The sequence below is a fragment of the Diadema setosum genome, chromosome 11 (genome assembly GCF_964275005.1).
Source record: "Diadema setosum chromosome 11, eeDiaSeto1, whole genome shotgun sequence".
In the NCBI taxonomy this organism is placed as follows: Eukaryota; Metazoa; Echinodermata; class Echinoidea; order Diadematoida; family Diadematidae; genus Diadema; species Diadema setosum.
The window spans coordinates 24,046,367-24,190,545 of NC_092695.1; the positions used below are offsets into that span (position 1 = coordinate 24,046,367).

The window sequence follows — 144,179 nt, forward strand, 5'->3', positions numbered from 1 at the left end:
GTAAAATTAAGGGAAATTGAGTTCAATGCAAATGCATTATGTATTTGGTAGGTATATACTTTAACAACGTCAAACGTATCCAGTTGTCATAAAATCCAGGAATTTAATGACAAGACATTTTGCGAAGAGTCTCTGTAGGTCTCTAATATTATTATTTGTAGTAGTTCAAGAGTTGTAGTAGGCCAATGGATAAAAAAGTACAAAAAATTATTCTTGTAAGATAAAAGAACGTATCAAATTCACCTCCTTGGTTACCGGACACACCACCTTGTTACCGGCATCATGTGCGTGACAAACTCCTCCGAAAAAAGGGTAAGAGGACAGAATTCAGAAGAATGCTTTACTTTCTAAATCTCAATACCAGCTGGCTTTTCAGTTTATTATGGCGCATTACGCTGACTATAGCCTGAAAAGACAGAGTGTGGTTGGGCAAACCAGACATGCAGGAAGAAGGTTATTACCATGAAGTGTGTGTAGTGAAGAAAACTCCCTCTCAACCATTCCCACCTCCCTGTACCAACCCACTCAAGTAACTTCTACCAGTGAGATGGTATACATCAGCCGATTATGGCGCAAGACCACATAATTGTGCCACCTTCTGGACAACGTGTCAAATTGCACGAGATAAAAGGGTGTTTGCCGACAGAGCCGACGAGAAAATAAACTTGCCATTGCATTTTAGAATGACCAGCGATTTTGTTTTCTTTCTCAAAATGAGTTATCATTACACCAAAGCTCAGACTCTAAACAGATATGGCCAAATAAAAGGATCGCTATAATATCAAGCATTGTAACATAGAGCCACTCCTCTTTTTATCCACCCCCCCCCCCCATTTCTTTTTCTCTCTCTCTTTTATCAAATTTACGTCGGTGAGTCATCCCTTTAATATGCGGCATCTTTGAAGAGTCCGACAATGGCCTTGGTGTTGGCTTTCCTACTACCTGGCGGACACGTGCGTGAGCAGGGCTTTCCCCCCGGATCACAGGTGTTCGATTTCGAGCCCTTGCAATGAAATAGCCTCCCTGTACAGCAGTTTCATGACAACGTGCAGAAATAAAACATATCAAACGATCATACGTTGTATTCAATAAACGAATGATGAATGAAATTAACAAAAGAGAGAGAAAAAAGTGAGTAGTAGGAGGTACAAAGTCATTCACGTTGCGATGTTGTTTCGTCATCACAGCCCACCACCGTTCATTCCTTTTTTCAATCTTCTTTCTCACGTTACGGCATATTTTTATTCCCTTTCCGATACGTTATTGTTTAATACTGGAAATCAATTATGACGCGATCCTTTCACTAACTTTTTGCAGAGTTTCTATGAGCATTTAGGCTGCACTCCAATTAATGTTCAAACAGAAGAGAAAAGGATCACAGTGAGTCTGTTCTAAACTATGGTTTATTGAAAAGGAAAAAAAAAACCCAACAACAACACATGAACTTACCTACGGGTCATCTTACTTTCTTCCCACACCTCACTATCTGCCACTGCATGTCCACTTTGGCACAGAGACAATACTTATTTTTAAGACCGAACCAAAACAAAATGCAACATGAAATGATATACAACATTCTAATGTATTTGCTGTCGTCACGTTCTCTGCTCTGTTAAATCCACTCCATGATTCCACAATGTACAAACGCACTAGGCATTTTAAAACAAATCAATATCATTATCAACAACAACAAGAGGTCAACGTTGGTGAACACCATGCACGAGTCGATAGCGATACAGTGATCATCATGATCATTTTTCCTGTGGAGGAGGCTAAAGAAAATCCTGGACAAAGTTTCACCTTCCCGCCCCTAGGGCGTGTCTGCGCAGGAACTGTGAGCAGTAAGACCCTTGTACCTCGGTCTTTGCTCGATGAAAAGAAGGTAACTCCTCGGTCTAACCAGCACGGAAGCTTATAAATGCCACCGAGCCGAGAAGACGAGGTAGTTCATAGCCTTCTCGCCTTGATGGACCCGAGCAGTCGAGAAGACGAGATCTCACGATTAGTCTTTTCGCCCTTTCGGACCCGAGAAGATGCGAAGACGATATCGTACATCTCGCCCCTTCGCCCTCTCGGATCCGAGCAGTCGAGAAGACGAGACCTCACATCGCACCCCTTCGCCCTCTCGGACCCGAGAAGTCGAGAAGACGAGATCTCACGATTCATCTTCTCGCCTTCTCGGACCCGAGATGTCTAGATGACGAGATCTTACGATTCGTCTTCTCGTCTTCTCGGACCCAAAAATATCTCGTCCTCTCGGTGACGTCCATGAACTTCCGTAAACCCATAACTACTATTTCCCCTTAAATTGCAAAAATTGTTAGTCCCGAAGTACAGGAGACGCTTAAGAGTGGGTTTTATTTTTCTAATCGATATAGCACACTGTGACAAGACAAAAATCGAGCATTTCCGTTTTCCTCAAGGCATCAGCATTATAGTGACGAAAATTACAAGAATATTACCTGCCACTTTGAGCCCATTAAGACTATTGTGTAGCCTTGGGAAATCTGTGACATTCAAGCCTGACAGTGTCCATTCAGTAGATGAATTATATTGTATTTTTATAATGATTTCCAACGCAGCGACGCTGTCAAGAAGATAATGATACATGTTGTAACAAATTCGAGTCACCTTAAGTGAATCTTCACGAGTCACATAGAAATTGAAGTTTTTCTTTCTCCTTCTTTGTGAGGTGACAGAATATAAATTACAAAGACCAGAGAACAAAGTTAAATATATAACAGCACGCTTATGGGCCATATCCAAATTACTATAACTATTTTAGGCAAAGGTCAATGTACGTCTCATGTTTATTTGTAATAGCTTGAGGTTTATTTGCCGTTTGTTTTCTACAGAAATTTCATTGTATTCGAGAAATATAGGAAATTACAACATAAAAATCAAGGTAAAGAATAAGTTATTGATCTGTAACGCCTTAGAGGGTCATATTATATGACTTTTAGTAAATGGGTATGACAAGTTTACCCGTTCACGCCGGGTTGAAAGATAGAGAAGCATGGCATATGGGGGAAATAAATCGTCGTGCACATGCTGTCCTCTCATAACTTGCTTTCGAAATAAGGCACACACATGTACACACAAATATATATACATATGTACACATATTATAGATAAGAAAAGAGAAGTGAAAGAAGGGTAGACAGCAAGAAAGAGAGAGGATTGGAGGGAAAACAGTAGAGGTTGAACGTGCGACTTCTTTTCACCGGTGTGGTGTCCCGCAATCTGACAGTATTCCAGGACCCGAAGGCTCGGCCCTGTCTCAACTGATCCGCAGAAGCCGCTTATCCCGGTCTCGTTGAGTCGGGAAGACAGGTGACAACACACATTATGCTTTCTGTTTTTAACTGAAAACACGGGCATGGCGGGAAGAATAGAGGCGGGATAGAAGAGGAAGTAGGGTTAAATTCGCTTTCTTCTGAGAGGCTTTATACTTCATCGTACTTTCTGTAATGTTTAGATGCTTTGCTGTTGTTGTAGTATATACAGTGAAGTATCTTATAATCTAACTCACCTTTCGATGTCCCAAATCACCTCTGATTTTGCAATGCGGGTATAACACAAGGGAGTTTGTCCCGATAAATTCTATAATCAGGGGTAGGATTTTTTTGGATTCGTGTCCGATTGATCGGAAAATCAGATCGTCTAACTACAATACAAGAGTTTGAACGTGCCTTTTCCTACTAGCCGAATCGCGAAATCTTCACTTTTGTAATGTTGTATTCCTCTTGCACTCACTGCACTTACATTGTCACATTATTGGATATCATTGAATTTTAATAATTACTAAAATTTGAATTGTGGCTTAGACTGTCGAATCCCCAACGTGAATGTCCCCTGAGCCCCCCTAGAAATTACGGCGGAAAATATCTGACAATCTTTCGCGAGCATCGCATCAAAGTTATGATGATTTGTTATAATGGAACAAACGAAGCAGCCTTCATACTTTTCAGTTCAATTCAGTTCTAACTTTATTTTCAACAATGACTTTCAACAATGAATAACAATGATCATGGCTGTATCAAATTGATCGTTTGTTGGTGTTCAAATGGTTTCACAATTTCCTCCACTGGACTGCCACCAAAAGACCCCCAACAAAACAAACAACACAAACAAAACAAAAGCAAAGTAAAAAAGGTTCCCACCATCTTGAACGTCATCTGAGACTGTGAAATTCATTGATGGCTAAAAATGACTCCCATATGACTAGTGCCAATAGCCGATTGATTTCTATATACACAAAAGCCTCATCAGCACAATCGGTGCCATCAACGTCAAAATTTGTCCGAAGAGTCCCGGCACGCAGCATCCCTTTCCTTGACCACCCCACACCCTCAGAATTTGGGGTCATCCCACGAGACCAACACCGACGAGTCATACACCCCATGAGTTCGACACTATAGGCAAATAAAGCCCATGAGTTCGACACTATAGGTAAAAACAGTCCACGAGTTCGACTCATGGACCGTGTTTGCTTAGTGTCGAACTCATGGGCTGCATTTATGACTATAACTCGTGGGCTGTGTGACTCGTGGGTTGTATGACTCGTGGGTGTCGGTCTCGTGACGTGCACCCAAAATTTGACCCCATCTTGTGAAGGGTAAACACTGATCTAAATAAAAAATACAGTAATCAATGAGGGCATACTGATGATGCTCACTTTTGATGATTCGCACAGTGATGAGACACGCTTGAAACGAGGTACCCTTCATACTGTCTGTACACTGTACAATCAGGGAGGTGGAAGAATCTTTCTTCCACCTCCCTGGTACAACCAAAGAGCAGGGAGGTGAGAGGAAACACCTTCCTGCATAGAGCTACTAGCTCCATGGTACGACCACGGCGCTCTTGTAGCTCCATGGTATAGCAATTCATTTTTCTCTTGCTTATACGGGAAAAAGCAAGTCTCCGATTCTTTCTCTCTTTCTTTCTTTCTTTCTTTCTTTCTTTCTTTCTTTCTTTCTTTCTTTCTTTCTTTCTTTCTTTCTTTCTTTGATTTCCATCTGCATGAGAAGATGGCTGTATAGCCCATATTCGGCTGCAATAGCTGGTCTCTCATGGCCGGGGTCCAGTTGGATGTAAGGCGGGACCACTTCACCGGGTGAAACACCCTGCTTTTTGCGATGAATAAATGAAGCGGGATCTTTTACATGCGAAGTTGTGACTCTCTCAAACACGGGACCTCCATTTTATGTCCTATATCCAAGGGACAGAGTATTTTGCCTCTTACTAGAGGGGACGGTATGATTCCACGCGACATTGCTCAGTGGGACCCGAGAATCGAACCCGGGTCCTTTGGATCGTGAGATAGACGCGCTACCGACTGAGCTAACTCACCGCTTTCTGCTCTTCTGTCTCCTGAACTCTCTCTGAAAGAAACGGAAGAAGCGGAACGGGAGGATGTTGTGCGTTTTCCCTCTAAACCCGAGTGAATGTCTGCAGCCGAGCAACATCTGTCGTGAAACACCATGCGGAAGCAGGTACACAGGTTCCCAGTGGGAAGGTGCCATATCGAATTAGAAAACAGAGGAAGTGAAAAACAGCGCCAAACTGTTAGTCGATGAGAGACGGAGGGGTAATGAGAGAGCAAGCGTGAGAGAAGGAGAGGGAGAAGAGAGACAGAGAATGGAAGTAGGGAGGGGTGTATGGGTTAGAGCAAGAAAACAATAAAAGCAACAACTGCGGAAAAATGACGACAAGGGGATGATATTCAGACGTTTCTGAAAGCTGCATGAATGTTTGGCCGCGAACGACAGCCTGTGATGACGACTCGACGCTTCAATGGGGGTTTGATCCGCCAAAGCCAAATGGGTTTTGTTTGTGAAATATGGGAGCAACACATCGTTAAATACACAGACGGTATCATTTACATCGCTGTGCTTTCTGGGTTTAGGAAAGAGAGCCAATGTACGACATGTTCCCGCGCGCGTCAACCACGCTGATGATGTTGTGATTCTGACATTCAGTCTGCCATGTGAGACGGGATGGACTCACAGTTTGTTTGTTTCTTTCTTTCTTTCTTTCTTTCTTTCTTTCTTTCTTTCTTTCTTTCTTTCTTTCTTTCTTTTTAGAGGAACTTAAAGTAGCGGGAAAGGAGGCTGATGGCATGAAAATAAAGATAAACACGTGAAGAAGCATGACTAAAGATGACTAAAGTATCAAGTTTGAAACCCCCTTCGCATCGCAACTTTCAAGACGTTTAACTTTCTTTTTAATGTTTTCTTCTGCAAGATGAGAAAATTGACATCTTGGTTATAAAGGTTTCAATCAATAACAAACAAAAAAGGATCAGTGAACATTTAGTTCTAAATTAGTCCTGGCTTGTTATTTTTGGAATTATGTAGTGTTCCGTTGTTTGTATCTGTGTATGATAGTTATTAGAATTTGATATAGAACCTGCCAGACACTGTAAACTGCCGCTTTATTAAGGAGCGATATATTTTCTGACTTTCTTAGTCTGTTGTTGTCTTATTAGCCTAGAGTTCGTGTAACTCGCCCAGACACACACACACACACACACACACACACACACACACACACACACAAAGACGTCTCCTAAAAGTGATACAGAACTTGGAAAACCTGAGCGAAATTGGGTAAAGAACAACAAAGTTAGCAAGTGGGCTCGCTGTGGCATTCTCTTGGCGCCTCTTAATGACCGCCACGGTCACGTGACTAAACGTATTTACTCTATATCAACGTTTTACCAGCAGTATTTCTTTTGGGGGACTTAACTGACAACTATATGGCTTCTAATGTCTCGAATGGTGTGTGTCAGATTCCATAAATATGGATGAGCAGCTTCATGGAGGAATGCTCCGTTCATGAAAATCGAAAGTGGAGACAGTTCGCGTGCAGCACAGAAAAGCAATATTGGGTACTATATTGAAAACAGTTACAATCATGAGATTGCCGCAGCTAAATTGCCATTCTCACAGAACCTTGCTGATATTCAAATGTGGACAGCGTTTTTAATGCTGATAATGATTTTGCACATAGTATTTTCACTGAATTGACGCAAGACACAAGAAGTGTTCCTTTGCAACGATCTGAAACATAATAGTGATTCCAAAGAATTTTTTTTTCGGAAATCCTTTTAGGGGCATTACACGTAACGACATCATGGTAACGGTTACTTGACTGATAAACTAATTTATTGAGCTTCTCATTGATGATCCACCGACACAATGACCGTGGCGATGTTCAAACTCCTCACATAACCTTACTGTTTCTGCTTGAGTTAAGCTCGAGATATTACTGATATGTGGTAGATTTCTGACAAGACTAAAATACGGTTTTGTTGATAATAAACTTGCTTGATTGATTGATTCTCTCCCATGTCAAGACTTTCTTCATGATGCTATCTTAGTGAGATGTAGGCTAATGGAGACTAAGGGATGACAGTATTGACTATCATAATGTATCCTGCGGAATAAGACGACGGCAAGGTTGTTCACTATACGAATTTGTTTTATTCTTCTTTACAGAAGTCTATACGACGGCAAACTATAGGTACAGAAGCCAGACTAATTTTCTTTTGCTGCTTATATTATTTAACTTTCCACCAGTCGACTACCAGCCACATCAGCAGTTAGCATAAGAAGCCCAGAATTACAAGGGCATGGAAAAACGGGTATAGCTTCTTATGAGGGGGAAAAAATAAGAGTGCTGAAAACACAACACATCAAGCATTTCCAAAAAAGCGGATATATCGTTGAACTGGATTCGCCAGAAAGGAAAGTCTCGTGTTCAGCATGAGAAAATTCTGTAAATGGCCAAAGCAGACGGGATTGAATACATAAAAAACCCCACTTGGGTCTGCGGGGCAGGATTTGTGAGGAGAATTGGTAAACCATAGAAGCTTGTTAGCCTCGGAGAATATTATAGCGGTCACAAGATAGGTCATACTCGGCGAAAGCATGGAAAAAGCAAAAAAAATAGTTTCCTTCCTAACTGAGAGAAAGAGAAATACGAAAAAAAAAATAGGACTGAAGAAAAACGAAAGGGGAAGAGGAAAATCAGTGTTCCTCGAAACGTGTGATCTCTAATCCATCACTTGTCACGCAAAACGAACGGGGTGGGGAAGATAAAAAGAGATTGAGAATGAAAGAATGGAGTCACAGTCAATGCCATTGTAAAAACCCATGTTAGCATTTCACCCCACGACGAAATGAATCCCTGCATGTGTGGATTTTTAGCTATGAGAATATACTATATGATATGTATGAGATATGACATATGTAATATACCCTATATATCATATAATTATATTATATTATATATTATATATAACATATGATATATAACATATAATATATAATATATAGTATGAAATAATTCGATATAACATATAATATATAATATATAACATATAATATATAATATATAACATATAATATATACATGTTAAATGTTATATGCTCATGATAAATCGATGGATCCGATGGAATCATGATGCGTAAATCTGCATTATTTTCTGACTCTGAAATGCTGATGATGCACTACTAATACTATCAAACTTAGACGAATCTAGGCATACAGATTTCGTCATTCCACTCTGCATGCTCCAAGGATCTGGAGGAAATTACAACCAAGGAAGTAGCATACTATTCTACGAGTTTGTGGAGGTGTTTCACATTATCTATGACATAATTCATTACGTCATAGTACGGTTCTCCATTATAAATGTAACTTTTTTTTAATGTAATTCTTGCTATAGACAAGTGACAAGGTTATCCTGTTTGTTGTGATCCCCATATTTATATGCAGGAAGGTGGTAAAGGCCCCATCACCTTATGTTACCATAAGAAGACCCTCAAACTTCCGTGATCTATCTTATGAATATTCGTTGTGATTGTATCATGATTAGTATTCGTAACTGAAAAAGACAAATTAAGGAATAAGAGATAAACCTATGAATGGATGAATACGCACGAATTAATGAATACATGAATGAATGATTGAGTGAATCTACGAATTAGTGAATGAATTGATCAATTAATCAATTAATGAGTAAGTAAACGAATGAATGAATGAATGGAATGATAGATTGATTAATGAATTATGAAATTATTGGTGCAAGTAGGGTGAGCAGTCGGACGCTGGGTTGTTGCTTTCTTGTCATTTGTGTTTTGATATGTTGTGTGTGTGTGTAGGTGTGTGTGTGTGTGTGTGTAGGTGTGTGTTGTTGTTGTTGTTGTTTTAGAGATATCTAAAATTATCATCAAGCGAATGCTACGGGACCGTTCGCTCTGTCGCCCCAGTCAATTCTTTACACTGCAGTGCGAGCTCAAACTGTCGTCATTGGTGCTATATGTCACGCGTTGCTGTCGATATGGAGCATTTGTCTCTTGGTTTACAGATCAGATCGAATATCGCACGACCATGTTGCAGCTCGGAACCATTTCCAAACTCAAATAGAATGAAAGGGGCGTCGAATAAAAGAGGAAGAAGAAAAGACAGAAAAAAAGACATGAGCAGAAATGGAGGAGAAAAAAAATCCATGCGTGATGGATGACTGGCATCGCTCTGACAAACAAAAGCGGGGTGTAATTATCGGCGGGAAAAGAATCCCCGAACTAAAGCCGAAAAAGAAATGGGTCACACGAAGTGACCTTTGATCGCCTTCATCAAATAACGAGCCGTTTACTTTTCTCTGGATCTTGTTTGACCGATGAGATAACTCGTTTTCTCCTCCAATTCACGCTGAAGTGGGCAGAAGGCTGTTGGGGAAAAAAATCGGTCACTGACCAAGTTCCACTCACCACGTTCACCCGGTATCTGTTTAAAACAGAAAACCGATATAACCTCCTTGGTGTCTGGGTAGTCATTAATGTGATATTTCAAAAATGGGGATACAATTTACGACTGCTTGTCAGATCAATAAAGACAACAATAACAACAATGACGGGTCAATGTTTTGTAGATGTCAAACAGACAGTTCAGTGATATTAAGAAAAGATATAATGAACCTCATTGTGTACATAATTATGGAGTCATGAACATTTTTCTGCATTGATTATGATAGGACAGTGTGTTACTTGACTTACGTGTTCCCATATCAATATCTGGGGAAAGATAAACAATGAACGACCAAAAAAAAAAAAAAAAAAAATGAAATGGAAATGTACCATTAGTCTCATTTCAGTATGTGATTATTTACCTCTGATAGTGGAAATATAATGTACAGTAGTTTCTGTTTTTGGATAAATTTCAAGAAATGACACAATGAAAATAATGACTTCATTGGGTATAATCATGCATTATAGGTTGCATCTTCAAACTATCTAAAGCTAAAAGCTGTAAGTTTGTTTAATTTCAGAGAGCATGAATGTTCACTTCCAACAAATCAATGCGGTCATGACCCAGGCTAGGGACAGATGGTATTCATTGTGGGGTATAAGTGTGAAATATCATCAGCGATTATGACAATTACCAGAATTCTGTCTGGAATAGGGCAATAAACGCTGGCGACCACGTTCTTGACAAAGAATATAAAGAACTGATATATGACGTTAACCACTGGCGGAATTGTCATGTAGGCACACCACATTATAGGAAGTGTTTGATAAATTTTGAGCTAATCACAGAAGCATTTGTTTAACAAACAAACAAACAAACAAACAAACAAACAAACAAACAAACAAACAAACAAACAAACAAATTGTAACCACAATAGTTTATAATTGTCAGCCAAAACATGATTTGCTGATACTTTTGCTTTACAACCTCATCTAGTTTGCAAAGTGTAATGTATCGCCATTTGTGTTTGGGCTTCGTGCGCAATGAGACCTGAATGGTTGATGAAGAGAAGTTTAGAAAATGGCCGATCTTTCAGTTTACCACCAACGTACCAAATGCTCCATACGAAAGCAGAATAGTTATATGAACATCACCTCATTTCTTACAATGCATTGAGTCATTGGTCATAAGGAAATTAAGGAGCTGGCGTTCCAACAAATTTCAAGTTCATACATTATACCAACGTTATCGCACAATCATGTGCCTTCGTTCGCTAGGGGTGTTCTTCTCTTGGGAGGAGGAAGCCAAGACAAAGAGTTTTGCAAAGCGTCTTGTTTAATCAACGATATCAATATGAAAAGGACGGAAATCAACATAATTTTGTGCGTGTAATTCAAGATAATGTTACCATCAAAACTTAACTGTCGACACTTGAAAATATATATCATATACATTGTAGATTTCGTTTACTTAGTCCCCCACCCCCACCTCCATCCTCGAAAATATGACAGTTTAGTCAATTACAGTAGTAGTTCTAAATGTTAATAATCTTCTCTTTTCTAACTTGCAAAGATATTGCGAAATTTTGCTTGGGTAAAATCAGAGAGGTGCTCACCTCCCTGGTAAAATGCAAGCCGATAGTGGAGAACAGTAACTGTCCAATCACTTCCTATCAAAACATTGTTATATTACCAAATTATAATTATACAACACTCTAATCATTCATGGAGACAGCGCCGAACCATGGTTTGACGATTTTCTTTGAAAATTAAAATTTCAGAAATATTGTAACCCCGGCTCGATTGTGACTGTGGTTTTTTGCCGTCTCATATTATGCCTCGTTGCCTCTCCACCGACAACCAATTGACCGCCCAATTTTCGGCGGCGGAGCGCATTTCCACAGATGTCGCCTGCAAAAACACCGCAATCACTTCCGCCGTACCATAGCGGACCCCCCCCCCCCCCCTTCCAACTTTTTTTTTTCGTTTGAATCCTCTTTTGTCCATGTTTGGTTTGATATAGAAGCTGTGGAATATATGTTTTCGCCCATTCCCCAGACTCCCCAGTATACCGTAGCTTTCTGACACAGAATGAGAAGGAAAGATCGACATGAAGTATAGAAGGGGACATGCGTCTTGAGTTTAGACACCATAGGCGTGTCTTCATCAGCCCGAAGTTCAAACTAGCGGGACATTTTGCGGTCTTAGAAAATAGCCCGATACAGCGAATGTGCGTCTTCATCAGCTCGAACAGCCTGCTTCGGGAAATTTATAGTCCGAAAATTGACGCATGCGCACTTTGCAATATTACTCTGCCTGGCTCGCGGTTCGAAAGTGGATTTCCCCGCTCAAAATCTCCTATATCACCGTATGTACGATTCTACAACCAGGGAGGTGAGCAGTACAGCAAATTCTCTCCAAAGGGATATTAATAACGCTACTCTTTCTTCTGTCCAGTGAGGCATCTTATATGAAATTAACGAATTGCAATGTTTAAACAAATCCAAAATGCACACAATCTGCAAGAATCTTCAGCTAAGGTATGAATAGAGTGGACCAGAAGAAGAAGTTTACCAAAAAAAAAAAAACAAACAAACAAAAAAACAAAAAAAAAAACAAAAACAAAAAAAAAACCAGCTAGCATGCAAGGCACTGAGTTTTAATAGGGAGGTGAGAGAAATAACCTCCCTGGTTTTAAAGATGACAACAACAGTAGGCCTATAGTACACACATGTGATCCTTGAATACACCGTGCGTGTAATGTACTATACACAATCACTAGCTGCTTGTACATGCGCTTTCCATTGCCAGCTGGCGAACCAGAAGCGTGGAGGGATCGAGAAAATTTCGGGCTGATGGAGACGCACCCAAGATAGCGCGCTATTTCACGAATTAGCGCTCTAGTTGACGAACTAGACCAAGATTTTGGGGGAAATTTTCCCGATCAAATAGCGCGCTATCTGCGTCTTCACTACACAGATAGCGCGCTATTTTGACATCGGACTAGTTTGGTAACCGCAAGATAGCGCGCTATCTTGAAACTTCGGGCTGATGAAGACACGCCTCATGGGGTAGAGGAATTTGGGGGAGGGTGGTGGCTGAGGAGCTTGGTGTGTAAACTTCCGGAGGTGACTGACAGGAGAGAAGAAAAAAAAATAACACGAAGAAGAACGAGAGGACGAGGATGAAAGAGACAGTGGAAGGAAGAAGGGGGGGGGAGAAGAAGATGATGAAGGGAAGAGGAACGAGAGACTGTGGATATTGTGTGGAGGCATTATTCTCTGCCACTTCAATTTCTTTTTTTTTTTTACCCATTTTTCGCTTGAGGCAGATATTTATGTGGAATTACAGAAAATAACTTTCACCGTTAATACCGCAAAATTCGTTTTTGTTACTTCCTTCTTCTTCTTCTTCTTTTTTTTTTTTGGGGGGGGGGGGGGTTATGTGTGTGTCCACGTGTATCTTAACCATATCTAGCCAAACAGGTTAATTTTGAGCTTGGCCGTAACCATTAATATGAACAGATTCCTTGATGTCTGAAAAAAAAATCTACAAAGTTCTTATATTCTTGTTGACCTTGCCATTGGGACAAATCTTACTGTGTAAAGCGCATCGATCAATTTGATTGGAAATGCGTTATAAAAAAGACCACTTTCTTATTCTTATTATTATTATTATTATGTTCTTAATATTAATAATAATGATACAAATAATAATAATAATATAATAATAATAATAATAATAATAGTAATAATAATAATAATAATAATAATAATAATAATAATAATAATAATAATAATTTATTATTATTTATATCATTATTATGTCCACATCAAGCACATATCAAACATACTCTGATAAGACATCCTGCGTATTCTCGATTGCCGATGTAGAACGTTTTCTCTTTGTTCTTTTTCAATGAACCACAACGTGCAACTCGTCGGTCTCGGTGAAATACTGAACCGATTACATTGAAGAGAATACGAGTTTCCCCCTTCAGGAGCGCCAGTGCAATCAGACTACATTCCCACCTGGGCGGCATCCGTTTGTGTGTTTTTTTTTTTACTTTCGGTAGGAAGGCATAAAGCATAACAATAACACAACCGTAGCACCCCGAGTCCACGTCGGGTCTTTGCCCTTTCGTTCAAGTCGCTTTAATGACTTCCTCCATTTTTCAAGTCGTCGCTGTCCGAAATTTAGGCTGTATGAGACTTTGGAATAACCTGAAAAAACGTGGGGTAGAAATTCAGGTCTTGAGCGGGAAACAGAAACATTACAGGTTACATAAAATAGTAAAACCAAGATATTGAACACGATTCATGAAGTAAGATATGCGTTGGGCAAAGATCGATTGACGTTGTAAATGCACCTGAGTCTGAATTCCGCAGACTATGCGGTGTTGCCCATAGAGCTTTACCTAAAATGGCACTGGCCTTAGGGTCGGCAAGGGACAATAGGTTAATGGCCTGGGCTAATAGTAATTAGTGCGAAGTTTTACAGCATCGGGGTTATTTCCGTTTGACGGACTAATTCGACGCAGGAGCGACAATGGTCTTGATTGAGACAGGTTGAACGTGGACTTTCCTGGGAACTGTGGGCAAATGTCTACGGAGATTTCACTCAAACAGTTACTGATTAACGACCCAGTACTGCTTCCACCTATAAGACACCCGCAAGCGTTCACTGAACTTCGCAAATTTTCTCTATTATTGATCAGTATTGTGGTGATTTGCCTTCTCCATCTTCTCCTCCTAAATCATTTGAACTCTTACCATCGTCATTGTCTGTAGCTTACCCCATTCCTCCTGGTTCCTCTCCTCTGGTCCCCTTTCTCTGGTCTTCCTCCTCCTTTCCCTTGTAACTCATCAGTGGTCATGTTTTGTGTCATTAAGGTTAATGCTCAAGAAAACTTTGGTAGTTCCTTACTTCTTGAGGTGTGCGCGTGAGAGTGTGTGTGTGCAGTGATCTCATTTACCATTATGTTATTTTCATCAATATTAGTGATTGGACAAGATAGAACGGACGTAACAAGCTCTATCATGAATGCTCTCTAAAAGTCCTGAAGATATATTTGGGACCCATGTTATGCAATGCCTTGAAAACAAGGGTAAGAATCTTGTACTCAATCAGTCAATCCTCTTCTTGACTGGAAGCCAATTGTATTAATCATGGACCCTAGGGTCCATGTCTTACTGTTGGTGTGATGTGGTAATTCTCCCTCACATGAGATAGTGCTAGAACACGGAAGGCGCTATTATGTACCCTTTGGTTGTCCCATGGATCAAGTGTGATTTTGTGTTGATTTAGAAGCACAGTAACGTTGTGCATTGTTAACTTCAAATTCATTCACAAACAATAATTGACATCGAGACTATAAAAAAAAAGAAAAACACAAAATGTGCATATCTGCATTTGTCTGAGTGTGTGTGTATTCAGCTGCAGGACCACAAATTTCCACAAATTTATACATGGATCTGTCGATTTATGTGCGACGTGATATCAAATTATGATAATCACCTGGACTTCCCTTTGAATTGACATGAAAGCATGTGTTATGTAACACATTCTGTCTCTTTTGAGTGATGCTGATTTCATACATGTTTCAAACATGTGAATTTGTAACTATCCGAAAAATGAGCAGTGATCTCTCTTTTTTGAGGGACTACATTCACTTCATCACATCATACGGCTTCAGTTGTTTTGGCGGCAAGCGCATTACGGGGCCATAACGAAATTAAATGCGACGTCTGATGCGTGGCACCATAGCTTCTTCCAAGAAATGGAAGAGGCAGAATATTAGATAATCATGGGGGTTTCAGACTCACTAAAAACAAAATGGAAATATCGCTAGTAGTTAAGCCACATAAACAAATTCGTGGAACTACTCGATGTTCTTCTGGTGGATTAAAAACTGCGTATAATAAACGAATGAGTCTGTAGTTTTCGTAGGAGTGTGTAGTTTTACAATCGAGGACTTAAAAAAAAAGAGTTGTAAAACGGGGGGGGGGGGGGTACGTTTTGACTAGACATGGGTTTATGCGACATTATAGCTTCCCAGTACGAAAGACGACGACTTACGTGTATACTGATGTAGGCCTACAGCAAACTGATGTCGATCTACCTCACAAGATGACAACGCGCATGGCTGTGTATTGTGCCATCAAATTGCCTATTCCGTTCCTCCTAACAAGAGATGCAACATTCCACGGATAATTACGAAAAGCTTTTTCTCATTTTTGTAGCCGGAACCATAAAGTTCGTGTGTGCATGTATAGTTATGTCTTCTGTGTGTGCCTGTTTTTTCGTTTGTTTGGAAAAGAGAAAGAAAAGAGGGTGTAATCCTCAGAAGAAGTCTTTGTAATCATTTCAGTCTATCCATTAGGATCATTTCGTACGATGTAGTCTCCATCATTGTTATCCCCTCGTCTTCCCTTCCATCAAATTCCAAGTGGGCAGTAATAAAACAGACATAAACATGGATAAATCAGAAGGGGGACTCGTGTAATCGGTAGAATACTAGTAGATATCAGCTCTAACCTCTAAGTAACCTTTTGCGGCCATAAACATTGTATCCATATTGCTGGGAATTAAGGCAACTAGAAAGCTTTTGCTAAATTTGGTATTAGCCTATTTTTCTCATGACCACGTGAACATCACTAAGTGATAATGAGAATGATAATAATGATAATGATAATGATAATGATAAAGATGATGATAATAATGATAATAACAAATGTACAGAATACATTCTGTACATTTATTATTATTATTATTATTATTATTATTATTATTATTATTATTATTATTATTATTATTATTATTATTATTATTCATTATTATTATTATTATTTTTATTATTATGTAGGCCTACGCTCCTTGCCTCAGAAATTAACCCATTGAATCATTTTTTTTTTCTTATTTTGGAAGCCGCTCAGTTATGGCGGACATAAGAGCATGTCTATAACAAGGTGAACTTTTACATTTTTGTCAGTCTCTATCGGGACTTAATTGGCAAAGAACCGACTGAATCTCGATAAGACGAGGGACCCATTGCGAAAGGGATGTGTAACTGTAAAGTACACCAATTTACACTGACCCCAACCACCGCACCAACTATGTTCATAGCTGATTGGTTATTGACTTTTTGTTGTAGAAGAACCGACAAATTGCGGTAATTGAGCGCTTTCTTTCTCGAATTGAATTAGGTGATTTCTCATCACTTATGCCAGGAAAAAGCTGGAACGTACACGCACCTACATGTAATTTCTGGCGTGTTTTTCACGTGAAAAGAGGTGATGGACTTTGTTTGTGCTTTGCAGGCTGGTAAGAGATGGTTACAGCTGCACCTTCAAGAGAGTATTAAAGAACATCAACATTGTGGTGGCGAACTTCAGTTCATTGTATTTTATATTATCACTGCTTTGTTTTCTCATCACATAAATCATGCATTATTAAATCATGCTAATGACATGCGTTTTTCAGCAAAAACAGATGATCAAAAATCTTCGGGAGCCCGGGAATCCCCTGTTTCTTTGCTGTTTGAGCTGTGTAATGATTTTCCAGAGGAAGAAAACCAATTCGATTCACTTACATGTAAATTTTGAAAATGATTCTGCCAAGATTTTTTATGAACAAATATTTCTATAACAATAATGTAACCTGCATCCGCAACGGTCTCTCTTAACACTACCATGCAGAAGCATCTACCCATCATTCCCATAATCTACTGTAACTTTTCATTGCTTCGATTTTCAAACAATGACACAGACTCGAGAACCATGTAGGGCTGTGAATATTAGTTTCAATATATATTCCCAATTAGGATTTTTCTTTTTCGAACTGACAATACCTTTGAGGACGAGGCAGGTCTGAGTGGATCCGAATCTCCCTAGCGCGGACTCGCCTTCATCCTCCCTCGACATCTGGTCCGCATTATCTCCCCGCTCCCCTCCTCGCGGAATCCCAACCATTCCAGGATGTTTCTAATCAACAAGGCGTCGCATCCGTGTCTTTAATTGGCAGTCGATTCACCGAAAAGTAATTGACAGATAGCCTTAGTCCTCGGCTTCATTCTACGGCTCTGGTCGGCGGCGACGAGGAGTCGCTAATTAAAGGGAAACCCCGCGAGCGCGACCATTCTGTATCTCATCGTCCGAGTCCTCTCGACCCTCTATCATCTCGCCCTCAGAGCGTTCGCCCTTTCGCCCTCATGCTGCTTTCATTAGGTGCCCATGAGATAAACAACTCGTTATGTAATGCCGATAACAATCGCCTCCGAAGAAGGAAAACGAAAACCAACCATAACCGAGACGGACAGCTCACTAAAACCAATTTTTGAAACGTCATTGATTAATGGAAACGTCTTTCTCCCAAGATGATGGACATTCACTAACATGTAGTTTCACTGAAAAAAAAAAAAAAAAAAATCGGTGTTAGATTTAACACCATGGGTGTTAAATCTAACACAGATCAAGTGTCCAGAAGACCCCTCCCACAGGTGTAGAAAGTATGTTGTGATGGTGTTGAAAAGTGTTCACCTGGCACTTCGTGGTGTTAATTTGACACTGTAGCTGGTGATATTTTTGAGACTGCGCTGGTGTTAATTCACCAATGACACCGCATGGTGTTGATTTGATATTGCTGGTGTTAATGTCAATTGTATAACACCCGTCCAGCTTCAATATGAGACCACATCAACTGGTGTTACTATGGTGTAAATGTGTTCACACCTTTTTTTTTTTTTCATCAAAAATCAAGTACTTTATCGGAAAATTCTTAATTGTCTTGTTGAAGTTCAAAATTAACAACAAGAATAATAACTAACAAACTTTAGGAAGAACTGGTATTGTTGTAATTGTGTGAATGCTTGTTATTGTTTTGCTTAAGTTGCACGCGCAAGGGTCAATAACCAATTCCCCTATTTTTTTTTGTTATTGTTTACGAGACAACGAGGTTAAAGCAAACACATGTGAGACAGTTCAGTTTACATTTGCAATGGCCTTCTCAATTGAACGGACTTTATTTACAATCGATCAGGATCATACCTGTATCGACACGCTGTCATTTATAGCGTTGTAGTGACAGACAAAAATCTTATATTATTCTGGCGTTCAGAATAATGCTTACAACTAGGTATAAATTGAACAGATGTACATTACCCCTCTTGACTTGTTCAACATCAAGCTCAATAATGTGGATCCATAGATATTATCCGAATTAGGAAATTCCAAATATTGATATAAACATTCACCACCAATAATCTAACACGGTGTATCAGGGCGCGAAATCTCCAGTTTATGTTAAGTCCGGGATGTTCCGCAAAAATCCATTGAATGGCGTGCGTCACTTCGCGAGGACGGCGTCGTCGAAGATGAGCGCGACGGACGAGATCGGGGCGAAAAACTCGAACACGACGGGTCCAAAGCGAGATGAAACGGGAACGGGATGACGGTTGACTGGATGCTCGACATGAATGAGGCAAGGAGCAAGGAGTCAGATTTGCCTGAAATGATGTAGATGCCGCATTGTGACAGTCATCGGCAGAGATTGAGCGGACATTATCCTCTTATACACGTGTATACAGAGTCAACAGTTTCTAATTGCCGGTTGTAATAGACTGACTGTGGGCTGCGGTGCTGTTCTCCTCCCGGGGAAAGATGCTTATTTCCAGGCTGTCGAGGCATAGGCTGAAAAGCAAGGGCTGCCAGGCGTAGCAAAGTCCTCTCAAAATCTCCAGCCAAGTATTTGTGGAGAAACAAGGACTGCCTGACGAAACAAAGTCCTCTCACAGTTTTCAGCCAAAAGTCATGAAGTTGAGGAGAAAAATCAGCTAGACGAGCTGATCTCGGGCAGCGTAATCAGCAGTCAATGGCAATTTCAAAGTCCTTGCTAATTCCGAGTTTTCAGGATTTTTATATGGCTCGATCATGACAGCGAAGTGGAGGTCGTGGTCAAACTCACTTCCTCTTCAGGGGTCAAAGATGCACACGAAGTCTCCGTCCAGTCTGAGGTCAGATTTTGTTTTTAGCTGCCTGGCATTAGGACGCGTCAATCAGACAGCAACTGGTATATTTCCCTGTCATCTTATTCATGCACACAATGAGATCTATTTGCCCTGAACTTGGAAGAAAAACGACCCCGGAAACACTAAAGAGTGAGGGGTCAGTGGCGGTTTTCTTCCCTAAGAGGTGGTGATTTGTTATGGTCAGTGATAATGAGGCTTTGGGCCAAGGGGTACTTTATCAAAAGGTCAGGCAGAGCGGTCAACTGTCAGCTGTGGTGCTGTGCTGCAGTGTGACATTTTGCAGTGCCCACTTCTACTGCCTATATCATAATAAGAAACTGTACAAATACAATATCAGGCACCCGTCCTAGTTTTAAACAGACTTTCCTTCTCTTTTCCTAAATCAATGTAAATACAAGATGCAAGAAGGTTTTGCACATTTTTCACTTTCAGGACAGAGCAGTACACTGTGGTCACCATGGTAACGCAGTACAGCGCTGCTACATTCAATCCCCCCCTAGTAAGGAAGTCCTTGCCAAAGCACTTGCTTACGACAAACAAGAAAAGCACTATATACTATGTACAGATCTCTAGCAAACAATGCAAGTACAGAAATGTAGGTTAAACATAGATGGTTTGCCAATATAAAGTTGAATACATGCACTATTTACATGAAATGCTCTATCAGAGCGACTGGAACAAAACTAAGCTTCCCAGGACTAAGACCACAACACTGGCAGTGTAAAATATTATATTTACATATTTTCAGCCTCAACAATACGTTCAAGACAATGGAGCATGTATTCCAATCAGGAGAGCTGTATGGAATGTGGCAAATTTCCACAATTGAACACTACAATACGCTCTACTGAGACGTGTGGTAAAAATCCTCAAAAAAACTCTATTTACTGTATAGGATTAGAAGTGAATGACAACAACCATGAGTCAATTGACTTTTGATTCTACCAATAATAGTAAAGCCACTGCAGACTTTATCAACGTGTTCGACCGAGTATTCACTCCACTATCGACATTAAATCCAGTTCATGGAATAAACCTTGCCAAGAAAGATATAGAAAGATACAGAGAAGAGAGAAAGAGAGAGATACATAACATAAAAGCATGCACAAATGCTCAACAGTCAGAATCTTAAACGTAAACTGTACACAACATTATTTACAATGTATGAAAAGGCTCCCATGCGGGAGCATTCACTCTTACATAACCTCGACTTTCGTGGTTCATCTTATCCATATAGTGAAGCGACGTGTAAACGCACGCTCGGACAGCACAAATTCAAACGACTGGATTTCTCCTGTCAGAAAAACATTTTGAAACATAATTACAATATCTTCACAGTATATGATAAATGGTAAAGGGTATTGGAATCTTTGAAGAAGAGCTTAAACTTCATAATCCAACAAATGTTTTGGCCATTTGACGTGACGCCCAGATTTGGTTTGCCTAGTTGCGGGTTGCGTCGGAGTGGCGGGAGAGTTAACTTCATTCGCCTTTTCTGCATTAGGTGCGGAAAGTTGTGATTCGTCGTCATGACCGTGCTGCAGGTCGTCCTGCACACTGCTCGGTTCGATATAAGCAACTTTAAGTCGATCGATACTAACTTGTTCTCGTTTGCCGTTGATGTCGAGGGTGTAATATTTGTCAGTGCGTTTTAGCACTTTGTAAGGGCCGGAGTAAGGCTGTTCTAGCGGTTTACGTACCCTATCTACGCGCACGAACACATGTGAACATGTACATAAATCCTTCGGCAGGTGGGTCGTTGTGCTCTGAGCACGGGGAGATGTGGGATGGATTTGACTCATGTGGTCGCGCAATCGGGAGACATAGTCGCTAGGGTCAACATCCGCACGCTTGGGGTCAACGAACTGTGCCGGTAATCGCAGCGTAGTCCCGAAGACTAACTCCGCTGGGGAACATGAAAGGTCATCTTTAACAGTTGAGCGAATGCCCAACAAGATGACGGGGAGGTGTTCACACCAGCGTGTAGGGTCTGGTTTAGTTTTCATCGCCGCTTTCATCTGGCGATGAAAACGCTCTATCATGCCATTTGCCGCCGGATGGTAGGCTGTAGTGCGAATTCGCGAAGTGCCGAGTATGCGTGTTAAGTTGGTAAACAGCTGGGACTCGAACTGAGTTCCTCGGTCAGTAGTTACTGTTTCGGGCGCTCCGTAAACAGCAACCCAACGTTCAATGAATGCTCTAGCAACCGTCTCCGCTGTTATATCAGGCAGAGGAATAGCCTCTGGCCAGCGAGAGTAACGATCAATGCATGTCAACAAATATGTATATCCTCGGGATGGAGGGAGAGGACCTACTATATCTATGTGAACATGTGCGAATCGCGCATCAGGGATTGCGAATGTCCCAAGGGGTGATTTGACATGCCGATGCACTTTGGCTTTCTGACATGCAATGCATTGGCGAGCCCATGTTCGAACATCTTTATTTACAGAGGGCCACACAAATCGAGATGATACAGCTATCTGACTGGCTTTAATGCCTGGATGTGATAGGCCATGTATAGCATCAAATATCGCTTTTCTGTGCGACTGGGGGACAAATGGGCGTGGTTTGCCGGTGGACATGTCACAGACTAGAGCACTGTTGGTGTCGATAAGGGGCACACGCTCTAACCGCAAGCTAGTTTGGGGGTTACGCAATTCTGCTTGTAGCTCGGCATCTAGTGCCTGGGCTTGTGCCATGACCTCATAATTGACAGTCTCGCCTGCCTGAATCAGGCTGACCTGGGGACGCGAAAGTAGGTCGGCCACGACGTTGTCCGTCCCTCGAATGTGTCGTATGTCTGTTGTGAATTGGGAGATGTAATCTAAATGTCTAATCTCGCGCGGGCTGTGGCGATCTGGCTTTGCATTGAAAGCATGGATGATGGGCTTGTGATCGGTGAAAACGCAGAAGTCTCGACCATCTAGCATGTATCTGAAGTGTTTGATCGCGAGATATATAGCTAGGAGCTCCCGCCCAAAGGTGCTATAGCGTGTCTCTGCTTGGTTGAGCTTACGCGAAAAGAAAGCGATCGGCTGCCACTGTCCGTTAGTAAGCTGCTGCACTACACCTCCTACCGCCCTGTCGGATGCATCAACGGCGACGCTAAGGGGGAACTGGGTATTAGGGTAAGACAGCAGCGTGACTTCGGAGATTTTCGCTTTAATCTCGCTGAATGCCGCTGCGCACGCTGGTGACCACGGCAGTGGTTTGCGTGAGCGAGGTGGACGATTGCGGAGTAGGTCTGTCAGAGGTAGCAGAGTCTCGGCACAATTCGGCAGAAATCGACGGTAGAAGTTCACGAGGCCGAGGAAAGCGCGAAGTTGTTTGGCTGAGGTGGGCGTGGCGCACCGGCGTATCGCATCAACTTTGTCGGGCAAGGGGCACACGCCTTCGCAGTTAATGCGATGACCCAAGAAGTCGACCGTGTCCCGTCCAAATTCGCACTTGTTAGGATTGACGACGACGCCGAATTCTTGTAGCCTAGTGAACAACAAACGAAGATGGTGTTCGTGCTCTTCTTCGTTGTCACTGGCTACAAGTAAGTCGTCAATGTAAGCGTACACAAATGGCAACCCACGAAGCACGCGATCGATGAAACGCTGAAAAGTTTGCGCGGCGTTACGCAAGCCGAAAGGCATACGCAAAAATTCAAACAAACCAAAGGGCGTGCATATCGCCGTCTTACACACGTCTTCAGGTGCCACCGGAATTTGATGGTAAGCACGTACCAGGTCTATTTTAGAAAAGACCTGCTTACCATGCAAATTCGATGCAAAATCCTGAATGTGAGGTATTGGGTACCTATCTGGTATGGTGGACCTGTTGAGCCCACGATAGTCTCCGCACGGACGCCAGTCCCCCTCAGTCTTCTTTGGCACCATGTGTAATGGTGACGACCATTGACTGTTGGAGGGCTGGATAATGCCGAGATCCATCATGTGCTCAAATTCGGCGCGGGCGATCTTAAGCCGGTCAGGAGCTAGTCGACGTGGTCTTGCATGCACCGGTTGACCACGGGTCTCGATGTGGTGCAAAACATCGTGCTTGATATCTTGCGGCCGATACACCGGTTTGGTTATTTCGACAAATTCTTCGCAAAGCATCCTAGTATACCGATTGTCAGCTGCGATATTGTCAATCACTGGGCTGATAGCCTGACAATTAGCAGGTTGGCCGGTAATGGTAATGCTTGTTAGCGGGTCGATGAGGCGGTGCTTATTTACGTCAACCAAGAAATTGAAATGATACAGAAAATCGGCACCTATAATAGGCATTGACACATCGGCAATGACGAAGACCCAACGGCATACACGGCGTAAACCGAAATCAAGGGTGAGCGAGCGCTGGCCAAATGTTTTAATCCTAGTTTCATTCGCTGCACGCAGAAACATTGCACTTAGCTTACAGCAATCTTGTTTCGTCCTAGGAAAAACTGACACAGCGGCGCCAGTGTCGATGAGAAACTGTCTATTAGAGTTTCGATCCGTGACGTAAAATAAGCGACTGGGGTTGGTTTGACTGCCAGAGTGGTGTGTCGCGGCTACCATCCGGCTCGCTAGTTTCCCGCTGGGAAATGCTTGCATCCCGCCTTGCATCGCTCTGCTTTGTCACCATATTTGTGATGGTACCAACACAAATCGGCTGGCTGTTGCTCCGTTTCAGCTGGTGCATTGCCTGCGTTGGCCTCCTCTTTCTTTCGGGCGCGACCACGGCTACGGCTGCGACTACGACTTCGATTTTTGGCTGCCTTCGCGCCTATTTCTAGCCGCTTGAGTCGGGTTTCAATGCCTTGGAGCAGACTTACGAGCTCGTCAAGCTGTGCGGTGGAGGGTGCCACCGCTGCGCTCGCGACGACGGGAGGGTCTACCATGTTCACGGTCGGAATATGCGCGTCGAGGATTCTGTCTGCGAGTTCGGCGAGCTCGGTCAGTGGCAGGGTTTCTTTAGTGGACGCCAAGATTAGACGCACGCTATTCGGCAATCGTTGTAAAAACAACTGTCGCATTATGCCTTTCTCTAGCTGCTGCTCGCCGACCAGCTGATTCATTCGACGAAGCAGCTGGGAGGGCTTGCGGTCGCCGAGCTCCTCCTCCGTCAATAATTTCTGAACTCTGCGTTGTTCAGACTCTGACATGCGCTCTGTCAATTGCCGCTTTAAGACGGTATATGGGGTGTCTTTTGGAGTGTTAATGATAATGTCGCGCACCTCCATAGCAACATCCGGCGTTAGCGTAGCTATCACGTGGGAGTACTTGGTTTCCTCCCTCGTGATACCCTTGGTCGTGAACTGCGCCTCCGCCTGCGCAAACCAAACCTGTGGGTCAGCCCTCCAAAATGGAGGTAATTTGATGGTTCCCGCGGCATTGACTGCCGGGCTAGAGCTAGCACCTGAATCTGAACTAGGTGAACCACGAGTAGTCTCAACATTAGGCTGAGTCTCAACGTTAGGCTCAGCCATGATAATCTGAGAAGTTACAGAACTAGGATATAAGACTCACAAAATTGAACACTAAAACCTTGACTCAGTTGTCTAATTAATGTGTCTATGCATACACTCCACTCATCCGACAAGTTAACCATAAGATAACTAAAAAACTGATCGATTTACAACTCATCAGAAGACATTATACTTTGAGAAACACATCAACATTTGCCACAATTTGGTGTCAACAGTTATCAACTTAAGCAAGATGTGTATACTCGAACATCGCTGTCTCGGATCACTTCAAATCATGTCGATTTCGAATCACGTCGGGTTCGTGATCACGTCGGGGTCACCACTTTAGGAAGAACTGGTATTGTTGTAATTGTGTGAATGCTTGTTATTGTTTTGCTTAAGTTGCACGCGCAAGGGTCAATAACCAATTCCCCTATTTTTTTTTTGTTATTGTTTACGAGACAACGAGGTTAAAGCAAACACATGTGAGACAGTTCAGTTTACATTTGCAATGGCCTTCTCAATTGAACGGACTTTATTTACAATCGATCAGGATCATACCTGTATCGACACGCTGTCATTTATAGCGTTGTAGTGACAGACAAAAATCTTATATTATTCTGGCGTTCAGAATAATGCTTACAACTAGGTATAAATTGAACAGATGTACATTACCCCTCTTGACTTGTTCAACATCAAGCTCAATAATGTGGATCCATAGATATTATCCGAATTAGGAAATTCCAAATATTGATATAAACATTCACCACCAATAATCTAACACGGTGTATCAGGGCGCGAAATCTCCAGTTTATGTTAAGTCCGGGATGTTCCGCAAAAATCCATTGAATGGCGTGCGTCACTTCGCGAGGACGGCGTCGTCGAAGATGAGCGCGACGGACGAGATCGGGGCGAAAAACTCGAACACGACGGGTCCAAAGCGAGATGAAACGGGAACGGGATGACGGTTGACTGGATGCTCGACATGAATGAGGCAAGGAGCAAGGAGTCAGATTTGCCTGAAATGATGTAGATGCCGCATTGTGACAGTCATCGGCAGAGATTGAGCGGACATTATCCTCTTATACACGTGTATACAGAGTCAACAGTTTCTAATTGCCGGTTGTAATAGACTGACTGTGGGCTGCGGTGCTGTTCTCCTCCCGGGGAAAGATGCTTATTTCCAGGCTGTCGAGGCATAGGCTGAAAAGCAAGGGCTGCCAGGCGTAGCAAAGTCCTCTCAAAATCTCCAGCCAAGTATTTGTGGAGAAACAAGGACTGCCTGACGAAACAAAGTCCTCTCACAGTTTTCAGCCAAAAGTCATGAAGTTGAGGAGAAAAATCAGCTAGACGAGCTGATCTCGGGCAGCGTAATCAGCAGTCAATGGCAATTTCAAAGTCCTTGCTAATTCCGAGTTTTCAGGATTTTTATATGGCTCGATCATGACAGCGAAGTGGAGGTCGTGGTCAAACTCACTTCCTCTTCAGGGGTCAAAGATGCACACGAAGTCTCCGTCCAGTCTGAGGTCAGATTTTGTTTTTAGCTGCCTGGCATTAGGACGCGTCAATCAGACAGCAACTGGTATATTTCCCTGTCATCTTATTCATGCACACAATGAGATCTATTTGCCCTGAACTTGGAAGAAAAACGACCCCGGAAACACTAAAGAGTGAGGGGTCAGTGGCGGTTTTCTTCCCTAAGAGGTGGTGATTTGTTATGGTCAGTGATAATGAGGCTTTGGGCCAAGGGGTACTTTATCAAAAGGTCAGGCAGAGCGGTCAACTGTCAGCTGTGGTGCTGTGCTGCAGTGTGACATTTTGCAGTGCCCACTTCTACTGCCTATATCATAATAAGAAACTGTACAAATACAATATCAGGCACCCGTCCTAGTTTTAAACAGACTTTCCTTCTCTTTTCCTAAATCAATGTAAATACAAGATGCAAGAAGGTTTTGCACATTTTTCACTTTCAGGACAGAGCAGTACACTGTGGTCACCATGGTAACGCAGTACAGCGCTGCTACAAAACTATTCAAAAAACAATTTTATACTTTCAAATGACACCCGGAGGTGTTAATCTAACACCATAAATGAGCACCGGAAATTTAACATCAGCTCGGTGTTTCTAACATCGGACTTTTTGCAGTGTTGTGTGGATTCTATGAATCATTTTGTATTGTAATAAACTGTATTGCTTCAAACTGCATTGTATTCAAATACAATATTTAGTATATTGTTACTTAAAGGGGAGGGCTAGTAACTGATCAGTGGGAATCAGTGGAAATGCTGGGAGATGATTGTTCCAATCCTTATGGGATTCATTCAAGAGTTCATTGTATATCTATTGTTGTGTGAAAATGATTTGCTTCAGAATGGTCTCATATTCAAGTAATGTGCAGTTTAATGCTTCCAGGTTAGCGTCCCTGGTCAGTGACGGAGCATTAATCTGCACATTACTTGAATATGAGACCGTTCTGAAGCAAATCATTTTCACACAAGAATAGATATACAATGAACTCTTGAATGAATCCCATAAGGATTGGAACAATCATCTCCCAGCATTTCCACTGATTCCCACTGATCAGTTACTAGCCTTCCCCTTTAATGTACTTAGTATTGCTTTATTATGTATTGTATGTCGCATTCAATGCGTTATATTATTTGACGGAAAGAGAGCTTAAGTACACGATTTCATGCGGCTCGGAGGTATAACCATGGAGCTGGTAGCTCCATGGTATAGCTACAGGGAGGTCCATCGCGTCCACACGCACACATACGCACGCACGCAAACACACACACACACACACACACCCGAGAGGTGGAATTCAGGACGCACTGAACAATCCTCTGACGAGATGATCACGCACATTGCACACAGTTTAGCACAATTGTATTTACACAACCATTCCTGGAAACGCACATCATAAATCATACAAAGTTCGTACAAAAACAAGTATATACTCGGAATCATTTTTCTCATGTTTCTTACGATTTTCTCAAGATTTAATGCCTTCCTGGAAAATAAATAATATAATAAAATAGAACTTCAAATATTTCCTCAAATGATGACATCGAACAATACATGATAAATACCTTCAAAGTATTTGTTACCTTTTAAATTTTCTTTTTCCCAGGTTTTCAAATAACCAATCATAATAACGCGATATGTAAAAATGAGCATCATATAACAAAACTCGTCGAAATAGGCGATCAAATTGAGACATTCGATCGATCAAATGATAAACATAATTCCAATCGATCGAGCGATTAACAGACTTTCGATCGACAAAAAGATGAACACTTCATGAAAACTGCTTTTTTTTCAAAGGCAGAATGAGTCAAAAGTCAATTATACTATAATGATTCATTTTAAAACTCCTCAGTTTCATATGAAATATATCTGTCGGTTCTTTTTTTTTTTTCTTTGCGATAGTACCACAAGGCAAATAAGTTACTGGTTATCTCTTGAATTAGTTATAGTTAACAAGTAAACAGTACTAGCATGAGAAAACATCGTGTCAGTAAAAAGTTCGTCATATCTCTTGCGCATGACAGTTATAACAATTCATAGTCACCTGCCCACATGTAGAAGTTAGTTCACTGATCAGTTCCATGTAAGACAGTATAAACTCAGCACTCACTACCATCTCGGTACACTTAGGTCTGAACTCATCCAGGGTACATTAACATTGTCAAGATATCAATTCTTACACAATAAAAAAAAAAAATTGTGTTAAAAAGGAGGTAAAATGTCAGATAGCGTCTCCAAGCGTAAAGCAGCAGTACAACTTTATCCAGTGCGTCTTGTCTTTTCTCACAAAGTTTTTACCTCGGCATTGAATTAGTTTGTTCGAGGAGGCAAACTTATACTCATATCATAGTCTACCACACTCCCTCATGAAAATGGCGTGTCAAGTCCAATTCAAAAATGCATGTTACATAAAAGTATTAAAAGGAAAAAAAGCAGCCGATTTCCACTGTTGTGTCACATTCTAAATAACACGAATCAATGTCTGTGCAACATTCGTTTGCTCTCATTTGAACAGAGTTAAAAATATCGACCAGAGGCCTAAGACACTGTCCGTGGTTAAAAAGTTTGCAACAGAATAAAACAGGATGAAGTTCCTTTAATATTAGCACCGACCGTTGCTTAGTTTACGTGGTAAAACCATGGTTAGCGCTCCTAACGTGATCAAAATAAAGAGTGTATTAAACAAAACACATTTCGATACGAAAGTGTATCCTTAATTATTCTTCGTCCCGCTCATTATACAATAATCAATATGAGCCACCTTGTGAGAAATGTCTTTCTACAGACTATTTCTTTGATACATGACTGTTCGCGTATCCCTCTGGTCCCCATAGTAATTACGAATCTACATTGTAAAAGATAACCAGACGTGGCACCTACATTGAATACATAATTATATTGTGGTAGCAAAGACACGTACACAGAGTGGTGCATTAAAAGTGCTGGAAGAATTGACTGACGGGCAGAAACGCCTGTGAAACTTATCTTGACCGATCCTGCGAACGCGAAAAACGCAAGGGCACACCGACAACAGTCATTCATGTTTGATCAAATTGCGCCCTCTTTCGACTCGCATACCTACAATGCTGATATGACTCCCTTTCTCTTTTTGCACGAGGATCATCTCGCAGTAAATGACCAGCCGACCATGGACTATCTGTAATTTGGTCCGGGCCCCAAGAGACCATCTTATTTTTAATCATACAAACCAGTATCGATAAATTAGGTTATATTTCATATTCCACATCGGGCTATTTTCCCCTCATTAATTATGTGCAACATTTTAAAACATAGCAGGTGACGGGACAACTCAATCGTAGCCAATACTGAATATTTCACCCAGAAGCTTGATTCGATCGTGGAATATCTAAATACAAAACGCCGTTTCAAACGGACAAATTTAGCTTGCAACGCCGTGCTTTCTCCGTCAATGAAACATCAAAATACAAACTAGGATTCGATATCACACGTGATCCTGATGAGGTAAACTAGTAAAAAACATATCTAAAGTAGATTATTTTGTACTCTATGATCAGTCTTAGGGATAGACACGGGATTTCACTCTCAAAATTATCTTCTTCTTTTTTTTTTCACTATCAGATTTCCGTCCTATAGACTGAGATGAAACGCGAGGTTAGGGAAAGAACAAAGGTTTTCTGAGGAGTTTTCCAATGATTTAGAAACCGACGGTGGTATTAGTATCTCGGAAAACGGACATACTGTTATACACCTGTATAGCATCATCCAATTCAAAGTACAATGCATGATTATTCCCATAGGGTGTGTACAGGCGAACGGAACAGCAGACATACTAGCCTTATCTCTTTTTTTTTTCTCGCTTTCTTTGATTGCGTCGTTCAGACCAGTAACCCACTTTCGGCGGGTATGTCATTAGCCACATTTCAATTTGGTGCGTTGCATTGCACAGCGAACGAAGCCGTACAATAGTGGACCGAAACTGTATAATCCCCATTTCTTCCCTCTTTACGTAGACAGAGAGTGAACACACACAGATACTCACATGTATTTTTCCTCCCTCTCTCTTTCCCCTTTATCAAACATCATTGTAAATACGGTCCGACTTGTTACAGGTAAGTACACTATGATGCGAGAGTGTAATCATAATATGCATGCACGTAACGATCGCCTCACCACGGTCCTATTGCTGGTACGAGTTACAAAAATGTAAGAGTCTATACAACCTTTTCTGTGAGTTTTCTAACCACCGGGCTACACCACACGAACACTATCTTATTCGGTTTGTCATTCCGACATTTGGGTAGCAATTTACACTGGTTGGGTAGAATTATATGTGAGATGGTCAGATAAACAGATTATGTCCCTTGTATCCATCCAGCTTTGTCCGCAGTTACGTTCTTACGCCAGTGTAACACCAAACACCGACGCTTGACAGGACACACAATTGCAGCTGGTGTGGCAATGGTCCTTGGAGAGAAAGCCGCCCCGGCGAAGGACTATTTTTGTGACTGGTCAACAAACACGATTTATACTCTTACACTAATCTGAGTCCAACTAAATCAAGTGCGTGGAATAACAATTAGTTTCAAGTTCATGAGAATTGAGAATATCAATAAGAATATAATTTACCATAATTGATAGTATCTTATCACTTCGTCCGATGATTAAGTGAAATGCAACTACAAACGAAAGTGAAAAGGGAAAGTCTCTGAATTTGAACACAAGACGCACTTTATGGATTGAATATTATGTGAAAATACATGTACTAGCGACGGTTGCTTGAACGACGAACCAACGCAGATTAGCAGCCAGTTCCTTTAAACAGAAATCTGCATGACGTGACGCTAGCAGGGATGTAAACACTGTGCATTTGACTAAAATGCGTTGTGAATACATGTACTTATTTACGTTAATGGCATACACCTGTACGACGTACACAATACAATACTTGTATACATACAATGTGAACAAAGAACGTGAATATAACACTGGCAGTGCTGAGGAAACGTACAAGTTCTCCATAAATACATGTAATTCGATATGAGTAGGAGCCCCCTTACTCTGGATTGACTAAGTATGTCTTACAAAATAAAATAAAAAATGAATACAACGAAAGTGGCAGTGATGACATCTAGTTCGATCATTCACATTTAGATATTGGAGCCGAACTACTAAATACACTCGCAGAGTTTATGATATCCAAGGGGTAGATACAACTCGACTCACGAGATCACCAAATTTAATTTTCTACTCCGTGCAGACTTTCGTGATATGAAAGGAAGCATACTACGTGTATATTGTGCATATTATTCCAAGCCATAATGAAGTCCCGATACGACAACGGCTCAACTGAGCTATACGTGAGTGTTGACATAGATAAAATGTAGGACATCTTGCATTCAGTATTATAATATTATGACAAACTGGAGGAGAGCAAAGCGGTAGCATTCACCCAAAGAAATACTGAAGAAAAAAAACAAACCCACGAAAACCAAACAGGTAGGTCAGGGATATAATAAAAGATCAGAATGATATCAAACAGTGAATAAAATATTATATTCCACGAGAGGCACAGCAGTGTCTTCACTGTCAAAATGGCATAATGATTCCCAGTTGTAATAGGACGTATGTAAGTGGAACGGATCATACACAATTCAGTGCTGTAGATGGTGTATATCGGCAAAGCAATACTTTATGAGATAATAGAGGCGTACTGTCACGATTAACAAGCCGGTGATATTTGCCTTCGTGCAAGCGATTGCCTGACCTATGGTCGCACTTCCCACAGCCAAAATAGTAGAAAACTTATCAGTTCTACCGAAGCTATCGCCCCATCGTCAGTCTATCAACCGCAAAATCACGAGTAATTTGTGAAGGATCTCTTCCATGCCTGAGAAACCGAAGTGGTATCTCGCAAAAACGCGATGAACACCTCTGCGACTCAACGGTCGCACAGGTAAGGTCTCTTCGGGAGGAATCAGAATATGTATAATGTGGTTCAGAAATAATCTCATGCAAGTCCCTGGAAATTCTGTCCTCCTCTTTTCTCGACATGTAAGTACACCTATGCACAAAATATGTCCCAATTACGGCAACTTTTATAGCCGGAAATAGCAAGCTAAGACGACTCTTATATTTCATTTTATGTGCCGTCGCTTTGTTCCCCTGCACAGGCCCACAGGCTAACAGATAAATGAGTCAAAGGCCAAGGTCATGAACGTTCCGTTACCATTATTTGATTGTGAAATACCATCATACTCAGTATGCGATGAACTTCTGAAGAAAATCAGCAGTTTCTGGTAGCGATTCAGTTTCACAGGAAATGGCGATCAAACTGAGTTTACAACGAAGTGATCACCTTACTACACTGACATTTTCTAACTTTCTCGACTTGCACTCGGTAAAATTAATTTTCAAGTCCCCCAAAATTGTCTACATTTCTGCGCTGATATGTTGAAGGACGCAGAGAATGGCACATCCTTAGATCTCTATACGATGACAAAGTTTGCCATTGCATATCGACCTTTTTAAAACCCGCCTCATGATTTATGCCGCTGTTGCTTGTTTATGACCCTGGGCCTGTAAGTTTAATTCAGCCGCTGATTCCCTGTCCCCCTTGAACGCACGCCCGCATCCATTAGCGAAATTACACTACTGCCTTCGTTTCCGGTGGCAATTTCATCATCGGCCTCAACAATGGGCGACAATCATTTCGGACTCGCTCGCATAGGAGGAAATGGCAGTTGTTGTTTTCAAGGGTAGCGCACGGTTAGTCTAGCTTGCTCAGACCCGGTGATCATGATATTTTGTGGTTGACAGGGCGCGATCGCTAGAATGGCTTACTGACAAGGTCATGGAGAATATATACAGCAGTTTCGTATCCCTCACGTAACAGCGATAACATGTTTGTTATTCAAACGGAGGGTGTTTCCAACTCGTAATTATTTTCGTCCCTGGTTTCCAACGATACATATGCATTGTGGGATGGGTTCACAACCTTTCTCGCCTTGAATATCGTATCGACACACAAGAGTCATCATTTGGTCATGTGCGGGTCGTCATTAGTTGATTGAATACATGATCTCCCGGTGGAAGGAAGACTTCGACACGCTAACTTGGGCTCTTGTGTCATGAGGGATATGCAGTGTTGTGATGGCTCGGGACTAGCTCAGGCGGATGTATGGGAGGGAGGGCCAGAGCGTCACAAGGACACCATCGACTATACATTGGCAAGTGTGTCGTCAAGCACAACGGAATTATCTCACCGAGGTCACCCGCATACCAGAACGAACCTGCATCTTGGTTCACTGGTAGTGCCACTAGAGGGGGAGAACGAGGAAGACTGGAACCCCCTTTCTTTTTACCCCCCCCCCCCTTCCAGTCCCCCGAAAGGAAATCAGAAACAAACCAAGAAAACGAGCTATAATTATAAGGGCGAAAAAGGGAAAATGAACAGATACAATGACCACGCGCACACAAAACATACATACACACACACACACACACACACACACATCTTACCCCCCACCCTTTTTGCTACTCTTTCCCTCCTCCTTCTCGGTTGCAGAGGAGGCATAATCCGGCGATGGGCTTAATTGCTTCCCTTCGCGCTATTTCAATCAATAATGTAATCTGATTGTCAATAAAGCCGCTTTTCAATTTCCGTTCTGTTCCCCTCCACCTTTGTTCTCCGCAGTTCATTGCCTATAAACAAATCATCTATTTTCGTCTTGCATGGGTTAACATTCGCGATGCCCGTCAATGTTGTTGTTTTTTTCCTTTCCTTTTCTTCGAAGTCGAGAGAATGTTACCACATGTATTCAGAACAGCTAGACCGATTTGCCAAGGACTATCTTCCTTTTCATGTTCTAATTCCAGGAGACAACGAACTACAAAAGCTAACTTGGTCAGAGACCTCAAGACAAAAAACTACAAAGAAACAAAGAAACAATAAAACCTCCCAGAACAAACCTATAATACATCTGAAACATAATATCGCGGAAGAGAGAGAGAAAAAAGTTCGTAAGTTGAGAATCATTGAAGGAACATTATAATATGCTTACATGCTGGCCTCTACTCGAAATGGAGTGTTATTGTACCTTGAGGACAACTGGGACGTGTCTTTAACGATCAAACATTGTCGTGAATGTTGGACAGACGAGTATAGACCGTTTCCACCTTTAAATGAACTCTACTAGATGTGTGTCTGTGTGTGCACATTTATATGTATGTGTGTTTGCGTGCGTGTCTGGAAGATGGTGCATGGTGGGGGATGGGGTATGAGGGAGCGGTATTTTAATTATGAATAACACTGCTGCGGGGTGATGGACGTTTCTCATTTTCTCAACTCCGTACAAATTGTAGGGAAGCGATGTTTTCTTTCTCCAACTTAACAAGTCTGACGGTGGCGCGACGTGTTTTCATTTGGCACAAGTACGCAGAGCCAGCAGTGACTCTCAAAATGATTATTAACAAAGGATTTGAAAGGACATTTTTCCCCAGTCCATATGAATTTGGTAGCGCCCTGCGTCAACAAACAAGAACCTTCTGTAGGTAAACATTAACTTGGACAAAAAGAAAGATGAGGAAAAGGAGGAAAAAAGAAGACTTCCCAATTATGGCGAGCCAAATTATTTCTGCAAGGGCCGTTGAGGAAGGTATACGGTATTTGGCTTGGCAAAATAGAGGTAGTCTCGATCGAAACCCGTAAGAGAAGATTCTGAAAGCACCCCGCGAGCGCACGAGTTACTACGAGTCTTCCGGGCAAGTTCCGGCTCGAGTCTTTCATGCAAATCGTCTGAATTTTTCATGAAAGCGCTAAGACGTGCAAAAGATACTAAGAGTCAATCGACAACCATAACTTCTTGTTCTGGGTGATGTGTATTTACCTCTACATGGGTCAAGAAGTTGTGTAAGCGACGGTGTCATTTGTTGAGAAACGCGGTCTGAGAATCCAGACTGGGCCAACAGAGGACGAGGTAATGAACTTGAGCACGCACAGTACTCCACAGTTAGCTCGGGACCCCTCCGGCTGCCTTTCCAGTGGAGTTCATTGTCGATTTGCCGGCGAGTGCTGGGGCACGGCTTTGCTTCCCACAATATACAACAGGCTACGGCCTAGGACTTCTCGTCATTCGCGGCGCAATGGTTTTATTGCTTGTTATTGTTAGGATAATGTACATACAAAGGACCAAATCGGCGACAGAGATTTTAACTTAAAAAGGGCCAAGAGAGCGAGAGAGGAAGAGAAAGATGTTATATGATGGCTTAAAAGAAAACGAATTATTGGGGGGGGGGTTACTATTATACGAAACGGAGAAAACGGGAGTCGAGGAATTCTGCTTGAATGGTGATCAGGCTAAGAAAAGGAAATGGGTATTTTATTTGAGCTGTGTTACCAAGTTTGGGGGTCGTGGGGTTACAGAGATATGAAGACCAGATACCACAGGAGGTCGGTCATCGAAAATCGAGAGACGAAGGAAAACTGAATGAATCATTTCATCAAATTTTGTAGATTGGACTCGCATATAGGGCCCACAAATGATACATAAGGAGGATTTCTTTACTTTCTTTATAACATCGCTTCATAATATATGTATGATCAATGTGACAATCGGACTACTAGTATCATAATGATCACATGTTACAAAATTATGCACGAGCCAAAGGGTAAGGGTTCAAATCATATGTTACGTGTTTTGCACCTGTTTGGGACCAATTTTCTTTGAAATTTTGAGTCCTTATTTTGTTTTAAGCAAATTGCAAGTGAAATATCGCTGTAAAACATTTTGAAAACGACAAACTTTTTGACAAACTACCAAAACACAGAATGTTGTCCGCAACAATGAATTTCTCGAATTTTTATATAGGCCTATGTTGTTGATGGCATATTATAAAGATTATTGCATAGGGGATATTCATACGGATAGGGGCAGAAGAATCATGGGTTTGGTTTGATTCGGGGTAGATGAATCCTTTTCTTACGGTAGGCTGTATTACTTCGGTGTAGCCTAAATAGGGATCAGATCGTACGGATTTAGACGAAACAAGATTAAAACTGAAAGGATTAGACCAAATAACAGCAATGGCACGTCGTGACTCACACGAAGTGTACATGCATGAAGCTTGCCAACCCTCACACACAAATTCTTCTCTCTGTTAGGTTTCATTCAATTAAAAAACTTCCAGTGATTTGCGTTAACCTCATTCGAGAGAAGAAAAAAAAAACTCTTCGAATTCTGTACAAGAAAAGCAAGCTAGGGGCGTCTATTCCCGCTTTGTGGCAGTCTCTTTCTGGACGGTTAAATATCAGCAATGAAGCAAATCGCGGTACCCAGAGAAAAGTGAAAAAGAGTTTGTGCAGGCGAAACGCTGAAGGGGTGTCTTTCTGCTTCTCTCTTTCTCTCTCTCTCTCTTCCTCTCCTTTATTTTTCTCTCTCTTAGATTTTAATGGGGTGCTTGCCAAGTGGAAACGGCGGGGTATACCGGAAAAAGAACGGCATAAGCAAGCGGCTGGAACAATAGGGCTTGGTAGCTCTGACGGTGCGCCAAGCTGATGGGATGAATGGGCCGAGAGAGGAAACTCGAAGTCGAGAGCTGAAACGCCAGGGAGAGAGGGGCGATGTACATGTTGAAGTGGTTACGGGTATCTACGAAGGTCGATGGAAGCAAGCGACGGTGTGAGCCCCCTGTGTGAAGGTGTGTTTGTATGTACATTTGTATTGGTGTGTGTTCCGGAGGAGCACGAGTGTTGCTGGTGTGTGTGCGTGTGTGAGTGGGTATATTGTGCGTGTGTGTGTGTTTGTGTGTGTGTGGTGCACGACGTACTTCCTATACTGGGAAGCAAGCTCCAGGATCAAACAGGAGGGCCAAGGGTCAAACGAAAAACTGCACTCGGCAAATGCGCAAATTTCGGCAAATTGCAATTCAGGGTTGTGAAAAAGAGGGGACAGAATAGGGAAAAGGCAAGGAAGAAACAGTAGAAGGGAAGGAAAAAATCTAGAGGCGATAGGATGTTTGTAGTGGGGGACAGTGATAATATATCACACATGGCGAGGCGCTTGGCTAGGTTTTCTGGTCTGGCCAATTCAGCAGATACACAAAGCTAACTCCTGTTTTATAGTCCCGAGTACTGTACCATGTGGTGTGGCGCATACTCGTATACTAGTAATGCTCAGTTCGCTGATTGCATGCTGTAAACGAATACGAGCTGTACACAGTTCTGCGACTTCGCAGAGAGAATGGAGTTGGGATGTAAAGCCTGCGTTTGGCTATGCCTTGAGAGTTACGTAATAATGTCGATTCCCCAACCAACTGAATAACACTCCCTCCGAGCTCCCACTCCTTGTTTCGTGTCTCGGATAATATATATAAGCAGGAAGGTGAGCAGTTCAGACAGAGATGTGTATCTTCCACCTCCCGACAGTCATTTCCAAAAATTCGAAAAAAAGGATACTCGAGTTTGGACTGAATTGGAGATACTGCACCAACTACTGAGAACCCCGCCATCGGGTTAGCAATGATGATGATAATTCTGGAGTTTGTATCACCAAGAAAGCCATTAAAATTTAGAGCGGAAGGAACGGTGGTGTAAAAGCAATCTAAATCCTTAAATTGCATATAAAATGTGCAGTCGACAACCGACACTGCATGCAATTTTTAAGTAATAACAGCGTTGACGGGGTCGAAAGGCGGGGGAGGTATAGCCGATTTTGTTCGTTTGTACCGCAAATCGCCAAGATATTAGGCTTTGTCGATGCGTCAATACAAACTGCGTTTTCCCTCTTACAATTCACAGCACAATGACGTTTGAAAGTAGTTAACTGACGGGTTGACTGTAAATTCAGATCCGTAAGAGGTATCATACTATCTAGGCGTACGTAGAGGCCTGAGTTGAATCCCAAAATATATGCGACCAGAAAATGTCCGTTTACTTTTATCCCCATCTCTCTCTCTCTTTCACTCTCTTTCTTCCTCTTGTGATCAAACACTTCAGAAACACTCAAGAAGGAACACGGTCCTGAAGGCAAAAGGGAACTCGCGCCCAAAAGCGTCATCTTGCTCTATTTACACAACACATACAATGACTAACACACACACACACACACACACACACACACACACACACACATTGGACACACAATGTACGTCACTACACATAGCAGCCGCCATTTTCTTTTCTCTTTCTGTTGGGCAGAGGATACGGATGGTGTTGTGCTATGGTGTAAAGTGCGACCAAAGATAAGCAAGCGTACGCTTAGGCAAATACCACCTGGCTAACAAGCACTCACGCCAGCCACACCGAGTGTAGTGCGAGCAATCATAGATAGGGATTGTGACCCCATTGAGGAGCGTGGTCAGTCTACCACAAATGGGTAAAAGAAATGAAGATGTGGTGGCAAGAGCATTGGGTCCCTACGGTGACCTTTGATGGCCTTCCGGTACGGTGCGCAAGCGCAAGAAATTCGGAAGTTTGACCTTGCAAATGGAAACACAGCGCTCTCCCCCACACAGTCTGGATGTACCTCAATTTCGAGAGACTTCAAATCAAGCGAATGAAGGGGTGTGATACCCTCACCCTCTGCCAATGAAAAAAAAAATCTTCACAGTTCGAATGCAAGAAGTCAACGAGGTTCATAATATCGGGGCCCCACATTACTACACACTTGGAGATTAATATGCACAATATAATTTCATATACCCTTCCACAATCTTTTGAGATATACACATACCGTAATTCAAATGTACATCAGAAGATTAAATAGTGATGTAGTAATATGTCTTTGGAGTAATAAAAAAAAAGAAACAAAAAGAAAAAAGAAAAAAAAGAGCAGTATTTCTTCTAAGTAATATTGTCTGTTACCATCAACAGTATGACTTAATTTTGTAAAGTAATAGTAACAAAACATTTACAGAAAAGCTTTTCTTAGTTACTTTCGTATTTGAAGCTTTAGAATAGATTTAACATGTAGCACACTACATCATTATTTTCAGAGAACATCTGTAGTGGCTTACCTATGTCATAATTGCACCTATTTCGAGATACATCCCAACCAAATCTCTCGCCCAAGAATTAGTGGCCACCTGAGGCATGGTATAGAGATGAGATGTTTTCAGAAGGGAACAGCAACCAGCGTAAGGGATGTAGTGTCCCTTGCACCCTGTTCACTCACTGCAAAATCCTGACCCTCAAGACGGGCCGGGACGTCGCAGATGACTTACAGGTAGCCTTCCGCTTACACCATGATGGGCGTGTCCTTACAACGTCCCCTTCCCAGTTGAATTGAGTGGTTCCTCCGTTTCCCTGTGAGTACACTGCGAAAGCTGGGGTGACGCTTCCTCCGTCCTGGCCACGACGGCTCTCTGAACCTCACCTCACAGGAACTGTCCGGTGGTCAATGGTTACCTTATCCAGCCACGACTCCAAGTCCTGACGAATCACGGGTGGCAAAGCGACTGCAAGAGATGGTGGCGCATTCATCCAGACACCACTCCGACGACGACGAGAGTTCCAGTATCGAGGTACAATCCCTCCTCGAACATCCGGTACTGTTGCTGCGAACATCGGCGACGTCGTCGTTATATCCACAAGATAGGATGCCAGGATCATCCAGAGGGTGGAGTGCATGACTCTTGGGTCGGCCATCTTGGCTTCAGTTTTACCCGTCATTGTGCTCGAACAACACAAAGCAGGCTTTCATTCACTCAGCTGCTCGGCTGGTCCCACTCTCATAAGGCGCTGTACACTTCACTCGTCTCCCAATGGCTACACTCACATCCCCGTCTTCCCTGAGAGTAACATTGTCTGTAGGCCTCGATTGCCCCTCGTCCTGGCAGGTAACAACATAAGCAAGGCAAGACTAGGGTTAATACACTCAAACAAGTCCACCTAGCACAGCGTCGATGCGGTCTGCACGAACACGGGTCGTCCGTGCAGTACGCGTATTCCCTGTCCGATTCTCTTGCACAGTGATAGAATAAGCTTTGCACGCAACATAAGCAGGTGCAGCAGTCAAGTACACTTTCAGGAGAACACGCGCACCGACCGTTGCAACACCACGCCTCAGGAAGTCGGTTGCTTCTCCTGCACTTCTCACACCGACAATACCCACATTGAGGACAGGGAAAGGGATCCTTGCTCAGTGTATTGTCACTGGTACTATGCAACTCCGTGTCGGGGGTAGTGGCGATCACTTCCCTCTTGTCGTCCTTGGGTTTGATAACTTTGAGCACTTTTGCTTTCCCCTTAGGATCGCTGACCACTATGAGATCAGTCCTCGAAGGTTCGCTGCCCTCATCACCGGAATTCTCACTGGACAGCGAATTCGGCGACTCATTGTTGTTTCGACCGTTTAGTCTATCGGTGTTGGGGTCGACGTAATCGTTGGGCCTCGCTTCATCTCCAGTGGCAGTTCGCAGGGAGCGGAGGTTCCGACTACGCCAGCCTGGTGGGAGAAGGGTAGGGCGTGTCACTGCCGGCAAGCCGAGAACAGACGAAGGCTGCCGTACTACCAAGTCTCCACCATCTTGGGCCATGGATGTAACATGAGGCAACCCAGTACGCCATAAACTCTGTGGATAAAGCAGAAATAGAAAATATGGCTTTAAAGATATGCACACCTTCCACTACATCGAAATAGACAGAAACTAACAGACATCACCCTGCAAAGTGCATCGGGCAAATGACATTTGGTCTACAGATAAAATATGGAACACACGTGGGTACATAGGCAAACACATTCCCCATTGAACAAAGTGTACTCGTATCCAACTCGATATCTTGATCTCGCTGTTTTTAAACCTAATTATCTTCCCCAAATATTGCAAACACAACAAAACTCATAAAAAACATCACATTCATGCACCCTGGCCTAAACTCTGAAACGGGGTCTGATGTTTGATGGGTAGAAAGGGATTTAGGCCCGCGGCACTGTTTATAGTAGGTATCTGTCATATATTCTTCGGCCCGTTTTGAATACCAATGAAGTTTGAGAGCTGTCCGTTCGTTCCTCTCAGAAAATTCCTGAGATTCCATGGATTAGTGACCGATAAGTGCTCGGTCAACAAGAAGGGAACTGACCAGCAGAATCCTACTCGCATGCACTAGAGATAAATGTTGCCAAGAGAAAGAGCCTGATAAACGTGCAACCGCAATGGGTCCTTGAGGTAGAAGGAAGAGGTGACAGCAATGATCGTATTCTTGATTTCACGGACAGGTTGAGGTTAGTGCAAACCGCTCTGGACACGGACAGGTTGAGGTTTAGTGCAAACCGCTCTGGACACGATGTCTCCATGGTGACCGAATGTACAGTAACCAAAATAATCCATGCAATCATTCTATTAAATACACCAACCTCGTGATTGAATGCCAACGAACTAGGCCAACTTTTCATTCTGCATCACACGGCAATACTCTCGAGGACAACGAGAAATGTAAAACTGCCCAAGATATTGTCCCATTGAAACACGATGCCCACGATATACAGTGTACATGTAGTAACCGTATTCAATACAACGCTAATGACTGCTTCAATACACGGATTTGGAAGATTCTTACAACTCGATTAAAAAATAACAAAATTCCGTGTCTGCAAGGAACACGTCATTGCAAACGTATTCCTCACAGCTGCATTTACCGACGATATAGAACATAAATCATATTGTCAGCAACATTGTTTGGGTCATGTACCTGGGGTCATGACAGAGTTTCCGTAGATACCGTCACAGAAAATCGTCCTTTAATTTTCAGTCAGTGAACCATGCATCTGAGCCTTGTCTTTATAGTCAAAGTACATATTTTTATGCACAGAAGTGATCCCTTTCACAAATTTGAGGTTACAGCCTCTGTGTGTGTGTGTGTGTTTGTGTTACCTTTGTGCTGAGAATGACTTCTCATAACCGTAACCCGCAATCATGCGATGCTAAACGGTTGAAGCGTGGTATCCATGTTCCAATAACGTGATCTTTTCTTTTCTTAAACATATCATAACAGATCCACGACGAAGTGAAGATGGCGCGTAGGAGGTCTCAGTTATAGGCCTAGGGTCGGATTTCATTCTTTGTACATGACACAATTGACGTTCAATAATCTTTTCAATAGTGCCCAATATCGAATATTACCAAAATTTTCGTCGCTTTTTAACGATTTGAAGGTGGAAATGCCTCAAATCATTTTTTTTTTCGCATTCAGATTAAAAGTGCATGTTGAACCACTTCCGGCTCAGCATCGTCCACAAAAATTCCACGTCTCTCTCCTTTTTTTTTTTTTTTTTTTTTTAAATCCTGTCATCCACACACACACACATACACAGGAACGCACAAAGAGAATCACATTAACATTCGGAATGAATTTTGTGCTACGAATATCATTTACATATGGGTGATTTTTTTCCCGATAAAACTCCACAATATGATCATATAATGGCTGCGTATTCTCCTTTGCTGTTTTACAAAATGAGTTTTGGGGGTGTTTCATCAATTTAGTCAGCGCTGACAAGTTGTCAGTCTCTGACAATTTCTGCAAAATCCTTGGTTTTGATAGGTTGAGATGCTCTCGTCTCTGACTGTTACTATGGTTATTGTCAGACATACTGTATTATAACATCTTTTGTAACAATTCAAAATCATCACTAAAGAAAGACGACACGTGGGAGATAGAATTTAGTCAGTTAAGGTAAAAAAAAAGGTACACTTGTATGATTTTTTAGTGCATAAAAGATGGGGTCTGATAACAATTTTTTTAGGGGGGGGGGCTGAAAAGTCGAGGAGAAACTCCTCCTCCTCATCTAGAAATACAGCTGGACAAGAGGAGCCAAACTTCAGTTTCGCGGTCTTGGATGATGCTTCTTCCTGTAGGCCCTACATGTATATCACGGCCATTTGGCTATTCGCTTATCACTCGACATAAACGAGGCGTTTGTTGTGGAACGCTGCGCTGCACAAAGAAATGGGAAAAACAGATAGGTGGGAGAGACTCTATAAATGTAATATGTGTGTGTGTGTGTGTGTGTGTGCGTGTGTGTGTGTGCGTGTGTGTGTGTGCGTGTGCATACTGTGGGAGAGACTACGGAAAGTTACGCGCGCTTCACGAGATGTGACTTCTGGATCGCCTGCCATCGCCCCGGGCGATGTTCGTGTGATAAATGTCGCTCAAATTACATGTACGAATAGAAAAAATACGCAGGTCGGTCTTCTAGGGTTCGAGCGGAAATAAAAACTCTAAATATTTCCTGCGCACGAGTCCGTGTCAGAGAGACCTATGGAGGCTCGGGAGAGAGAGAGAGGGAGGGAGAGAATATGCTTGGGGTAGGGAGGGGAAATGGTAAGAAGAGGGAGGGGCAAGGAACATTAAACAACAATAGAACGACTGAATGGGAAAGCAATAATACGATCTCTCTGGAACACCGTTGTGAAGTTATCATTATTTTTTTTTCTCTCATCAGGAGTTGGTCATGGTAGACTGGAGACCCAATGATCAGATTCGTGCGAAGGAAAATTCATTTTCATTCAAAGGCAGTGTGCTACTCAGAGGAGCTTGGACAAATTTAAGCATAATTGCTTCACCACCATAATCGTAATCATTTAAAAATGTACAATATGGAAAAAAAAAAAGAATCACGACGGGGGTGTACAGTGTAATGCAACACCATAATAAATGTCTGGATGGAGTTGGTATCAATTACCCCTATGTGAATCCTACACAGCAATCGAGTGAAAACTTTGATACTTTGGCAGTGGAGTCCTACTGGCACAGTTGTCGAGAGAAAAACATTTATATTAGTGCATTTTCCCACCATGTTGCCGCCGGGTAATCATTCAGATTTTGGAAAAGTGTTGAAGTCATCGACGTGTATTCCAACATGCAACATTACAACGAGACGATACACGTCATTGCCGAATACCATCGTTTAATATATGCCTAGCTGTGTTGAAATGTCATCTATCACCTCTCCATGAGAAAATATCCGCGTCCTAAAGTTTGTTGCTTAAGGAATGAGAGTGAGACCGACGTCCTTTTTTCTTTATTAATTTTTCGACGGGATTGAATCGGAGCCTACAATGATGCTCATGCAATGGCAGTAATAATATCGGATGCGGGGAGAAACAAGAAATGGCATACACTCAAATCAGCCTGATGCGCTTTTTTTCTTTCACGAGTAAATCTCATGGCGGTCTTGGCTTCTCGCTCGGCGGGCCAGGTGCGGCCATAAACCACGACCAGTATCCGCAGCACCTGTTTGGTGAGGACTTCGCCAAATCGCCTCTGTGGCAAGCCGACATTCCCTGTCCAAGGCCAGCGAGGAATAGAATCTCCCGACAGATTTTCACTTCCAATACTCCAAACCGATCACAGTGTCAAGAGCCTCGCACACTGATGCCAAGGTTAGCTTCTTTCTTTCTTCTTCAATTTTTTTTTTTTTTTTGGGGGGGGGGGGGGTGGGTGGGGATGGTCTGGGTGCACTCTCTTGGAACAAGACTGGTTCAACTGCCGTATTGGGAGAGGGCAAACAAGGAGGGAAACGTGCTGCCGGTTTGGAAAATAGGGTTGAGCAATACATAAGAAAACAAAACAAAAACAGAAAACAAGCGTATTCTTTTAGAATGTAATTTACAAAGAAATCAAAAGTGCACACTTAACTATACGAGAGAGATCCGCGATGTCGACAAATTGCGCGTAATCAAGAAGGTCACTCAAAGAAATTACACTTTCACGGAGCTACCAAACATTTTAAATATCAATGTCAAGGGAGGTTTCTACAGACTCGAGAGCCATCAGGGAGATATTTGTTCGTTTATACATGATTCTTATCAAGCGAAAGCAATTGTCAAGATATCCTGTCATTTAAGATATGGAGAGATTCAAGTTTTTCGGCAGCTCTACTTTCTTCAGTCTCTAAATGGTGACAGCGCAGAAGCTCATCTGTTCCAGCATTGTACTCTGGAGGGAAAAAGTCTGATAAGGCAAGCAGATCCGAAACAATACACAAGGAACCCACTCACAAAATAGATCTACAAGCATTCCCACGCTGCTCCTTGCCTATACATTCTCGGACGAGTGCGTTCGGCATAGCTAATTGGGTACCTCACACGATAAGGTATTGTTTCAGCTTTCAATTCACCGGATATCATACAACAAAAGGATTGAAGGCGGCATTCCAGCTGTTTAGAACGCGGGCATTCATCTCGTTTTCCGCGTATCGACCGGCAACCCCGACCCAGGCACAAGCCCTTGGTCGAGAGGGCCATGATGTTTGAACCGTTCTATAAAACCCTCCCTGGTCATTGTCGACGAACAATGAAGGCAATCAATAGTGTTGTAGGGTTCCTCTCTCTTCCCCCCTTTCCTGTTCGGAGGAACAAGATCGGAGAGCGTCGAATCAAGGTGAATTCCCGTCACAATGGGGCAGCGTTCTCCTGTCAAACGGCCTGCCATCAAGGGCCCTTAATCGCTTGGACGTCTGACGGACCGTTTAGTCCCGCTCAATAATGGATTTATAGAGTCTTTAAAAGAGTTTTTCTTCCACTCCCCCAACAATGAATGGACAAGAATCCATAGTGCGATACAGCTCTAAGAAATTGCTCTCAGTTAATCCTCCAGCACGGCGGGGAGACCCATAGAGGTGATTGTTTGTCCCCCAGTTCAGCTTCACTCTGCGAATGCATCAAGACTAAAAATGCCTGCCTTACTAATTACAATAAACCCAATCCTATGAATGCGATTTACCACGTCTGTTTACATCACTCGCCGGTTTGTGCCTCATGCAGTTGATTAATAATACATGAGAGGGAATGGTGTGATAGCTCCCGCATACACACACAGCCATGTTACGTCACAATTTCGACAAAAAGAGTTATTACACTTCTACCATTATCAGTCACATTGCTCCACTCCATAAGTTACCTATACGTCGAGCGCCCCCCCCCCCCCCCCATTGGCGTAGATACCATGATGTCGCATTAATTAATCATAACGAGTTCAGCGATAGATGAAATGTCAAATACCAATTCATGAGTTCCACAAATCTTGATATTATAACGCTCTGATGACAGACACTTCCAACATGGAATATGCAATGTCACTAAATGGGTGATCTAGTATTGCACACAAAATGGCTGCAAGTTAAACCTTAAGATAAGGCAAAGAGTAATCAAAGAGTTAAGGGATGAACTTCCATGTTAATCAATATATCATCTATTGTAGCGCGCTGTTCAAAATATCATGTAAAAAGATATCAATTATTTGAGCAGCTCTGGAACGTGATGCCATACATTCTTTCTCACACTGTTACCGACAACATAAATTTGGGAACGAGACGTTCACAAAATCAAGATAGGTCTTCTCATGGAATTATTACAAGGTGTGTGATATCTCCTTGATGAAACCTCATAAAGGTACCAACATGATACTATGATATCATTTGATAGTACACGCGTAGTTCAAGTTCAAAAAACACTGCAACGCTATGGCAGTGAGCCAACACATAGGAATCTCATTGATATATATATATATATATATATATAAACAACTATCAGGTTACATTCAATAATTGATTCATGTTAAACAAGGATTTATCCTGCGAGTTTACATGTCACGAAAACAGGAGCCATAATAATCCAGACAGAGTTCATGCTACAACGCTTCCCACATACAAGATAACCTGTCAACGGTTGCCTGCATGAATACGACACCACCTTCACTGCAGACTGGAGTCTACTGTTATGACTGTGGAGAAAGTAATCGGACAATAATAATAATTAAAAAAAAAATAGTGCCGATATAATAATGAATCTCATGTCGACAGGGCCTTTCCACACGCACTCTTACTAGAAGGTTTTCAGTCGTTGTTTCAAACGATTTATCTATTTCTTTTTATTAAATCCGGACGGATATACTTGTGTGATGGTTTGTTCGCTAAATGATTCTAATTGTTATCATCTCTCAGATAATGCTTGAGAACGTTTTCACTTCATCCGCCATCATCTCCCTTAAGTTGACTGCCCTACTTTGGCAAAAGGAAGCAAGTGACATACCATCCGAATTTGAGTTATTGATGTTTTCATAATTCACATAATGAGCTCTTCTTCCAAGCCAAATTCCATGCAGAGACACTCATCCTACTAATGTTAGATAAGACATCATGATAGTCCATTGACATCAGTGTAAATGACAGACACATTTTGCTCTTTTACGAGAAATGTCACTTTTGTCACTTGCTTCCTTTTGCCAAAGTCGGGCAGTTGAGGACAAGATGATTTTGCTGTAACACACATTTCCCATAGACACCTGCCCGAGTATTCTCAGGACTAGTCTTTATTGGGTTAAGATAGACGGTCACGGTCATGTACGTCTGAGAGGATTTAACATTTCGAGGTGCACCTGTCAAACTGTATAAATGGAAATACATGTAGATTATCAAGAAGGACGTGTCATTCTGTTGAGCAACTGTCGGCAAAATTATCGCAATAATTATGTTCACCGCTGTAGAGCAAAACACGTACAGTATTGCAAACCTTCAAGCCGTTTGACATGATGCGTGTACAAATCAGAATGGGTCACAGAAGCTAAGCGTCGGTGCAAGAAGGTGATAAGGACATCTCCATCAAAGTCATGACATGAAAGATAAGCAACACCATGTTATTGCGGTGGAGATATTGAGTACGCTTGATGTCACACGCACACACATGTACACTGTCTGTACATAATTTTTAAAATAAGTGCGGGGTTGGGAAATGGATAACAAGATAATACAATGTGCCATGCTCCTACATGATAGCTGCTGCTTCTCCTTCTATATCTTCCCCTTCTTCTTGGTTTGCCCACGTCCTTCACTTTTGAAGGTTATTATTGTATCAGAAGAATCATTTGCCAGGCATGACTATTGGGGATGATGTTGAATGCTGCCACGACCGGTGAAAGGATGCACACTCACATAATTAGACTCATTGCTACAGTGTATATCTTTAACAGATGCTCAACTGCAGCACTAGCACATGACTAGGTCAGGAATATTATTTGCGTGAAAGCGCGCATTAGGATATCAAAGCAAAATTAGGCACATCGCGTATACATGGAATATATAAACAGCGCCTAGAATACAAAATTCGCCTTTTCAACAACATATTCACTTCCAGTGAAGCAACATCAACATACCGCCGAATTTTTCTCATACATCTGAGGCAGAGAGCAGAGGTTGTAAACTGCCGCACTCTTCGGATGAACTCTGTCTAAACATCATGTCAAAAGGTCCCGAGAGTTTCCGGAGCAATAGTAATCTGACACACACACAAAAGAAAAAAAAAAACTATATAGCTCTGAATTTATAAACCCACATTATCAGCACCTTAAAAAGTCTATATTTCTTACATTATTCTTAGGTCTGGACGAATCGCATAACTCGAGAATTTGCCTCTACTGACCCACTACTATACTCCATGATACCTAGTAGAGAATAGGATGAAAGTTGCCAACGTGTTCATTTCAGGGCTTTCACTGTCCTAATCCGACGCAGAACGGAGAAGGCATGGCCATGGGCCGGGAGGAGTATAGCGGTGATATAAAATGGAGCCACGTGCACAGCGGCGCATTTTGATAGGACGGAACCCCCAAGGGGAACCGGAATATGGCATCGCCGCCGATTTACGATCACCTATGGGGGTTTTCAGCTGCTGCGGACAACCACAGAAACCCAGGAGAATTAAGGTGTGTAACGAAGGTGGGGGGGGGGGGGGACGTGGTAGAGTATGAGCGGAGATGAAATGAGAGTGCGAGGGAGGGGAGAGAGAGGAGAGAAGAAGATCTTACGCACGTAAACATTCATCATCCATCTGAACGTTGATGTATACGAAAATGTTCACTCGTTCACACTCATCTGCTTGATGCCGTGTGCAGTACAAAACGGCCTTGTAAAAAGACGCAGTGTGCACTATATGAATGTTACCCACAAAACATCGCACCGGGACGGCCTTGAAGAGATGAAATCAGTTATGATTTGCATCAAGTTTTCAACAATGCTTCAGCACTCACAGCAAAGATGTTAATTACAAATTCACAGCAGCTACGTACCCATATCCCCCGTTAACATTACACCTGGTTAAAAAATCTGACAATATTTCCACTTCGAGGCTTGATAATTTAAAGCGACTTATCACTCACAAACGTTACTTGCATCATTGTGCATTATTGCTTATCGTGTGACCAGCATCAAGAGGGCTGAGGATTTACTTCGAATAATAAGTCAGGCAGATAACACACTATCAACAAACACAGCACACAGGGCTGAACTGGTGATGGTTGCCCAATGTTGCAGGCTAGAGTAAAACAATATTCACCCTACGAAAACCAGGCTCCAATACTACATCGTCCCAATCCGTCCGAGTTAATTCTCGGCAGGCCTGAACAAAAAATAAATCTACAACTGAGCTTGTGCTGGTTGGTGCACCTGCAGAGCCAGCTAAGCTGCACAAGGCAGTCTTCCCAAGCTTTGTAAGCTGTTGGTACACACACGCTAATAGCACGGTAAAGTCCTTCTGTGACAAAACAGCGCCGCAGATCGCTCACGCTCCGCGTGAACACAGAGGGATAACGTCGGCGGAGAGCTGCCGTATACTCACGCTTCTATCTCGCTATTCCGGGATGAATATCCGAGCACATTCGCCATTCATGTCCTCCTGTAGTCATCACCTCGGTAACTTGGTTCTTGATATCCGATACATAAAATATTCCACAGCAGGCACACAAGGCGGGCACGGCAAATGCGAAGAAATAATTCCAGTAAACGGTTCCGAAAGCGACCCTACCAGCCCAGCAGTGCAGTGCGGTCGTGCTTGCGAGTGGCTGTCCTATTACACTGCTTCGCTCAAGGGAACGGAGCGGAAATTGCCAGTTCCTGTATACGGTGGTACGGGCCAAGTGCTATAATACTCCGTATGCTTTATTTACCCGTGCACGGGGGCCCCCAGAATCCCTTTTTTACCCACCACTCCGAGATACCCCTCGCAGTTCGCCTGCTCTCAAGTCACGGCTAACACTCCGTTCATATGCAAATGTAGGGGCGTGCTCCGGGGACGACGGTATTCTTCGTAGGGGTGGGCAGGTTTCGCGCGGTGAAAATCTCGGAGCATGCGGGATTACCATTCGCATACCAGCTAATCAAGCGATTTCCGGTTTGAAACAATACCCCTCTGGTTGTGTATTTCCCCATCGATTCGAAACCTGTGCATCTGGTACGGCTTTACGAACTTGGTCGTGAAGTTCCGCCTCTCTGCGACTTGATGACGGGAGATAATATCCGGTGTGGCGATCACCCTCCGAAGTAGACGAATCGGCGAAACAGGGATCTCCCCCTCACATCCATGATCGATCAGTCCAGGCCTCGGACGGATGGTAGGATACGAATGATTTGCGACGCGTAATCTCCCGGGGATCAGACATTTCCGGTGTTATCGAAGTTCCGCTTCTCTACCCCGTTTATCAAAAACAAACGCTGGCCATGTAATCATGTTTACCATCAGTCACTCTGGCGGGCCTCATCCCCAGCTCGCTGGCAAGGCGAGAGAGCTCGACGGCGTGCAGCGGTCACGGAAGAAGGAAGGCCCGGAAGGAGAGTACTATGAATGACTGAGTGTAAGATTCTCGGTGAAATGCAGCTAGAGAAAGATGCACATAACCCAACACGACTCTGTTCTTTCTGCACAACCGTTGCAGAGTAACATCAAATGGAAAAGAAACCATTCCATGTACAATCTCTGGACAATTATATTGTAATATTATAAAGACTTACTCTATCTTCTCTGAAATCAGAATGAAACTAAAATTGACATACAAGAAACAAGAATCGATTCCCCTTTTGTTTTGTGCGGCAAATCTCAACAAACAAAAATTATATACCGTCCAAAAGGAATCATGTCATTGGTGACAAGTACGCATGTGACAATGAGCCATCTCATGCACACATTTTCTGGAAAGATATGATCTTTCCTCGATACATGTACTCAGTTGGTTAGGTACGTACTTCACTCGTTTTTCAAAGCGACGTAAAACCAAATGCTCAAACCTGTCCGACATAACACTTTTTTTTTTCATGGAATTCATGGTTAAACAAAGAATGAACTTGCGCAGACCAGTGATCAGAAAGGATAGCATCCATTTCATCGCTTTGTACTTAAGAGTACCATCAATAAACATTTATTATTGCCAAATACGAGGCCTTTTAATACTGGGGTCTTGTTGCTGTCAGATGGCTGTACAGGCAAGCAGGAGGATAACATGAATAATCATTACATCACAGCTGTTTACTTCAGTGAATTTGAAAACCAACACGCCTGTTATAGTAAATGAAATTTTCTCTTGCTCATGGGCAAAGTTGCACTATGAAATGGCCTATTATATCATAATTTTGTTGTAATGCATGTACACATACATTGTAATTCACTAAGAGTGGAAGCAAATCATTCAAAGGGAGAAAAACAGCAGAAAACCAGACTCCAGTACAATGTATAATAGCATACAATAATTTTCATTCCGAAAGAACATCCTTCATATCCTAAATATTTCGTAATAATCAATGCATTCGAATTCTATGTATACATGTCTTCAGAATATCATCATCTTTTTCCTGCCTTTGCTGAAGCTCGACAGACATTCTAACAATGAAATGCACGCAAATCTGTATTATTCTGGGCAGGAGCAATTGCCACTGACATGCTTATTGTCAGTCTGAAGTAAATATAGGGAACATGTCACTACTATACGAGGGGTTGAAATAGTAAAATATTAAACGCTTACCCGGTACAGGTTGAAAGATGAACAATAGGCCCTATTGACCTCAAAAGTGGCTACATATTTTTGCCTGTCGTGATTCAAAGGAGACATCTGGATAATTTTCAGACTTTTGCACTTGAACATAATTGTTACACTGGTTACAGGGTTTCAGAGTTTATAGTGACTGGGAAGGAAAAAGAATGTTTTCAAAATACATAGCAAAACACAATGAACAAGGGTGATGATATGGCAGCTTCACATAAGAATGCATGATTCGGTGCTGAAGGAAGCAAAACAAGTGAAGAAAGTATGCATAAATTCTACACAGGTGAAGTTGTTGAGCAAGTGGTACTGTAATAGCATATTACATTGCTTCATTATTGGAATGTAGTGAGCCTGCTATATCACCATCCTTGTTCAGTGTTAACATAATGTTTTGGGCTTTTCAGAGTATTGGTTCTTTGTTCAAGGACCACAATAAAGTCCACAAATCTATACAGGGCACTATCGATTTATGTACTACATGATGTGAAATCATATAAATCGCCTGGTATGTTCCTTTAATTAGGACCAAAAAAAATCTGTCCCCATTCTGAGCTTTGTTTCTGATCTAGATCTATGCCTACCCATTCTTGGTCATACCGCAGGCTTCCAACTTTTGAATGAAGATGCAAAATGTGGAGAGACTAGGACGTCGGTTGTTCAATGTTGTTAATTTGTAACTGCTATTGGTTATGAAGAACAAAAATATGTTTACTGTAGTTAAAGCGTTGGTATTTCAATGTTATTAGATCAAAATAAAGTAAGTGAAAATTCGACTCGATGGTAATTAGTCTGCAATTTAAAGCTTTAAAGCTTTCACGCTCGAAATTATTCAGACAAAATACCTTGAAATATTCTGAGAATTCCAAGAATATTTGAAACTTCACTTAAAGTGTTTTGCTGAGGTGGCGTCTGAAATGTAGGGCTTAAGTCAGTCTGTAACTGATGCCGTTTGTCGTATACAGAAGATGAACTAAGATGAGTTGTGATTTTATACGTAGTTTAAGAGCATTTCCTTTCATTGACAATGATTTAAAAGGAAAAAAAAAAACCGAAGAAAATCGACAGTCGAACACACACTCACATACCACACCGGTACTACCTACATTATAAATATGACCATGAAACGGATGTTGTCAAATATTTGTACAAGCAGTTGCCCTTTCATAAACTGCCTGAAGAAGAAGAAAATATTTCCGTTCGGAAGTCATCCGAGACACCTGGCAATTAATAGCTCAACCATTGCAAAAACAAAGCCACAAACCCCACTCATGAATGTTAGCAAGACAGGTGGGCGGAATCGACGAACCTCTTCCCCATCAGGTCATAGTGCATTGTGACGTCACAGTGGAGCGGTCATCTACGGGTCAAATTTGCATCTTCTATCGTCAGCCTGCGTGCATGTGTTTTCTTACCATGGAGCTCCATGTCATTTTTTTTTTCTTTAACCCTCCCATCCTTACTCGTTGTAAAATAACACAAAAGATATCAGCCAGCAAGACATTGCTTATATCCATAGACAGTGTGATGAGAAATGGAATGATAAAGCAATGTGTGTGTGTGCGTGTGTGTATGGGGGGGGGGGGCTGTTCGTGTGCGGGAAATCAAACTATCGTTTTGCATCGTCAAACGTCAAACATCGTACGGGTATTCATTTCATTTCCGTGGCGATGCTGAATCATTTTGATGGAGCTACTAGTTCCACGAACAAGTGTAATTGTTGCTTGGAGGGTCAATGTGCAAACTAGTACCCCCTTGGTCTGAGCAGGGAGGTGAGACCTCCCTGGTCTGAGCAAGGGGTGGTTTGTGAGTGTAAATGTTGTTTTCGATGTACCCGCGAAATAAGATTCCGGAGTTCCTTTTACAGTGCTTTTCCTCGAACCTATACCCAGCACGGAGGAAAGATTCGTTTCCCCCACGACGCGATTTTCTTGGATAGAAAACGAATACACAAACAAAACATTGAGACAAAACGGCAAACAGGATGCAGCAAGTAAATTCATACTTCAGCGTTATCAGTGGAACGTTTATGCCAGCTGTCATAATTCACACATGAGTGTAAATCATTATGATTTTGTTCTGGTACATTATTTGCCTGACTGATTCTATGGGTTGAAAACACTCAATTTGAAAAATTATCACAATTTCTTTGGAGTGGAAACAGAGAGCGGAATTAACACATTCATGATGTAATATTTCAAAGGGATAGCTACATAATACGTGATCTAAATCAAAAGGGTTATAAAAATCCATGGCTGCATTACTAGAAAATTTAATTCCATGAACAGTCTTTTCATTTCTAGTGCGACGCGCAACAAGCCATTTTGGAGTTAGCTCATGATCACTTTCGTATAAATGGCCTTTCTTTTCCCCCCTCAGTTGGTAAGGCAATCACTCGTTTCAACGTGACGTAATGCATCAGCATACCCGACATATCAATTCCTGGAATTCATGTTCAGACAAAGAATGAAACTGTGTAGACCAGGCGACCAAAATGGTCGGTCAATCAACACCTGGGAAAGCATAATTTCATTATTTTGCATTGAATGCATTGGCACACCTTTTCTGTTAACATTGCCGAATACCAGGATTGCTGTCAGGTGGATGTACTGATAAACAACATTCACAAGGATGATTAGTAATCATTGAAAAACAGATGTTCCAAAACCAACATGTCTGTTAGTCCAAATTACCCCTTTTTTCTGCTCATTCGCAAACTGGAATCCCGAACTGGCTTCATATGATTCGACTGCGGAGAAGTTCCTATACGATGTGTGGCAGAACAGTAGGTGGCGCTGTACATTTAATTGAAGGACGAGGCGCATTGACCAGTCGAAGATACAAGGTGTACTACCTCAGTTGCATAACAGACAAGAAATTCTAAAAGGGACCCCACACTCTTTCGACGACAATCCCGTCGATCATCTCTAGTATCCGAATATTCGACAATCAATGGCGTGCGAGCAGTTAATGGATACCTTCCGGAAGAAGAGCTGGACTTATCCCTACTTACGTAAATCGGGATTAGAGTAATCTTTGGATTAACCTTTCGTATACACCACGAGTTTCTCCGGCGTAAGCCTCCAAGAGTTGAAGAGATGATAGGAAGCGATGAACTCGGCCGACGGGGAACTGCAGGCCGGCGCGTGATGATCGAGACTTGGCCTTGGTGCGAGCCTTGCCAGATTTTCCTCTTTTCAGTCTCTTCTATCAGTACTTCCTTCTTTCTCAGCTCTTTCACAGACTGACGTCACGCATCCTCGCCATAACCACCAAAGACAATCTTCTTGATTTCGTTTTATTTTATGATAATGTACCATCCTTTGGTGTGGTTTTTTAAAACATTTTGTATGATGTGAGGTCATTGATCCACAGGTATAAGTCCTTAAAATTCGAGGAGTCGAGCTGTGAGTAGATAAAAAAAGGAATACATATTGAAACACAGCAAGACTTCCAAGTAATATTTTACCATTTTTTACCAGTCCGAGTTTGTCTGTGTTTGTGAGTGTGCGCGTGTGTGAGAGAGTGAGAAGCGGATGTCGAGAGGACAAATAGTGTATGTATGCAGGGAGGTATGTATGTCCCATGTGTGTATTGTGCATGGGTGTGGAAAAGATGGGGGGGGGCAGCAATTTGGATATGAAGGGGAGAGGGTGATGGTTGAGTTGAGGATCTTGAAACGAGACGGAACAGATGCTGAACAGCCGACCGACATTTAGACAGGAAATATAAGAAATATACCACTGAATACGACCTGAAGTTTTTCTTTTTTTTTTTTCTATAAAATCAAAGAATAATCGGAACAAAACAAAACAAACCGTACTCACAACCCCCAGTCACGGCCCCCTAAGCATCCCTAAGGGGCACGCCAGATCTCTCCGCCTCAGCCAAGCCAGCTGTGCCGGTCAGTCTCGAGACAAATATCCCTCTCCAAACTTCCTTACAAACGCGTATGTCGCCCTGCTCAAGGCAGACCAAGAAGCTTCATGGGCAGACGTAACCATTTTGTTGCTTCCAAATCCAAATAATTTCCCCATCGCATTGAGCGGAAATCACGAATTCGATATAATACCACTAACTGAGTTCTTGAAAAGCCACATAGTCCACAGACCTTGATGCTCTGCCTCTATACAGGGAGGTGGGAATACCTCGGTTTACCGTTGCAAAGGAATACTGTGCTGTACACCAGTTGGAGCTTCTTGTACATTTTTGTATCGCTTGTATCTATATGTTTTTTTTTTTTAAACAGAATAGGCCTATAGAATGGTGAAATGATGATATATCATAATGTAAAAAAAAAAATGAAAATCATACACACTGCGATAAACCCCAAATATACAACCTTGCGACGTTACTTTGCAGTCTTACAGCGATACACCAAATGAACTCCAGCGGGTGAGCTGCGTCAACTTTCTTGCCATCTGCTGCACTGTATTAGTAAATTAGACATTTTTGTTGTCACGCGTTGATTAAAAAAAAAACTGTTCAAAAAGAGTAAAAAACAAATATCACTGCGGATAATCTCAGAAAAATAATCAAAATGTTCTAAAACCAATACTATGGCAGAGATCAGCCCGACGGGGTTACTAGTAAGCACATTAGTAGCAAGCCAAGTATTACTAGATACAAACGTTATATAGGCGATAAATCACTCAACGACAAGCATATTCCACTTTAGATGCAACGTAACAAGGACATCCAGTCATAACTTCTAACGAGCGATCGTACGTAAGCGATTTCTATCGAGAACATGTCGTCGTATGTCATCGTATGCCGTCGTACAGCTGATCAGACCACCAAGGGAGACATATCGGTTGCGATATTTTTCGATTGTAATTTTACTCGTCCGTGTCATAACACAAGTGGTGTTTTTCGCGTGATGCGATCACTATTGTTTATTTGCGTAGCGCTAGGGTATGTCCGTTCAAAATACATGTATCACTTTTGTAGCACACTTTACTGTTTGCCTCAGTACTGTTCTGTTTTGTGTGTCTTTTTGTTGGGATGACAGGTAAGAGAAAAATAGTCCGAACAAGTGATTTGAATATATGGGGACTGTCCCCGCGACGCGGGGTCTAATGTGAACGCGGGGATAGGGTCTATCGAAGACTTGTGACGTCAACGATATATCTCATGATTTAGTGAATCGATTTTCATATCTTGTGCATTCCCCTATAAATAGACAGTCAAGTCCCATCCTGCCCTCATGTCGTCCGTCACTTCGAGAAAACTGAAAGCATTCTGCTTTACATGGAGAAATACTCGTTACGAGTCACGCCTTTAAAAAAAAAGGATGATTGCAAAATAATCCTAGATACTAATTTCATGAGGTATATCCTACCTCCGTGATGTGGCACTCTCCCAGTAGTTTTTTTACTAAAGTTTTTGGACTGACCATGGAGCTACTAACTTAGTAGCTCCATGGACTGACATACAGACTACGCACGAGCACCGTGATATCGACGGTGTCCGATTCATGAGTCGCTGAGGTCACTTTCTACCGTCACATTTCGAATATTTCCTAGTTTTATGTAGAGGGCAGCGATCTCCGTCAAATTAGTCACACTGAATTGCTTCAAACGCCTTTCCCTACATTCTAAGCTCAGTTGTGTCATAAATAAATCATGCACATGTTAGAAAGTAAAGTTTCCTTCCAATAGAACCCCCCGCGTGAATGCGTAAGGCGTCTTCCAGTCAACACGACAGAGAAACGAGTTGACGTAAAGGAAGTCTTTTTCGTTCATTCTGATGAAATTCATTATTCACGTTGAAATATCACCAAGAGTAACCCAGAACGTGGCTAAAATTGCTTATACTCGCAGAGGGCAGACAAACATCACAAACAACAAACGTAAAAAAGAAGGAAAAAAAAAAAAAGGAGCTCCGAGACGTGGATGAAAAGGTTATAGCGCCATGCTGCCTACAGGAAGGTCATTTCGGCGGACGCAGGCACGGGTGAGCCGTACTAGGGATTCCCGAGCGGAGCCAGTTATGTAACGCCAATGTTGGCATACAAGTGATTGATTGGAATGTGACCCCGGTAATGTACATTCATTAGGCCCATTAGGATACCAGTTCCATGTTTCTTTCCAGTCTGACTGGCTAGCATGGCTAATTAAAGGCTCGGCGTCAACCCATCTACCCACTCAGGAACCATAAAGGTCTCCTTGTCCATTCCCCCCACCCTTCGGAGCGGCGGCGGAAGGGGGGGGGGGGGCAAAATGCAAATAATATAAGGTTGATCATCTTTCTGTTTTTTTTTTCTTCATGTCAATATACATTATATAGCGTAAGATTTCAATGCATTCCGATACCTATTTTTTTTGTTCCTTTTTTTTGGGGGGGGGGGTAGGGGTAGGGGGTTATGGTTGCAAGCATGAAGGCTGACGAAAAACAGGGACACATTTCTTGTTCCAGGCCAACGAAGAGACCGGATGAAATTGAACAATGGAGCACATTGGAGATGTAAATGCAGGAGTTAAATGATTTACTTTTACAATGAGCAGTCGTTCCGTAAAGATATACATAACAAAAAAGTAAGCAAAATAAGGGAAACTGTGGCAATTCCTAAAACATCCTTGTACGTGTAAAAATTTCCCGTACTTTTTATTAAAACATGGTGTGTAGGAAAATAGAATCCTTGACATAAAACATGGTCATTAATTTTTTATCAATTTCATCATGTTATATAGGATCTATTTTGATGAGAGTTTATACATGTAGCCTACTTTCACTGTTCTATTTGTTTGAATGTACAAGTAAGTGCGTGCTGCGTTATAAACGACAATTACACCGTTGAAATTGCGTGAGTGAAAGTCAACCGTGGTGATGATCCCCTCCCCCGTCCCTCCTCTAATCACCATTTTCCTCATCACTGCCGGCTGGTGGGCGGAAGATACAGACACCAAAACCTTGGTCGCTATGGTAACCCGCATCATTACCGGATGGTAATCAGCCTCTGGCTCACTGAACACGTAGCGGAGAGGGCATCCAACGGAGAGTACATCCAGTCATAAATAACTAAACACACTCCCAAGCCCAAGGCAAACACACAGAGCAAGCCTGCGCTGTTTCTACCCTACGATGGCACAGCACTTTTGGAATGATCATCCGACAATGTTGACTTTTTTTAGAGTTGTTAAGCACCACTCAGTGCCTCAAACACAATACAGACAATTCAATCAGTGATAGCTGATTAAATGCTGACATGAACAAAGATAAACAGGCATAAGTAATAACCAGAGAAACAGAATGCACAGAAAAAAAAAAATGTTCATCAAATCTTCCTTCAGTTCGATATAAATAAATGCCAGACGAGCAAACAATCAATCAAAGACAGGACAAAACAAACAAAGCAAATACACAGGCCTATATTGATATCAACAAACAACACACACACACACACACACACGCACACACAAATAAATCGATTTCCTGTAGTATAATAGATGTAGGAATAATGTAATAGTAGTATAATACATAAATATCCACATCATATGACAATATTGCCTGTACAAATAGATATTAAATATTAGAGTTCGCACCCAAGGTAAATTTTAAACTATTAGAGTCAAACACAATCACTGGTTTGTTTGGTTTTTTATTTCATGGTTGAATAAATATTCTACCAATTGATTCCTTGTTATTTTACATTGGCAAATTATTATCATTTATCATACTATTAAAAAATTCCTAGCTATTCATTACCTGAATCAGACTAAAGAGTGGCATTCAGAATAGAATGGTCTAACAATTGCCAATCAACATTGAAGCCAGCCAGAGAAAGTTTCCTAATATCTGTATGAACTGGTAGAGTGATAAGTCCATCCGCTAAAACCAAAGGCGTGTTCACAGAGAAGAGACATGAATATTCATGGTCCTTTACAAGATGGTTTCGTCCTATAATTTACGGGATGAATTAATGTTGATCATTTTGACGTCAAACTTCAAACCCTAAGCCAAGCTGCCCTGAGGATGTAAGCACTTCCTCTTGCTCCTCTATATAACATAGTTTGAAATTTTCCAAATGTCCAGAATGTCTCATCTGCTCCATTCACTTCAGTTATAATTAACAAGAGGGTCCGATCATATCCTACGGCTATGGGCAGTATTGCAATAGTTATCAAAATAATACGATGTAAAATTTTTAGTATATACGACTATGAAGAAATTACGTAATTGTAACCTCATAATTGAGAGCTTCGCAGTCTCGCAGTTTCTACCCGACCGTTCTTCATGGGCTTCGTAGAGGCAAGAGCAATCAGCTGAGCAACTCGCAATCAAATTTGCCATGTGAAACAGACGAGACGCTCCTAGTGGCTACATAGGAATGTCAAAATTCTGCACCCTTGCGCTTTAGGTTATAGAAGAAAGTTTTCGGCTGGGAAGCTGTTCAGTGATGGTTGTTCATTCAAACTCATTTTGTTGTATTTAATCTACGGCTCAAATGTCATGATGATCATCAAAATAATACTCCCTTCGATGAATGAGATGTTCGGAAATCCGTGAGGAACACACTATCTGGCTTCCCTTCGTGTTATACAGCATCACGTCTTGGCCCCCTGAAGTCACGGATACACACACACACACACACGTCATGCACACATGCGCGTGGAACACATGCTTTGACCTCTCCCATTTTTGTCCTCACACTTTTGAGATGAATTTCATTTATATTCAAGGAATCAGTGTCTTAAGGTGTTGGCTATAACAGGTTCACACGAGGGAATGACTTTCTCTATCAAAAATCGCGCTGAACAAATTGGGAAAAGACGATAAAGATATTATCGATACGATACATGCAGTGTGTTTGCACATAGCGCTGCGTTTACACAGGGAACAATCACCCCCCCCCCCCTATACTATTACTACTACTACTAACTACTATAACATAATACCATACGACCTTTTCATCGACTCTTCGGCGCGCTGTAAAATAATCGCACCAAACGTCTGGATCGAGGCCATCACGAACGATAATTTTCTCGAAGTGACACGATTTCACGGTCGGTCAGTTTGCTGTAGAGTTCAAAACCGCCAGAGTAAATTCAAAATATCCGGTCTGGATCGGGGTGTACGGTCGCGCCCATTGTCATATGGAATGCTTATGAAACGACCGCTTGACCATTTAGCGTATGGGGGGGGGGGGGAGCGGCGAAATGATAACGAGGATAATTGGTAGGTCGTAAAGATAACTTACATCTCGTTTGGGAGACACTTAAGGACCCGCATAGAGGTCGCGCACCTGTGACTGTGTCCCAACTGAGATGTGTGTTGAAATTATAATAAATATAACGCATGTTTGCTTCGTTTTGTTCAGTTTTTTTCCCTCTTTTTGTTTTGTCTGATAAATATTGTTGATTTCTTGTATTTTCTTGAAATTGCTGAAGCGCTTTCAGTCTGTACAGAAAAGGCGCTATATATAAATATTGTTTATCATTATTATGATTATGATGATGATCATTATCATTATTATCATTATTACCATTATTATTATTATCATTATTATTATTATTATTATTATTATTATCATTATTATTATTATTATTATTATTATTATTATTATTATTATTATTATTATTATTATCATTATTATTATTATTATTATTATTATTATTATCATTATTATTATTATTATTATTATTATTATTATTATTATTATCATTATTATTATTATTATTATTATCATTATCAACCCTAAATTTAACATGAAAGATTCAGACTGCCCCGTGTCTAGCTGAGAAATGAAGCAATTTCCTTTCCGAATTCCGTCCTAAAATTTCAGTTTCCCCCTCTGCAACATTACTCCCTTCTTCACCCAAACTACACAAAGTACATTTCTTTCGTACGTCAAAGTTGAAATAAGCTAGATAAGGTCTCAATTTGCAGAAAGCTTTTACCAGTTTTCATCGGCCTATCATAATTCATATAGTGAGGTAGGTTTCAGATAGGGAAGGAACATTCCCATCTGCCACAGCAAAGTGAGTACGGTCAATCTGCCATTGGTTTTCGATGTAATTTTCGCTCTGTTCTGCTTTGTTATGTTTTTGTTTTGCTTTTTCTTGTCATCTTTATTTCCAGTGTACCTGTAAAACACCCTTGGTATACGACCACGGAGGTATGACTACGCGGTATGCGGGGAGTGGCCGTAACGGTCCATTGTAATTACAGGTGTGAAACCATAAACACCGCCGACGCGGACCCAGTTTGGACAGGCGACGTGTGCTTGCGGCATTGATGTGTCATTGCGAATATTGAATCCACCTTTTTTTTTTTTTTTATTGTCTTTGTTATTTCTTGACTGAAATGGTTTGGTCTTGTTGGAGTCTGCTTCTTCAAACCAAACACAACCGAATCATCATAGGAATTTTGAGGAGAAACACACGTTTATCACGTCTCGCGCAAATGAGCTATTTATTTGGTTCAAGGGATGGTAAAGTTTCGGCTGAAAACCTGGCTTCAGGTTTCTAACTTCTTCTTTTTTTTTCTTTTTCTTTTTTGATGAGATAATGAGAAACCTCTCATGAAATATGAAAAAGCATGTAATCCCAGGAGGAATTCACTGTTTATTTGATGAAAATTGATTGTAAAATGGTTGAGATATCCAAAACAGAGCGATCCTACATGATAAAAGATGGGTCCCATCTTTTATTAGGATCGCTTTGTTTTACTCAGTTTTTGGATATCTCGGCCATTTCAAAAAACCGATTTTCACCAAATTAACTTTGAGTTCCTCTTATGGTATGCTCTGTGACATTTCATAAGTGGTCTCTTAGTATCTCGCAAAAAGCAAAAAGCTCAGTCCTCATCCCAACCAATGCTATACCATCCCCTTCAACTCCATTACCACTTGCAACTATAACTTAAGTGCAGAAAATGTTGGTTCAACAACAGTATTTTGCTTTCAAGGCAACTGTCATGGTGGAGTTATGATAATGGCTTCAGCATGGGTCATGAAGTATCAATATAAGACTACACGCCTTTTTTCTTTCTTTCTATCCTTTTATCTCCATCACAGAGTTGACGATCGTAATTTGTCCTCAGAACTTGTCCTACATGAATACTAATTACATAAATTTCGACAATATAAATAAAACTTCATTAAAGCATTATAGGGAGGAAGGTTACACATTGGGTCTGTCCCATAAGACACCAGCTACGATTTGTATCCTCTCGTCGGACGAAAAGATGTTTGCCTATAAGTATACGAGGGTCATGGGTTTTTCTCTCATTATACGATTACTATAATTATCATTATCATTTTTTCGTAGTGTAACCATGGTGACCAGTGTCTGGGAATGTTATAGATTTGATGTAATTATAAATTTACCATTTTAAAGTTATCATTGGCATCTTTATTCTTAACAGATTCATACGCATGTTCGCGCTTGAAAGAGTAGTAGATGATATGAATTCCTTTCAGCTAGCATTCTCAGCAAATTTTGTGGTCTATGACAAATGACGTATATGCAACTTTGTGTGCGTGTGTGTATTATGTGTATAATTACGTGTCAACCTGTAATATCTGCGGCGTAATCTCGTATAGTTTATTCACTATGTACCGGATACTAGTATAAGAAACAGATGATTAATTATAAATTAAGTCATTACCAGAGTGGCAGTTTTTTTTTTAATTTCACGCACAAACACTACCAACTACGTTGTCTTGAATGAAATAAAGTAGAGTGTTTCATGACGGAGACCATACACTATAGTGATCAGTCGCAAAGGGAAAAACCAACTTACATAAGAATTATGTCAACTGAATCAAGCACTGAAAAGCCCTATTTGAATGTTTATGCGAATACTAATTACTATGTATGCATGTATGTGGATGTATGTGTACATAAGAATGTAGCCTATGTGAATGTGTATGTGTATGTGTGTGTGTGTGTGTGTGTATGTGTGTGTGTGTGTATGTCTGTGAATGCTAACTTAAATCTACCCTTTTGATGCTGATTACTATGAAACATTGGAGTGTCATTGCCTCGTAAAAGAATGAAACTTAAAAGCAAGAACAATTTTCTTTTTCGTTGTTGGAGTGAGTGAGAGGAGAGACCAGGCAAAAAACATGGTAAAAGTTGTGGAGGGTTCTCGAAGAACCAAAACTGTATCAACAAGTTGGTCAAAAGAACTTACATGCGTTTCTTTCTGGACCGGTGCGTCTTCGTCATGACCAAGAAGAAGAACCCCTAGAATACCCATGGAGGCGACCGTTAGGTTCACAATTCGTCCTTTCTCGTCAAACAGAGGGAATAATGCGGTATACGAGAGAAGAAAATGACGCCGACTCACTAGTGGAAGCCCCCCTAATCCAAACCCTGTATAATGTATGCTGGCACAATTGGGCGGCTGGTTCCCCAAGGAACTCCCCAGTCATTAGGAGAGATGAGCTTCACTGTACACGGGCTGCCACCTGCATTCAAGAATACCACCAGCGCCCTTTTTTGCGTGTTATGTCCGCCACAGCAATCCGCCTCGCCCCGGAGCGTGAATACACCCAGCTTCTAGTGTGTCCTACGGCGTTCGGCGGCCAAAACTCTGGTGGTGAAATCGCATGGAAACACGTACACTGCCATAAAGGAGTGACGCCACGTTCACACACCAGTGCGATCGCAGCGAAGCGTCGCATCGGGCGCTTTTAGACAAAGGCTTTTGAGGAGAGAGGAACCATTCAATTAACTGTCGTTAAGAGAAAAAAAAAATGAAAAAGAATAAGAGAATAACTCCCATTGTCCCGTAAGCGGAAATAGGTATATGGGGGTGGGCGCATTAACAAAAGAATCCTACGACCTAACTTTTACTCGCCGGTGTAAGATAAGTTGTGTTGCTAGGAAAATATCACATTTAGGGTACCAGCTTTTTGTTCGTAAACGAAGAACCAGACATTCACTGGAATATGATGAGAGACACCTCTTCAAGACATTTTATCTGGCATCATATCGTCATTGCTCCCCCCCCCCCCGTTTGTATCTGCATGTCCGTATCTCTGTCTGTACCAGGGTGTGTGTGTGTCTGTGTGTGTGTGCGTGAGTTTATGTGTGTTGAGGGGTAAAGACCAGAAGAGATACAAAGAGATATACGAGAGCAACGGGAAAGAGTGACGACACCATTTCACACACTCTTCTTCCGCTGACGTCTGCATGGGGACGGTCCGATGGGGTGTGATTTGCTCACTGACCCAAACGCGATTTGAGAAATAATTCAACAGGCATGGAGCTGTTGCTGTCAATAATCTAGTCAATGATACCGTTGCCGCCATCCCAGGGGAGTTAGGGGTAGGGGGAGGAGATCGGGGGTGGGGGGGGGGAGTTGTCTAGAGTGAGGCAAAACGAGCGAGAGATGGGGCGCCGATTCACAGAAACAACCATTCATCGGTCAACAGTTTGAAGGCTTCCTCGAAATATCTGTATAGTAGGGAGAAGTACAAGACAAGTGTTAGTTGGAAGAGCTCGACTGAGTGAAGAATTCATAACGATGTGTCTATGGCATTTTGAATTCCAAGTTCGGGATGCCTTCGTATAGTTACCACCGTCCATTCTAATTAAAGAAAAGAAGAAGCATCGAGGTCATAGAGTTTTTCCCTTGAAAGAGGGCGCTGCTCTCTTCCTTCTTTCTTTCCTTACTCATCCATCTCTCTTCTGTCACCCTTTCTTTTTTTCTAATGGTGGTGTCACATACGATCATAATAGATTGTTTACATTGGTCGAGATGTAAAAATATGATATTTTTGGAAGTCGTGATTTTGAGAATGTCTTCATCGATACCGATGGACGAACAACAACAACCTTTCTTTTTCCGTCATTATCAATGACAGATATACTTCAAGAGATGGTAACCATCATTTGTTTTTAAATGAGTGGGTCTGAGAGGATTGAGCTTATGCGGGGGAGGGGGATAATGTCATGACGTACAACGGAATTTTTCGTCTTGGTAGCAGGGGTCTAACCTGCTGTAAAGGAGTCATTTCAAACCTGCTGTTGTAGATCATGAATGCTATAAAACTTCTCACTTTGCGTAGTCAGGCAATAAAGCACACAAAACAAACAAACAAACAAACAAACAATTCTTCAGGATGGAAATAAAGTTCCCTATATAGACCTATGTAACAGATAATCTTTGCCAAATCACTTCTTGTGTGTGTGTGTTTTTTTTTTTTAATCATCTTGGAATGGGGAAATACTTTCTACTAAAGGAGAGCAAGTGGATGTTCGGCATGTGAGGGCGCTATAGGTACAACAAAGTAGAGTCTCCAGGTGGAACGAGGGAGGGTAAAATATAAAATTGAGTCCATAATGACATCGGTACGGTATACCACACCGGAGACGATGATATTATTGTTAAGAATTTCGGTGTTAGGGATGAGTTTTCTTAAATTTGTGTGCCCTCTGTTTAATTGAAATTTGTAAAATCGAATCTTCTGATCTACATTTTGACAAACATGTCGAAGAAAAAAGGAACCAGCAGGAATCGAACCTGTCATCTACTGCTTTCCGGGCAGCGACATAATACCACCAGGCTACTCCTCTGTTCATATCAGTTTTGTAGATAAAATCGGATTTTATTTCGATTTTCTTTTCCTGGGAGAGAGAAAGAAAAGCCCCCAAAACACAAATACAAGTATACCATCGATGTGAGACAATTTGGCATAACACATGCACACCATAATATAGGGAGTAACTGCATAGCCTATACCTTGAGTATCACAGCAGCCGAATGTGAAACACGATATTACAAAGAAAAAGTGTGATGTCACATAATTCAGAGGCATCATCACAGAGGCATTCGACATAATCAGAGCAGCAACGTGCATGCATGGATTCAAAGCCAACACGTATCCGACCGAAGCTAGACCGGCTGGAGTTGAGGAGAGCGGAAGAGGGGCTGCTTGCTAATCATGCCATCGAGTCGAGATCCCGCTGTGAAGACACCGTTCCTTTCCGGCTATTTATGGCGGGGTTTGTTTGGCAACGACTAAGTAATTCCATACTGCATCCAGGTTGGGTTCAATGGAAAATGAAAATAAACTTAAAATTTAAGACAAGAGAGAGAGAAAGACAAATTAAAAAGATTGAAACAAACTAACAAAACAAATGCAAAACTGAAGAAAAAAAGAAACAAGACTGTCGGGTTGGAATAGGAACCACAAGTATTTAATGCCGATGTGTTTATTGGAACAATGTGTGATCATACTATAGCGCAGTGGAACACTACACAAAGTAGTGGTAAGAGAGACAAAGAGAGAGGGGTGGGATGGGGGGGGGGTGGTAACCGTTGGGACCTAGAGGTTATGTCGTGGACAGGAAATGCCATTACCGTCGTAAACAAGAGGTCACGATGACGTCGATTTAACGATTTCCTTATCTGACATTATTCCCTACACTCGGAATGATAACGGTGATTCGGATTCTCACCTGTCGCCAATCTTCGGCTGTTGGGGAGGAATGATGACATCACAATCAAACGTTCCATCTAACTCGACTTTTCCAAAGAGAGAGAGAAACCAACAAGCCTCATCTTTCGCGAGCGACTTATTCCTGAATAATATCGGCTCGTTGTACAGTTCTTTAGAGTTTATCTTGTCTGGTAAACATGTACAACATTGGATGTGTGTTTGTTCCGTGATGCAGATGGCATGGATAACAGAGACAAATGAAAAATACAAAAATAAAAACATAAACAGGGGGACGCGTTGATGTCGCGTTGTCAAACCACGGTAGGGGGGCAATCGGACCTCCTCACCCCGCGTAAGTGACATGACAAGTGTCGCAAACAGGTGAAACGATCTGATAAGTATGGCTTCGACTGGTATCCTCCTAGCAAACATGATTATGATATCCTGTCTTTCTCGATAAAAGATGGGAAATCCATATTGAAACATGTCGAGGTGAATGATGCTTGCTGCAAGCTTGACATTTTTTTTTTTGTTTATTCTTTTCACCTGCATTGATACATATAGCCTACATAAGGAGGTGCCACATTGGGCTGAAAGTTCATCAAGGTCAAACTCTGACTTTCAGTTTGCTTCAAGCGCAAAAGATTTTGGTGAGATCATGGAGCTACGTAGCTCCATGGTGAGACTGAAAACAACTAAAGAACCTAAGAAACCCAGCTGATTACATCCCTTGGAATCGTCACCAGTAATATTTTTAGATGTTCGCTCTTTCCCATTTTGCTGTTGGAGGTTGGTGAATTATAACTTCCCAAGAGAAAATGTTACGAGAATAATAGTCACCACAGTGGAGGTCAGTTGAAGCAAGAGGTACTAGTACCTCATTGGTTGGAGCCCTGTCGAAATCGGAGCAATTCGAAAATTTGGATCATCCCAATACATGTACATGAATACCAGGCGTTGAGAGGCTTGATGTTTCGATACGTCGATATTTTTAAACATAGGCATCTTGGCCATGTGACTATGACGTGCTTTATCTTTTTTTTTTTCTTTCTCCGTGTGATTCTACCGCAACAACACCAAAGTATGAAATCTCTGGTATATATCGAGTTCCCTTCATTGCCTTGAAAAGTGAGTGAGTAGGAACCCAATTGCGAGCGAGAAAATAAGATGGCAGCTGGGATGTTTCATGCAACTGGGTTCCACATCTTTCAGGAATAATACCCAAGTAACTTATGTGATGATGGTCATCATAATTATCGAGATGCACATACCCATCACGTGACACCGCTTTTAGTGATTGTACTGTTCTGCATTCAAAGTCAAATCTCTAAAATTTTCACAGAACTCTTGCTCTCGTTTCGCTGCTTTCGATTCGTATTCTCGTAACTATGGAAGTATACTGTGTAGAAATTCACTGCGCACTGTACATAGGTGTACATGGTATAATGGGGAAAAAGTTCAAATGGGAAGAGAGTTGAGAAAAAAAAATCCCTTGAGCTTCTGCCTCCCCCTGAGAGTCGATCAGTGACCGGCGGGCTTGGTCCCCGACAAACCAGGGGTCGTTGAACCCTGACAGATTGTTAGCGGGAGTGTGACGTAGCGGAGCAGAAGGAATAACATGCAGACGACGGCATATAGAAGTTTGTGTTAGTATGTATTTTTGTGTGTTCCCGCCAGGCCTGCCGAACATTGAGTCATCGCGTATGTTATTGATTACGCCCCTCAGAAGTCGATTTTCGAGTGTGTTTGTCGCTCCGTTCTATACTTTGTCAAGTGCTTGGAAAATACCCGATAGACTGCACTCGAGAATACATCAATTATTCGAGCTCCTGCAGTTGACCTCTTGATTCAAAATGCAAGGGTTCGACTTTTCAGCTCTGAATTAGGAGGTATTGTCAAGTCATTTAGTCTACGTGTACCTCTTTGCTAGAGTCAAAAGAGACTTTTGATGATGAGCTTGCCCAGTCTGTTTTCTTCAAGCCATACAATGGTTCTTATGCATGGGTTCAAGGCAATGTCTACGGGAAAAAAAAGTAATACAAGTCGCCAAACTTTACTGGAAGTTACTTGCAACTGCAACAACACAATCAGTGATCATGCTTACGCCGCTAATGCTGGATTTATAGTCGTAGCGATATTATAATAGTCGCCATTGCACCACTCTCGAAACAAAGTCAAAAGCATCGAATACGACCATATCGATCCCATTTCTTCATTTTGCGAGAGAGCGGCAGAGAGAGCGGGGAGGGGAGAAAGAAGAATTGAAGCTAGGGAAGAGCAGGGAGGTGGGAAGAGAAGAGGAAGAGGAGGAGGGGAAGAAAAAGAAAGGACAGAAAGAATACCAAAGACGTCATCCCCCTTCAGTCTATACAAGGCAAATTTGAAAGTCAAGATCGACAACCCAAGTGATGATAAACCACAGACAGAAGTACAGAAACGGGAGTGGACATGAGGTTGAAAGGGGAACAAACCAGAAAAAAAAAAATGAAGAGACAAAGGATATCAAGGAGAATTTCAAGCCTGATGATGCACCTATACATGCCATGGAAGTAGATAGGCTGATGATAGTAAAAGATGGCAACTTGCAAGTGGCATGCATACATACGAACACTGTGAACGCAATATTCTGCAATATATTGTAGCAGCAATTAGCGAGAGCAAGGAGGTGGGATGAGACATCAGCTCCTCTCGTTTACGCAGTGGGTCCCTACAATGACGTCATAAAATGAGGAATCATTACTATGACAATATCATCAGGTACCACAAAGATGGGGAGGGGGTGGTCAAAAGGACAGGTGGACAAAATTCATACTTCGGCCATCATGTTTATAGCAGGGCGGCCTGCGCAAAAATACTCTGTTGTAATGCATGTCTGCAATGAACACCGCGAATGACTATACCAGGAACATTTTACCATGGAGCTACCAGAAAGAAAAATGGTAGCTCCATGATTTTACACAGTTCTGGGATGTAGCATATTGTGCTCTGTTGCAAACGCACAGACACACGAACACACACGAACACACTTCATAATCATATTGATAAAACAGAAACAGCACAACGCGGAACAAAACGAAAAACCCGCTCCAAAGACCAAACAAAGATAAACAGTCAGAGAGGCAAGCAGACTGGACGGCAGACAAACGGACAAACAGACAGACGATACAATAACAAGTTGACTCTATGGCGACTGTGTATCGGCCTCTATATATTAAGGGTAAAATGGCGTGTATTACTTGAAGTGGAATAAACTCGCCTTGAAAAGTAATGATTTCATAAGACGTATTACAAGGGATCAACAATCTGCAGGAACCACATTAAGGTCATTTATTAAAAAAGAAGAAATAAACACAAAACAGAGGCGGAGCCACACTATGCTTTTCGCATTTTAAGAGTGGAACTTTAGAGCCCTCCCATAGGCAAGAAAGTAGTAGTCAGAAAAGTATCTTGTATTCAAATCATGACAGAACGAAATGGTGTGCAGTTCTTTGCAGTCTGTATCACAGATTCTTCAGACATCCCGTAAGTTGGTTAATTTTTTCAAGAAATTGCAGTTGCAGACAGTCAGATGGCCAACGACAGTCGAAAAGCCTATACTTACAAAAAGACGCAAATTAAGTTGTTATCGTGGCAAGTTATCAAATGCAAGGGACGTCGTTACGTATATAGGTAACACTGAGAACGGATACGTGCATTCATGATCACATATTGGCAAAATGCTTTGTAACAAACAATCTTGCCTCTTCGCCACAACTCTTTTCATTTCGTGACCCATCACGATGGTATTGCAAGAATGCAGCTTTAAGTCAAAGCGCGTCTTTAAATTTTGACCGCGGTATGACCCAATCGCACGTGACACATTAAAGGGATTGTATAGTATTGGTTGAGGTGAGGATTCAGCCTGTAACTTTTTGCGAGATACTTAGAAACCGCTTTATGAAATGTTAAAGAGCATACAATTCTAAAAGGAATTCAAAGTTCATTTGAAAATCGGTTTTGGAATGGCCGAGATATCAGAAAAAAAAAAGCAAAACAAAGCGATCCTAATAAAAGTTGGGTCCCACCTTTTATTCGGATTGCTTTGTTTTGGATATCTCATCAAATAAACTTTGAATTTATCTTACAATATATAAGCTATTTCACTATTCAAAGAGATTTCTCATCATTTCAAAATAAATCACACACACACACACACAAAAGTTGGGAACCTGTAGCCCCATCTGTACCGAAAATGTGTACTATCCCTTTAAAACGTTTGTGCATATTGAGTGCGAGTGTGTGTATGTGTGTTTGTGGGCATGTCTGTCCTCTCCTCGACAGCACTTGTGTTTTGATAGAAATCTCACTGGTATGCCGAAGAGCCCGTCCACCAAAACCTCGAACTTTGATGGACACACGAATCTCATCCCATCTCGACTGCATGGTATTGGTATATGCATTATGCAATGCTTCTTACCGCATCCTCTCATCTTGATTTTTTTCCTCTCTTCCTCAACCTCTCCTCACGTAGAAAGAGCTTTTGATTCCAGAATGTTTGCTCGTAGTAATTTCAGGGATTTTCTCCAGTGGGTTAAAAATAATGATAATAATTTCCTCATTTGCTTCTATGCTGCCAAATTTCGATTTTGAATGCGAGCAAGCTCCCTATGAACAGGGAGGTGGGAACACGTTCCCACCTCCCCGCTATGAAAGATTAATCTTCTTCACATCCATGTACGTTATTTGTTTTTCAGGTACCTTTATCCAGGGAGGTGAAGTTATTATCTTTCTTGTTCCGTCTGTTATGACTACGCTTGAATAAAGCGACATCTCTACATTATTTCTCTAATTTTTGGGGAGGGAAGTGGGTAGGCAGCTGTGTTGGCGATGGTGGTGGTGGTGGTGAAATTGGGGGGGGGGGGGTATAGTGAAGGACTTCGCATTCGAGCGATTGAGATTAGAAATCACAACAACCTCGTCTCCGTGACCGTGACCACGTATGAAAACATTGATCCAACCGTAGGCGTTCGGCTGGCTGGTGACATGGTGGGCCCTCACCACAACATGCCTCCACTCGGCCCTGACATCTCGGAAACCCACCGCACCCTAACACCACTGTCTATTCATCGTCTTGTTCCTCTTATGGTCAAACGTATTATTACCACATCGCCAACGCTCTAATGGAATTCGAAGAAAATTTCAAATCGAACCATCGCCTACCATTTTTCTTCATCACACGTTTCTTTTAAAAGATAATAATCATTATTTGGTAACGGGGGGGGGGGGGGGTGGTATGGGGTGACGGGCATTACCATGGTGGTAGAGACCAAGATGCTGTGCTCCTTTAGAGAAATATAAAATGAAAGGGTGCATGTATTTACACCAATATCTGGCTTAGCCCACGCATTTCTAAGAATGTATCCCAAGAACAACAAAGATTTTGAACACCAGCTGGTCAGTTGGCCATGATGTCAAATCAAATTGAGAATCACACTGAGTCCGACGACACGAATAAATCATACACGCAGAACACTTTTTCATCTCCATGGAAACGAAATTCACAAGATAGCCATGGTATGTCATTCGTCACGTAGCTGTCGCTATAGACTTAAAAGTTAACGCTTCTCAGAATTTTTCATCAATATAATTTCTAAGAATTTTATTTCGGACATAAGGGAAATTTTCCGAATAATGAATTGGTTCCCTTTCGTAATGAATCAAATACATGACAGGAAAGCTCTTTTGGTATATAGATGAATATGTGTTGCCTTTTATTTAGAATTCAGACCTGGATTTATAGAAATAAGACAGCATTTTAATGGGAGAAGAAATTCGAAGGGAATAGCAGGAATTTTAAAGGACCTTAGGAAGCCATCATAAAGGCGTTGGACAGAATTCCAAGTATGATGGAATTTTGAAGGACTAGAAGGACCTCACTTTCAAGGGATAAGTCGGAAACTTATAGGGTTGGAAGGAATGTGTCAGAATCATAAATAAGATGGAAGTTTAAAGAACAAGAATGGAATTCTACAGGAAAAGGACAACAGTTTAAAGGAAGAGGACAGAAACTTATTGAGGAATAGGAAGGGATATGTCATCGCACGGTGCAGAAAGGCACGGCTGTCGAAACGACACCGCCGGATGCTGACAGCTCACCCATCGGGAAAGGTCCGGCGGAGATAAACGAGCGCCGGACGTTTGTGAGACAAGTGTTTGACTGCAGGGAACGAGCCGTGCCCTGCCCTTCTTCGTGTGCGGTACCATGAACGGGGGGGGGGGGGGGGGGAGGAGGAGGGGAGGAGGAGGGGAGGAGGAAGGGAGGAGGAGGGGTGGAAGGGAGGGGTGGCAGGGGCTGGGGGGCTGGTCGGGTTGGGGTAAGGGGAAAGTGTATGGGGCGGGGATATGTGTATGGGCGGGATGGGGCTGGGGTGGGGGAAGGAAATGAGGTAGGAGGCCAAACTAAGAAAGGTGCAGGCGCATGTATAGGGGTATATATATATATATATATATATATATATATATATACATACATATATAGGCGGAGGGATAGGCATGATGAGGGGATATCGGGGAGATGGGGTATTGGTAGTAGGGGGTAGAGGTATAGGAGGACGGGGTAATGGCAAGGATTGGGGGGGGGGGGAGGGGAGTATACCCAGAAGAGAAGAAAGGCAACGCAGCACGCACGACACACAGGGCAGGTTCAAACCAAGGAGCTTCAAACACAGACTCCTTGTTCAAACCATGGAGCTACATGTGATTTGAGAGCCAGAATGACCGTTACTAACAGTTACACTGGGACCAATCATCTACTGGTATACTATTTTCTCTTGGTGTTCACATCACCACACAAGTCCACATGGATTTTCTTTTACCTTTTTATTCACTGAATTATTTACAATCATTGGTTCTTGTAAGCCGTGCAAGATCGAAGGAAAATGTCCAGTAGATTCATCTTTTTTGGACGTGGGCAATACGTGAAAAAGATTCGCAGAATTTGGCAAAATGGAGCACCTTGTAATCATTAGTAGTACTCATATACTGGAAATCATTTCATTTTTTTCTTCTGTGGGCATTGACGAGGCATCGAAATTTTTTGTCTTTTGATATGCGCACGAATTCAATTTCTGTAATATATTTATATGTTTCTGTTGGAAATGAAAAATAAATGAACGAATGAATGAAATGAATGAATCATGAGATTTCCTTTCTTTGATAAGGATATTACACGATGCAAGACGTAGCGTTACTATCAACAAGTAAAAGAAAATCGTTTTTAAGGCACTCTTTTTTTTTCCCGGCGTAGGGAAATTCCCTTTTAATCCTCTTGAAGGTGAAATAAGGATCGCGTGATTATAGTCACGGCACACATTCCAAACACTATTCATACATACGTGTTGGTTTCAATCAATTGAATTCATTATGCTGGCCCTCATTATCGATACAATGGGGGAATTCACGAATTCAGTCACTCTCAATAGAATTTAACCTTTACCAAGTTTGACGGGGCTTAAGATAACAGAACCCGAATCCAATGACCGGATGTCATAAAAGTAAACAACTCCTAAAAAAAAAGAAAAAAAGAAAAAAAAAAGGTCACGAGTTTGGTAAACAGGTAAACAATGTATAACCCATATCACTTGCAGATAATTATTAGTAGAGTTTGTTTGCGATGCATGCATGTGATTGCGTTTGTGGGCATAAAATTCTATGAAAATGAGAGAGAAAACAAAAAGAAAATTGTTGAGGAGAATATCCACAAGTTAGACAGGCAGTTACAAGTATTAAAAAAAAAAAAGAATGAATACTACGGTCTAAAACTGCAGTTTAAACACAACGGGTATAAACTTAAAGCTGAAATGGAAGAAAAGGGAGAAGTCGATGAAGAAGAAAAAGAAAACGGAATAGAAAAAAAAGGAAAAAGAAAAATTCAAAGAAAAAGACAAAAATAATAAGCATCATTCAGCGGTAAGGATGAGCAAAAGGCTGAATGGAGAAACGAGGAAAGACAAAGAATGGGAGAAAGCGAAATAGATAGATAGATAGATAGATAGATAGATAGATAGATAGATAGATAGATAGATAGATAGACAGAAGCCCTAAAGATAGACAGAGACAGCTAGGGGTGTGATAGAGAAAGAAATGGGATGTGTATTCATGTTTCCTTATCATGAAGATATAATTATGGTATATCAGCACATGTATACTATTATCATTTCTGACACGAAAATATGTTTAGAGATGGACCACAGATGTGCGCGTACCCTGGAAGGTAACCCTGAACTACAGCTGAACTCTTTAATGGATACGGGGCTGCGGATTTTTTCAATACAGGGATTGTCTGCCTGCGAGTCGTTTTGTGTCGCACATGTTGCTGCATACATATTTTGAGTACGGGATACGTTGTGAAATGTTGTTCCAAAATTTAGTTTGGATGTTCGAGGTCTCTTGCCTCTCCATAATATATAGACTGTAAAATTACAGTATAGACTGTAAATTAAAGCAGTTTGTTGATACTCGACTGAGAGCGATCGATACACGCCAATAAAGCAAACTGACTTACCAACTAACAACAGCAATAACAATAACAATCAAAAGTTATCACGGCGTTGAGGGCGCTGACACTCTCACTACCGGTTGTGGCAGCAGGTAATATCAAGGGATAAACTGGGGATGAAAATGCAGAGATAAGATTCAAACTGTGATGAGGAAGATTGGCACGTGGACACACTATTAGCTAACGATGTCGAGAGCAGGTTGGCATGATTGACAGCAGGAATTGACGCATGACAAATGACGTATGAATTGACGCACGTTTTCACGCTGATCATCATGTCTTACTCTTTTTTTTTTCTTGTTTCATGTCTTATTTTTTTTTTCTTGTTTCAATGCGCCGCATACACTCCAAATCATTGATCATCTGTTTTGTCATGACGCACCATCAGATGTATTCCACAGTTACCTCTCTTCTTCATCGTGTACTTTTAATCTTTCTTCTTTTGTCCCTGTTCAAAGACTGACATTACAACAATAATGTCGAAATATCGATGCAGATCACAATACTATTGTTCAACCTCATCAGCTATCATCTACACTGTCACTGTTGTTAGCCGTCCGTGTCCTTCCATGCAGTTAGTCAAGAATATCAGAAAGTATCTTCTCTTCAACAGGTTTAATATTTTTCAAATACACTGTGGCATATTTTAAAAACTGTCACAATCTCCAATTATTTATCACACGTAGTAATAACCCCACGTCAGTTTGTTTGTTGTTGTTTTTTGGAAAAAAAAAAATCAAATTTGGCCGTGTTGAACCAGGGAAGAGAGTCTCTTCCCACCTCCCTGGTTGAACGGAGCACGTTGAACGGGTCTCGAAACACAGGGGTTTCGAAGTGCGATGGTAATTAAGGGCGCGAAATAATCGAATTGACAATTACGTCTTCCGCAACCTAATGAGATAAGTGAATACGTGCGAAGGTGTAAGCATTGGGTAGGAAGTACATTTCCTATTGGACACGCTTGGAGTGTTTTCCACCTGTCTTTAACACTGGTAATTACCTGTCAATTAATTAGAGCGTCTGCTAATGACAAAGCCACGTTATCAATTCCTTTTCTCCTTGCAGGGAAATTAGTCTCGCAAATATACACACAAACTTACAAACATCAGCTCGATAATTAGACTGAATATGGTTTTGATTTTCAGTCTGCTCTGCGTATGGTGCTAGTTACAGAATTAATGATTCTATCTACCCTACCTTATAGATTCTTCTCATTCTAGTTAGATCGGGAGATTATATAAAGCATATTTACAAGTGTATGAACGTATTATGTGTATCTCCGAGAGGAAATTGGTCCTACATTGACATTTACCCATGTGATTAACCCCTTAGGTCACGTAATAGATGGGGAAAAAAGAAATACTGAACTTGGTTTAGACGAAAATTCAGCCGGTAACATTGCTAAAAGTAGACGTAATGAATCCAGCCTGCGATTCGTTGACGGTAATTCACTGATTTATGGAGACGATATACTGCTCTTGATTCACTCTTGCCCAAATTTCCACACCAGAAGCCTGTGATAGATTAGTCGACAAAATTGGCTCAAATAAGGAGACGATTGTGAGCGGTAACTAGTCTTCTAACGAGGAAGCGGTTTCTACCATTACGCTATATTCAACAAGAGATCTACAAAGTCTTGTACAGTCTAAAGATGGAGAAAATGTTGACCCCCTCCCCCCCCCCCCGGTCCCCACTCTTTTTCGTCCAGTGTCCTTAAATTTTGGCCACTTCTGATCCGCCCAATCAGCTGGCGGGACTGATGCGCGATGACCCCTGAAAGTGCAAGCTAGAGTTGGAAGATGTCAAAAGGTCAACGAGTTCAGCCAGTGAGGGCGCTAGAGTCATGCTAGTCTCAAGTTCGGACCACATGTCGTCAGTACGACCATGGACCCTATCCGACTGGATGACACCGTATGAACCAGAGAGGTGGGAGTCATCTCTCCCACCTCCCTGGTAAGTGTATGAATGTATAGGACCAATTTACGCTCGGTTCATCAACCAAAATTATATTTCATGCACACCTTAAAGGGATCGTATAGTTTTGGTTTAGACCTAATTTCAGGTTTCTAACATTTTTTGTGAGATAATGAGAAACGTCTTATGAAATATATGAAGCATGTAATTCCATGAAGAATTCAACGCTTATTTGATGAAAATTGGTTTTGAAATGGCTGAGATGTCCAAAACGGAGCGATTCTAATAAAGTGTGGGACCCACATTTTATTACGATCGCTTTGTTTTACTTTGTTTTTGGATGTTTCAGTCATTCCAAACCCGATTTTCATCAAATAAACTTTGAATTCCTCTTAAAATGGTATGCTCGGTACTATTTCATAAGTGTTTTCTTGGTATCTCGCAAAAACTTAAAAGCCCAATTTTCATCTCCACCAATACTGTATAATCCCTCTAAGTGGTGTAAATGGTTGACATCGACGAAGTCAATAAAAATCTCCCAAAACCTTGTCTGCCATACCAACAACTAATGCATACAAACTGCTCTGCAAGTGTGGATTATCACTGATATGTACCAGAGAGATGGCTCCTATCACAATCACCTCCATGAGTATTATAACATTCAACAGGTGAATAGACGAGCTTGAGTTAGCCAAGTCCTCCTCTGGGCTCTAGTACAATACCCGTAAATTTGAATGCATTGCTTTACAGGTAAACCAGTCAATTAAACTCCACTTGGTAAATGGACAATCATCTTGTCTGAACCGCATGTTGTGCGTTGCGCAACCGAATCCCCTGTGAGGCTTACGTGTTTGTTTGTTTGTTTGTTTGCTTGCTTGCTTTTTTTTTCACTGTTCATAATTGATATGACAAATTCACAGAATTACTCCAATCGGTCACAGACAATATCCAAATTAGAGGAATTTATTATATCATCGCCAAATAAGATTCCCATTCGCGTGAATTCAATTTCTTTATTGATGTGTAAATTCAAAAGGATATGATATCTCCTAAACATCAAGGTTTTTACCATGGAGCTGGTTTTTACTGTACAGAGTTGTAGACCGACTCAGAAAGATGACTTTGTTAAGAGAGATGGTTCTTTGTTGCTGAATTATTCGCAGAAAAAAAAAAAATGATTAAATGCACCAACCCAACAGAGAGTTATCTTGTGGCGATGACATCACAATGCCTAATTTGAATATTGATTGATCGTGACTAATACCATGTTAAACGTTCAAACAATATATAAATATCTCATTTTTGGCACAATGTTATCCTCACTGTTCGATTGGCTTGACTAAAGTTTTTCAATAGAGCAGCGCTATCGACATTCTGTGTTACGAATCAACGTGCACATGAGTGTCCCTCGATGATAGCTGTGCCATCTGCGTCAAAACTTGTGGTTCCGAATGAAGTGGAAAGGTATATAGCGGGCGGGTGCAGGGGCAATTCAGGGGCAATTTCTACCACCTGACTCTATTTTTTTTTTTTTTCACTGTTCGGTATGATAAGCATCCTTAAATTCAAATACAATGTAGATAGACCCAAGATCATATTAAAGATTAAGAATTCTACATGCATGATACAAGAGAATGGTTTGTGTTATGATCGATATGCTGCTACACTCTGCGCCATCAGTCACTTGATATTCCTAAGAATGTGTTTCAACCCTTTTGGCATCCATATCTAGATTAATAAGTTCAATTTCTATGAGCCGCGTTGGGCTGTTATCGATCACCAGCATGAGATCCCAAGAATAATAGTAGGACGTGAAATATCACGACCCACCACCGTCATTTGCACATACCGTGACCGACAAGAGACGTCCGTCCGTCGTTTGTCTGTCGCGCGCGCATGCATACAGAGCGGGTTGAGATGTGCGAGGCGGGTGGGTGGGGGTAGGTCTCCTCCGGGTTCTAACCGTGTAAAATGCCGATGTTTTCGGTGTGTTATGACAGCAACGCTGACAAGGTTGCCTATAATGTGAGAGGTTCGTGTCAAAACACACTCTTGAAAAAAAAATTTGAAACTGGAGACGGCGACGCAATTCGGCCTTTCCTTCCCCTCTTGAGCGGTTGTATTCCACTATTTACCAAACAGATCGCGGTCCGTATCGGTTTCGATGGCCCGGGCATCGCACGTCGGAAACCGGGAATTGTAAGCTGAACACAAGCCAGATTTTGTTTTCTATCCCTAATGTAGTCTGTGCTCCAAACCCCGCGTGAAAAACAAAAACACAAACAACAACAGCAACAACAACACAAAGGCTGAGTACTGCTACCTATAGTTTAGCATTGTATTCACTTCAGGGCAATTATTGTATCCATCACTTGAAAGTAATCGACAAGCGTCGAACGTATCGGTGAAAATTGACAGGTTGATAGAACGAAACCTATTTTTATTCAGAGTTGTCACATTGAAGTATCTCGAGAGTCTCTGTCAAACAAAATTGTGCTCTTGACGACCATTACATTGTTTTGATGTCTCGTATACCTGGAAAGGAATATCACACCTTTGTAGAAACCATGTCTATATATAAGAGCCGTCCAAAGAACTCAAATAAGTCAGGAACTGTATTTCTTTCTCTTTTTTTTTTTTTTTTGCGCAAACTTGTGAGCATTTTATGCCGATATAAGTGCACGACGCACGACGTTAAATGAAGAACAGCTATCATCTTCGAATCAACTTTGCTTTCGGTATCCCAAAAAGGAGAACGTCATGTTTCCTAACACTCATGACAGACGAGGTAGACAGGTAATAAAGTTGAACTCACGTTCATATTGCTGCATTTGTCTTTTTAAATATTAAGACTTGGTTAGAAGTCACTGAGGTAATTGGGTAATAGATGAAAGGAAGCTGAAGGTATACTATCACCCTTCGCTGCAAAATGTCTCGGTCATTTTGAACTGGGATTCAAGGCAGGTTTATGGGATACATAAACCCCTGGAGGACTGTCCTATATACTTACCGTTGAATCTCAGATTGACTATTCACTTCTCTGAACATACCTAACAAACATGGTGCGTGGCAAGTTTCTTTACAACAAATCCAGTTTCCGTTATATGCTTTCTTTTATGCATTTTTAGTCAAGATTCAGCACAGAGCCATTAGATAACTTTTCTTTTTAATTTACCTCCAGCTTCGGTATGTTATACCAATCTGACTTCATTATTTTTCATGAGATAACATCGTTAAATCAGCCATGACTTCTGACTGCCTGTTTTTCCGTGTTTTTGTTTATTATTTGTTTACCTTTTTCAAGCGATGGCCTAATGGCGTTACGTTGACGGCAACGCATAACGAGATGTTTACACGCACACGTCACAACGACAAACAAACTTTAGCGGTTTGACACACACACACACGCACACCCACAAAACATTGAGGCCACCATATATACGCATGTCTCTCTTTCTGTCTCCTTGGAACCACATCGACATCCCTATCTTTGTTTGAAGTCGATCTTAACGAGTTCAGGCGTCTTTTCACCCGCGTTATGGCTCATTTGGTGAAGTCGCATATCAGTTGGTACATATCGTTTCTGAAACCCACATGTGGACATGGACGAATTGACACTTTTTAATGGATGTGTTTATCGCATCGCTGTTTGTCTTTTCAAGAAGTAAACAAATTTGTACACAATAATTCCCCAAAACCACTGAACTCCGCGCAGGAGGTGTGTTCGTGACTGCTATTAATGTCGGCAATTTCAAAATAAAATGATACAATGAGCACTAAACATCAAGTTTACAGGGGAGAAGAGTTCGACGTTTCTTACGACTGACTACTAAAGAAGGAAGAAAATACCTTTAAAATAAATAAATAAACACGTACACCTCAGTTTATAGCAACAACTTAAATGTCAATAAGGTAATTTGATTCCTTGTAATCATATGAAACTAATCATTATACAACAATATTACGGTAATACCAAATCATCACCATATAGAATGAAATCGCGAGCCACCGCCGACATTCTGTCCTATATAAAGTGATAAGCAATTCTTAACAGAACGGATTATTCTGTAGCTGGTACATACCGTGGTCTAGAGATGTTCTAGACAACACCGACGAAAACTACGATTCGTTATCACCCTATCATCATTCACTCAAACTGTATAAAGCTTAAAACCACTGTTTACCATTGGGAGCATTGATTAAAAAAAAAAAACGATGTTCGAGTTATCACATTTGATGACTAGTTCAGTTGCATCACAAAACATTCTGCCATATAAAAATTTCGCAATAAAGCCACAAGGAGACATCACTAATTTTTTCAATAAACCATTGACTGTAAACGGTTTTAATAAAACTATTGTTCACATTTTGCATGTTTAACAATACTTCACATTGATTATCTGATTAACATTTATACAGTGAATGGTTTTATCCCTAACTCACATTTTAGAACTGTTTTGATCCAATAAAGCTGGTGTTGTTTTTGTTTGCTTTTTTTGTGTTTTCATGTGCAAATGGTACATAGTGGCTTTAAACGACATCACACAGGATATGAATTTCTGTCAATAACTGCATGTCTAAATTTTTATGTTGAGAGAGATGAAGGCAACCAGGAGTAGCCCTTTTCTGAAGATTTCAACCTCATCTCGTCTTCTGTTAACTCTTGCTCGATTTTCCATAGGCATACTAATGACCGGTCATTGCGACCCTGCCGCCCTATAGACCACAAAACACAGGAAGAATAGACGGCCTCCACGCCTCCACAAAGGGAGCCTAATTTCACCGATCGATGAGTATCGCCAAACCTAAACTTCTACATTTTGCAATCGTCGGGAAACTTCATCGTGGCAATCGACAAATGCACAACCAGATGTGACCGCCATTGGCGTCTACTATGATGAACTATGGCTATATTTTATCCTTCCCTCCTTTTTCCACCCCAGTAATGCAAAGAAAAAAAAAAGTGTCTACACTTTGTTTTGTTTTATTCCCGCAGTTGCCATTCCTCATCGGTTTCAAAGTTGTGGGGGCAAAGCTATTTCTTGCTTCGTCAGTCGAGCGGAAAAGAATCGTCAATTTAGCTCGCCTATTGAAATTGTTAATCGACTCCAAACCGCAACTTATTTCCGTTCTTGTTCTGTGTCCATTGGTTAAATCATGGCGGGCCATTCTTTGCCTCTAAAAGAAAGCATTGTGTACGAACTTCTCGGTGAACGAGTGACTCTTTCTAACCCCACTTTATTATAGGCAATGTGTGGTATAAAAAAATGTATGAAATATTCAAGAAAAACTGTCCAAGAATGCTTCAGACGAGTGGCTCATACACATACTAGTCTAAAAACATTGTTGAGGGTTCTGAAGAAACACTGAAGTTAAGTTTGTTGACGTGTTGAAGAAGTGAAGTATATCAAAAAAGTAATGTTTCTTTCATACCAGGAAACAATATTTCCGGGACACGCCAAATGCTCATTAAACAAACAACAAAATGCATAACCATTTATTCCAATGAATCACCAGGAAAACAACAAAGTGTAGGCCCAGATAACTACAATGTAAATGGCTGAAAATTGTTAGCCTTTGGTTCAATGATAAAAGAGTTCAAAGCCAGCTTTCCAAGGATACATCATTATACTAAACATCGCGGCGTTTTGAGTTCGTGCTTATATTCCATCTACCAATGATATCCGCAGCTGGTCAGTGTACATGTAGTTTGACCCCTGGAATGTCATAGGAATGAAACATACAAGATTGTGTTCACAGAGGTTGTGAGTCGGTGACATACAACGCAACAAATTATATCATGAGTATGTCAAATATTAACATAATTATGTAAACGAAAGGGCGACTGCTGGTTCCTCAGGGTGCACACATTACTGCCGCAAACTTCCAATTCTTTGTAAATGTACACGTTGTAACAGCAACGGGACTTCACTTTGGAGTACTTTATTTCCCTATTTACAGTGATGTCACTGTTCTGAGTAGCTTCTAGCAACTGTTTACTATAATGATGTCCACCCCCCCCCCCCATTTTTACCCCAACGGGAGAATATAACATACTGCTGCTCAAACATGGACATTGTAGACGTCAAAGGGTCATTAACTCACACATGAATGACGTCAACACAATCAGAGAATTATTTACCACATCAGTAGGCCTACTGGACATGCGGTATTCTAGGAGCAAAATCAAATTATTAATGCACGTGAAATTCCTGTTTGTAAGAAAATGTGTTAGTGCGCTTCGGGTGTTTCTGTTTGATATTTTTGACTTATAGTAAGAGGTAAGTTTTGCAAATATTGCGAAAGTTTCCAATAAGTGGCTACCATCTGTGAAATAAAAGACCTCGAGACAGGAGACACGTAGTCTTTTTTAAAGGCGTCGCACTGTCAACATTGACAGTCGTTAGCGAAGAGAGCCGAAGCCAAGTGTGTGTCGACTGGAGCTTGTCTCTCGCTGGTGGCCTGACTGTCTCACGTGAAGACCCTCTGCTCACTTCTCAGGCAAGTTAAAGGGCACCTCCGGATGATTTTCAGACTTTTACATTACAACTAATAAATTAGTCAAACTGAGTACACAGTTTCAGAATTTAAAGTGATTGGGATAAGGAATGAGAATGTTTTAAAAATTTATAACAAATTGCAGTGAACAAGGATGATGACATGACAGCCTCACCATAAGAATGCATGAGTTGGGGCTCAAGGTAGCAGAACAAAAGAAGAAGGCATGCATAGATTTTTCACAGGTGAACTTGTTGAGCAAGCGGTATTGTAATGGAATTACACTGCTACATTTTCTGAAATATATGAGGCTCTGATGTCATCTGCACTGTTCAGTGTAATTTGTGTAAGATTTTCAAGTTATTGGTTTCTCTGCTCTAGGACCACAATAAATTCCACGAATCTATACATGGAGCTGTTGAATTATGTACTACATGATGTGAAATTATGAAAATCGTGCGGAATGCCCCTTTAATACTACATTGAATATGCTTACTGCTAAAAAGAACGACAAATTAGAGCGTCATCTGAGGAAATCAATGGTCTCTGTTATCTAGTGATGAATTCTTTCCTATATTGATTAAACGTTACCACAAATATACATGATGTAGTCAATATGATAGCGACAAGAAACTGAAACAGTCTAATTTTGCCCACTTCCATGTTTGGCTGGTAATTAACTTTCGATTTTCTTGTTCATTGTTTAAAACATTGTGTGATTATTTCAATTTTATTTTATTATGGTTGCAATAAAAAAAAAATCTTCAAAAAATGCTACTACAACGATTTGGCCCTCGACAAAGGCTAGCTGACAAGACACAACAGTCGTGGAAGTGCACGCCATGGTCAAACAAGTTAGGGATGAACGGGAGAGAAGTCACGAACTACAAAGGCAATTCTCGGGAATATGGCAATGACAGTTTATTGCCTCAAAACCGGTGACTCAGACCTCTAAAAATGTGCCTATTCCGTCAAAGCATGCGAGTCCATGGCCAAAGATTCTGACGGTCGATCAGGATGTCAGAATGTCTGGATGTCTCTAAGAATATAGTTACTTTTCGCAAAAGCCACGGTGGCAAATATACGGTGATCTATCACTTGGTCTACTCCCACTTCGTCTAATAGCCATTTAGTCTCAACCTACATGGTCTAATCCTGTTCGTCTACAACCAGTTCGTCTAATGACCATTTAGTCCAATTGCCACTTAGCCTCATTACCAGTTGGTGTACTTCCAGATGGACTATGCCCACTTTGTCTTATACCCACAGTTTGCAAGACAAAATGGGAAAAAGTCCAAGGAGACAAAACTGCAATTAGATCATCTGGTCATTAGACGAAAATATGATAAGATAGCCAAACTGTGCATTAGACCAAGTGAGAAGTACACCAAACGGGCATTAGATGAAATTGATAGTGAACCAAGTGAGTTTAGCCGTAGTGGTGTTAGACGAACTGGGAAGTAGATCATCTGATAGTAGACCAAGTGGCAATAAACCGAATATACGAGCTTAAATAGTTTTGCGTCCTGTTTTGTTTTCGATTTGATTCTACATGGATTGAATGACATTGATACAATGAAGAATTAAGCAGATCTCATTATGACATTTCGCAGTCCCTTTCAACGTCATTCATATAAATCATTACATTATGATCATGGACGTGATGATGCTAATGCTATAGGCCTATAGGGGATTTTAATCAACATGCTCTCAAACTGGATGAAAGTTTTCTTTCTTTGTTTAGAAAAATGCAGAAACTACCAAATAAGGAACTTGTAACCCATTTTGTATTAATGAGAAGGTCCACTAGCATGACACAAGCACATGACTATCCTCTCACCTACAAACAACTATTTCAGCCCGTAAACTGAATGCGCATCCGCGCGAACACCAGAGTCGTAATGCATGTATCATGAAAGTCAAACGGTCTGAGTTTCCCCAAGGGTCAAAGTTCGTAAAAACCCTGACGGAACAGGTGTAGCGGTGAGGTCGGCGTTGAGGAGAGACTTTCTGCTCCAAATTAGCCTTTATATCCAGACCCACAATGTTGGATTCCCCCCCCCCCCCCCTTTCTTTCCTTCAAACTAATCTTCATTCCGGTTTTGATTTTAGGATAGATTATCTAGTTTGCTTCGGAACACTATAGACAGATTTAACTTTACGGCAATCTGATGTACGGAAATGATTTCGGTGGTGAGGAAAAAATCTAGGATAATCGATGCTGAATTTACTTCCACAAGTCCCAAGTGAAGATGGGCTTATTTATCCAGTTTCTCCTCTCAGCAGGTTAGCCGTCTCATTCCAGGTAAGAATAAAGTAGGCCTATACATAATCTGTCTGTCTGTCTGTTGGTAGGTCGGTCTGTGACCATAATTTTTGTATACTATTCTTGTATGTACGCAGGTAGGAAAAGAGACGTGTGATGTTAATGCATATTAATAATGCATGTTTATACATGCCTTTTATGATATGCACTGGTTGTCTACAAAATGAGATCGTCATGATTCTATTTTCTATTTTATCTGTTTCAATTACATCCAATCTGTTTCACTGTCCACCCGTCCACTGGTTGTAAGGCGAGAGATTAAAACAAAACAGGAGGAGGTGGAAAGAGATATCTTTCCACCTCCTTGAACAAAAGAAATGACTATATATCTTTCCACCTCCCTGAACAAAAGTTTAATTATGTCATCCATGTAAACCAAGTAGACTTCTCATTTTTGGCGCCAACCTACCGACCACCGAACCGCATTGGCTCTATCTGTGGTTGAAAGGAAAATCTTGCTGGAAAATTATTTTGGCTGTGGGTGTTGTAAACAGTGAGGGGAAAGTATACTGGGAAGGGATCTACGACAGTGAGCTGACGTATATTCCGCATGTTCAGATGGCAGGTATAATAGCGCCTGTCACTGTTAACCAAAAATTTCGTTTGTTTGTTGTTTGTTTGTTTGTTTGTTTGTTTGTTTGTTTGTTTGTTTGTTTGTTTGTTATCGAACGTTTCATCTCTGTCTTGTACATAACAGGGACTTTTCCGGGACGCTCAGCCGGGAGATATTACAAACAAATAATCTTGGAGCATGGACTCAACGGAGCTCCAAGAAGCTACACGTAGCTCCATGCATGAGAGTAAGCTATACTTGTAGCTCCATGCTACAATAAACTGGAATAGCTTGGAAAAAAAAGGGGGGGGGGGAATGCCACTTTGACAAGAAATGATTCGCTTGGGTTGGTGACGGTGATTTTTTTTTTTTTCTACAAATCTTGGTCTACATGAGACTGAAATTTTTCTTCGGTAAATTATGAGGGGGGGGGAGGGATTGAAACTGCAGCGTCGATTAACAAATCTCGCGCATTTTCTTGGTAAAATGTACATTGGATGTGAGAAGAGTTTGAATGAATCCCCTTTGAAAATTCCTGGGACACAAGTATACTCTAAAGCCATAGACCCAAATAACACTTAGGCCTATACTGTAGGCCTACTTGAATTGCTACATGTACTGCACACCTTTATTTCTTTCTAAAATCACCAACACCCGTCTCTTGGGGGAAATTATTAACAGGCTGTCGTGTTTCAAGAAAGACCATGAAATGACTTCAAGCGGACACAAACGGAACACAAGGGCCATGAAAGGATATGGGGGCATTTTTAGTTCGTGCCCCAAATCGACAGGAAGAAAAAAAATAAATCTCTCTGTGCTTTAAACTGTAACATCACTCTGTTTAAATATGCTCTGATAACTCGAGCGATTCCAGCAATCAAAACGGTATAAGCTTCACAAGAATGGATAGGCCTACATTGCATGAAAAAGTGATGAAAGTAAAAGCTCGACGCGTGTTCACCAGATAGGCCTATAGAAGATATAGGTTCCTATCGGTTGCAACATAGTAGGCCCTAAGTGTATATAAGGTACTCATGTCATCGCATCACAAATCTTCGATAAAAGACCAGCATTATGGAAGTTTCTCTCTCTCTTTTTTTTTTTTCCTGGGGGGGGGGTGTTGGGATCAAATTCCTATTTGTCGTATGTTTAATACGTATATGATGATGGGTATTTCTACATTCTAGCCGCCTTGACCACGTGACTGTGGTATGACATACCTAGAATTTATTGTGGGCAAGAAATGACACTAATAACACGAATATCAAACGTTTGGCAAAATGTATAAAACTGTCATTCAAACTTTCGTTGACCCAGACATTCAACATCGTCCATCAATTACAATTTGTATTTTTTTTTTTAAATAGGAACATCCACCATTCAATTCTCGTTAAATGTACTGTATGTTTATATATCTTTTATTACATCGATCTGTTGTAATTGTATCTTAAAAGGAAAGAAATCGAGGAAATTAAATTCTCTCTGAATTGAATTAAATTGAATTGAATTGCAGGGCGAACATGGCCAGAGAAACGGATTCACTTTTGATCATTCTGGTTCACCGGCACGACGTATGCAGTGATAGTCAACCAATTCGATTCAATTTTTGTGTTCTTTTTTTTTTTCTTCTTCTTCTTCTTCGGGCAGCAAGCGATGCCCATGATCCTGGTCCAAGAAACACTACTATTTTTCATGGCAACTCCGAACCTAGAAACAAGCAAACGAACTACAGCTCTAGTTAGCACGTGTTAAAACGGTGGGAATTCACTCCTCCGCGAACGGGAGAGCCCCCGGGAAATGGGGGATAAGTCGTCTACACCATCGTACCGATGCCTCAAACTGCTGTTCCATATTGTTCAAATTGTGGAGAAGGAACACCTCAGAAGGCACAAGACTGTTATTTCAGCCAAAAGTTCACTTTCTCCTAGTCTTTCGGCCTACACTTATACCGTTTACCAACACCTTCCTGTATTTCACATGACACACCTGGATGCGAAGTTGTGCATGAAAACATCGCGAGCGTATAGAAGTCGTCGCGATGTGAATCAAGGGAGGTAAATAAGAACAAACGTCTGGAAGCCAAACTAATACCACTCTCGCCCTTTCTCCAATGCTTGTCTTCGCTTCCACCATATGTCTCGGTCTTTTCATCGTGGAAGGAACTGTGCTTGTGCCTCTCTACTCGCCGGAAATTACAGGGGTCAAAAGAGGGCAAGGCGATTTATCAAGACCTAGATTTTGAAGTCGGAGAAGGAGAGAAGGAGAGGAATGGCAAGGAAGAGAAAGGTTGAGGGAGCGATATATAGTTAAATATTATACAGATAGACAGATAGGTAGATACAAGCAAAGATAGATAGATACTGTAGATAGATAGATAGATAGATAGATAGATAGAGAGAGAGAGAGAGAGAGAGAGAGAGAAGAGAGAGAGAGAGGAGAGATAGAGAGATAGATGGATTTTTTCAGATAGCTGGATGAATGGGAGGCCGAGGTGAAAAGAATGATAAATTCCCATTAATTTTGTTCTTACTATATAAATCATATCGCTGAACTCTCACCAGGTCCACACTTCCACGTATACATCCTTTTTATACAGACATATAAGATCTATACGCAATAGTTCATGAATATCCCATAGACAGTTTACTAAACAAATATACCCATTAATTTCGTGTTTACTAATCATATCGCTAAACTCTGACCAGGTTCACAAATACATCTGCTACTCGTATACAGATATGTGAGATCTATGAAGTAATTCAAGAGTATCCGGTCGACAATTTACTAAACTTGATGGCAGATGAAACAACAAAATATGCGAAAATACCGACACAGACACATAAAAAGAAACAAAAATGGCAAAAAAAAAAATTAAGCGTCACATTGACGAAATGATTGCACAGGAGAAATGATAGATAAAACATAAGGACCCTGCGTATGCATTGAGCGGAACTCACGACGGGGCGACATGTCTGGGTCAATGGGCGAGGGGAAGGGCGAGTGGTCAGTGGCAGAAGCGGGTGGCTTAACTCCGCCGTTGATGGCAGCAAAACAGTACACAACCTGGTCTCGGAACAAAGAAAAACTTTGTAGTCGTCGTTGCTGTTTTGTTGTTATTATGGCTTTCCTGAAATTGTTGTTAAGTTTCGCAAAATGTAATATCTGGACAGATTTTCTAGGAAACTCTTTTGAGAATGATTGACTTGGAGGGCTTTAAGAATTTTGACATCCTGTGAATTTTGCAGAGGGGCACAGAACAGATTTAGACAGAAAACAAGATTTCCCCCCACTTTATTCTGACTAAAACAACCCCAATAATGCAATAGAAATTACCGAGCTTTTTGGTCATTTCATGTACATGATTAACTGAGGTGTATGTGTGACTAATTTAAAGCACTTTTACCGCGATACCGCTTCTATAGAGGTAAGATACATGAAAGTACATCATGTCTATTAAGATCATTTACCCATCCTTTACATTAAAAGTTCAAGCAAAATATTTTAATGATTTGATTTGTTTTCTTTCTTCTTCTTCTTTTTTTTTTCTTTTTTTTTGTCGCAGAGTGCATTATTGCAGTCTTGGTGACTGATGATATGCAGTTATTTTGGACAATGAAATTTGACAGAATTTAGTGAGCGTGCCAATAATTTCCACGTCTTAAACCTAGCCCAAAACACCAGAGTTGAAGAATGAATTCCTTTGTTCAACATTGAACTGTCAAAGTTATCGTTTTAATACAATTACCTGTAAAGCAGATGAAGCAAAGTCCTTTTTAGAATTCTTTCAAGGTTCTGAGCACATATTTACGAGATGTAGATGATAGGGCTAATCGTCATGATATGATTTTCGAGCGGCGAAAGCTTTCCCCTTAACTTTCTCCTTATTTTTTTCCTCTTGTTCTTGCTCTTTTTAAGATTTCATACTTTTTACATTGCCGATTTTCCTTATTGTTTGTTCCTTTAAGAATAGGATTTTTTTTGTGTGTATGTATGTGTGTGTTTGTTGTGTTGCAGAGAGGGAAAAAACAACAAAGAAGACAGGTAGATAAAACGAATACAACAATAACAACGACAACAAAATCACAATGGATCGCATGTTGTGTTACCTTGCGAACCTTGACTAACTGCTTTATTCGCTGCGATATTTTTCTAGTCTGGCTCCCCCACCCCCCCCCCCCTCTCTTATTTTTTTTCCCCCTTCCTTGTATTCTTTAGTTTTGTTTTTCCGGCTTAGTCTCGTATAGGCACCGGAACATACAAAGGGCCTCACACTTCACCTTTTCATAAAAATGTCAGCTCGGGAGCACCTTCTTTGACTTCTTTTCACGTTTGACGGTAATCCCTTCCGTGTTCTGAACCAGAAGTTCAATAGTGCACCGTGTGTTCAAAAAAAAGGGGAAGGGATGATGGAGGGGGGGGGGGGGCGGTGGAGTAGTTTCAGAGTGAGGTAGGGGAATAAAGACAGTGAGAGAAAGAATCGGGGACAGTCTGCGTAGTTTGAAAGGTTGTAGCTTCCATTTGCACACCCTCTTTATGTAGACTCATTTCCTGACTTCCATTTCCTTTTCTTCAAGCGTTTGTGAATCCGTCAGTTTGACAAGCTTTTCTCTTTCTGTTTTCGTGCTTTTCTTTTCTCTGTGTCTCAAACACAAACACGCAGGTTCTAAAATACAATCATTATAATATCCTCCTCATCAAATCCTCTTTCTAAAATCTTGGTTCAATGACATGTAGCGATAATGATTTCATACCTCAGGACGGACTTACTCTACTTGTTGCTGATCGATAACCACCCTCCTCCCTCCCCCCCCCCCCCCAAAAAAAATCCAACAAACAAAAAACATAGCCTTATCTGATTCACTACACTGACTGTGACCGACATCACTGCTTTATAAAAACTCAATTTTCCCCCTTTTGGTTATTCGATTGAAATTACGCTTTCACTTTAATGATTGTTGGACTTTACTCTTTTACCTCAACTTGAACAAGAAGAAGCACTTCACTTTCCAACTTGTCTCTCGTTTACTATGGTTCATTTTGTAAACTATAAGGCGATATTAGCGTTTGTTTTCATTTTTGGTGGGGTGGAGGTGGAGGGGGTCAAATAACAATAAATGAAGGGGCTTCTCAAATATATTTTTCTCAATAACGCTATGATTGCATTTCAACAATTCGGACAGAATTTCCTTCAAATGACAGTATTATGTAAATCAAATGATATGCGGTGTTCTTAAGAGTTAAAAAATAAAAAAGAGAGAGCAAAAAAAAAAATATTGATGCAGGAGTGAAAAGCAAAGACATAGAATGCAAGGGAACTCATACAATCCGAACGAAAATGTATATTTTTAGTTTGTTTGTTTATTACGCAGCAGCAAAAAAAAAAAAAAAAAAAAAAATCGACTAGGACAGAGACCCCTTTAAATTTAGTAGTCTCCATTTGAGGCGTTCCCAATATACAATTGTAGGACCCCTTTATCAAGATTGTCCCGACATGACACACCGTGATGCAGGCACACTATGCTCCACGTGGTGTTATTGGGAGTACGGTCCAAACATGTATAGACAAAACAGCGTTGCTTTGGGGGAAACATAGCTAACCTCGTCATTTACTGTAATAGTCACTAGACTTGAACATGGACTTTCATAAAGTGTGTCACAAATCATTTTGTTCCACGCCGTTCCACGTTTTTACTCCACAATCACAATGTATATGCTGTCTTAATGGGTACTGCAGCATAGTTGTACCATAAGAAGTATAATTATTACAATTTTCCGCTTTTATTCTATCTCTAGCATTTGACCTTTCCGAGAAACTACAGTGAAGTTTGACGCTTTTTCGCGCCTATATATACCGCAGAATGTTATTTGGCATGCTGCACATTCAATTATGTTATATAGCCTTGCAGTGAAGCTAATTTTGTACTTCGATTATAATCGTCTTGCTGGTGATACGAATGTCAATGAATGATTTATACTGACGCAATGAATGAAAGGAAACAGCTAAATTATTCTAGTTAGATATCTCTTCACTCTTGATGAATGTCGAATTACCGGGGATATCAATTCATATATATATATATATATATATAATATTAATATTTGATTTATGTTATGTATAGGTTATAATAGTGCATTATGTAATTGCAAAATTTACAGCAAAATATTGCGTTTTGAAAGCCAAGAAACGAGATTATTATTTGGACGAATTTTAAAAGAGAGAAAGAAAAGAGAGAGAGAGAAAAAAAAAAAGATTGGATTGAAGAGATTCGTTAGTCGAAATTAAAGCAAGTCAAGCGGACAAGCGAAAGAGGGGAAGAAAGCTAGGCCGAAGCCACTAAGCGGATTTTCAGCTTTCGCTTGACTGCGTCAATTTATTTCTCTTCGAGATCTTTTCTCCTCTTTTCTTTTTCCTCTCTCTCTCTCTCTCTCTCTCTTTCTCTTCTTCAAAGCGGGAGGAAAATCATTATGTATGCCCCATTTTTTGTGTTCCCCTCATCTGCTGCCCTCCTAAGCCCCCGTCTCTTGTCTGCCTGTATAGTGGGAAAACAACTCCAGATATGCGAAAACAACGGGACAATACACGACACCGGAACAGGCAAATATCATACAGACCAAACACCGTCCCCGTATGTTTTTCCTACACATGCATTTTGTTTTTCTTACATGTCAGCAGCCTTTTCCACAATAGCAAAGTTAGAATAACACCCCTGGGTTGTGATTTTGAGTTTCCCTTCTTTTTTCTTTCTTTTTTTCACTTATGCCCTTTCTCTTACTTATTCTGATTGAGACAGAAAAGAATGAAAAAAAAATCGTAATGAAGGAGTCGAGGTGACTTGGCATACAAGACGGGAAGCCTGAGTGTGTTGTTTGCTCGTACATGTAATGTCTGCTTGTGAAGATTTTTGTTTTGCTTTTGCATTTTCTTTGTCCCCACCCCCTCCCCCCCCCCCGCCCCCCTCCCCCCTCCCCCCTCCCCAAGTGAGTAGGCTTTATTGGTCTCCCGTTTTGAGCGAGATATTCCAGAAAGCGAGTCGGCAGGTGCCGATGAGACTGCATTTAATGCTGATAGCTACTAATTAATTGGCTGAAAGTCAGTTTTACAGTGTATATGCTTTATGATAGTGATCTACTAATCTACTAGCGTTTAGAAGACATTTCAAAGTGATAAGCACTTTTATAAATATTGTGAATTACTATCTGAATATCACAACGTAATTCTTAAATGGGATGGCCATGCTCTGTGACACGATTTGTCCAAATTAACGGTTGTCACTTTAAAAAACGAAACTTTATACCGGTAAGAATAACAAAACAATTAAAGAAAATAAGATGTAAATCAAGTGCATTTTGGCTGTCAGCAATTACAGGGAATTTGAAGTTTCATATCCTCGCTCCTTCACGTGCTCTTTGTTGGGTTTGGTGGATAATGAGATGGCATGTCGCTAAATAGCAAAGATGAAGCAATATTTACACTTTTTATTTCTGCTTTTATACACATAATGCGTACAATACCATTCTTGATACTTAGGGTACTTGTTCAAGCAGGGATCCATTGGGGGATCCAAGGATCGCCCAATAAGTTCATTCCATTAATAACAGTAATGAAATCATTCAATTGTGACCTAGACTAAATGCCGAAGTATTACAGGGTGTGATTACTCTATATTAATGGGTAACGGGTACTCAGTAACAATTTAATACTCAAGAATAAAGTTTCCTTCAAAATTGTTTTACGAAGAGATAAATACATACAAACGAGGGGAACGATTATCTCATTAGAACAAGGTAGCTTATTTCAAATTCAAATCCACGGGGATAATTCCAAACGGGGCTAAACCCGAACGATTTGGTCATGGGGAGTCTAATCAACTGAATTCCACTGGGGCTATGAATAAATTTAATAATCAAAGAATTCTAATGGCTCGCTTTTCTCCCCTCGTTGCGGACGCTGTTTCGTGGCGCTAGGTTAGGGGAGAGGCATTCCTGAACTTGTTTAACCTAATCGACTGAAAATTGGAGACAAATCTGAGAAATGAGAATGAGAAAGGGAGGTGTGTGTGTGTGTGGAGGGGGGGGGGGTTGAAGATCGAGCGGGGTGATACTTATACAAAGGCGTATATTGATATAATTATGAAAACAACTAGCAAATGCAAGTTTTTGCTCAATTACATGTTTGCCTTTGTCATAAGTGCAATTATGTAGGCCTAGTTGCGAAATGAAAATCTACTTTATTTTGAAATAACCATCAGTAAATGATTCAAAATCAAATACAGTGTACACAGTTCAGTGAGAGTTCAAGTACAACAGCAACAGCAAAAGAAATTACGTTCAGTTATGAACTTTATGGAATTTTAAACGTTCGCACGCTTTTTAGAACGGTGAAATTGGTCGTACTCACGTGCGTATAAAACTTGAATGAGTGTATGCAATGGCCTCACAGGTTTGAGTTTTCCATTTACTTGTACACAAATCTTACATTGAATTCTCTTTCTCTCTCTCTCTCTCTCTCTTTGAATTCATAAACGAAAAATCCTGTTCCCACAATATTGTTCTTATGTTGTATATATTTAGCAAAGTCGAGACTGGAAAGGGTAGAGTTGTGTTATTGTTGCATTATTTACAGAAAAAATAACTAAAAACATCTGCACGGAAATGTCCAATAGGACTGTTGTGCGAAGACAACAGTATTTTAGCTTTGTCTAATTGGAATATATTGTGATTGCTATACCGATATACATGTAGCTGAAAACTTTGAAATCGTATATACCCGTTTGCGTTTTTCTTCATTCTGTATTTTTTTAATGCTCTCTTTGACTCCATACTATTTCAAGTCAACTTAAAACGTGGAGAGAAGTCTACCTTCGAAGTATACACAGTTTATTGTAATTGCACAATTCATATATTGTAGGCTGTATTCCAGACAACACTATTTCTCACGTTTATGTGTGACCAATTCAATTCAATTCACTTTAAACTTTATTGATAAAACTTTGAATGGATTTAACGTTTCTATACCAGGACAAGTCACGTTTCTGAACGCCAGTGGAAAGCTTTCAAACATTATGCGAAGTGGAAAGCCTAAACGGAAACTATTTGGCTAAAGTTGACATTTCCAATCTTTGACGAAAATGTTCTGACATCAGACATCACGTTGATAAGAATGTGTTTGAGTAGTGAGCACGCGAGAGGATCGCATTAGAACAACACTAGCAGTGACTAGTGATACTCGAGTAACCGATATTGTCAATCGATACATAAAAGTTGTACTGGACCGATCAGATGCAGGATTCCACGTATAGCTTGATTGGCTATCAGACATTGCTAGCGAATGTTCATAAGAAGGGATGGTTTTTGCTCTGAAATCGTCACGTATAAGACCAAGCCAACAGAATTTCGGACATGAATTACGTGGGAACATCCCGTGCATCAACGTCATATACTGTATAGCATGCCAGTGTTGTGATGGAACAATGAAGTGACACGGGTACACTGAGGCAGAGCTCTACACTTACACAGAAGTAACAGGAAAAGTGCTTTCCGACAGCTTGCTTTACGATCGCCATTAAAATCTTCTGGCGGCGTCCGCCATTGCCAAAGGGTCATACAGTTATCAGTTGCCAAACCAATCTCGATCTACATCTGATATGAAATTCGAGCGCTGAATTTAGAAACAGTTAATTTTTTGATGATAATTATGTTACGGAGAACATGGTTGTAAGATTATAAAGTCTTCCCGGGTACACGTGGAGATCAGCCGACAACGAATCGATTGCTGAAGTCAGAAGTAATGTCATCATTTTTGCATACCTTTACATAACGACACTGTGTTTCACGTCATCAAGCGTTTTTGGGCTGCAAAGTCAACGCTAAACAAGGGAACAGATGATATGATATGATCTAGTGGCATGTATTTTGGCCGGTCGAGGAAGGGAGTGGGGGTGGGGTGAGATTGGGGGTGGGGGGGGGGGGGGAGGGGAGGAGGGAGAGGGGGAGGAAAACGGGGACTGTCCGAACCTGGAAATCGATCATGAAGAAAACACGTGTGGGTGCGTGGCATCTGGGCATCCGTCGTGAAGCGTTGCCTTTGACGCGGCGAGGTCTGCGATATCGTTCCTCATCATTCGTGTTTAGCAGCCATGGCGAGAGAAAGGGAGACGCGAGGCATAAACATCCGGTGGGGTTACCAGTCAGGGGGGAAACACTAACATGACTTCAAGCCAAAGCCAAGCGGGTAGCAGCCCAAACAACACGGCAATTCTTGATCGAAATCACTTGAAGGAAAAGCTGTCTTTCAGCAGAAAGTGCACAGAATCCGGTAAATACTGAAGTAGACAGAATGGAGGTGATTGACTGTCAGTAAGTCAGTCATCTTAAAGAGATGTTTTGAACACCGAGAAGTCGATACCTCATTAATGTCAGCGCTTGTGTTATTTCAATGCAGATCACAACATATTCCCACACGAAAATATCCTCTTCCCCTAAAACAACAGCAACAACAAAGACATTGCAGTCATGGCTCCTAGAAGAGACACAATATTTTGATTATAGCAGACATGTACAGCACACTTTATTCCAAACCGGGACTGAAATATTACTGTCGTCTGTTAAACACATTTTACAATGTATACCAAATTGCTGAGACGAATATTCAGGATTTTAAGATCAATTTAAGGCCAGTTGAGAAGTGAACCCCATATTTATCTTCTTCCCTCTGATATCTAAGCAACTTTCCTAATTTGACGCTGTTTTTTTTTTTCTATTTCCATTTATATGATACGCCTATCAAACCATGAGGCTAGAGTGGGATGATACCTCTGTTATAATAACGTCGGAAAGATAAAACATAAACTATGCCTTGCTCCCGACAATTCCCATCCCTTCTCTTTAAATTCAAGTTCAATCTCAGCCACAAACAGATGTCAAAACATTCCACGCCACCATGTCGAATGTTGATATCACAGCCTAGTCAAAAGAAGCTTTTTTTTTCAACAACCGTTCCAGTGAAAAACACTTCTTTGACTCAACTTTTGAAGAAACAAACAAACGTTTAAATCCTGTTCAGTGTGTCATCAGTTTACACAGGGTTGAGCTTACATTAATAACCAGAAAAAAAATTTATATATATGTATATATCTTAGAATGTAACTGATAATATTTCTAATGTTCACTGGTGGTTCTTGAATCATATCACCTTTATTTTTTTTTCCTATCCTGATCAAAGTTTTTAAGATGGCTGTGAATTTCGCAATCATAAGAATATAATTAATTTACATTTGAATATCGTCAGCACATGGTAAAACTGCATAAGTCCAAATACTATAAAGGGATAGATATCCACAGATATCTTTCCCATATATATACCTGGACAAAACAACTGTTTTTCTCGATGTTGTCGATCTCTTGCTGAAGGGTTGGTGAGGATGCTTGTTACATCACCAGCAGAAATTCGAATACGATTATTGGTCTTTGCCAGTTTGACCAAAGAGTCATCATAATTAAATGTCCTTGGAATGCTGGATCGGAACAACAACAGCAACAACAACAACAACAACAACAACAACAATGCTTGTTGCATAAAAATGAGAACATCTGGCCTTGACCTTTGACCCCATGTCTTGATTAACAGAAAAATAGTTCAGCTACGTTTCTTCATAAATACACATAATTATCACGTTCAAGCAGAATATTCTCAAGTCAGTTGTCAATGGCCGCGGTAATAGAAAATAGTTATGCTGCATGGGTATACACATGGATAGACTTGAAACCCATTTCCCAAAGGTCTTTGTTCCTCAAACAAAGAAAAAAGTGAACGAATGTCAAAGTGTGGTAAAGGAATACCTTTGACTTTTCCATCACTGATTAAACATGTCGATTATATTGTTTGCACTTCAGGAAGGTAAGTTCTTCAGAAGTGCAAAATACTATAGATGGCATTTTATTATGCAGACACAACAAAATGCTAAATTTTTATCATTATCGTCATACTAGATAATCTAAATTATGTTTTTCATATGTCTGTTATCAGTGTCACACGCTTTATTGATGATTATCAAAATTAACAATTTCGATGACAAAGGTAATCAAGGTATACGCTTGTACGAATTTTCATCAAATTAAATATCCAAACGCATACTATACAGGAAATGTATTTCTTTGGCCTCTCGCATCTGAAGTGTGAAATAGTAACATCTTATAAAAGTTTACTCTCGTGGGGGAAGTAAGCATAATGATACACGGTTTCAGGAGGGTGGTATCGGCTCAAATACATGTAAACTATACCGGCGTTATGATATCGTGCGAAGTACGCACAACAGTGAGCAGACCAATTGTGATTGTCTCCTTGTGCTAAAAATAACATTAAAGAGAGCGTGATTAATACAGAAATCCAAATTTCAACGAGCCCCGCCATCTGGCAAAGAAATTCGGTGAAAATATATGAAAATGTGCGTGTCATCAGAACTAAGCTAAACTTTTTGGCCAAGTGTTGATTCGCTCCAGAAATGGACACAATACGTCGTTGTGACGCCATTTTTTCTCTCACTCAGTAAAATGAATACGAAAAGGGCAGACAGTTTGTCGCTTCTAGTTAAAATCAGAACGCATTGAACAGATGCGTTCGAGACACAGTTTTTGATCATGTAGTCTCCGTTCAAGACACGATGGTTAACATTTTAATCAATTCTGAAATGAACAAATGGGTATACTCACAGGAAGCAACTTCGTTTGGTGATCGAAATTCACTATGACACTGAGTTCATGATGGCCTGTCACAGAAACAGAGCTTGTGAACATTATTATGACATTAATTCACAACGCATATTTTTCATGAGAGAAAAAAAGTAACACCTTAAAATATTCATTATAGATAGATGGAGAGGAGCATGATCGTCTGAAAATGCATACTGAACCTCAGATCTACTGACGCCATCTCTGACCAGACAGTATACTCCTGCACTACCGGCCACGGGTCGAAAGATTCTCCTCCAATTGACCATTCACAAAAACAAACTGGCGCGTCTCATTGACCACAACACCATCTATTTCAGTTGACCCGTTAGGCTTCTAGATATGGTTATTTCCAATAACTTTGACGAATATAACATCATCAATATATCTTTGCTGAAAGGCCATTACCATGCTGAAATACACATTCTCACATTGATTTGCATATATGAGAAAACTGAAATCTGAGTCTCCTAATTGATTCTGTAGACGGGGTTTAATTCCCCAGTCTATAAAGAGGGTGTTGGAAAGCATACATCTTGGACAGAATAATGAATTTCGAGAAATGCTGAAATCAGCCGCTTGCCATGCATACACTTGCAAATACGCTATATCGTTGTGATCATCTACGAACATTGTGAATTCAATGATTACCAATATCTGAGTGGTCGTAATTTCCGAGGATTTTTGCAAAATCTCGCTCAAATTAATTTTTATCTGTTCCAAATATTTCTCTACGATCATGTGATGCAAAAGCGAGTTTTGGTTGGCACTCCACGAAAAAAAAAAGAAACAAAAAAGAAGAGTTAGGTAGAGAGAACAGCGCGCACATGGAAGGGGGAAAAGATCGGCAGAGTGGATAATAATGATAATAATAAAGAGGTGAAGGAACGGTAGGGCAACGCACCCCGTGTGGTTAAACGTCTGGAAGGGGAAAGCACGAACAATCAAGACAAATATGGAAGGGGGCAACAGCAGAATCCAACAATTATGATTTGTGGCCGTCCTAAAGGAAGTCATTAAAAAACCGCAAGAATATGGCCCAGAAAGAAAAAAATACACGCGCATAATTATACACTTTAAGATGCAATCTGGTTATACGTCATGTTTTAAAGTTTTGCTCTTTCATTCAGTGAGTGTCACGTGGAGTGAGTGCAATAAGGACGCCTAACTCTCGTTACTTTTCTGCTCTTGCCCTTTTTTCAGCTTACATTGTCATCATTTCGTTCATGGCTACACCTCGTCATCGTAAAGGGAAATCCATATATCTTATTCCATTTTTCATTAAGAGTAGTTCGAAAACAAACTGTCACCCCTCCCCCACTCTTACGATCGTCTGCAAATGGGAGAGTCATTAAATTTAAGTCTAAGTGCATCATCATATCTTTCAGTTCTCTATAATAGTCAATCTGCAGTCCGAAGGGTTTATCGGTTTATATCATTAAGAATATATGCATGTACACAAATGAATACATTCTCGCAACTACTCGGCAATAGATTGTATTCATTTACGATAATTCCAGATCTATAGAAATCTATAGAATATATTCTATCAATGAACTATTATAGAGATAACTTTTCCCGATCGCCAGGTTCAGAATATTGCCAGTTCCAGAGTTATCTTGATAAAATGTCGCGGTTTTATGTTACTATGAGGCCATACCTTGCAGCCCTAACTCTTTTTATCAAGGATATCTGAAATATTCAGAGTTACTCAAATAATTATGATCAAAGTTTAAACTACGTGCTCCTGTTGTTATATACATAATGAAAAAAAAAATCCATCAAATACATCCTGGATAACAGCGATAATGCGGATCACGCATTAAGAACCAATCATGTGCTTTACTTTGTAATAAAGTCGCTGAAAGACAGATAAACAAAAGGTGATTCCGTGGCGGATGTAACAAAGCGAGAACTAAATACAGGGGTGTTGCGTTGCGCTGACCGAGGTGGCAAAAGTGCAGTAACTGTGAGGAAAGCTAATTTGAGAGTTGACGATATATCCTTTGTTATTCAGAACATGCAGTGATTATTACAAACAAACAAACAAACAAACAAAAATCTGATCCCATGGAAATACTTAACTGCATGAAAACTGGCCTCACGAAATCTACATCTCTGATGTCGTAAGCAAATCATCATTGATTGTCAAATCTTTGACTTGGAATACCATGGAATACCAGGGATAAATCTCGCCACATGCACGTAATTCTTGTACACTGTAGCATCAGGGAATAATTTTTGTGAAATGATCACATCGTATATAAAACAGAGCTGGAAAGGAGTGAATGAAAACACAATGTAACTTTAAGCTAAGTATAAGTGCATCAACCTTGGACTATCTGGCGAAGAATCGCCGAACGATGACCACATAACGATCGAAAACGTCGGAATTAATGCCCTGATAATCCGCTACCGGATCGGATCCTCGGTTACACAGATAAGAATCTCAGTTGATTGGTAATTTGGAGAAAGACATTTTAAAAATCCCTATTCGGTTAATTCTACTCTTCGTGTGATTACATCGAAGACATTTAACTCTTCTTCTTTTTTTCATCATGCACTCTTTGATGGGAAATGAATCGTGACCCTATAGGATGGGAGAGGAACTGATCACAAATTGATATAATAGGACCTATATTCAGGCGAAACTTGCCGTCTTTACGCTTTCAACCATATATGGTGTGAAAGTATGCCCATCAAATTAATAACGTTGCGCCGATCAGCGCGTGATGTGGACGCTACGAACATGGTGCCGCTCCGAGGCACAACAAAGTAATCCCTTGTTCAGTTACAAAAACATTTCGGTACAACATAACAGATCCTGACCGAGAAGCAAAGGTGGGGGGGGGGGGGGGCAGAGAAAAAGAAAGAGTTGGAAGTTGAGGAAAAAAGGGATAGGGTGGGTGTAGGAGAGAATCTATTTGACACTCCAGAGAAGTTAAGGGCTTGCTACCATTTAATGGGAAAAGCATCTTCGCAAGAGAGATTGAACTTGGAATACCGTAAGGGGGAAAATGTAATCACAGAGCGAACTGCTTTCGATGTGTATGTTCGCGCACCAGCTCATCCCACTACATTTCAGTATTACATGCAGCGAATCGCAGATCAATAGCACCGTTATAGCCGACCGCAGTTTGTGGAACATGTCGTTACCATGGCGACAAGCGGAGCCTCAGTCACAAAGCACGCATTGACATCCAATCATTCTCTCCTCAGGGAGGTTTTCAGAGAACGTTTCGGACCCGAGCTCAATTCCTTGTCGACTGCCTTGTAGCTTCCTCTCCCTCGTGTCTCTTTTCCTAACGATCTATAGTTTAACTAGTATCAGATATTGTTATGATGATGATGATGATGATGATGATGATGATGATGATATGATGATATGATGACAAGATAAATGAGGAAAAAGGATGACGATGGGGAGAAAACAGGTAAGTAAATTAGAAAAGATAATAAAACGGAAAAGGAGGATGGACGGACGAAAAAAAAGAATATACACAAAGAGGAAAAGGAAGTGCAATGAGAATGTGAAAAGTGAAGAAAGGAGGATGGGGCAGGAGGACAGGGTAGGGAAAGATGCATCCTCAACAAGCAAGGCATGCAGGTAAAACTTCATCACCGCAGCCTCCACATTACACAAACGACCACATTGTACATGACCATTGTGCCATGTGGGCTGGCATGCGTGAATCTTCACGGGGGTCGGCTAAAAGACACGGAGGAGACAGATCGTTGGAAGGGGGGGGGGGGGAGGGGCTGGTCTAACAGGTAGGCCCATCGTTGATAGGTGCAAAGTGAGTGGGTGTGGCTAGATGATACAGTATAGTTACTCCCCATCATCTCTGCTCGACTCTTCAAGCTCAAAGTCACGGGGATCATTCGTGTCGCCCTCACCTCGCGCTCGACCCTCGCAGGTGGCGATGAATTAATCTCTGTCCAAGCCGCTCTGCAGCATTTATGATAATAATAATAATAATAATAATAATAAATAAAAAAACAATCACCTCAAGTTCACTGCACATGTTAGTGGTCTTAGTTGAGGCTGGCAGTATACACAGAGTAAGATTTGGAATATTAAGGAGAAGACTATCGATAAGTGACTTGTGCTACAACTTATATTCGACACTGGTAGGACTACCCTTTATTGTATAGTAATAGTGAACATGGAAAAGAGCATCATCCTATGATTAAAACCATTATTATTCTTTGACATTTCTATTTGTTCCGTTATCTATATGGTATAGACCATGGCTTGCATGTATTTCATCCAATATGTGACAAATAACTTTCTAATACTAAAGAGCGACTTGCCCCAGACTAATCGGCAGCAGCGGTGTTGTTAGTATGTAGCATGCGTTAGACGTGACAAGAGCGATTAGGAGACTGGGGCTGTGACATCCTCGCCGGTAATGCTGCTGTGGAACGTAGAAATCAGCGGAGGATAGGGGTGTTTTCATGGACCTCTTAGGACCCCGCTGACAGAACAACCCTCCCTAATTTGCGTGCCAAAAAGCGATACATAGACGTTGAAATTGTCGCTGTATTTTTACCAAATTGGTCCTCCTTTTGCCATGCTGTGATCGTGCGATCCTCGAACTCGTTCCAACTTCGTGGAGGGGAGGCTAGATTCCCCAACAAGCTTTTTCCTTTTTTTTTAAACCCTGCTCCAGGGTATCTAAAATGTCTCAAATCTATTCTTCATTTGACTATACCCTACTCCGACTCTCTCGATCTATTCTTATTATTGCCCCTGTTATTCTGAAGTGTATGAGCAAGAAATCTCCATGTAAAATATGCAGAAACTCACATTGTATAGTTATATTATTGATTTTCATTTACTGGTGTAGCAGTGAACAATGTATAATGCCTATATTCGTGTTTTGTTTTTTTTTCACCTCTACCTATATGTTGAAAACATGGAACATATATGTAGATTTATAATATCACACACGTTTGAAAACGCAGCAGCGTGTTCATTGCTAGATTGACAAGATGAGAGAGAAAAATCAGCCAACTGCTACAGTTGGCGCGCTTTATTTACGCGCGTCTGCGCACATTACGTCACTGGATTTTACTACGTTTGATGATAGTGATAATAATTAAATAATATATAACAGTATATGATACTGATAAAATAAATGGTCGATCACAAGGGTCGATCACGATTGTCTTTTGGTGGCCCGATCGAGCATCTAAGATTTACAATGGATTGTTATGTTTCCTTCTTATTTAGGGCGAATACATTTCGATTTCGGGCCACAAAAAAAAAAAGAATCGGAGTTACAAGTTTTCAGTGGCCCAAACGGGCCAACATAGGGGGAAAAAAAAGGTTAGTCTCAAGCCCTGCTATGTGTAGGCCTACATAAGAGACAGCATACAGAGGATAGAGAGATATTGGACAGTCATTAAAGTGCACACCACAAAATGCACTTTGCATTAAGAATTCTAGGATTGGCACATACACATACATTTTGCATGCGCTATTCTGTTCCATTGTGGATTTTTTTTTTTCTTTTTCGTTCTAATGCCGAGGACAGGGCAATGCCAACCTGGCACTTGGCACAATAACGATAAACTTTTGTCGAGGAGTAAACGTGTAGATTTCGATGTTGCATGAAAAGGACACTGGTATAGGGACACCCATAATGAACGCGGGGCGACACGCCGGTGTGAAATCTCAATGCGCGCGCCGGGAGGGCGTTGAGTGGGTAAATCTAATTCGCCAACTTGACCGGGCATGGACTTTGCCTACCTCCAAGTAATTCTCTCCACATTTTCCTCGTACTTTCTCCTCATTTCCCCGCCTTGCCCCACCCCAACCATCCTTTTTTTTTAACGTATTTAGCCATGTGTACCCTTCCCCCTCTCCCCCTCTCCCCCTCTCTTACATGAAAACGTTAATCTTTCTTTTTTTTTTTTACGTATTTAGCCACTTGTATACACGTTCTCCCCCTCTCTATTATGAAAACGTTAATCTTTTTTTTCTACGCATTTAGTCACTAGTCTTGTACCCTTTCCTCCCCCTTCTTTTTGTTTTTGTTAGGCTACATGAAAACGTATTTTTTTTAACGCATAAACCACTTGTCTCCTCCCCCCTCTCTCTCTCATGAAAACTTTAATGTTATTGTAATAACAAGTGCTGCCTGTCGTAGATTTTATCTTGCAATGTGTGGACAAACGTTGATCATCAACTTCATTAGGTACTAGGCCTATAATTATATACCAAACATTCAGACAGGCCGACAATGCTCTAGAAAGAATGTTCGCGACGAAACAGCACAGTGAAAAGACCAGCTTTGACAAAGCACGCTTTAAGAAGAGGATCATGTTTAGGATGGTATCATACAGCAATGATTCCACTTTGACACTCAAAAGGTATACCATGCATCCAGAATATGTATTTTCCCATATACGAATTCTACGATATCAGGGATTATCGCGTCTGCGTGCAGTATAGGCACTGAGCCGACGTCATTTGCAATGGCAGGACACGTTACCAAAGATCCAAAACATCATAGTCCGACCATTCTCTGAAATACATTTATCATCATCTATACAACGTTTTACTGACAGACGGAACAGGATGATATTACAGCTTACATGTAATTGTCACGCCTACACACTGGCCTGAAACATGAACTGTAAAAAAAAAACATAATAATACTAATAATAATCATGATAATGATAATAATGATAATGATAATAATAATAATGATAATGATAATCATCATCATCATCATCATCATCATCATCATCATCATCATCATCATCATCATAATCATCATCATCATAATCATAATAATAACAATAATGATAATAATAATATATCTAGCATAATTGTTTGCTTTTGTTCCAATTACCGGGGTTTCGCCTACACTATTGAGTATTACGACATTCTAAAGTGGCTTACAATGCGTTGCACTTAAAGATAAAAAAATAAAAACATGATGTACCAATCATGATTATTTGAACATTTCTCAGTTCGAATCGACTTCGAGGAAAGTTTTTTTTTTAAATGATAAATCAATGAAGTCATATCAAAGTTAAATCAATAGATAGACAGGTAAATGAATGATAGATCAACAGTCATGTAGATATAGTAGCTACAGGCGGGAAGGAGGGGGGGGGGAAGGGGATAGGTATGCATGTTTATTTTTCACATGACAATAATGCCCCATGAGCTATTGCATCATTTGACACAGTGACATAATTGAGATGATTCGCAATTCTTGGATCCTCTGCGAACCCAATGACTAAAAAAAAAAAATGAAAACAAAACAAAACAAAATGCACGCACACGCACACGCACACACACACACACACACACATACACATACACATACACAAAAGATGCCCAAACAAGTGTGGAATAAACGACTGAAGTGAAACACAGGCGGGAAATTCCACATCCTGTTTAGTTTCACGCACCAACACTTTTGCAGAGGTCACAATAGAATACAATATCAGTTTGGATGTCGAAAACTTGGTTGCACTGCCACGATGTGACGAAATCGCGATGAGGAAAAAAGAGAGAATGTCGGTCTAATTGTTTATATTCAGGCAGCAATGTGGGGGTATTGAATACTTCGCCCCTTCATCGTGTTATATGCTCAGAGAGTGGTCTCTTCCACCACCCTATAGTATGATAATGCAGTACGTTCACATGTATGGGACAGGAAAGTAAATTAAATTGTATAGCTCGACAACAGCAAGGCACACACGTCGAAATACTTTTTCATTTTGGTGACGCCATAGTGAGCGAAACACAAAGACGCTATTTTTCATAATACACAGTAAGAAAAAAAAAACAACAGCAACAACCGAACTTACTGAAACACATATAAACATTAACACACACACACACACACACACACACACACACACACACACACACACACACACATGAGCAATTGAACTCATTGAAACAGCCATTATCTAATCGTGACCGGACAACACCTTACATATCAACGACGTGACATCAACTTGTGGTTTGAAAGGAGAAATTCATGTCAAAGCAACGACCTTTACTTATTCCTCGAAATTCACTTAAGATATGTGACAATAAATGCAACGTTGAAGGCGAAAAGGCAGGGAGGGGTGCCTATTATTATACTGTTGCTTTCATGATCATTATTGAATACCAGTGTGTATAATCACACACCATGTTCAATTTCAATGTTAGAATGAAGATAGTGATTTGAGGGGTTTGATTCTTTTTGTTTTTTTCTCACAGAAGCTTGCACAAGACTCGTGAAAATCTTTAACCAGTCACGATATGTGGAAATATCCAATTAAAGGCATTATTTACCATTTGCAGATGAAACAGAAACCTAGCCTTAAGAGGGCTTCAAAATAGTTCTAAAATATGAGTTAGGGATAGACACAACCAATGTAAAAGAAAAAATAATAATAATAATCAGTATTACCAATGTTAAGTCTTGTTAAATAAACAGATTAATGTGAACAATAGTTATAATAAAATTGTTTCTAGACTAAACCGTCAACAGTTATGATTTAGTGAGAAAATAAGTGATTTTATTTCCTTATATCAGTGGCTTTATTGAAAATTTGTGATATGGTACAGTACGTGTATAATATTTTGTGATACAACTGACCTACACAAATGATTCAAATGTGATAACTTAAACATTTTTCAAATCACTGCTCCTACTGGTAAACAGTACCTTTAATCGTTACCCAAAGTTGGCCAGGTCCGATTGTGAGGTTTCATAGCAAACATACTGGCGCACACAAAACTGTATATCGACCGTACGTACTTAACTCAACTTTTTTTTTTTAATGGGGGGGGGGGGTAGCGAGTCCTCCACATTTTTGTCACAATCATCAAAATCAAATCGCACCTCTGCCACATTTGGATTTCCAATCGAGAATCCAGCACTGACCTTGTCGTTGAGATGGGGCGATACATCATCCTGCTTCTCGGCCTGGACATGCCGGGCTCGACCGAAACTCCTGTTGTTCGTCGCTCCAGTTCTCGGAGAAGCGGGTAGGTTTCGAACGGGAGACATGGGCATAGTCCAACATCAAAATAATTCAAAACACTTACACGCACAAATCTTCCGAACAAGAGTTTGACGGTATTTCCTTTGTTCGCAGGATTAAAATCTTCTGCAGAGTTCGGCTTTCACTGATGTTAAAAATGTGTTATTCCACGAGAAGAGCAGTGAAGAAAAGGCAAGGCTTCAGGGCCGGAACTTTTCGGCGTTCGTCCTGTGTCAGTCGTTTCGTGAGGCGGTCAACAGTAGCCATGCTTCAAGGTTTGAAAAACTTTGTCTGTATGATAAAATGAAATGACATTCGAAAGCCGTAGATTCTTATCGACAGCATAAAAATAAAATATGTTTACGTGCGAAAAGGGTGTAATCCATGTATTTCAATCAGTGACGAAGGTAGCACGACACAATTATGAATTAATCGCGTGGGTTGTGTGTCGTTCCGGCATCCATCAAGAGAAGTCGCTGTAGTATCGGACAAAATGTTGGCGTGTGTTTACACGAACACTTGATCGCCGAACTAAATTGTTGGTGGAAAAAATCAATAAAAACCGGAAGCAATACTTTGGAAGTGTGTCTTGCTGGTAGGCTCCTCTCCCCCTTGGCAAGCTGATTTTTTGGCAAATGGCAATCACCGATAGGGAACGAAAAAAAGAATCCACGTGTGCACGATTAGTCCGAACGAGAAGAAGGGGAGAAGGAAACAGAAAAATAGCAGCAGAGAAAGAGAAGGATGGGGGGGGGGGGGGGGGGGGCGGTGAAAACTACAGTTCACAAAGTTTATCAATGAGTGGGCTGGCGTGCATGCCGAATGCCCATCATCCCGATCCTCCTTGTTCGAAATGTCGCCCCTGCCGTATGTGGAGGCTCTGCGCCCGTGTTTGGACTACCTCTCGACACCCAAGCGGTCGTGCCGAATAGGAAGCCACTGACTCGACTGAGGGTGTGGACTCCGAGCCCATTACCGTGCGGCGGCTTGCTTTGCTCTCTCAATCATGACATTTCCCCTCCTCTCACATCATATTTCTCCCTCTCTCCCTCCCCTTCTCTCTCTATTCTTTCTTTCTACCCTTCCTCTCTCTGTCTGTCGCACTCCCTCTACGACAAACTACGATGTACAAAATAGTAACGCAGTTCTCGACCATTCTAACACGTCCGTTAATTTCGAGATGCATGTTTGTGTCGATCTCATCAATGTGTTTAACTCACTTAACCTGTTTTAAACTATGTAATCATCGAACTGATTCCATGCCACGTAAACATATCCTTTTCCTCAGGCTGGTAGCGATAAGTTACGAGTTCTCTTGTGGAGTATCGTAAAAATAGAGAGCTATAAGGCATTGCGACATGAAATGACAATACATTATGTGGCATTAAGTCCTGGAAAAAGAAAGAGCTTGACAATTCCGTCACTTCTTTCCCTTGAGGCACTGAAGAGGGTTTATGGAGCAATTTAAGATGTGGACAAGAAATTTGAGGGACAATTTTACTTCTCAACCAACGTAAATCCAATCGGTTGTTTGAGCGAGAGAAAAAAAAAGAGCACAAAGAAACAAAACTGACTCATCAGCTCTTTAATGCCAGAGTCTTATGCCAACCCTCTTAACCGACAAATGTATATAAATAATTCGTAGAATCTTACACATTCACAACGTACGGGGGGTCATTTCTTAACTAAATAAAAAAAAAAAAAAAATGCTAATACCTATGATACACAAGCACGCACAAGCACGCACAACCTGACTAATTTTCATGTTCATCTGTTCCACGTCCTTTACTGCTGCCCGAAGCAGTTGGCTGCTTAACTGACCCAGTAACTTGAAATTCGTGCATACTTTTGTGACACAGGTAATTCCTGACTGGACCGAGGCTTATGGTATACAACAGAGCATGAAGGCTTGGAATGTATTCAGTAGGAACAGGTGAATATGTGTTGAGTGTAAATGCACACACATACCATGGGTACACACCAATCTCATATACACAAACGCAATTAAAAATTTGTCAGAACCTATCATCCCCTCCGTGGAAGATATTTCATTTTCATTAGGAAGCAAGAATACCATTGACGACACACACTGTATAACGTGATCGAAAGTTAATCTTAACTTTTAAGATCGACTAACATCTTTTGTAAAACACCCCTATGTCGTGCAACACCCGGGATGGGCGTGGTCCCCGATATCGATTCGATCGTTGTCGTCCATTTTGCGTGATGCGTGAATTCTCAGTATGTGTTGTTTACGCGTGTTAGTTTGTTTGTGCATAGGTATTTATACATGTGTGTGTGTGTGTGTGTGTGTGCCATGATGTACATCTGCGTGCGGTTGGATGTGGTTATGGATTGTATAATGGGGGGGGGGGGGGGGTTGGAATGACACCATGTTTTTCCACCTCCCTGGCACACTCATGTGTGTCTGTTTACGTGAAGAACGAAGCTGTCGCGACCGGTAGAATCGGAGACAAGAAGTCACATGACGCGGTCTACAGTCGACTGCGGACATCCAGGGTCCTCCCCAAACAGGAAACATTACGTCACAAAGGGGATTATTCCTGACCAGGTACTTGTATTATTGTCAATTGACCATCTCATCCTCTCCACAATAGAGGAATTGTAATTTTCCCTAACCTTGTCCTATTTCAATTGTAAGTCGTCACGTAAAGCTGCAATGGTTGAAAGAGCCCGATTGGGCTGCAGGGTGTTGCTCAATAATTTCGCCCCAGTCAAACGGAGTGCGATCGCACACTCGAGCGCCCGCACGGAAACCGGGTTTTCCGCTGAATGAACTAGTAGCTCGGCAAATAACACGGAGGGGAAGTTTGTTCGGTAAACTTGAACAAAGAATAGCGAACAATAAAACAAAAGCTCGTGTTTTATGTTCCTCTTCCGATCCACCGTACTTCACAAAACCACCTTTGGCACCTGGCCAGCAGTGGTTACTTATTGGAATATTATTCTCTCTAAATCACACGTTCCGACATCGCCCGGGTATTTACCACTGTTTTTTTTTATCCCTCAGATAAAGAAAAAAAAAATGAAGACTAGTGCACAACAAATAAGATAACCTTTTGAGACATTCAAATAACCTTGAATGTAAACTATGTATTCCACCCTTACATTTTCAGGAAATCTCTGGTTTGAGCAGAAAATTGAAATACCAATCCAGTTTTCCATGTTCCCTTGTGTTTTACGCTCTCTAAGTCTCGCTCCGTAAACAAAAAGGAGTTAATATTGTTGGCCTGACTTGAATATGGTATGGTGCCACTACAGGAGGAGATGCCGATTTGAGCGTCATCCACGTAGCTCGTCAGCCAAGTCCTGAAAGTCGGATGAGAGTTTACATTTACAGACGTCGTAGTGACGAAGGAGGAGAAGGAAGAGAATGAGGAGGAGGAGGAGGAGGAGGAAGAAGAGGAGGAGGAGGAGGAGGAAGAAGAAGAGGAGGAGGAGGAGCAGGGAGAGGAGGAGGAGAAGAAGAAGGAGGAGAGGAAGAAAAGATTTTTAAAAAAACACGGAAAATGCTGTAAAGTCCTGTTTCACTGGATGGCGGGATTCAGGAATATACGATATTATGTAAAAACGAAACTGACGCAGCAGAAACCCATACACAACCGCCAATAAACTCAAAGCAGTGAAAGAGAGTGATAAGTAGCTGGAAGAAAGCGAAAGAGGCTTAGCGAGAAATGTTTCAAAATGGGCAGGATTTTTGAGATCTGCAGTCTTCCGCATCGGGAATCAAACGAGCCGAGAACTGCATGAAGTCCCGCTTTACTGAGCGGATCGAGACTTACAACTGAGATCACTTTAAGTGTGGTGAATATCACTTTCTGGAGGAATTAAGCGAGGATTATCCAGGGAAGACACCAAGTTAGTAAAGCCCTCTTCCAAAAGGGCATATGTGCACAATTACAATTGTCATATCTAAAAGGAGGGAAGACATAGCGATGGCAATTTGCGAGATTACGACCACGCAGTGAATTCATCTAGTCGACAATAATTGACGATCGCTTCAAAAAAATATACATTAGTGAAAGCTAATAATCTACGTAGGCCTATTAGGAAGATTTAAAAAAGGATATAGGGAGAATGGGATGTTCGAAAATTGTTCGGCTTCTCATCATATCTAAAGAAGGTGATATCCAGCAAATGTAGTATTCAATTTGGCCGTTTTACTGTCCATTGAGTCTATTAGTTGTGAGAGCGAGGGCGACTTTCGGTGTCCTTTGTATTCAGGGTTGATCACTTATTATTTACATACTGCGCATTTAATACCATCACGTTTCGCATCCTCGGCACCACACACTATCATACTCGTCTTGCGCAGAATCTGTGGAAGACAGGCCTCTCGGATTCGAATGAAAAATACAGTTAAAGGACGCCGCCAAAGTTATCAGCTGGTATTAGCCATAACAACCAACAATAGGCGGGTCCATTTGATCAATTTGGCTGAAAGTGATCTCGGTCGGCCACTGATTGCCAAACTTTACAAAGTCACGATTATACATTAACTTAATTTACTGAAATTGCGGCGTTCTTGGAAGATATGAACATAGTTCATAAACATATCAAGTACATAGCCATTACACATATTTGATGCACTATTATGTCTTAGCTTTTTGTTTGTGTTCTTTATACTACATCAACAGCAATGGTTCCACATTTATACTTGACCCAATAAACGGCATACATGAATCCTAGTTGGCAACACTGTGCAGTGCGGTGAATGGGTAACGTTGACCAAACGAAATTATATTGGAGGAGATCACAGATATTATGCAACTGTGACATTGTGTTTTAGTTTCCGACAATCGTTAATGATTTTTTTAAAAAGAAATATTGCCATCTCCTCCTAAAATGTAATATCAAGTTTAGTTGAATAAGGGTCATAAAGCTTTGCATTTTCTCTGTATGACACCACTTCGGTTATTTTGGGTCATAATAAGTGTAATAATTATGGAGTGGGCTGCTACACGGCTCAATGAATAAATCGTCCATTCTGTTTCTGTTCTTCCAATTTTCCATTTATTTCTGTTCTTCGATCACTTTGAAGAGAAACGTCAAGCGCAAAGGGTTTTTTTTTTGTTTCTTTGTTTTTGGTTGATGTTGTCGGATTGAATTTTTGTTCTCGTTTTTTGTCTTTTTTTTTTGTGTGTGTTTTGTTTCTTCCTGAAAAGCAAAGTCTAATGATTCTGGTCTACCGCCGTGTGCAGTTTTCTGAAACTGCGCCGCGAAGCGTGACTCGACGCGGCGACAGACGGCCTGCGGATGAGCGAGCTAAGCCTCCTGTACACGCACTGCAGCCATCCAGCAAGCGCAGGCCGTACCAGTCGGCAAGCCGACCAACGAAGGTGCTTTTCCAGTTCAAGAGAACAGCGTCGTCGACGAATAAACAGACGAAATGCAGAAAAGTGGGGCGAAAAATGAGGGGAATCGTCGAAGCGTCATAAAGGGAGCAAACTTAAAAAAAGGACCCTCTCTGTTTCCATCACACAGTCGTTGCTTTCTGTAGTGTAATTGACGAGGCATTCCGATTTAGTGGATGCGGGGTTTACCAAGTTTGACACACGGATCATTACGAAAAGCGCATTGACCTATCGAATTTTCTTTCCTGCATATAGGCTGACCAATGATAGGTTAAAAATTGTCCACGGGGCATATGAGTCATCACCAGTCCTGACGATACATAGGTTCGAGCTGCCTCTCTCAACAAAGAATGATAACTTTAGGAAAGGACTGTATGAGGCCTGACCTCATGGAACTTCCTCCTGACCCCGGAATGTTTTCTCATTGTGAAAACGCATTATAGCACTGGCAACATTTCTCATCAGCTCATAACAATTTAGAGATGTGTCTCGCTCCCTCCTATGTATCTCTTCCCACCTCCCTGCTCCTATTGAATTCACTTTGCCGGAAAACTCCTCTATCTTCGTCCTTCTCCACCCCCTTCCCCCCCCCCCCTCTCTCTCTCTCTCTATCTATCAATCTCTCTTATCAAAACTTTGAAACTGATCTACTGCGACCATTTAGGATTTTAAGAGTTATTTTTTTTACTTCCGACAGGTTTACCCTTCAGCAAGTGACTTAGGATCAGGCCCCTTTGGCCCATCCTCTGATAGAGCACAGAAAGACTATTCATTTGATGGTCTTTCTATGTATTCATACCCTTCTCAGAGCGATCAAGTCGACTTCGAGTTTGACGGTCTTTCTTATGAGTTAATCGTCCTGGAGCAACGGATTTCGATTAGACGGGTTTTTTTTTTTCCATGACATAATGAGGGGATGAGCTTTAGTCTCTAGAAACAACAATTCAGGAAAGAGCAGGCAAACAATCAAACAAACAATACACAAACTTCCTAACATTTCATTCTTGATTCTATAGAAAGAAAACAGATACAATGGACTCTACGCCACTACACCACTACATAATTATGCGCATGGAAAGTGCAACTCCGGTGTATTGCCCAAACACAGAGCTGCTGCACCCCGCCACGCCGACACATTCAAGAAAGGAACATTGAAGCGCCCTCTTGTGTTCAATGGCATAACCTGCAACATGAGAAGAGATATAACTTTTGTCATTTCGCATTGGACCATTCAATTCAAAACATCGCAGATACATTATCTTGATATTAAGGGTTAAGAGCACGATTACGGGCTGAAATCAAACGTCTTTCATAGGCCCTATTTCTTACGAGAACGTTCCATAAAACCTCGCATCACAAGCTGTTGAAAATCCAGAACGGTTTTGTGAGGTGAGAAATACATGTATAACGGAAGTGAATAGATAAATGCTTACCCTACATCCAACAACTGGCCGATACATTAAAAGCCTTGCTATTTTTACTTGTCGTTGACTCCAAACCAAGAAATTTAAATCGTGTTAACTCACAGATATGCCACTCCCTCTCTCCCCCTTCCTCTAACTACAGAGACCAAAAGTACTGGTGACCCTTTGAACGACGAGCTTTTTTTTCGGGGGTTCTTGTTTGCCCGCCTGTACTCCCGGCTGTGACCGCCTGCATGGAGTGGCCCTGCTCGTAGCTTACCGAAAATCCAAAGATTCCGGAAGTATCAAACGGGGGTTTTACGGCCTCGAGAACCGATCGCTTTTTCAGCCGGACTGCAATCCACTCCAAACGGTTTAAAACGCCGGGATCTAGTGTGGACCATGTTCTCTCAAGAAAAACCGCATATTCCCCCGTATTTAAGCCGTGACCTACGGCGAAATTCCAAAATGTACAAGCGAACCACGAGTACCCTTCGTCACTGATCAATGTGCCTCTTTCCTGTTTTTAACCAAAGCTTCGGTAAAATACAAATTAGTGCCTGATCCAATGAAGGTTACGTGTCTGTATGCAGCGTATTATTTCGTATTCTTCATTCCGTGCGTTTGTGCCTTGTTTTCGGAATTTAGTCCAGAGTCGGACAGTCAATGCGAAATACACAAAATAATGATAATTCCATATTACTACTGAAAAAAAGAAAAGACAGTCAGGTCAAGTTGCATGTGCACCTCCCATATAATTTAGTGATATTTGATAGGTAATGTAGGTCTACCCTACAAATCAATCCGAGTCACTTTACCGACTTGCAAGAGGGTAATTGAGGCGCATTTCTGCACTTGTCAAGACTCACGTTCATCCCACACACATGGTAAATTCCTCTGAAATTTACCTGCGCATCTACATGTTGTCGTTGTTGTTCTTTGTTATTTTGTCTCATTTCTGGTCATTTTGAACCGGACACCCCTTATCTTTCACCAATGATGATTTGTTTCCAGCGAGATTGCACGTTGTCTTCCGTTGTATCAGGGAGGTGGAAGAAAGAAGTAATACATGCGTAGATGAATTTACCACAAAACGCAGAGGATTTTGTTTTGAATAACAGCATTCATATGAAATGAGATAGAAATGTACTAGTAGATCATGAACACTTTTTCCATCGGGACGAACCAATGGCATGTTATCATAATTTGATACCTGCAGACAGTTTGATATCTATTTTCCCTACTTTTTCACAATATACATGACCATAGTTCTATAGCATTCCATGTAACACTAAGGAGTATTGTTTAGTTCTTTTTTTTTCTATAACGTCAGTTCACATATACGAGTTCAGATAAGAAATATATCATTCAAGCAGAGGGGGAGACGTGCTGTAACAGACTGTTAAAATTATAGATCAGCAGTTACGAATCTTCAAAGTTCAGAGAGCGTCATTTCATTTTGAATAAATATTTTACAGAGTTCAGATGAGAATTAAGAATTCAGATGAGAGATCTAGTCAATCTTTCCTTGTCTGAAAGGAAACAGGACGTTCTTATTGGTTTGATCCTATATATTAACTCCTACACTGAGAGTATGGGACATGCAACTGGTTTTATTCGGAACGTTTCATTCGATGTACAATTTGTGCAGAGTATACTGCAAGATAAATTTGCTAGCTGGTTACAAAATTCGAGCTGAATCGTTATTCAAATGGCATCTAAATGCAGGCCCGTCACGTTCACCTAGAAAAATCAGAAAGATTTCACAGAGCAACCAGGGAGATAATTTCATGCTACATGCATCTAAATGGGCAAAATATATTTCAGAGTGTTTATAGAATTCAGAATTTTTTATATTCTCTCATCCAGACATTAAAAAAAAAAAAATAAAGCTTTTAGGAGGCCTCCTGCAGAATCAGGGATACCTGTTCATGTTACCTCTGTAAACGGATCAATCAGAGGCTACTCTGCTACTATATACAATCGGATGAGAGAAATTCAGCATTAAAAAAGTTTTATGTCTCTTTCTGTATGAAGCATGGTGGCAAGTACCGCGCTGTAGAAATTATGTTACTTGTCGCGTGACCAAGAGGCTATGATGAATGACTCATAATGGATTTAAATCTTATGAAACCTGAAACTTGGAAACGCTTCCATTTTCTTTTTGTGTATGTTTCATAACAATACTTTGTCATATATACATATCTATTTTTCAATATATATATATATATATATATCTTACTATAGTTCGAATTCTCCACTAAAAAGAAGTCTTACAGTACCAAGGGTCTAATATCTGTTTAGAAGAAAAAAAAAGCAAGAGTAGGATTCGACATACTAGTATATACGGTTTATACTCATATACGCGACGTCGATACGTTGTGAGTCATTCTTAATCTATTTAACCTATTCATAATTCATTTCCCCAAAGGAGAATTCAATGTGGAAAGAATGGTCGTTACAACAAAATTCTTCACCTTTCATGAAAATGCGGGTTCCACGAAAGCTAGACATCATTATCTTACGGGGTCCTAAGAAAATGCACAAAAACAAGCGACGGTGTGAAATTTGACACGCTCTGCAACGACGCTCAATGAAATAAAAAAAGGATACTAGTAAATGGAAATCTCGCATATAAAGTTTTGTCGCTCCTGAATGACGTCAACTTAGTTCCGATTTTGCGCGCACAGCAAGAACCATCACTGTTTGTCTAAATCACCCCCCCCCCCCCCGCGTGTGAAGAAAAAATGGAACACTGATCTGGACCCAATGATTCAAACAGCACTGTAGCAAAAGATACGCAACTATTGGCCCAATTACACACACCGAAAAACACGATTCGAATCGTGATTCAAATCTCCATTACTGTTACATCACTTTCAAAATTCCTGTCTTTATCTTCATTTGATTTTTGATGTAATACCCTGAATATGAGTGACATACAAGAAACAATCCTACCCTGCGTTGTGACAGCGTGTCGTATATGCATGTACTAGTATACGTATACGCGTCGCTGTGATGTAGGCATACTTGGGATGTTCAAGCGTCACAGCACGTTACCGGTCAGTGTCTTCATCTTCGGAAGATGTGGACATCGTCTAGAACGTCGGTTGAACACGGGACAATATCTTTCTTCCTTTCGTTGTCGCTATTTGGATTCTCCTCAAAGGCTGTTTGTTTGGTTGTTTTGTTTTTGTCAATCTGGATATCAAAGAGGAAGGATTATCAAGGCGAAGTGTCCTTAAAAGTGAGAGAGAGGGGGTAAATAGATGTTTAACTAATCGTCATAGTGTGGTTTCAACGGAGAAATCGACGGGACACTAAGATATGTTTACGCATAAGTTTATGCTTCTCGGAGTCGAACACAGGACTATTCATGCAAAAAATAGAAAAAACAGGCCGGTAAGCTCTGGAATAATCGGCGTTTACCATGATGGGCCAGGAAAGAACTCTTGTTTGTGTGTTATTTCTTGCGACTGCCCTTATGATCAATCAACTGGAAACACTTCTCACCTCCTCCAACCCTTTTCCCTCGGGATAGGCGTATATTAATTAATCAATGATGATAAAATTTCTTCGAGGTGACGATTCTCGGAACCCGTGAATGAAGTAGAATATACCCCCTCCCCCCCCCCCAAAAAAAAGGGGGGGGGGAATGAGCGACAGCATGATGACAGCTGATGCATTGAGGGTCCAGCGGGGCGCCGATTCCAGCGAAACCGCATGCAGATTGAGAGGTCGCTCCTCTCAATCTTCCCAGAGGGAACTCGGACGATGATATCACTGGATTTCGTGTAGTCTCACGCAAATCCTTTACCTTATATTTTTCATTTGATATCTTTAAAAGGAAATCGATGAGACATTTAGCTTGAGGAATGGAGTAGGCCTACTACCCAGAAGCACTGCCGCTTATGCTGCCAACAAACCCCGACGGACGCGACCTAAACGTCGAGGGGAGTTTTTTCCACTGTACCGTAACCATTACCATGGCACAGTAAACCTGTGTGATGTATAACATTAATTTTCAAGCCATCACGGTGTCAAAGCATGAGTTACAATCATGGTCAAAGGCGATCTCACTGTAGTACTAGTAATAGTGAACGAAGCGAGCAGAGGGTCGTAACGCGAAATGAAGTCTACACCAGCGAAAGGTAGGGACCAAAGGGCCTGTGAAAAAGGCTACACGGACCCTGGCGCAATACTCAATCTAAACCACCCCTCCCGACTCCTCTTCCTCCTCCTCTCTCTCTCCTCCATTTCAACACTACAACATAGGTGTGCTAACAACACTAACAACAGCCTTCGTCCTGGGCCTTGGCGCGCCGGAAACATTCGTGTAATATTTACACATCGGAGGAGACGCTTGGGAGTAGGCAACGCTATCGCTGCACACACCACGAAGGCCACGAGATTTCATTGACAGCGAGGTAATCCCTGCACTCTTTGAGATGTCGACTTTTCTATCACCCATTGACGTTCGAACTGTCCCTCTGGGCGGGGGGGGGGGGGGGGGACTGAAAGTGGGGGGACATGCCAATATGACGGACCTAGGCTAGGGGTTTGCAAACACTGCAATTTCAGATACATCTGTGCCAGGCATCATTGACCAGCGAACAAACGAAAACAAAGGGTGCTTGATGAGAAAAAGTTCTCAAAAGTTTGTTGTACAGTGCTTTTAGCACTCGACGCGTGGAAGGCGCTTTGTATAAAATCAACTGGATTTCAGCACTGAAAAAGAAAGGCGTCGACAGCAGCATTTCTTTAGGCAAGAGAGTTTGATGCATTTTGTGGTTAATATAGTCAGTGCTGCCGGGTAAAATTTCTTCTAGAAATGAGAAAATCATGTTCTGCTGATGGATGTTTACTATTTGTAGGTTTTTCCCCCTATTTGTTTTGAATCTTTGCACCCTTTTCGGTGTCAGTGAATATCTTTCGGTCTTGATATCACAGCAGCTTTAACATCACTACTGTCACCTCTTACACCCAAGCCTTTACCGAACGACTAACGACTCGTGTTTTCCAAGGAGGGCGCTCTCGCTGACCTACCCTTTGCTTGACGTTATATCGAGAGCAGATGATCTCGCAAGCACGCCGCCTTCCCCGCTCTGGCTAATTCCTGCCAATGGTGTGCAGAACTGCTTCGGGCCACAGCACGGTCACGCTGACATTTCCCGCTGAGCGGCCGAGAGCGTCGCTTCCGCCGATTGTCACTTCTTTTCTCGTCAGTCCAAAAATCGGTCTCAGCCCTCTTTTGAAAAACTTTGGTAAAAACATCTTGTTGTTGTTGTCGATGATGACTATTTTCTTTTTTCTCAAGTTAATTAGTTATCACCTCAACCTCAGCAGTCACCGAAGACTAATTTAGAACACACTTACACAATATACAGAATTGAGTGAGTCCGTTTTAACTTTTTTTCATGACACATGGTTCAAGTATGTGTGGCAATAGAGTCGCAGATCTGTTTTCGTAAACACTGTGGAGTAGTGTATATGACTTTTTAGGTTGATCTTTCCCCTTTGTTATACCATAACCAATACATGTTCCGAGCTTACGAATTTATTGTTCAGTTATGATTTTCTTTCTTTTTTTTTTTTCATAGGACGCAGGGAGAAAAGTTTCTTGATTGCATTTAGCGTCGGATGAAAGGTTTACCAGTAATCAGTATCGCAGACAATCTATCATTCAAGAAATAACCAAAATAACTGGTTTGGCGAAGGAAAGCAGTAAACTTTGTCATAATCATGCAGATAATGAAAACCCAATCGTAATCCCCAGCTGAACTTTATCACGGTCGCTTATTGATAGCTTCCAAAACAGTGTATAGAGGGACGTCTGACAACATACAGAATGACTGATAGCGACTCAGGATTACGTAAAGTGTTCTTCTTTTACTTCTGCCAGGGAGCTCACCCCCGTGCTTCTGCCAACTCGGCACACAAGGTTCTTTTTTTCGTCGTTACATCTCCGTATTCTCATCGATCCTCACACCTTGTAATCGATCTACAAATTGTACAATATTGATTGATTGAATGAATCAAGTGTACAAGGGAATCAACTTAAATCAGAAACATGTTTGTCCCATGACGCTTATTGTTCACTTGGCCTCCCCCCCCCCTTTTTTTTTTCTTCCTACGACCTTGGTCCGAAAGCAGAGGATGGACCATCGGAGAAGAGTGGGACAGTATTTCCTGCTGCGACGGCCTGTCATCGCGCGCAGCGGGAACGTACATCCGGGATATATCTCGTCGACCGGCTAACGTTGATCCATCCCAGTGCCCTGCGGGTCAGGAATGACAGACGGGGAAACTCTATCGGCTGCGAGCCGCCTGCCGTTTTGAAATATGACCAGAAATAAAACGGATTCTCGAACAGGAATGGGTACGAGGTTATATGTATGAGATACGACGACTTGTGTGTAGGAGTCGTATTATCTCAGATGCGTCGAGAGCTTCAACGCCTAGTATTGCAAACGCCGTCTGACAAGAGAGCGTAGACCATGTAAAGTTTAATGTGAAATGTTTCCTCACACTGATCGATAATTTTACGACAAAACCCCTTCATCTTTCGAGATTTTCAGCATTAATAATTCAAATATAATATATTGAAATAACTCGTCAGGTGACCCACTGAGTTATACTACCAAGTGAAATACACGTGAATAATGTCGTTCACAGGGGGCGTACACACGTTTTGAGTTGACACCACTTTCCCTAAAACTGTCCATCAATGACCCAGAGTGCGAAGCCAGTAACAAGCTGTGGCTGTATTCTCCATCTTGCGGCAGAGGCAATGGTATTTTTAGACTAGGAAACGCCCCTTGCATTATGAGTTGTAGGAGTTGAATTAATAATCTTGTTTAAAGGTGGACGCATGTCAACACACCAAGTACTAGTGTCATGTTCTGTTCTTCCCCCCACCCCCCGAACATATATTTCTCCATCGCGCAGACAGCTGGAGCGTATATTACTATACGTATCAGGGCGTCTCATCAGTAAATCTGTCGTCACCTTCAAGTCCTTCATGATTACATGCTGTTTGACAACGACGAGATTGTTTGTCATTACGATAACTTCATAATTTCTTACATTTTTAACCTTTTATGAGAACAAAAAGAGTCTTGGATCTTCAACCTACAATCACGACGTGATTGGAAGTAACAATGACGACTCTCCGATCGAACGCTTTTCATTACAAATGAAATCTTAGTTCTAGAACCAATTACACAAAGTCTTTGGCAAACAAACATATACACACAGAAAGAGGGAGAGACCCATCGTCTCTTTCTTTATCTTTCATTGGTCATTAAATCGTTAAACACCTTTGTTCCTATCATCAGCCATGTATTGATCATTCGTTATAAGTATTGCCGATGATCTCTGTATAGACATCACTATGGTTGCAAAATTGTGTTGTGGACGGGACATCTGGCGAAGTCCAAAATTCCTATATACACTGTATGCATATAACTCTCGATTTACAGCACTGGATCAAAGCTCGAAGTCAGTGTGGTCGCATTTAGATGATAAAATGACATCGATGTTTCCAGCCAGTTCATTTCGCGCCCTCGCTGTTCGCAGCAGAGGAGGAGTCCTGCATCGGGACAGAGAGGTAGCGGGGGACCGCACAGTTCCCGCGAGCTTTCCTGCTGCGACCGCTGGTCTAGCCTTGCTTTCAGACTGCAGCAAATTTCATGGCACCCATCCCCTCTTCATCCCGGTTGCTTCTCGTTTTCCCCCTTCTGCGTCTATGTAACGGATCTGCCCTCTCAATTAGGCGCGAAATCCGGCGTAAGCCCCTGACCCACTTCTGTTGCCCCATAGATCCCTCGTATAGACGATCGCGGCCATGTGACGCTGAATTCGGATAGAACTGATTATCACTTTTTCACCTGTTCAACCTACTTCTAGTCTATAAGGTCCAGACCCATGAACTTTTCTGGTTTGCAAAGTATCCAATCAGTTGATTGGATATCTGCTCTGATGAGAATGTAACGGGATACTGGGTAAACGATCAAATCATCTACAATGGTATTTGAAAGGGGACTCTCGGGTTACTTGGTATCATCATGGGTCTATCAAGCTTCAACATCGAGGTCTCGCCAAGTTTAAGATAACATGACACACGAAGTTCATCGGCCACAAAGTGACGTGCGTTTGAATGTCGACTGAACAGTTTCCCTCCTCGGCGAATCAGAAGGCGCCATCAATCCCGTTCATAAGAAGAATGTTTCTTTCACATTTTCTTTTTTTTAATAATGCTTTTACTTGAGGAGAAAACAGTCCGCTGGAACTCAAAGCTAGACAGCGTGGTGAGAAAGTGCATGGATACCACTTCTTCAACGATCTCCTTTTACGGACATTGTGACGAAACAAGCGTTACAAATCTCTATAGAAGAGTAAACGAGCAAACTTGGGAACGAGCAAACTTGGTTAGTTGGATCAGGGAGGCGGAACCCAAGGAGGTACTAGGCAAGCTAAGGGACTCCCACCGCCCTGGTTGGACAAGTCGAAAAGCGAAAAATGCAAGAAAACAAGAAGTAAAACGAAACGCATGATGAGGAGATACACTCTGTCCTGCAGCACGTACAAGACTATTACATCTATTCCTGACAGTATTGAACACGTATTGTCAAAATAATTTTGTTTTTATCAATGAACAAAGCAAAGCAAGGGTTGGAACTCAAGTGACATTGAACTGCGAGTATCAAGTTGGTCATCTTTTTGCTTCATATTGCTTCATATACGTCCAATTTCCGTCGGTTGATTCTTCTCATTTTTTTTTTTCACGTGCTGATTTAAGTCCTTGGGTACTGTTTGTATGTGGCGTTTTTCAAGACCTTTTAAAGGCTGACGAATGCTTTGAATCTTGACGGAATATGAAAAACTGATACTCGTCTATACTCTGGCCAAAGTGGTGGCTTTCCTGCTCGCTGCTATACTGCGAGCACCAGTGAGAGTTCAAACAGACGTGTGACAGACGGGGAAGGTCTCGAAGGAGACGAGAGGGACAGAAAACGGGAGTCTCCCAATTCCGTCAGAGGACAGGAAATGACATTTCGCGGTTGCGTGAGGTCAGAGTTTAACGGTCGGTCGTCAAACACTCCGTAGTCGTACTTGCAAAAAAAAAAAAAAAAAAATGGAAGTACAAACAAAATTAGCAAACAAATAAACAAAACACATCTATAGCTTAATCTGTCATAACATCCCATCGATCATTAACATTTTATCCATTTTATCCCCACTTTCGACTGCGCGTTCATGATCATGAATGATATTTGTGCGTTCCAACAAACATACACACACACACATCATCATCATCATCATCATCATCATCACCATATACTCATCATCATTTATAATTTGGATGATACATCTGCTCAATTTGTTTGGCTTTGGTTTTGCTTAGTTTTTATTTATTTTTTTTTTTTGTTCGTAGCTTGCGCATGTTGTCCTTGTAGTATACAGAACAGCAGAGCAGTTGGAAGAGAGTCATGTGAGCACATTACCTTCGAGAAAAGCACCCCTCCCCCCCCCCCAAAAAAAAAAAAGTTAGTCAATAGCGACTGATTTCTTATGAAGTGGTATGTAAGTGACTTCACAATCATGTGAATGTGTCAACAAATAAACGTGGAGTCAATTTTTTTTTTCTACGTCGACCGCTCAAGAGAAATACGAAATGACCTCCCTATGGAAAATTGGTCGTTCAAGATAAGTTCAATACGACATAGCCATCGTGACGGATGTTTTCATCGCTTCCTTATTTGTTAATGTACACCACGATGCTACTACAGTGTACTGCTCAGTATATTACTTTATATACCCTTCTATACATTATCTACAAAAGTTATGCTACTGTGTATTATAATTTATGTGTGTGCGTTTGTGTATGTATGTACTGTGGGTACACTACAGTTTAAAACGTCATTTTTGTTCGCTAATCGCCTTCCTCATGCAAACCGCCAACGGTTGCTTTTTAGCCGTAAACAAGTTTCATCGGTATTTGGTGCATCGTCCAACAAAGTTCTAATAAGCCGGTCGTTCTGCCGCCGAACGCCGCTGAGCGGTCGTTGTGCACAATAAATGCAGTAGTGGTTTGCTGATCGGGTTAGGCAGGTGGTCGCTATACACAGGTTCATTGTGCCTGGTCTTCGATGTACATGTTCGATATACATGCTCGGTATTCAAGGGGCTTTAGTTTTTGTTTTGACTATGTTCGTAAAAATATCCTTCTGTTTGTGTAGAATTTCTATTTAGCGATTGAGGAAAAGGGTTCGTTTTTGTACAAAACGTACACTGGTACATACCAGACTGTTGACTGTACATAGAGTAAACATGCAATTAACGATATCATTACTCTTTTTCACTCTGACATCGCCTATAGGCTATATTTCAGATCTCTAAGCGTCTGGTCCGCTCTGATTATCATATCCTTGGCGTTAATTGGTTTGTTTGGACGGAATGCGTGTGAGCTAATTAGCTTACTTCATTACATGCTTCAAATGTAGCAATTTCACTTTTTCTACGCAAACAACACATCACATGAGAAATGTACCGGACGTTCGGAATTATGCTCTATTGTTCACCAATAGTGTTTATATTCATATCAAGTAATCGAATTCAACAAGACGAAATAATGGCAGAGAAATAAACAAATGCCTTACTTCATCCTGAAGGAGGGCGCTCTTGCGTTCCGGGAGGGGTTGGTATGCAAAGAGCTGCGTGGCGAAATGAAGCGACATTGGCGGACTTTCAGGAAGGGCGGAATGCACTCGTCGATTTAGCGGCACCATCATTAGCCTTTCCTCAAGGCTGCTGGATCATTAAAAAGGACGATGATCAAGGCCCGAAGAAGCACACTCTTCTTTTTGAGAAACACTTTCGGAGTCACAGTAGAGTAGACTAGTTGATATCACCCTGTATCATCATTGATATGGTTTTCCTGAAATAAATAAAAACACAGAAAATGACCATTTGCAGATGACCAATAAGTAGGATGCATTCATTTTTCATGACCACAGAGAAACAAATCATTATGTTTGGACATATTTCAAGATTGTGTGTTCTGCACAGAAATTAAAGGGTGTGTACAGTTCTGGTTGAGGTTAGGATTTATCTTTTAGTGTTTTGCGAGATGTTCAGAAACCACTCTATGAGATGTCAAAGAGCATGCAATTTTAAGGGTATCAAAAGTTTATTTGATGAAAATCGGTTTTGAAATGGCTGAGACATCCAAAAACAAGGTGAAACAAGGAAAAGTAGAAATTACGCGGTGCGTAATATATGTCCCCGCCGGAAGTAGCATTTTGTAGCAAATGTACAATACAGGTCAAAAATCAAGGTCAAAGGTCAAATAAGTCAAAGGTCAAAATTCTGTGTAGAAGTTCTGAAGCCCTCACCTGGTGCCACCACATATAGCAAACGGAATTGAAATCAGGTTAGAAATGGCGAAGGAATAGCATTTTGTAGCAAAATGTACAATACAGGTAAAAAAATCAAGGTCAAAGGTCAAAGAAGTCAAAGGTCAAAATTCTGTGTAGAAGTTTTAAAGCCCTCACCTAATGCCATCACATAAAGCGAACGGAATCGAAATCGGGTTAGAAATGGCGAAGGAGTAGCATTTTGTAGCAAAATGTACAATACAGGTCAAAAATCAAGGTCAAAGGTCAAAGAAGTCAAAGGTCAAAATTCTATGTAGAAGTTTTGAAGCCCTCACCTAGTGCCATCACATAAAGCAAACGGAATCGAAATCGGGTTAGAAATGGCGAAGGAGTAGCATTTTGTAGCAAAATGTACAATACAGGTCAAAAATCAAGGTCAAAGGTTAAAGAAGTCAAAGGTCAAAATTCTGTGTAGAAGTTTTGAAGCCCTCACCTAGTGCCATCATATAAAGCAAACGGAATCGAAATCGGGTTAGAAATGGCGAAGGAGTAGCATTTTGTAGCAAAATGTACAATATAGGTCAAAGGTCAAGGTCAAAGGTCACGACTGAAATTCTGTGTAGAAGTTTCAAAGCTCCCATGTAGTGCTATCATGTAAAGCAAACAGAATCAAAATTGGCTCATAAATGACAGAGAAGTAGCAAATTGAAGATTTTGATCACACACGGACGCACACACGGACACACGGACGGACGGACGGACGGACACACGGACACACACACGTACGGAGCCCGTTTCATAGTCCCCTTTTTCGAACTCGTTCGGCGGGGACAACAAAGAGATGCTAATAAAAGGCGTGGCCTGTCGCCTTTTATTATTATCACTTTTTTTGGATATCTCAGCAGTTTGAAAACCAATTTTCATCAAATAAACGTTGAATCCTCCTTAATATATGCTCTTTCATATTTCATTAGAGGTTTCTCATTATCTCAGTAAGGAATGTTATAAACCTGAATCCCCACTTCAACAAGAACTGTTACAGTCCCTTTGACCTACCAAGTGAAGCCAAGCGTACAATAGACAAGTATACCACAAACAGTATAAATCAGTTTTATGCTGTCATGTTCAGTGGAATACAAAGACAAACATAGGATGCTCAACACTCATGCAGACAGACTGTTGGAATGTTGGAAGGTTGGAATCAGCAGCAACTGTGTTCTAGTTCTCCCATGCTTGTGATCTTGTGTTTTCGTCGTTCCCTTGTCATGCATACAATGTATTTTCCTTGAGCTTTCTGCTTTGAAACGTGCGAAAAAAAAAAAAAAAAAAACGTGCGAAAAATGGCAAAGTCACGGCTTGAGCGAGGCAAGTCAGGAGAACGAACCTTGCCGACAGCGGATGGAGGAACAGAACCAGAAAACGAAGACTGAATAACAACAGCAACACCAACAATAACAAAACAAATCACAAGGAATGAATCTCGCCATGACGACACAGCTGTTCCCCGTCGACGCGCGTTGCTTCCGGTAACCAACGCGCCTGCACCTGCGCTCTCGGCTCAACATTACTGAAAGCTGGTCGAAAGGTTCGTCTGCGTCTCAGTCTGTTTACCAATCTTTGTCCATCACTTTCCCTTCACCTTTCTCTCTACCCCTCTGTTTGACAGCCTGTCTATCCTCACAAATTCACCCACTCGCCAACCCCATACCACCAAACTTTACACTGCTCCTTCCTCCTTCTCCCTATCTGCCGTTCTCATGTCAAACTTTCATAGTGTTTCGTTCAAGTTCATTTTTCATCAATCCTAATTTACATCACGCTCTTTTTTTTTTCTCTCTTACATTCTTGACAGTGTTATTGAAGTGGTAAATCAAGGGTTTGTCTGCGACTTTTTCCCAAATTTACCATGCTAAGTCTACAGACACACATAATGGTATACAAGTATGTGTAATATATTATTATGATATTTTGTCTTCATCATTAGCTGAACATTCCGTCACCGTAGTCATTCATATTCCTGAAAGATTTAGAGCTCTGAATCAAGCTCGTTTTCTTCGACACTGACGGGAAAGGAGTGGAGAGCGTCACCTTAATCCCCAAAGACTCTAAACATTTTTCAATTAAGACTATTGGTAGGGCAAAGACAATGCAAACAACGGCTTCTTGCGAGTGTGAGAGTCACCCATTTGTATAAGGCATTTACGATTAGAGACCTAATTCGTATCAATATGTAATACCTACAATACCTGCTCCACCATGTGACAGCAGTGTTTTGATATCTTAGGAAGATGACAACATGCATCATTACTTTGGATGAGTAAACAGCATTTGTATAGGCCAGTGTCATGCATTATGGCAACAAAGATTTGCATATCTTTTAAAATACAATATTCCAAATATGATAAATTTGACTGGAACCGTGCTCTTTGTGAGCTTATGAGTCTCCATTAGCATGGTTGATACGGCAGCATTATCTTAATGGTGCGGCCAATAGAAGTGCTAGTAGCAGGTATAAGATCTGGAGCTTCCCCCTTTCTGGCGCCCCAGCGGTCGTACGCAGTGCATGTATTCCAATCATTAATATGATAACAGTTTATTAGATGAGCGGATATAACATCCCCCCTATGACGTCAATGGCCATGACTCGCCGGTGTAGGGGAGATCACAGACAGTCACTTATCTTTCAACACAGCGGCGAGCCTGTGCCTAGCCTTCGTATTTACTAGTACAGTATACAGGTCGGTTCATGTTGCTTGACAACGTTTGGGAAGTTAAACAAAATAAGACAAATCAAAGTTAAAGAAACCCTTTCATTGTTTATTCTGGATTCCAATGCTTTTAAAAAAAATAACAAAACAAATGAATTTTATAGTTATTGAGAAGCTTAATTGCTACTTCCAATACAATACAAATAATCCTGCAGGTAAAGCAGTCTTATTTAATCAAAATATTATCCTATTTTGCGAATTCATCTCTTTTATGAAATAACGCTAATATATTTCAAGGTGGTGTTTGTTCCACCACTTTGATGTAGTGAAGAATTTATATTTACCCATTGGAGACACGCGTGTATATCTATACGTACAAAAATTTATCTTGTCAGTCAAGTTATATACTAGTACACGCACACTGTGTACTTGCATACTAGACTAAACGTCAATCACAGGTATGGGTGTGAGGTAGTTACTGTCACTCCCACATTCATACATGCGCATACTCTTATCTTTATACACATGTATCTCTATCTCTATCTCAATCTATCTATCTATCTATCTATCTATCTATCTATCTATCTATCTATCAGTCTATCTATCCATCTATCTATCTATCAGTCTATCTACCTATCTATCTATCTATCTATCTACCTATCTATATATCCACATATCTTTATATGATAATTAATGTAAACACACACATCAGTGCATATACTATGTATACACATTTGTGTTTCTGTTACATTCAATAATGTAGCAGTCTTGTCCACATAGACTCACATTGGTCTCCACACACTGAGCGACAGACTCAGCTTGTAAGGCTCAAGGCGAGGGTACATAACACTGCCAGTTGCCTAGCAACAGAAGCTTCCATGAACGTATTAAGTAGCATATCAACTCGAAATTTTAAGTATACGTGGTAGCGTAGTGCTATAAGGGACCATGAAAGCTTATGGGTGAGTGTGAGCGTGAGTGTATGTTTCCTCAATTGTCTGCTGGTTTCTTTCTAACTTTCTTTGATTTTGCGCTTGTATTTGTCATGTTCTCCCTTAGTCCTCTCCCTGTCTCATCCCAAATCCAACGATTTAAATGGTTTACTTGAACTGTTGAGTGTATTGATCATGATTGTGTACTTGATATATATGTTTTGATACAGATGATAAAGTCAGTCAAATTAAAAACCCCTTCACTCGTGCGATATTATCTGAGGGAACAGATGGGTTTCCCTATTACGCCATGGGTCAGGATCTGCACAGTATGTCGTTTCTCTTATACTTCTTCCTCCTAACTCAATCCTCCTATACCATCCTCAATCTCCCCCCCCCCCGTATCTCTCTCCACCCTTTCTCCCTCCCCCCTTTTTCTGTTCTCTCCGTCCCCTCCGTCCCTTTCCTTTTCTCCCTCTTCTCTCTCTTCCATTCTGTCCGTGTGTCTGTCTCTGTATCTTTACTGGCTGTTCAAAGACGATTGACCTTGCCGTACTCTCCTGTCAGCTGTCGTCATACCGTAAATATTACATGAGTTCCTGGATCGCGGCTTCCGTTGAAACTATGATTAACGAGCCGGATGCGAACCGACTTGCATCTTTGTCCAATGGTCGCTGGCTCGATGCCAGTACGTCGTAACAGCTCTACCCATCACACTGTACGTCGAAGGATTGCCTCTCTAGTTGGTGCAACATCTGAATGATAAATGTTTTCCACACGGCAGTGATAAGAGATCAGCACCTCGAAAAATGAAGGACAATATCCAACCGTATGGATTACCCTCGTTCTCTCACATGGTTGGTTATCAAGTAAAGTGTGCCAGTTTATGGTAAAATCTTCATTATGAAGTAATTTTCTTCGGTGCTTTGTGCACACATTCATATGACAGTGTTAGAAGAGCAATCTGTAAGAAATTTTCAGAAAAAATGAAATCTCGAAATAGACTAAATTATGTTCAGAAGTTTTGAAAATTCAGATGCGCAGTGGGAATCAAGGCTAGCCGTCCATTATCAGCACCCCCCCCCCTCATTTACACAAACACACAGACACACATCCACATACACCCTTATAGTTATCAAGAATCGTTATCGAGGTTTAGCGGAAATTGTTGAACGCGACGCCGCACAGTCCGGCGTCTCGGACTTTTGTGACGTGGGTCTACATCTTCGGTAGACGGAATCACGCCCCTGCTTTTCCTGCTACACTGGACACTGGAGGCCTCTTTGTCCGAAAGCCAGCGCCATAGCATGCATTTTTCATCACCTGCTTAAGTCATTTCGCGGTTCAATTTCCGGTTCATCCATTCATCCCCATACTCCCCCTGCTCCCTCTCCCCCCCCCCCCCTCCCAAATCCCCGTCCTCTTTTTTTTTTTTTATCGCACCTCCCCAATCAGTCATTTCTCATCAGGCTCTGCTGGAATTCACAGCATGAATAAGCGTCATTTCCTCTCATTAAATGATAAGCACCAAGTCATTCACCCATGCAGGTGAAGATTTTTCCCCCTCGCATTTCGTCGGCTGCATGGTTCCAACATTATTCTTCACTGACATCTGCTATTTAGTCAAATGAAATGTCAGATGAGGCAAAAAAAAAAAAATAAATAAATGTCGTCATGTATGCAAATTTACCTCGGAATGTATGCTGATATAGGCTTGAAACTGTTGACCGTGATTGAGTTCAAATTAGGGGATGAGTCAAGACACAGTAACCAACATCAGCCTATTGTCTGCCATTATTGTACAGACTCGATGATGGACATTTGAAGCGTAGCACAACTTCTTTCTTTGATTCTTTTTTTAACCTAACTTTCATTCAATAACAAAGAAGAAGAAAGGAAAGACGAACAAGGAAAGGAAAAAGATGATGATTTTAGCCTTTCTGACATACAAGTCCGAGGATAGTATACGCTATGCCCAGGTTCGAGACAGTTTGAAAATTTATTTTCACGACTACCGTTTCCCTTTAACAATCATTTGGCCTCTATACTCATTTATTAAGTGGCACAGCACGGGGATTGGTTTTATCAATGACCTCTAAATGAATATGATTACGTAGTAATACAAGCATAATGTGCAGAACGGAAGGAGGACTGATGTAGAAACGGACAGAAAAAAGAGAAAGGACTGAGAACGTGAAAAATGATGGCGTAGTGCTTCTGTGTTTGTGCGTATTTTGAAATAGGATTTGCTAAATGTGAGAGTGAGTAGAAGAGAAATGAAATAACTGTGGAAAGGTGTTGGTGGTGGTGCTGCTGATGGTGCTGATGGTGGTACTGGTGGTGATGGCGGTTGTGATGGTGGTGGTGAGATCGGTGATGATGCTGGCAGCGATAATGGTGGTGGTACTATATTATGGTAATAATGATAATGATGAAGGTGATGGTGGTGGTGTGTGGTGATTCGGATGTTAAATGATAGTGGTGTTGGTGACGGTGGTTGTGATGGTTGGATGGTGAAGTCGGTGGTGACGCTTGGTAGCGGTGATGGTCATGATACTGGTGGTAATCACGATGGTGGTGGTGCTAGGGTGGGTAGTGATGCTGGTAGTGAAGATGGTGATGGTGGTGGTGGTAGTGGTGTGTGTGGTGTACGAGTATGTTTGCATGTATTTATGTGTGTACGTATGTTTGTATGTGTGTGTGTGTCCGTGCGCGTGTGTGTGCGTGTGTGTTACGGGAGAGGGGAAAATAAAATGGGGCCACAAATTTGCCCCCTCCCCCCCCCCCCCCGCGATGAATATCTCTTTCTCTGAAAGGTATTATTCGATATGATGACATGATGACCTTTCCCAAAGATTTAGGGATCTACAACTGAACGCGACCCAGCGTGATGGCCTGCAAGGCAAGCACGTGAACGTGTGTAAACCGGAGACGGAAGTGATGAGCGCAAAAAATTGTAGTGCCGTGTCAAATGTTGTAAATAATGTCTGCCTTTATGAATTCAGGCCATAAACCGTCTTTGTTTAAAGTGGAATCTCAGTGGAACTGACTAGAGGCCGACAGCTAAACGCAACGTTCGTTTCATTGAAACTTTTGATTGACCATTGACTAAGGGCCATGGGGCAGTCTAAAAGAAGAAGTAGGGTGTGTGACGCACCCTCTGCACAAGAAAACGACGAAAAAAAAAAAAATTCACCTACGATATTCAAGATCGTAAAGGATAACATTGTAAATTCTTCTTCGGTTTGTTACCTTTGTCTGTGCATTGTGCATGAAAGCCTCGTGTGCGTGTGTGTGTGTGTGTGTCTGCTCCTATCACATTTGATATTATGCTGCCTTTTAAATTCGTTTCCCTCGCTTGAGAAAGGTCACAAACCTGATCATCATTTTGCCGCAGAGGGAGCAATTTTCATTTTTCTGTCGCGATCTCGCTCGTCACGAGTGCGAATTGACGCCAATTGTGATGTATGCACATCATGCATTGTATACTAGTACATTGTATATGGGAAATTGTATACTGTCAAAGGCCACAAGTAGAATTTGGGACATGATCTATGATCATATTCAATTCCTGAGATCGTTAAGGTGCGATGTATGGCTGTGGCTTGAAACGCAGTCTCAAGTGTAAAAAAAAAAAAACAACAACAACAACAACAACAACTTAACAACAACCAAACGAGCGGTGATTCAAAAAGATCAAGATTTTAGCTCTAAGCAACTCATCTTCATTCTAGACCCAAAGTCAGTTTCCTTCTATTTTTATTCTTCACAACAGACGTTACCATATTTTCGAAGTGAAAGAACACGCATAAATGCTGTGTGAAATAAACAAATTTTCAATCAAATTTCGATCAAAACGTGAAGTTTGACATATTTATTTTTCTCTTTCAGATGATATGTACACTATCGTAAGTCTGTACTGTAAGTCATTGGAAGTGAGTTTTTTTCCCCTATGGAAACCAGAGGGCTACATCTTTAAAACCGCGATTTACCGTCCGCTTAGGTGTTTAGACATCCAAACCAACCTTGATCGGGACGGCAGCCGGGTGGTCTCCTTCCCCCAGTCACGTGACTTGCCGAACGTCACGGTCACGTCTGTCCACATAGTCTTGAAAAACAGACCTGTGTGTGTGTGTGTGTGTGTGTGTGTGTGTGTGTGTGTGTGTGTGCATGTTTTGTTTTCTATTTTTCTCTCCCCTCTTGTTTTTTTCTGGGGGATGTGGGGAATAAAGACAAGACAAGGAATAGCGTTTCTGTCGATATAACATGTTGTGCATGTGTTTATGTGTTGGGAAACGATCAGTAACTTTCTTATAGCATTTTTTTTTCTAATTCTATTTCATAACCAACGGGGGAAAATTTTCGCAATTGGCTCTTTTGGGCAGCAAAGTAATTTTCAGACAAGAACATTTGAATTCGGAAAAACATTGACAATCATCTACAGTTTTGAATTGTGTGGGGTTTTTTGAACTTCTACAAACGACCTCCTCTACAAGACCTCAACCCTCTCCCATACAATAGATATGTATTTTCTGAGACGTAATCGACATTAAGTATTTGTAACACCTTGTAAGTTAATCGAAATACTTTATTGCACGTAATTATGACATCTGAAGTACCTCTGCTTACGTCTGATCCTTCCTTTCCCCTACATAAGGGGACACTGAGTTATGAAGAGTAATATACTCCCGATCAGTAGAATAGGTTTTCCTGAAGAACTACCGCTTGTGGGGCATTGGGACAAACGTAACGAGTCTGTGACTGCCACACTAAGGCAAAGTCGCTCGTCATTTCACGTGCAGATCCCTCATAAACAATCTCGACATTTACCCGCGATGAGAACGGATCACTCCGATACCTCTTTACCGTGACAACGTCGCCACCCTCTTCTACTTTTATCGTTCTCCTGACGTTTCCATGGTAACGGACATCCGATGGTCAACGTGCACGCGCGGCATGAGGGATCTGTCGTTTCTGCGAAAGAGTTTAACGGTTGTCGCCAAAGAATCTCTTTGGTCGTCGCTAACTGTTTTCTGATTGAGAATGACAAGTGGATCACTCCTTCTCCTCAGTTCACCAAGAAACTGATTTTTACAGTTTTGACCTGAAGATGTGTCGGTCTCCATCTATCTAGAGTGATAGATATAATGATTCCATGACATCTTCTCCTGCGACAATTGTTTTCATGAAATATCAAACATTAATTCTACCCGCGAACATAAGACTAACCCTCATCCTAATTCTCACATCAAACTAAATCTAAAATTTATCACATTCCTAACCCTAACCCTAACCCTAAGTCCCTGGAAAAAATAAGACCGGAGCAATGACCGTAGGAGCAAATGTCGTGTCAGTAGATATGATACGTGAGTGGATCTGGTATGAACAGTCTATATGGTATGTACAACATCGTAACTAGCAAATGAGAACAAGGACTGGTATTATCACAGGTACTCGACAGCAGCCATCCTAAACTCCTGCTCTCTGATTCATGCGAGGTTTACTGGCAGTTTGAAAGAGATAGACATGGATCGACATGATCGAGACAGAGGGAGAGACAGGCAGACCAAGGGAAGAGGGGGGAAAGAGAGAGAGAGGTGGGGGTAGGGAGAGGACAGGGATGTGAAACTTTCGAGTTAGGAGGAAGGAGGCACAGATTGGCAATAGTGGCCACATACGACATGCTGATGCATGGTTGCCATGACAATACAACGCAACATCTAAACCCTCATGAGCACCCTGACGAGATAATAAGCGCCCCCCCCCCAAAAAAAAAAGGATATAAACTCAATATAATCACATGGTAACAACGGACGATCTCAGGGTAAGGGGTCGCAGAAGAAGGGCGGGGACATAAATCCGCGCATCGGCGCGGGATGTCACCGCGAAAGGAAGCGACCAATCAAGCACCCACTGGGTGTTGAACCCGGGCCCTTCACCCTCAGCCCCTGGGACCTGCTGTTAGCCAATTATTCCCCACTTCACCACCTGTTATTATTATCTCTTTTTCTTTCCCCCCGACGAGCGAACGAAACATCGTTTCTCATCACATATCATTCATTCTTTCACTACTTCTTTTATCTATTTTCTTTTTCGGGGGGGGGGGGGGGGGGGGACACAATAAGATGATCGTGTGAATTCCGATCATCGGGATCGTCTTGGACGCTGTTTTCTCTGCAGGACCCAAAGAGTACCAGTAAACAACAAGCTCAAAGGGGGGGGGGGGGAGCATGCAGTGAATATGAATACGATGACTATTATTTATGCAATAGCAATCGGGAAGAGGAATGCGCACTTATTTTAAGTAACTTACTTGGACAAATGAATGGATCATGCATCAAACATTCATATTGGTAAACAAAAGAACAAAGCTAATTACAATGACAGTTACAACTAATGTCTGGAACTGACATCGACAGCTAAATGCATTTCATTAGTTTCATTAAATGGGAAAGGAATCTGAACTTTGGTTTATGAGAATGGGAAATTTTCACCTCCTGCATCAAAATGAAGTATTTTCCCTTTTTTGTCATATGTAAACTACTATACAATCATGTTACTCAACTGCAAACTATGTATAATGTCTAATTTCTCAGTTGGATTACATTAGAGAGCATGTTATTACTGAGGTTTTCGTCACATACGGTCCTCGACCAGGGCCAGGAAAAAGCTTACGAAGTTATTCCAATAGCTGGCGCTATAGCGAAAAATATAGGAGCTCGAAACGGCACTGAGATAGGGCGTCTGTGTGGCTGTCTTGTTGAGGGTCGAACTCAGGATACGCATTCTAGAAAGCGAAAATAACTCCACATTTGAAACTAATTGAGCTATCTACAGCACTAATGAGCTCACATCATTGGAAATGAAATCATTATAAACAAAAATCATTATCGGCTTAAAAATGAAGCGCAAAGGCTGCGTTACTAGTTTCCTAAATACTTCCAAACTTTGATCGCCTAATACAGACTGTAGCAATATTCCAAACTAATAATGAAATGGAATTAACACGATGAAACGTACAAGGGGTAATTTCCGGGGATTTCCAAAAGGGCATTATCTATTGGCTCTAACTTGTCAAATTTTGTCAACTATACTTATTTTATTCATGATATAATTATGTTGAATATCGGATATTTGTAGTGGTCGACTTTGTCTATCTTTCTTGCATCGAACTAGAAATCAACTTTATAATCAATTTTAACTCTTCATAAAACAGGGCCCAGGTCAATTATCTATTTAGATAAATGCAGATATATATCGAATATCGTCCTATTTTTTTTTTCAGGGTATAGCCTCTTCAGTATTGCTACTGTTCTTCCAGAGGTCCCTGTCACTATCATTACCCAAGCATTGCAGGTACACACATTTATATACATTTGCGTCGAGAGGGACATCGTGGGTAAAAATGTTTTGTCCAAAGACATTATAAGCAGTCGGCAGGACTCGAATTCGGGATCTCCGTTTCAAAGGTCAAGAGTCCTATGCACTCTACCACAGGGCATGCTAGATCTTAATTTCCCATTGATTCCAGTGCATGCCATAAACTTTCTCAGCTCCATTGATATTATTTTACTCTACCTCAAAAATAGTATACTTGAACTTTCACTTTAACTTTTTTTTTCCCCCTGCCAGAACAGATTGGTCCCAACCTCTAATCGGAGCGCAGGTTGGGTCAACAGATTCGGGGCGAGAGAGTAAGCGAAAACAGCTGAGGCAATTAAGCATCATTTCCTTTCTGGGTCGGAGCTTTCTTGAAGAAAGAAAGAGCGGGGTTCAAAACCGGAACCCACGACGGTTCGGGAGAGAAGCGTGGATTTTACTGTCCGGCCATATGTGCAACTTTTCCCGTGGAGCCACAGCACATCCTTGATGTCGAAAGCAGTTGATAATGGGGGTTAGAGTGAAACTTGACGCACAAATAATAACCAACTAAATCAATCACACATGGGGCAAGAAGACACGTCATTGAACAGACTGTTCTACCTCCGTGGCGTCATTGTCACGTGACAATTATTATTTTAAAGTATCGTTTGTTCACAAACAATTCACCCACAGAGCACAACGATTCTCTAACATCAACACGTCGACGAAGGAAAATTTGCCAATCAGTTTCAACAAAAACAACTCGAGTTCATTGATCATCAGAATGATTCTGCCCATAACTCATCGTGCAGTCATGAGCGTATAAAACACCCATTAAAACACGCACTACTCTTAATTTTGTAAAGTAATCAAAGTAAAAGCAGTTTTACAGCTATCCATTTAATTGAAAGTCATTTTGTAGCTCCGACAGCCATGCAGGTGACAGACGCTTTGTATCATACCGAAGTGTTTTATTTAATTATTTATTTTCTTGTTTACTGAATAAGCTTATCATTTTTACCCTAGACACACCCGATATCTTTGGTGTCTGTATAGAATCCCCACTCTCGGGCGAGACTTTCATTGCAGTTTTAGGTAGCATTTCCTGTATTTTACATAGCAGCAGGCATTCGAATGATGTTTGTTGACAATATTCAGGAATGTTAGAACTGGGATTCACGGTTGCGATAGAGTAGACTGAAGGGGAGGGGGGTGGACATTGTCCATTAGACAAAAGGGCAAAGAAAACAGAAAGTAACAAACATAACCGAACACTATTGTCTGTAGGTATGTAAGACCTATGAGATTGAGATATATTCTGAATCTCAAGATTTTAGGTCAAATTTTAAAGAGCAATTAGCACACAAACATAACGTAAAGGAAAGTTTTGCAAATTGAAAAATACAAAGTGTATCATGAACCATTTACTGGTTTGAACTAAAACAAAATAAATGTTTAAAATCAATTGAGGGACTTTCGAATTCGTTTTAGGTGTAAAGTAAATTATTGGTCACAAAGTTCAAATTTGGATGTAAGCATTCAATTTCGTGTTTGGGCATGAATTTCAAAATTCGTGCATTCAAATTAGTGCAATGGGCTTGGTACGTTCTTAAAAGTACTTTCAATTTCGTCTTTTATAGAGATCAATTAACTGAGTGTTCAATTTCGTAATATTATATTAGCAAGAGTGATCTTTTTTAATTAATCACTGAATTTGACTTTTACTTTTTAATCTTTGATTTTATTTTCATGTGAGCATTTTTTTTCAATCTTTCTCTTGCTAAACATTTTATGCGGACTTCAATATAAATCCTCTTTTCATCATAATCATCACATCGTTTTTGTGATCTTTAATTTACATCTTCATTTTCATCATGGTCAGTGTATTATGTTTATAATCTTAATTCATTTGACATCTTTAATTTCATTATGATCATCACATTGTTTTTGCAATCTTCATTTTACATATTTATTCAGTTTCATCATCATGTGTGATCCACAGACGTTTTTAACATTAGATTTGATATAGAACGAGTAATGTACTGTTTTGATGGACACTTTACAGATGTAATTCGAATGATCCTGTTATGAATTTGTTTGTCTAATGAATTTAAATACTCGGGAATGAGTTTGCGACAGGTGGAGACGAAGTTGAATAATCATTGCCGAAAAGGTATGCCTATTCTCTGAACTAGCATGAGCACGTGTGAAGTCGGTTGCCCCATCAGTTGATTTGAACGACGAAAAACGATTTGAACGACGATATTTCGCTGCATGAGCGTAACGAAAAAAACAAACAAACAAACAAACGATTAGAAATAGCAGTGAAAACTAATGCAACGTACTATGCTCAAAGATTTGTACTCGAAGGAAAATACATGACCGTAAACGTTGGTGGGGTAATTCCACTTCGCTGGAATTCAACGACGAACCCTGCCCTGTCGTTCGACAACGCACAAAACCAACAGTATAGAAGCGCACGCAGTGCGCTGTGTGCGTGCGCTTCTACGCTCTTTGCACACGACGCACTCCGCAAAAAGAGAGTAAAGAGAAGGAAACTCGTGCATGCATCCAAGATCATACACTCACATAATGCGCTTTAATCACGACACCTAGGAGGTCACTATAAACCAGAGGAAAGGAGTGCGCTTCTATACTCTTGTGTCGTAAACATTACATAGGGCGCAGTATCACGTAATCCAGTGGAAGTCCTCGTACTTTTGGCAGGTCATTTATAAAAGAGCTGTGATGATTACGGACATGAGCCTACCCCCCCCCCACCCCCGCCGTCCTCGTGAATTCACTGACACAGGATCGACAAGCAGTGGAAAGCATTTACTGTACTTTCCAATATTAGGCTTCCTCGAGTTCTTACTTGTACAAAAAGTAAATATTGTACGTATCTATATCAAGATATGAGGATTTTGATGTAGCCTAGTGCGCTAATCGCGTGCAATCTCATTATGTGTGCGTATCACATTGTCTGTGTGTTTGTGTGTGCGTGTACGTATGTATACGCAGGTCACACGGTCGGGTTCTTACGAAACCCGCTCGTATTCGGCGGCGGTCCCATGGTGTAATGGTTAGCACTCGAGACTCTGATCTCGCGATCCGAGTTCAAATCTCGGTGGGACCTCACTCTTTTGTTAAATCTACAATTCCTCACATTCATGTAAGAGGGAAGTACGATCACTCATCAACACGCTGTGCTTGGGATTTACTGTCGCTGATGTGTAGGCTTATAAGCCAGTTCACAGTTTCCAACTTATATGAGAGCCACATCCAGACTTTTTTTTTTTTTTTTAATTTGAAGGGCGTTCGAAAATAGCAAAGCAGAAAGTGGTAATTCATATGTAACTTTTGTAAGTACTGCATAAATGACTGGTAATTTGGTCGAAAAGAATTAATTCACTACTACATTCCGAAATACACCTCGTCCATACAGTACATGAATACTACGACACAGTTTTCATGAAGATGTGCAGTTTTTTTGACACCATAGTTACAAGTCAATTTCAAGAATTTTTTTTTAAAGGTTAACAATGAGCTTTGCCTACACGTGCTCAAATTGCAACTATGAACTATGACGTGAATGAAATATGTAAAAATGTATTTTTCTATCTCGTATGTTGCCAGTTTTTCCGGTTGTTAATTCATTTTCATACCCACAGTGAAAAAGTCTTAATGAGTAGGCCCTATGCCGCGGGTTCTATGATACCGCACTAACACACTCTGTGTTTGAACTCTTGGAATTCGCGCTTGAAACACAATGATCACACGTCACATAACAGCAGATAACAGCGTGGTTATTTCAGAAAAGGCTAATTGATAAAATGCTTGTCAAGGCTTAATAGTTATGTACTGATTCTTGAAAATTACACAAACCTGGCACCCTTGGCTGAATCATTATTGGACTACGTCCTTGGTGATTCATTCGGGTGTATAGATCATCATCCTTGTGACATAAACATAAATTCTTAGGTCGGGACATAAAACATTGGCATTTTCCAACTGGAACTGGAATATGCGTCCCTGCGATTTATGTCACGAATGAAGTTGGACATGGTTTTTGTTTTGTTTTTAAGCTGATCAATCATGCCCTCAAGGGCACTGTGCTGCAGGTCTGAAATGAACATTATTTCATATGATCGACGTTGTGTAACCATATATATATATATATATATATATATATATATATATAGTCAAATCTACATTAAGATTCATAAAGTGTCTCATAGCAGCTGCATGCATGAGAACAGATCGTATAAAACACACACTCACATACTGAGAGTCTATAATGAAGAATATCATCGCAAAATGAGCTAAGCATCACTTTTAAACATTTTAAAGTAAGTCCACCATCAGATAAAGTATGGTAAAAACCTTTCCAGTGATACCTCACTTGTAACATAAGGCATATTGAATATCCCATATTTTCTTATTATTTCTTTGTCTTTTAGCAGATTTAATCACAAATACATAACTCGTTTTTGCGATAAAACCTTTCATATGATTATGTACTGTATGTTTATGTAATGCGCGCGCGTGTGTATTTGTTGTAAACATTAAACAAGTTTTAAGTGTTTTTTTTTTTCTCTCTCTCTCCCTCTATGTCGGCCAGAAAAGGAAGTGTAGTAGCGATAAAAAGGAAACACTGCCTTGAACCATAACTTATCAAACTCTGGGAATTTTGTCGCTTGCAGTTTGGTAAAATGTAGGTGCACTACGGTTGTGAAACCTTGTGACGAACCAATTAATACACAAACGATTCTTCTCCATTATCCGTCATTAACAAGGCCATGAGTCAGACAGGGCTATACGTTGTACAATCAAAAACGCGCTCCAACGCACAGGAGGATTTCTAGTGTTTGCGGTTTGCTCCGACTTGTGACCGGTTTTACACAACGGACACGCTTTTGCAACGGATGAAAAGTACACACAAAATGATTATGTCATTTGTGACTTTGTCATAGCCTGTAAAAGGAAACAATAACACAAGCTGTCGCCGTGGTAAACATCTTTATTCATCCATCTACAGCCTATCCCATCGGTCTGAACTGAAGTGACATAATGATTGTGTGTGTGTGTGTGAGCGTGAGTGTGTGCGTGTGAGTGTGTGTGTGTGTGTATCTCATGGCAGTTGCATATATGAGGATAGATTGTATAAAACACACACGCTATATATATATATATACAATTGTATATATATATATATATATATATATATATATATATATAAATGATCGCAAAATGGGCTAGTCACCATCAACAGATCAAAAGGGCAAAATGAAACATTTCCAGTGTGCATCACCTTGTTTGCCAAACAAGCGATATTGATGAGTTTGATCAAGTTGATCAAGGTGGATTTCTGTATTGTAAGACGTAAAATCTTCAATTTCAGCACAAATGAAAATATAGCTGATTAGTTTTGTTTATATTCGTTTCATTGTGAAAATGATACTGATATCGAACGAAATTCAAATAAAGAACATCATGAAATAAAAAGGGTGTGTGTGTGTGTGTGTGTGTGTG

General features: G+C 41.1%; 2 protein-coding genes across 4 annotated transcripts; both read right to left on the reverse strand.

Annotated features, from left to right (window-relative positions):
- Positions 1-24,343: 24,343 nt before the first annotated feature.
- Positions 24,344-25,246, reverse strand: LOC140235367 (uncharacterized). Its single transcript, XM_072315396.1, has one exon. The coding sequence runs from the start codon at positions 25,244-25,246 to the stop codon at positions 24,344-24,346; it is 903 nt and encodes a 300-aa protein (XP_072171497.1).
- A 14,438-nt stretch (positions 25,247-39,684) lies between these two features.
- On the reverse strand, positions 39,685-109,521 carry LOC140235100 (protein sprouty homolog 2-like). Of its 3 annotated transcripts, none has more exons than XM_072315135.1 (2): positions 109,390-109,521; positions 39,685-41,306 (listed from the first exon to the last, which is right to left on the reverse strand). In XM_072315135.1, exons 1-2 carry the CDS (start codon positions 109,519-109,521, stop codon positions 40,464-40,466), a joined length of 975 nt encoding a protein of 324 aa, XP_072171236.1. In that variant the 3' UTR covers positions 39,685-40,463. The 3 variants fall into 3 exon arrangements, with proteins under 3 accessions (XP_072171236.1, XP_072171239.1, XP_072171237.1); XM_072315138.1 differs by lacking the exon at positions 109,390-109,521 and adding an exon at positions 64,675-64,681; XM_072315136.1 differs by lacking the exon at positions 109,390-109,521 and adding an exon at positions 50,346-50,642.
- Between the last annotated feature and the right edge of the window lie 34,658 nt (positions 109,522-144,179).

Coding starts and splice junctions, on each gene's coding strand:
- LOC140235100 (XM_072315135.1), bottom strand. CDS start 109,521: ATGCCCATGTCTCCCGTTCGAAACCTACCCGCTTCTCCGAGAACTGGA. Junction 41,307..109,389: donor CGCCCCATCTCAACGACAAG/GTCAGTGCTGGA, acceptor CTTTATCCACAG/AGTTTATGGCGTACTGGGTT.
- LOC140235367 (XM_072315396.1), bottom strand. CDS start 25,246: ATGGCTGAGCCTAACGTTGAGACTCAGCCTAATGTTGAGACTACTCGT.